We start from the raw sequence: 144,179 nt of genomic DNA, 5'->3' as shown, positions 1-144,179 counted from the left end.
GTTTAATTTATTCCAACATTCCCAAGAACTACTCATTTGCTTTTGTACCAGGATCTGCATTTTTGCTCTTAGGGAGATAGACGGGGATTTCAGGGCAAGCTGAAGGGGTAATTGTTTATTCCCCTTGTTGGGGAGGCTGAGAGAGACCCTGAAGCTCAGACTTACACAGAGCAGGACTGTTGTAACTGATGTGCTGGACTTAACTATACTTCTCCTTCCTTTGTCCCCTCCAGTTGGGTTCCCAGGACACCTCTGTTCTTCCTAACTACCATCTTTTTTCCCCCGGTTTCTGCAAAGTGAGGGCACGTGAGGCTGGCCTGATCCCAGCTCTGTGACTCTTTCCAGAGTGTTCACCAAAGACAGATACAGTCAATCCTGCCTTTCTTCTGCGTGCCTCCAGTGATGACGAGGTTGGCCCAGCCACTTCCAGGGTATTTCCCCACAGTAGAAATCTTCAGGGTAACCCCATAAAATCCAGGTCAGCCTCTGTAATGGAGACCATCCACTCCAATCATCTTTATTTCGTTCCCATGGTTTCCAATAAATTTCTTTCCAAAGTACCTCTTACAAGACACGTAGCCATCTATCAGTTTCTAAACATTTTCTCGTCCATTTGGTTCCAGGAATTGGATTTCTTCACAGGAATCATTGCCCAACTTCTTGTTTAAATTATTTAAGACAAAGCTTTTCAATCTAACATGATAGACTTCAAGAGAATAGGCTCCAATTTTCTGTGCAAAGAATCTGAGATACCCAGGCGGAACCACTTTTGTTGATTCCAACAGAATGGGAAAACCAGTCTGAACCTCAGGACCCACTCTTCTGGGCTCAGTTCCCCTCCCCACCACCAACAGCTTTGTAAACTTGCATTTGCATTTTTACAGTCTCAATTCATAGAAACATCCCACTTTGCCTTTTAAAGGCCAAGTAATAATGTTAGAATAATTTGGCAGTGAAATGACATTCTCAGATATAAACAAGGGAGGGGAGGGAAGCCATTAGTCTCCTATCCATCCTGGGGGAAGGGATGGGAAATGCATCTTTAAGAAATTAAGTGAGAAAATAATTCCATTTAGAAACCATTCAAATTTCTTTCTGACGTATCATGCTTAATATCAGTTACCCATTTTCCTTTCTCTTTGTGCTTGCTTTAGAATTCTTCCTGACTCAGACGCTAACTTTAATCTTCTGCTTTATTATTAAATTAACCTCTTTTTTTTCTTTTCATTGGAAATGACTGATTACCAAGCAGACATTAAATTTAAAAATTCCACTCTGTGAAGTGGATTTTCCCAAACTCACTAGACCGTGCTGGTAATAGGAACAGTATCTCCAGTAAAGCCTGGGTTGTGGTTGCCTGAAAGACGAATATGTCTTGGACCACACCTGGAATAACAGATACCAGAAGCTGTTAATCTAGTCTTCTCTCCCTGGAGGGTGAGATTTCAGTTTTCTTAAACTCCAGGGTCTTAGAAAGAGGATAAGAAAATTTCAAAGTCCTGAGGACAAAGGAATTTGGGAAGAAAGAATTCTGATAGTTGTAGAATTCAGAACTAAAAGGGTCCAAGTATATAATCCAACTTCTTCATTTTAAAGATTAAGAAAATGAGATGCAAAGTTGTTATGGCTGCAGCCCACAGGTTTATACAGGTCTGGCTAGGTTTCCCATAAGTACTTTCTCTAATGCACTGTCCTCTGAATGCAGGCACTGGAATGTATAATCCAGTTTTATTCAGCTTGTTTGGAATGTCAATTAATTGCTCTTCCTTACTGGGTGTTCTATTAAGTGTCTCCTAATGCCACAGTCCATTCCTTTCTGACCTCTGTTTTTCATATCTTCCTTTCCCTCTTTTATGCTTTTTTTTCCTCTCATTCTTTTTTTTTTTTTCTTTCTTTTTTGGGCCTTTCTGCAGGGCTTGAAGGGTCTCAGTTCCCTGAGCAGAGATCAAATTTGTGCCTCCTGCAGTGGAAGCACGGAATCCTAACCACTGGGCCGCCAGGGAATTCCTCCTATTTTTTCATTTCTGATTACTTTTACTTATTAAAACAGCTCAATCCTGAATAAAGAACCAGGTAATAGATTTACTGGTGGTGCTAGTGATAAAGAACTTGCCTGTCAATGCAGGAGACATAAGAGATGCGGGTTTGATCTCTAGGCTGGGAAGATCCCCTAGAAGAGGAAATGGCAACCCACTCCAGTATTCTTGCCTGGAGAATCCCATAGATAGAGAAGTCTGATGAGTTTCAGTCCATGGGGATGCAAAGGGTCAGACATGACTGAAACGACTTAGCACAATAGATTTAAGGTTCGTGATAAGGAAGATGATGTTGGTACTGTTAACAATACCTTCCATTGTTCTTTCCAGCTTGCAAAGCTCTCTCAATTCCATTTTCTCCTCCCATTATAACCTAGGAGATGAGTTAGGTCAATACTATCTTTGTTATTTCATAAGGACCCCAAGGCTAAGGTGAGTGAACCTGTATGCCTGAGGACCCTACCTCAGGAAAGGAGACGAACTCAGGCAAGTCTGTGGTTTAGGACTCTGAACCCAGGAGTCCTAAATTATTTAGAACTTTAGAACTCTGCCTCTCTGGAGTGTGGTTCATTTAGAGAGCAAGTCAAAAAACACAGCCAGGAAGTACAAGATGATAAAACTATCGCAAAGGTTCTGGGTAAACATAAGGGAAAAACAAATTGTTGACCAGTCAATAAAATATGGGAATCATTTACAAAAGGAGACTGTGTAGTATCTCCCTTAATAGAGGGTTTACCTGACGAAGCAGGTTCCTAGTTATTCCCTGAAGCACTCCAAAGTGTGTTTTCAGAAGATGTTTTGGCAATATGTATCAAAAACAGTAAAGACGTGACTAACAGCAGTTTCTCTCAGGCAAATTACTCATTATCTTCTAAATTGTTTCTTCATCTAGTAATAACAGGGTTTGAGGGAGGATTAAATAAAGTAATGTTAAACATCCTGGCATAGTGAGGGCATTCGATAAATACTGGCAATGTTTAATCATGATAATATTTTCACTTGTATGAGGAAATAACAAGCATAAAGATTTAGTGATAAAGACATTCTTAGCTATGTTTTTATAAATAATAGTGAAAAGTTGGAAAGAACCTAATGTCCAGCAATAGGGAATTGGTAAAGCAGGGCCTCCTGGTACAGCTACAAGCTAAACTGTTAGACAGTCACTTAAATGATTACAAAATGTAATATTACATAGTAAGATGTTCATGGTTTATTGTATTTTTTAAAAGCAAATTATAAAACATTAAGGGCATTGATTTTTTGTTAAAGTATATATACACATACATATATATGTATATACATATATATACATATATATATATGAAAGATGTTTTGTTTAGTTGCTAAGCTGTGTCTGACCCTTTTGTGACCTCAAGGACTGTAGCGGAGTCTGCCAGGCTCCTCTGTCCATGGAATTTCCCAGGCAAGAATACTGGAGTGAGTTGTCATTTCCTTCTCCAGGGGTTCTTTTCAACCCAGGAATCAAACCAGCATCTCCTGCATTGGCAGGCAAATTCTTTACCACTGAGCCACCTGGGAATCCATGAGAGATGTAGACACAGATAAAAATCTGGATGGGTTAATGATAATTGACTGGGGACAGGATGATGAATGCTTTCAGCTTTCTTATTTTTACTTATCTGGTTTAAAATGTTTTTTCCAACAATGAACACGTAGTGTATGTGAAAAAATGTTATGTTTATTTGAAATTTTTCAGGTTTTCTTGCCTTCCATCCTCTTCCTCATTTTTGGTGCTAGGGACTAGAGACAGACAATATTCATTAAACCTTCACTTAACAAGTTTCAGTTCAGTTCAGTTGCTTAGTCATGTCTGACTCTTTGGGACCCCATGAACCGCAGCACACCAGGACTCCCTGTCCATCACCAACTCCCAGCATCTATCCAAACTCATGTCCATTGAGTCGGTGATGCCATCCAATCATCTCATCCTCTCTCATCCGCTTCTCCTCCTGCCCTCAGTCTTTCCTAGCATCAGGGTCTTTTCAAATGAGTCAGCTCTTTACATCAGGTGGCCAAAGTACTGGAGTGTCAGCTTCAACACCAGTCCTTCCAATGAATATTGAGGACTGATCTCCTTTAGGATGGGCTGGTTGAATCTCCTTGCAGTCCAAGGGACTCTCAAGAGTCTTCTTCAACACCACAGTTCAAAAGCATCAATTCTTCGGTGCTCAGCTTTCTTTATGTGGCTTCCCTGGTGGCTCAGAGGTTAAAACGTCTGCCTGCAATGTAGGCGAGCTGGGTTCGATCCCCTGGAGAAGGAATGGCAACCCACTCCAGTATTCTTGCCTGGAGAATCCCATGGATGGAGGAGCGTTCTGGGCTAGAGTCCAGGGGATCATAAAGAGTTGGACACCACTGAGCGACTTCACTTTCACTTTCAGCTTTCTTTATAGTCCAACTCTCACATCCATACATGACTACTGGGAAAACCATAGCCTTGACCAGACGGACCTTTGCTGGCAAAGTAATGTCTCTGCTTTTTAATATGCTGTCTAGGTTGGTCATAACTTTCCTTCCAGGGAGTAAGCGTCTTTTAATTTCATGGCTGCCGTCACCATCTGCAGTGATTTTGGAGCCCAGAAAAATTAAGTCTGACACTGTTTCCACTATTTCCCCATCTATTTCCCCATCATGAAGTGATGGGACCGGATGCCATGATCTTCATTTTCTGAATATTGAGCTTTAAGCCAACTTTTTCACTCTCCTCTTTCACTTTCATCAAGAGGCTTTTCAGTTCTTCACTTTCTGCCATAAGGGTGGTGTCATCTGCATATCTGAGGTTATTGATATTTCTCCCAGCAATCTTGATTCCAGCTTGTGCTTCCTCCAGCCCAGAGTTTCTCATGATGTACTCTGCATATAAGTTAAATACACAGGGTGACAATATACAGCCTTGACGTACTCCTTTTCCTATTTGGAACCAGTCTGTTGTTCCATGTCCAGTTCTAACTGTGGTTTCCTGACCTGCACACAGGTTTCTCAAGTGGCAGATCGGGTGGTCTGGTATTCCCATGTCTTTCAGAATTTTCCACAGTTTATTGTGATCCACACAGTTAAAGGCTTTGGCATAGTCAATAAAGCAGAAATAGATGTTTTTCTGAAAGTCTCTTGTTTTTTCCATGATCCAGCAGATGTTGGCAATTTGATCTCTGGTTCCTCTGCCTTTTCTAACAAGTTTAGCCCTCATTTGACCATTCTAAGTCAGGCACTATTCTAGCCACCGGTTATAGAGGTAAAAAGATGGGCAGAGCTGTCCTCAAAGAGCACTTGAATAGAGGGAGACTCTAAAATAAGCCCTAAAGAATGGGGAGCAGACCCCACATTCAGATGGGATGCGCGTTGCTGGGGAAGCTGCCCCTCCTAGCCCTTCTAGCAGTTCACTCCCTCCTCTTGCAAGCAGCCTGCAGGTTGAGGCCTGACATCATTTACTTGGATAAAAACAGCTAATCTCTCATTAAAGTGTGTGATCCCCTTGCGGGGAATGTGCTGTGTCAATATTGGTAACTTACACCTCAGTCTGAGTCATTTCCTGAGAGCAGATTATCTGACTCTATGGAGAGGAGGGGAGGAGGGGAGGAGGGGATGAGGTGAACGTACACTGAAGACCAGGTGGTACAGCCGCTACACCCAGGTGGGGCTGAAGGTGTCTGACTGCACAGCCCCTCCATCTTCACAAGAGGAAGAGGAAGAAGATGGGGTGGGGAGGGCCTGGTATGTTGTATGAACAAAAATGGGTAGGTGAGCGGGGTCCGACTTCATGTCCTCTTTAGTTTCCCATGGATTGACTTTGGTCCCCGACAGCTTCCCCTCAGATCTGAAAGCAAATGTCGCCTTTTCTTCTCTTTTCTCCCCACTTTGTTCCCCTTCCATTGTTCAGAAATGAATTCATGTTTTAAGTATACTTCGAATACTCTCTCTTCCATAGGTTTGATCCGCTGGGTTCCCTGATCTCATTTTATCAGATGATATTTGTCCCCATTTCTCCTATGCAAGGATTAATTTTTACATTGTGTTGTAATTACAAACGGAGGCATTCCACTTCTCTTCTAAAGATAGATGATCATTATGGACAGAGTTTGTGTCTATGAATCTTTGTAAGCTTCAATGACACCTTTCAGCCAAAATAAAACTAAATACTCTCCTCATGGTGGCACAGGTTGGGGTATGTATCAGGGGTCAGATAAGTATTTGTTGGAAGAGTTGAGTGAAGGAACAGACAAACACAAAAGTTACTATACACGGGTACCACTCAGCCATCTGCAATGCGATTTCATGAAAGAGCAAGTTGCCATGGCAACGGGACTCTTTGCCATTGTATCCCATTCCCACTCTCCCCTCTGGGACAAAATATGTGGAAAAAGGCAACAAAGCCTCGATCTGAAAATATATGAGCCATGAGGCTGGTCCTTGGCTATATGGTGAAACAGAGGATATAGCTACCAATCTGACTGGCTCAGTGGGGCCAGTACTGTGATAACATAGGTGATGATGTTACACAGATCAAAGGGATCTTTGATTTTTCTGAGGGAAAGGAAGAGCCGGGGGAAGAGAAATAGGCTGGGATGGAAATAAATTTCAAATACTAGCTAGGTGTTTAAAAACTCAGTTGAATTTCATATAATTTAGTTGAATGCCTGGCAGTCTTTCCCCACTAGCCAGATCCAATGGTCTTGTCGGGCTCTTGAACTCCAGCAAATAGAGAGAGGCTTGAACTACTGGCACCTATATTTATAGACCATTAGCGACATGAGAGCAATCACAATCATTCCTGGAGTGTTCGTACTTCCCTCTCGTAACTTAAACAAACTCCACCTGGCAGTGTGGACATCTGGATCCCTCCTCAACCTAACTGCATCCCTGCCCTCTACTGTTTCCCTAGCAACTGGGATGGGAGGCTGTAAAAGGAGCCGCAGCAAACACGATGAATAGTAGCAAAGGTGTGTGCCTGGCAGCCTTGGTGCAGGAGAAGGTGCAGAGATTGATTTTCTGTGGGCTTTTTCTGTGTTTCTCCTCTTCATCTCCTCCAATCCTCTTGGCTGTGTTAGTTCTCACATCTCCATGAGGCAGGCAGAGCCGAGCGTTGATAGCTTCCAATTTTCAGATAGATCACTCAAAGGAGAATAAAGAATGAAGAGTGGCTTTTCTTAGATCATGAGGTTTGACCAAAACTATTCTTAGAAACTTTGCATCTTTATTCTGTTGTTATTATTTGTTGCCAGTATTCAGATGACACCAGTGAGACTGCTGGTACCAGGCAACACTCCAGAGAAAGTGCTGTTTATTATGTTTTAATAGGTCCATCTTTTATTATTGTTATTACTATTATTGAAGTCATCTTCCCTGATGGCTCAATGGTAAAGAATCCACCTGCCAATGCAGGAGACTTGGGTTCAACCCCTGGATCTAGAAGATCCCCTGGAGAAGGAAATGGCAATCTCTTCAGTATTCTTGCCTGGAAAATCCCATGGACAGAGAAGCCTGGTGGGCTACAGTCCGTGGGTCGCAAAAGAGTCAGACAAGACTTGGTGACTAAATAACATTATTGAAGTGTAGCTGATTTACAACGGTTTGTTAGTTTCAGTTTTACAGCAAAGTAGTTCAATTATATATACACACATATATTCTTTTTAGTATTCTTTTCCATTATAGGTTATTACAAGATATTGAATGGAGTTCTCTGTGCTATACAGTAGGACCTTGTTCTTTATCCGTTTTATAAAAAGGTTCAGTCTTAATATATGACATGTTTGAAGCCTCTGGTCCTGCTTTCCACAATTTCCTTGTTCTATTCCATGATCATAGTTTATTTCTTGGTCAAAATCCTTTTGTTGTCGTTTGTGTTGTTTAGTTCCTCATCAAGCGTGACTCACTGAGAGAACACACCCCTATGGAGTGTCATGCAATAATTTCCAACAAGTATGCAGAAGTAATTTTCTTTTATGGTTCCACATTGACTGTTCATAAATTGTGCTTCAGATACTGATCCAGGCCTTTGGAAAACTGAACAGACAGATGGAAACCGCTGCATACACTCTAGTTGGGGGGAGCAACGGTAGCTATTAGATGCTATAAATTAGGAAAGTTATGCTAGAAGGTAACAAATGCTTTGAATCAAGTCAAGTGGAGGTAAGAAGGATGTAGAGTGGGCGATAGCATTATAACATTAAGATAGGGTTTGCAGCTCAGGCCACACTGAGAAGGTGATGTACGATCAAAGGGTTGGAGGAAGTGAGAAACTGAGCCATTCTGAGATCTGAGCAAGGACGTTTGGAATAGGTGAAGCCAGGTGTGGGAAGGTCGGCGGCCGTGTCACTGGTACATTTGGAGGGGGTCAGGCTCAGGCTGGGATACAGAAGGTACTGGAAAAGGAGGAGGAGGTGAGGACTCAGATGAAGAAATGGATCAGGACTTGTGGGGAGGGGGCGGAGGCGGGAGAAGCCCCTTAGCTTTGATTTCGGGGAGATTGGAAACGTTTAGAGAATCTAGGCCCCAAAGGGACATACATCTTCTGTTTCACCAAATCCTAAAGGGAACAAGAAGGCCATTTAGGAGGCTATGACAGCAAGCCAGGCCAGAGATGGCGTTGCCCAGACCAGCGTGCTGACCATGAAGGAGGTGCATGGTCAGATTCTAGATTTTTTAATATATATATTTATTTGGCTATACGGAGTCTTGGTTGTGGCATATGGAATCTAGTTTCCTGACCAGGGATTGAACTCCAGCCCCTTACGCTGGGAGCAGTCTTAGCCACTGGACCATCAGGGAAGTCCCTAGATGTTTTATGAAAATATTGCTGATAGGATTTCCTGATGGGTTAGAGTAAAAGAAAAAAATCTTGCTATGTTATGCATGTGTGTGCTTGCTTGGTTATACTGAAGCATGGTGCATGGAATACATACTAAACAGTTAATAATATAATAGTTACCTGGAGGGCAGGAAGGGATGGGAGGGAAGAAGGATCTTGGCTTTAGGCATGTGCTTTGCAGTGTTGCTTGGCTGGTTGTAAATCACGCTGCTGCTTTTTTGTGCTTTCAAAGCAAAACCCAACAACTTATTTGTCCAAAGAGCACCGTGATGCTCCTCTGGCTTGCCCTCACCTGATTTTCCACATACGTGGGGCTCACAGAGCGATTTGTCCCTGGCCCGTTTCCCAATCCTAAAAGCAGGGCTTTGGCTGTCTGCGTTGGTTTTTCTCACCATCTGCCAAGTGTTTTGGAACTGTAGGGGATGACATGTACCCTTCGGCTCCACGTATATTAAACACAAATAGAAAAAAGAAAATATCATCTCTGAACACTTTTGCTGTCTCTGACAGAGGAGCCATAGAAGAACCCCTCAGGCCGTTAGGGTGGCTTTATGCTCCTGGATACAAGTTGCTTCTTCATAGCTGGTGGCATTAACACAGAAAAGAAAATATACCCCAGCCTCTAAGCCAAGAGATGGGGCAGGGGGTGGGGTGTGGATGGGCTGCCAATATTACTTTTCCTTGAGATTTCTTTCTTCTTTCTCGATCTTTTTAATAATTTGATTTATTTATTTGGTTGCGCTGGATCTTCATTGCTTCTGGGGCTTTTCTCTAGTTACGGCAACCTGAGGCTACACTTTAGTTGGCGGTATGCTGGCTTCTCATTGCGGCGGCTTCTCTCGTTGGGGAGCGTGGTCTCTAGAACATCTGGGCTCAGTAGTTGCAGCTCCCAGGCTCCAGCGCACAGGCTCTGTAGTTGAGGTACACGGGCATAATTGTCCCTCAACATGTGGGATCTTCCCAGACCAGGGATCAAACCCGTGTCTCCTGCACTGGCAGACAGATTCTTTACCATTGATGCATGAGGGAAGTCCTGAGGTTTCTTTCTTTTTCTTTTCTCTCCCTTTCTTTTTAGCTATTGCAGGTTTTAGGAGGCAGAGATAACAGTCACAGGAGACAGCTGCGGCTTTGTCCCTGGCCGGCCCTTCACCCACATCCTTGCTCGGCTCACGGAAATATTATCCTAGTGAAAGGAAGGAATGCTTTCTCCTGTGCAAGGAGTTATGTAGCCTTTGTTTATCCTGTTCCATGGTCGGGAGAAGGAGGGTGGGCACGCTTCACATTCTTCCTGAAAATATTTCCAGTGTGCTTCAAAATATTTGTCACCCCACACAGAGAATCCTGCAAATCCTCACCATAGAGCCTTGGAAAGGAGAACACAGACAAGCCTCCTGAGGGGACTTCCTCTCACCTGGGTCTTCCATCAGCCATTCTGGAGAGCGAAGGGCTTTATCTTCTAGGCCAAGATCAGGGCTTTCTGCAGCTTTGTATCTGGTTTTGCTGTGTTCTGCTAACTTTGCTAAATGCAAACTTGAATGAAAGCCTCGATATCACTTCCCCACTGCTCCAAGATTCTTCAGGTGGGGGGTGGGGAGGGGCGGATTCAGACCTTGGGACAGTTCCAACCCTCCTGGTCAGGTGTTGCCAGGTCTCCGTCAACCTGGCCGAGGTGTCCCAGGTACCATTCTGTTGGCATCCACTGTCTGGTCTCTGCCAAGGGGCTTGTCATTCGGGTCCTATGTGCACTCCTGATCCTTTTCTCAACTAGCAGGAGTTGAGTTTGTGATGAGTTAAAACACTTCCTTCTATGAGTGTAGATGACTTCTATTTATGCTGCTGCTAAGTCACTTCAGTCATGTCCGACTCTGTGCGACCCCATAGACGGCAGCCCACCAGGCTCCTCTGTCCACGGGGTTCTCCAGGCAAGAACACTGGAGTGGGGTGCCATTTCCTTCTCCAATGCATGCATGCATGCTAAGTTGCTTCAGCCCTGTCTGACTGTGTGCGACCCCATGGACAGCAGCCCACCAGGCTCCTCTGTCCACGGGGTTCTCCAGGCAAGAACACTGGAGTAGGGTGCCATTTCCTTCTCCAGACTTCTATTTATACTCGGGTGCTTTTTCCAAAGACGGTCCCAGTCCTGGTCTGACGTCCTCAGAGCCGGCATCTTCAGACTTGAGAGTACAGAGAGCTGGTGTCACGCACCCTTGGTTGTCCGTGAGACCCACAGCAAAGCGCTGGTTTTCCCTTTTTCTTTTCAACGCCTATAAACCTCTAAACTGAACTGAACTGAAATCTCTAAAAGCAACATTTCCCCAACTTCTCTTATATGGGATGAGACATCTCTCAGTTCTCTTTGGATGTTGCTTCTGTTTTTATTTATTCTTCTTGTTAATCGTAAACATGAAGAGAAACTGCTGGTTCCGTCTCCCATCCATTCTAACTGAGGGCAGGTTTCTCCTCTGCAAAACTAAAAAGAAACTCTGGTCCTGAAGCGGAAGCTGATTGGAGAACTCAGAACCCTCTCATGCTGCCTCAGTTTATCCACTGAAAGACATTGGACTACTTGGGCTTAATTGACTTTGACTCCAATGTTTACTCATTAAACACTCTGTTAATGATTCAACTCTGAGAACACATCTGCCTCTGGTTCCCTCAGTTAACCGTTTTTAAGCTTAACTCTACAGTTAACGCTTTCAGTTCCCCAGGAAGTAAAATGAGAATTGTCCCTTATTCAGTGGGTATGTAGAAGGTAGATATGAATTGTGACCTGTGTCCTGACCCTCAGAACCAAGGGCCCGGTGAAGTGAAAGCACCACTGTGGTTATTATAATGAATAATAACAGAAATTTGCATCACTGACACACAGATACACAGACTCTCCCCCAGCTTATCTTTTAACTTAGCTTGTGGCCCAATCTTCCTGAGTAGCAAATAAATGTAATACTACTTTGCAACCTGTAGGATCCAGAATCCAGAACCCAAAAGAAGGGAGTTATTACTGATACAGATAACTAGGGCCACAGAGAGAGATAATTTCACCTGAGGAGAGATGTAATCATTTTTTTTCCTTTCTTTTCTTCCTTATGCTGTGTCATGTGCCTTGTGGGATCTTAGTTCCTAGTGCATGCATGCTAAGTCACTTCAGTTATGTCCAACTCTTTTCGACCCCATGCACTGTAGTTCTGTCCGTGGGATTCTCTAGGCAAGAATACTGGAGTGAGTTGCCATGCCTTCCTCCAGGAGAACTTCCTGACCCAGGGATCAAACGTGCATCTCTTACGTCTCCTGTATTTTTTTTTTTTTTTTTACCACTAGCGCTACCTGGGAAGTTCCCAGACCAGGGATCAAGCCCAGGCCCTTGGCAGTGATAGTAGAGTGATAGTAGAGTCCTAACCACTGTATGCTCAGGGAATTCCCTGAGAAATGTTCTCTTTTGAGAGATCTGAAGGCAAATTATCCATATGTATTCTATAATATTTTGTAATTGTCATCTCATTCTTTTTTTTTAAACAGTATTGCTAAGATCAGCACTAAGTAATAGTAAATTTATTTATAATTGTTTCTGGAAAACCCTCAAAAGAACTTAAATGGCAGAGGATTATTGTGCCATTTGCAAAGACCATTGTGAAGTCTAAAATAAAATTTTGAAAAAGTCTGCCTTACTTGAAGCCTTTATAAATTTCTAGCAAATAAAATCATAACTATAGTGGCTAAAAACATGGGCTCCAAAGAGAGTGTCTAGTTCCAAGCCTGGCGATGCTACCTGGGTGGCTTAATGTCTGTTTTCTCATCTGTAACATGGGTATGATAACAATAAGTAACTCAAAAGGCAAGTGAGAGGCTTTTGTAACAATCATCATTATTCTGAGCACATTCTGTTTATTGAACACTTTTTATTTCTAAGCCCTTAATCTCTGTAACAACCCCAGAGGTTTGTCCATATTAGTCAGTTAGGCTCTGCATGCAATGCCCTTCAGACTGTGCCCAGCCATCCTAAAATTAAATCAAAGCTACCTAGTGCTATGTTCCCAGTGAGAGTGCAAAGTGAAATCAGCATGCCTTTGGAATGAAATAAATAATTTAACAGGAGGGAGGCCGTTTCAATAGGAGGCAAACTCCATGCATCTTACTTATGAAGTGAGTTCATTTGAATTCGTCAACAAGCTCTTGCTAAATGAAATCAGCCAGAGAGCTATAACTTAAGGCTATAATTAAAGGGTGAGTTGAAAACAGTGCCAGCAGACTGGGTGGTAGGGACAGACCTTGCAGAGTGCCATGAATGCTACCTTTTGACTTACTATTTTCCTTAATGTGACCCGAGAGTGCTGTGGATTAAACGGTGGGAAAGCAGTACCTGGGGATTTGTGGCCAACATGTGAAGCAAGCCGGAGAAAAAGCAAAATGATAAAGGGAAGTAAAACACACTAGAGCAATCATTTTCACACTTCTAAGTTTAGATTCCTCTTGCTGCTGTTTAGTTGCTAAGTCATGTCTGAATCTTTTGCAACCCCATGTACTGTAGCCCTCCAGGTTCCTCTGTCCATGGGATTTCTCCAGGCAAGAATACTGGAGTGGGTTGCCCTTTCTTCCTCCAGGGGATCTTCCCAACCTAGGGATGGAACCTGAGTCTCCTGTGTCTCCTGCCTTCTCAGGCAGGTTTACCACTGAGCCCTCCACACTCTTAAAAAATTATTACAGACCTCAAAAGAGCTTTTGTGTTCTTGGACTGTTTCTTATTTTTACCTTATTAGATGTTAAAACTGGGAACATTAAAAATTTTATTGATTCACTTAAAATTAATAAAATTTATGTCTTGATAATATCAGTTCAGTTCAGTTCAGTTCAGTCGCTCAGTCATGTCTAACTTTTTGTGGCCCCATGAACCGCAGCACACCAGGCCTCCGTGTCCATCACCAACTCCCAGAGTCCACCCAAACCCATGTCCATAGAGTCGTTGATGCCATCCGACCATCTTATCCTCTGTCGTCCCCTTCTCCTCCTGCCCTCAGTCTTTCCCAGCATCAGGGTCTTTTCAAATGAGTCAGCTCTTTTGCATCAGGTGGCCAAACTACTGGAGTTTCAGCTTCAACATCGGCCCTACCAATGAACACCCAGGACAGATCTCCTTTAGGATGGACTGGTTGGATCTCCTTGCAGTCCAAGGGACTCTCAAGAGTCTTCTCCAACACCACAGTTCAAAAGCATCAATTCTTCGGCACTCAGCTTTCTTCACAGTCCAGCTGTCATATCCATACATGACTACTGGAAAAACCATAGCCTTGACCAGACGGACCTTTGTTAGCAAAGTAATGTCTCTGCTTCTTAATATGCTGTCTAGGTTGGTCATAACTTGCCTTCCAAGGAGTAAGCGTCTTTTAATTTCATGGCTGCCGTCACCATCTGCAGTGATTTTGGAGCAGATATAGTCAGCCACTGTTTCCCCATCTATTTGTCATGAAGTGATGGGACCAGATGCCATCATCTAGTTTCCTGAATGTTGAGCTTTAAGCCAACTTTTTCACTCTCCTCTTTCACTTTCATCAAGAGGCCCTTCAGTTCCTCTTCATTTTCTGCCATAAGGGTGGTGTCATCTGCATATCTGAGGTTATTGATATTTCTCCCGGTACTCTTGATTCCAGCTTGTGCTTCCTCCAGCCCAGAGTTTCTCATGATGTACTGTGCATATAAGTTAAATAAGCAGGGTGACAATATATAGCCTTGACGTACTCCTTTTCCTATTTGGAACCAGTCTGTTGTTCCATGTCCAGTCCTAATTGTGGTTTCCTGACCTGCATGCAGGTTTCTCAAGAGGCAGGTCAGGTGGTCTGGTATTCTTATTTCTTTCAGAATTTCCCACAGTTTATTGTGATCCACACAGTCAAAGGCTTTGGCATAGTCAGTAAAGCAGAAATAGATGTTTTTCTGGAACTCTCTTGCTTTTTCAGTGATCCAGCAGATGTTGGCAATTTGATCTCTGGTTCCTCTAACTTTTCTAAAACCAGCCTGAACATCTGGAAGTTCACGGTTCACATATTGCTGAAGCCTGGCTTGGAGAATTTTGAGCATTACTTTCCTAGCATGTGAGATGAGTGCAATTGTGCAGTAGTGATTTTTAAAATGAAAAACAGCTTTATTTTCCCAAACAAAAAAAGCTTTATTGCTTTACATTTTTGCAAAAGTTGTTAATGTTTGGCTTTTTAGTAAATAACTTGATTCTCATGTCTACTTTTTCATTCAATTTGTTGTGATATTTCATTTTGGTTGAAAATCTAGCTTGTCACATATTTTGTTGGAAAAGGGAGAAGTTTTTTAACAGCTTTCCAGGAGATTATGAATATTCTTCTTTGATAATACACTAACATTTGACAGGTGTTTGATTCTTTTTTTAAATTCACCTTTAGTGCTGTGTCCGAGGAAAATTTTTCTTTTTTATTGCAGTATAGTTGGCTTATCATATTGTGTTTGTTTTAAAGTGTGAAACATAGTGGTTGTATATTTTTGTAGCATATACTCCATACAAAGTTATTATAAAATATTGACTACATCTCTCTGCTGTACATCACATGCTTGTAACTTTTTCACTTTATACATAATACTTTGTACCTCTTAATCCCCTTCACTGATGATTCTGGTGACAACGTGACATTTCAACCTATATCAATGAAATTTTCATATTCTGTACAAATGTGAGAAAGTGAAAAGTGTTAGTCACTCAGTCATGTCCAACTCTTTGTGACCCCATGGACTGTAGCCCGCCAAGCTCCTCTGTCCATGGAATTCTACAGGCAAGAATGGGTTGCCTGTCTATCGACAGATGGATGGATAAAGAAGTTGTGATATATCTACATAATGGAATAATTACCCAGCCATAAAAAGGAATGCATGTGAGTCAGTTCTAATGAGGTGGATGAACCTAAAACCTATTATACAGAGTGAAGTGAGTCAGAAAGAGAAAGATAAATACAGTATTCTAATGTGTATACACAGAATCTAGAAAAATGTTACTGAAGAATTTATTTACAGGGCAACATTGAAGAAACAGACATAAAGGATAGATTTATGGATATGGGCAGAGGGGAGAGGAGGGTGAGATATATGGAAAGAGTAACAAGGAAACTTACATTGCCATGTAAAATAGATAGCCAATGGGAATTTGCTGCATGGCTCAAGAAACTGAAACAGGGGCTCTGTATCAACCTAGAGGGGTGGGGTGGGGAGGGAGATGGGAGGAAGGTTCAAAAGGGAGGGGATACATGTTAATTAAATGAGAATAAAGAAAGTTGTATTAATAGAAGATTCTTCAAAAAGGAATTTTATGTGTGTTCAAGCTGTGATTGAATGAATTTATTTATAAAGTTTAAAAAAATAAACTCAATAGTTTACTGACTATTAAAAAAAAAAAGAATGGGTTGCCATTTCTTTCTCCAAGGGATCCTCCTAACCCAGGGATCGAACTCAGGTCTCCTGCATTGCAGACAGATTCTTTGCCATCTGAGCCACTGGAGGAGCCATATACAAAGGTGAGAGAATAAGAGTAGAAAATCATGTCCTCTCCTCCCGCTTCTCTTTCTCCTCCCTCTCCGCTCCCGGCCCCCCTGCTTTCTTCTTCTTCTCTTATTCCCCTCCCCTCCTTCCCCATCTTCTTTTTCTTTTCCTTCATCTACTCCTAATTATTTAAACTTCAAAGACCCCCTGAAAAATTCTGAGGGGTCCCTAGGGGTTCCTAGAACACACTCTAAGAATCTCTGTCCTAGTAAATACTCTTTCTCGCCCTCATTGTCCCCATCAGCTCTTGCAGTTGCATACCATAAAGACTTGCTTCAGTTATCTCAGAAGAGGTGGTTTTACTTATGGCTACAGGTGACTTGAATCGCTACAAGCTGGATTCTCTCAGGTTCACGTTCATGAACTACATATTCTCTTCCTCATGACATCTTATCACCTCCATTCTTTCCTCTCTTTTCTCATATTATACTTTTGGTTCCCTCAACTTTTTAAAAAAAGTAGTTTTATTTATTTAGTTTTGGCTGCGCTGGGTCTTCGGTGCTGGGTGGGCTTTTACTCTAGTTGCTGTGAGCAGGGTTACTCTCTAGTTACAGTGTGAGGGCTTCTCATTTCCGTGGCTTCTCTTCTTGCAGAGCGCGCGGGCTTCAATAGCTGAGGCTCCTCGGCTCTAGAGCACAGACTCAGCAGCTGTGGCTCATGGACTTAGCTGCTCCACGAGATGGGAGATCCTCCCGGATCAGGGATCAAACCCGTGTCGCCTGCATTGGCAGGCAGATTTTTTACCACTGAGCCACAAGGGAAATCCCCACTCCCTCGACTTTAAACTAGCCCCCTATTGCAGTATCCTTGCCTGGAGAATTCCATGGACAGAGGGGCCTGGCAGGCCACAGTCCCCCGGGTTGCAAAGAGTCGGACATGACAGAACATGTGCGCATGTCCCGGCATCTTACTAAGCAAGATGTTTTAGCTTATGTTTCTGTGGATAACTGTACACTCCCTTGATGTTTTCAAGCTCAACTTTATAAGGGAATAACTCAAATTGGTCATATTTTGGTCCCAATCATAGCATATTCATGGGCAACAGTAAGATCAGCTGCCCTTGGGCCAAGTGCCCCCTCAGAGCTCATCAGCTGCGAGTGGTTGAGTGGGTCACCTGGATCACAGCGTATTTCCTGTGTTCTTCTTTAAGGTGGCTGAAAATTTGCCGTTATGACCAAAACTGCACTTTCTTTTGAAACTTTCAGGAATTCTCAATGTTCTTCAGGAGTTCCTCCTGAGACACCAATACATTAGGAAGTGCAGTGGAGCATGGCAGCTACTGAGCAGCTGATTGGATTTGGGTCCACTTGTTACCCGTGTGATTGTGGGTAAATAATTCAACTTCTTAGTCCCGGAATGTAGGGTGAGGATGATAATGGGACCTACTCAGAGGGTCATCGTAGGATTAAGTGGGGGCCCCGATGTAAAGTACTCATCAAATACTAAGAACCCAGAAAAGCTGGTGCTCATTACTAACTTTTTTCTTCAACCTCAGACAGATGGAGGCAGTTCTGCCTGAGAGGATGGAGACCAGCCCTTGGACCAGCTCACTAATAATGCCTCTTTTTCTCTTGCCTGATTCAGGCCATCTTTTCCTCAATCACCAGATTTGCTTATTTGGAAATAGTACTACCATCAGCCACGTAAGCACTAGAAGCTTAAACAGCTTTTCTGTTTTCTTCTCAGTTCTTTCTCCCCCAGCTTCCACAGGTCTTCCTTTCTCTTTCTCACCCTCCCACTTCCTTTCCCCTTTCAACATTGTCCCCTTCCTCTGTCTTTCTCTTACTTAGTGTACATGATAAGCTGCTCTAAAAAAAAATGATGCCCAAGATCTTGTGGCTTACAAAAGAGCAAAGAGTTTGTTTCCCTTTTTGAACTGGTCCAGAAGCAGTGATCCAAGGAGTCTATTTTCCATCAGGCCATTTGAGGTCCAGATTCCCCCCTTCATGTGGTCCTTCCGTCTCCTAGGAAACAGAGTTCACCTGCATGGTTGAAACTGGTTCACTCCACATCCACACAGTCCAGCCCATAGGAAGCAGGGTAGAGGAAGTGGACGGCAAGAGATTTCCTTTTATAAAAACTGTATTCTGAAAGTTGGCATATTGGCCGATTAGATCCCACTCTTTGTGACCCCATGGATTGTAGCCCACCAGGCTCCTGCATCTGTGTAATTCTGCAGGCAAGAATACTGGAGTGGGTAGCCATTCCCTTCTCCAAGGGATCCTCCCAACTCAGGGATCAAACTCAGGTCTCCTGCATTGCAGGCAGATTCTTTACCATCTGAACCACCAGGAAAGCCCTAAATTCATGGGAATCTTGGAGGCTATGTGCTCAGCTAAAACCCAAAGAGATCAGAGTCCTACTCCTAATAGGAAGATAGGGACCATTCTTAGTCTTTTCCACGGCCCTTGGTATATCAGTGGAACTCCTATGACATGGAATTTAAGGTTTTAGCAGCATATTTCCCAAACTTTACAGCAATCAAGAATGCTAACTGTTCTCTCTGCCTGAAACACTTCCACCATTCTCCTCCTCATCTTTGCCTAACACCCTAGTGTGAGGTTTCTGGACCTGAATTGGAAGCAGTCCTGACACATTCAGTTCCACGTGGACCCGAGAAGGGAGAAGAGTAGTTGACCTGCTGTGGGTTCCCCACCCAGCTCTCAGCCCTCTTTCAGAGGCTATTTCCAGCTTTCTCTCTTCCCTTTTCAGGGCACATGGCCTCTGATGCCCTGACAGTGAGAGGACCTTCCCATAAGCCTACTGGCGTGGGAAGGTCAGAGCAGGGCTAGGATAACATCAGTCTTAACAACCAAAACTTCTGATTGCAAACAAGCACACTGTTTCTATGGACACCAGAAAAGATAAGAGTGTGGATTGGGCGGGAGATTGTGTCCCTGAGGAACTGTGATTACCCTTCAGGAGTTCATGGCTGGCAAGAAACTTGATTTAATTCATTTAAAACATTTTTGTTAGGTGAATATTGACATATGAACCCTGTTTGCCTCTGTGCTGTTTATAATCATGTCAAAATCTGCCACTCAGTTACTGTGACTCTTCAGCTTACACTCAATGGGAAGCATCATTCTAAGAGGGAAATGGTATTTTAAATGGCCTTTCTTTATGACTCTACTTACGGCAAGCCCCAGGGTGACTCACATGCCTGGGCAACCATAAAGTAATTGTGACATCACCATACTGGGGAGTGACCTCTGCTAGCCCGTGGTCAACACCTATTTTATGGATTCTCAACTCTCCCTGTGGCCTTAATCTTTGATCTCAGGCTAGAAAGTTTTTATGTCTTGAAATCTAATGGAAGCCTCAAGTTGAATACCTTATCATTTTTTTTGGTATTCCAATTTAATAACACAGACATGTTTTTTCTTATAATGAGATCACTACTTATCTGTCTCTTCAGTCCAATGAAGTCCATAACACAGGCATTGCAAATAGAATTTTTTAAATGTCCAATTACTTTTATAATGGCTTACTTTTTATGTGTGAAGCTTATATCAACCATGTAGCCCTAATGGATGAACCTAGAGATTATCATACCAGGTGGAGTAAGTCAGAGAAAGACAAATGTCACATAATATGACTTATATGTGCAATTTAAAAAATGATACACATGAACTCATCAACCAAACAGAAACAGACTCACAGACATAGAAACAAAAACTTACGGTTACTAAAGGGAAAGTGGCAGGGAAGAGGGATAAATTGGGAGTATGGGATTAACAGATACTATTATATATAAAACAGATAAACAACAAGGACCTACTGCATAGCACACGAAACTATATTCAATATAATGGGAAAGAATCTGAAAAAGAATGTATATTATATATTATATATTATATATTATATATTATATACACATACACATATATAGCAGAATTACTTTGCTGTACATCTGAAACTAACACAATATTGTAAATCAAATATACCTCAATTAAGAAAAACAACCGCAATGTGATCCTGATGTGGAATTCACTCAGTCATGTCTGATGCTTTGAGACCCCATGGACTGTATCCCACCAGGCTCCTCTCTCTCCATGGAATTCCCCAGGCAAGAATACTGGAGTGGGTAGCCTTTCCCTTCTCCAAGTTATCTTCCCTACCCAGGGATCAAACCTGGGTCTCCTGCACTAAGTCACCAGGGAAACCTATGAGACCCTGAAAAACCCGCTTAAGAAGGAGGAAAATTTTATCACCTGCCACAGTGTCCTTGGTTTCCTTCCTTCCAATTCGATATTTTAATCAAACATTTGAAAGAAGTCTTAAGTGACCTGATTATTAATTTGGAAATAAAACAAAGTTGGGAAGGATGGTTAATAAGTCAGAATCCACATTCAAAGAGGTGTCAGTAAATGAGATTCGTAGGCATCTCCCATCTTTACCATATAGTTTAACATGGGTAAATGTTTGCCTTTAGTTAGACAAAAACAAAACAAAACAACCCAAACAACTAAATGCATATGAAAAAGCAGTTTTTCTGAAAAAACTAAACTGACATTAACTGACCAAAAGGCAATACAAAGTCAACTGTGACTACCATATTGCTGCTAAAAATTCAGTGTAGTCTTAGGCTGCACCGGATGGGTAATAGGTCTGTTAATCTTTCTTTTTTTTTTTTCCAGTTCATTTTGAATTTAGAGACTTTTTGAAAATTCTGAATATGAATCTGAATCATCTTCAGAGGCACAGTAACAAACTAGAATGTATTCAGAGGAGAGTATGTGTCAAGAGTTTTGAAAGCAATCATATATGAACTGGGAATTGTCTACTCAAAATAGATGGCTTTGGGGAGACTCGAGAACTATTCTCAAATCCCAAGATTAGCAGAGAACTCAGGGTTGACTTTGGGAGAGGGAACATTATTTGCTCCCCTATAATTTTCCTTTTCACCAGAGATTTTACTGGAAATAGAAGAATGCTATTATTTTATTATATATATAAATGTGAAGTGATTTCTAGTGTTGTCTTGCAGAGAAGGCAATGGCAACTCACTCCAGTACTCCTATGGGCGGAGGAGCCTGGTAGGCTGCAGTCCATAGGGTCGCAAAGAGTCAGACACAACTGAGCGACTTTATTTTCACTTTTCACTTTCATGCGTTGGAGAAGGAAATGGCACCCCACTCCAGTGTTTTTGCCTGGATAATCCCAGGGACGGGGAACCTGGTGGGCTGCCGTCTATGGGGTCGCACAGAGTCAACTGAAGTGACTTAACAGCAGCAGCAGCAGCAATGTTATCTTATGGGCTTCCCTTGTAGCTTAGCTGGTAAAGAATCTGCCTGCAATACAGGAGACCCTGGCTTGATTTTTGGGTCAGGAAGATACCCTGGAGAAGGAATAGACTACCCGCTCTTATGTTCTTGGGCTTCCCTAGTGGCTTAGATGGTAAAGAGTCTGCTTGCAATGTAGGAAACCTGGGTTCAATCTTTGGGTTGGGAAGATCCCCTGGAGAAGGGAATGGCTACCCATTCCAGCATTCTTGCCTGGAGAATCCCATGGACAGAGGAGCCCAGCAGGACACAGTGCATGAAGTCTCAAAGAATTGGACACGACTGAGTGACTAAGCACAGCACACACAGCACAGAGCTATCTTATAGGGCCCTCTTCTTGTTTTCCTAGCTATCTCTTGTGACAAATAATAGCACAATTAACCCCACCTTAAGTCTTCAGAAATAGTTCCATTTACCTATTGAGATCCATCCTTTCTGGATTCAGAATGAAGGTCTAAACACCCTCTAAAATGACTCCGTGAATCTGCTCTCTTGTAATCCCCACACCACCTTTCTTCCACTTCTTTTGTTTTCCCTTTTAATTAATTTATTTTTTAGTTAAAAGACAATTACTTTACAGAATTTTGTTGTTTTCTGTCAGACCTCAACGTGAATCAGCAACAGGTATACTGACTTGCTAATTGTATCAGAGAGAACACCTTGGTCATTCAGGTTCAAAACTAGAGTCACCTCTAACTCACTCTTAGTTCTGAGATGCAACTTGATTTTGTCCTTCATGGAGGGATCTGGCCCAACCCAGGGACATGACCAGAACCTTGTGGTCTCCACCGTATGTGACAATGGCACATGTGTTATCAAAGGCCCCTGTTAAGTGTAAAATCAAGATTCTGCACATGAGTGGGAGGCTGGGGGAACTTGAAGGAGCATCTTGGACTCTGCTTCAGGATGGCCAACCCTGAAAACTTCATTCTGGAAAGGGTCTGGTGGATTTAAAGATGACCCTGTTCACAAAGCCACAAGGATATCTCATGATTTGAGTGTAATTCCTAAGAGGTAGGGGGACGGCATGGATGCTCCCTAGAGTCCTTTCCAGTCAGAGGGATGTGACTTGCATCTGGTGAAGCCCCGGCATGGTGAACAGCTGTGGATATGACAGGAAATGGAAGATGAGAATTCAGCATGAGGCAAAATGTCTTTGTTGTTCTCAGCCTCCTGGGTCTCCAGGGCTCAGGGCCAAAACGCTGGAGGCTGAGAAATGCCAGGGGAATGTCTTTAGCTAAATTTCTTCAGATGGAGACTTAGATAATCAGCTTTTAACATGTATATTGCAAAATGTTTACACTTCCAACTAAGCTTATGAGTTGAGCCAGGAGCCAGAGATCACCATGTACTCTGTTAATCCTTCTAAGGGTTAAGGTGAGTTTCCCTGGTGGCTCAGTGGTAAAGAATCTGACTGCCAGTGCAGGAGATGCAGGTTCAATCCCTGGGTTGGAAAGATCTCCTGGAGGAAGAAATGGCAACCCACTCCAGTATTCCTGCCTGGGAAATCCCATGGACAGGGAAGCCTGGCAGGCTATGGTGCATAGGGTCACAAAAGAGGTAGACATGATTGAAGTGACTAAACAACAACAACAAATGGGTAAAGTACACCCCAGGGTACTGAAAAGAGCAGAGGGTTGGCCTTAGGGACATCTGAGTTGCTCCCTCCCCGTTAATGGTCTACTTTGAGCATCTCAGCCAGGAAGTTATCTTTTCAATAAGTCAGGTCAACTAGGGACCAGCTTTCATACCTCCTTAAGGGCCTGCAAAGAATTCCCAACCACTAAGAAGCCTGGCAGGAAGCCCTGGGAGCTGGGGACATGTGTGACCCCATATTCTCAGCACTCCTGCTCCCAACTCGTGGTTCTAGGACATAAGGTCAAAGTTGTGGCATCTGGGGAATTCTGGGTAACATTGCAAAACACAAGCTGAAGCTCATCCTCCTTATCCTGCCTCAGATTATCTGCTCCCCAAATCTGTGTCGTGGGAACCTTCCCCCAACCAATGTGGGGAATCATCAGGAATGCACCTCCACTTAACCCCATTCCATCACGACAGTATGCTTTTCAGGGACTGTCTGTCAGGAAGAGCAGGGAACTCCTAGGACCCCTTGGCCCTGGGCCGTCGGTTTGGAACAGCCAACCGCTTGTTTCTGAAGGTTTTGACGATCTGTCATAGGACACTCACAAGGTCACGTCTTCTTCCTGGGAGTCCTTCCTACAGCTTCTGGTCACAGGACGGGCTATTCATTGGTGATTAATCCTTTTTTTTTTTTTTTCTAAATTTAATGTGTTTATTTCTAATTGAGGGATAATTGCTTTACAATATTGTGTTGATTTCTGCCAAACACCAACATGAATCAGCCACAAGTATATCTATGTCCCCTCCCTCTTGAACCTCCCGTCCCCACCCCTGTAGGTGGGAAATTCTCTATGAGACCGGAAGTAGTTTCCCCTCTGTTACGTTGCTGGATCCTCTTTCTAGCCTGGATTATGGGCTCTGGCTTTTGTGGAATTTTGGTTTGTTTGTTTTGGTTTTTTGCTTGTTTGTTTTCTGCCATTTCTACTTCTCAATTAGAAAAAATAATTTAAAAAACATATCTATTAATAGTCTGTTTGGTTTCTAGCAGAGACAGATGTTATTGGTGCCCCATCCATATTTGCACTCTACTGTTTTAAGCTTTTTTGAGATGTAATTAACATTTTAAGAAACTGCATGTATTCAATGTATGCAGTTTGATGGGTTTGAATATATACACTCACCTGTGAAATTGTCACCACAACCAAGATAATAAACAAATATTTTATCACCACCACACGTTTCCTCCTGTAGGGGGTCTGACTGGATGAGAACTCCTATGGCAAGAATAATAATAATTATTATTATTATGGATGGTGTGCTTGCCTGGGACCAGTGTTGTGATTATCTTCACAACAATGGTGTGAGTCACATGCTTTTTATTACTAGCCTCATTTTTCTGATAACAAAAGCTGAGGCATTTAGAGTAAGGAAACTTTCTGGAGCCATACAGCTACCAAATAACAAAGAGAAGGACCAGGTAATTGGCCTTTTAATTACTGCTCTACAGAAAATGTCCTGTTCTCCTCATCTCACCTCTGGGACTCAGCTATGAACACATCAGGTGTGATGAAATCTTAAACACAAGTTTCTTGAAATTTTAGAGGGAGAAGAGTATAGTTTTCTCTTAAGCAATTAAAAAAATATTCCTCTCCTCATAATTCATTGAAGAAAAGGTAGAATATTCAGCAAAGCAGAAAGAAGGAATGAAGAAAGAAATTAAGGAAGGAAGGAAGAAGGGAAGAAACAGAAAGAAAGGGAGGAAGAAAGAGAAAGAGGTAACAGTATAACACTAATATTTTTTAGCGTTTTCTGTGTAGCATTTATCTCAGGTATCATGCTGGAAGGATAAAGATTCAAGTAAAAATTTAAAAACTTGAAACTCAAATAGCTTCCCTAAACTGGCTGAGTGTAGCTTGTTAAAAATTGTGCTAGGGGCAAAGGCCAACAGGTTATAAGGGACTAAGATTAGAAAATGTGTGTGAAATAGGAAAAGAGGCTGAGGACTTGGATTTCTGCTGGTTGGGCTGGTCTGGCTCAGAATGGTGGGTAGTAGAATGTGCTGGAAGTACAGGGTGGCCCTGAAATGCAGATAGAGTCCTGTAGCAGGAATTTGCCTTCAAGTCTCAGAGCCTCAATCTAGAGTCCTTATGGTCAGAATTCTGATTAAGACACCTGGCAAAAACAGTAGGTATTGGCTGTGTTTCTGTCAGTGACAGAGGAAATCATAATCTAGAACATTAAGAAGAATGTAGATACAGGAAGAAGAGTTAGAACAGAACATCTTGATGATAAGTCATTGGCATTCAGGCTTTCAGCAATTTCATTAGCAGTGTGGTATAGAGTAGGTAGAGAAAGGAACCAGGACTGATCATGGTTTTTTTTTTCCCTTTTTTTTTTTCATATATATTTTGCTTAGTATCACTTCTCAGGGAGAGGGGAGGAGATAAATTAGAATTTTGGGGAATAACAGATACTCAACTGCTATATTCAGGCTTCCCAGATGTCTCAGAGGTAAATAACTCGCCTGCCAATGCAGGAGACACCAGTTCAACCCCTGTGTCAGGAAGATCCCCTAGAGTAGGAAATGGCAGCCCACTCCAAAATTCTTGCCTGGAAAATCCCATGGATAGAGGAGCCTGGTGGACTGCAGTCCATGAAGTCAAAAAGAGTCGGACACAACTGATTGACTGAGCATGTACGCACACTATAAAATTGATAGCCAATGATGACCTACAGTGTAGCGCAGGGAACTATACTCAGTATTTTGTAAAAGCCTATAAGTGAAAAGAAACTGAAAAAGGAATATACATGTATACCTGCATCACACTTGAAGCTAACACAATATGGTCAATCTATACTACTTCAAATTCCTTCTATGAGCAACTTTCACATCCCAGGGTAGACCACACTAGACAGACAATTTTGGTATCTTCCATAATTTGAGTTATAAAATTTCTTGTGGAAGACAGAAAAATCTGTTTCTTAAATTTTCAGAAACATAAATTCATTTGCACCTAAAAACAATCTTTGAGAACTCTTTTGTTTCCATCCCTCCAAAAGAAAATTGTGCAATATTCTAAGAAAGCAAACAACTTTGTTTTGACTTCAAAAGATATAATTAAGGATGCAAGACATAGAAACATAAAACAAATCATCATGGGAGGTGTTATAAGTCTCGCAACTGCCAAAAATGTTAGAAACAGGAGACATTCATGCCTCAGGACTCAAAGGCAATGGTTCTCCGGAGTGTGTTTTTTCAAACTGTGGATCTTGACCCCTCAGTGGGTGGTAAATTTGAGTGTATTATGTCCACCGTTTAAGCAAATAGAAAACATCAAATTGTATTGCATATAGGAAGGTTATACACACCATGAGCATTTTTTTTTCCACTGCAAACACACACACAAGTGTACATAATTGGTTCTATCATAAAATCTATTTCTTCTCACGGATTCAAACAAACAGTTCCAAAGATGCTCCATTTGCCAAAGTAGTCTACAACCTAGATCTTTATTACCATTTGTTAAATGCTTAAAAATTTCCAGGACCATTAATAACAATGTGCTGGAAAACTTTTTAGAAAATGACAATGATGTGCTCTTTGTACATTAGTTAGCCAGAAGATTGTCTTCATGATGATAACATTCACTGAACACTATTTGTATGTGTTGTGAATTGTGCCAAATATTTTGTTTGGTACAATATCTAATCTCCTTCTCATAATGACCCTATATGGAGGCTACTATTTTTCTTCCTATTTTTCAGATGACTCAAGAGAAGTTTCCAGAACTACAGTAACTTGCCCCGGTCCCTCAGTCAATAGAACACAAGCCCATGCCTGCCTGATTCCAAAGACTAAGCCTTGCACTATCATGTTGCATTGTTTTTCAAGAACAAATCCCTCACAGAAAAGTTTTCCATGGATTAAACCTTCCTTTGTGGTCTAACTCTTGTAAAATGTTCCCCAGTTAGCAATAGGATGATTCAAGCCCCTTCAGGTCCCCACAGAAGATTGACAAGAGGGTGTTTCTACAGTTATGGTTTTGGGTGTGGAGGATGGGAAGCTCTTGGAGGAAGTTGATTTCTGATCTGGCTTTAAGAAACTGGTTTATCCTCCCCCTACAGACTCTGTCCCAACAGGCCTGAGGGCTTAGATTCTGGGACAAACCTGCCCCCTCCTACTGAAAGGTAGGCATTCCTCTCATTCCTCCCTTCTACCAAGAATGAAGTTTACTCCACAACCAGAAGATAGCGACAAAGCAGACTAGGAGTCCTGCATTTGGGACTCCCTGCAGCTAGAATGAATTTCTCTAGGTCAGTCATCAGCAAACCTTCTCAATGAAGGGCCAGATAGTAAATCCTCTAGATTTTGTGAGTCATGTGGTCTCTGCCACCATGCTTCAATCTAGCCACTGTAAGTCAGAAGACAATATAGCAACGCTTAAATGAGTGTGGCTGGATTTGGCCACTGGGCTGTGATTTGCCAACTCCCATTCAAGAGTCTAAATCTGAATCTTCTCTAATGGTCAGTTCAGGAGAAGAAAAGTATAGCTTTCCTTGCATCTTAGTTCTGTATTCACCTGGAATCCTTTCTGTTGTGTGTCTACATCCCCCAGTTCACGCAGCCTTTTACCAGCAGTCCTGCACCAAGACCTAGGAGTCTGCAGAGGACGGAGGATATCTGGTGTTTGTTCCCAAGATCCGCTGGTGTTGGTAGGTTCACATGCTGTCATGATGGTGTGTGCACATGTGGGAGGGTCTCCCCACCTGGCTCTAAAGGAAGGACTCCTGGGAGACACTGTGTCTATCAAGATTCCTGTCTCCTTTACTCAAGGATGAAAAGTTAAAGTGAGAGTCTTTCGCTGTGTCTGATTCTTTGCGACCCCACAGACTATGCAGTCCATGGAATTCTCTAGGCCAGAATACTGCAATGGGTAGCCTTTCCCTTCTCCAGGGGATCTTCTCAATCCAGGGATCGAACCCAGGTCTCGCACTTTGCAGGCGGATTCTTTACCAGCTGAGCCACAAGGGAAGCCCAAGAATACAGGAGTGGGTAGCCTATCCCTTCTCCGGCAGATCTTCCCAACCCAGGAATCAAACTGGGGTCTCCTGTACTGCAGGTGGATTCTTTACCAACTGAGCTATCAAGGAAGCCCTTACTAAAGAATAGTACTTTAGAATAGTAGTTCTTCAACAAATGAAGAACTTCCACAGAGAACTGGCAGCAAAAATGACCCCATGTACCTATGTCATGGGTGATGCCCTTGTTAAATAAGGTCTGTCCTGACATGGGGAAACAGTGGAAAAAGTGTCAGACTTTATTTTTGGGGGCTCCAAAATCACTGCAGTTGGTGACTGCAGCCATGAAATTAAAAGACGCTTACTCCTTGGAAGAAAAGTTATGAGCAACCTAGATAGCATATTGAAAAGCAGAGACATTATTTTGCCAGCAAAGGTCTGTCTAGTCAAGGCTATGGTTTTTCCAGTGGTCATGTATGGATGTGAGAGTCGGACTGTGAAGAAAGCTGAGCACCGAAGAATTAATGCTTTTGAACTGTGGTGCTGGGGAAGACTCTTGAGAGTCCTGTGGACTGCGAGGAGATCCAACCAGTCCATTCTGAAGGAGATCAGCCCTGGGATTTCTTTGGAGGGAATGATGCTAAAGCTGAAACTCCGGTACTTTGGCCACCTCATGCGAAGAGGTGACTCATTGGAAAAGACTCTGATGCTGGGAGGGATTGGGGGCAGGAGGAGAAGGGGATGACAGAGGATGAGATGGCTGGATGGCATCACTGACTCGATGGACGTGAGTTTGAGTGAACTCCGGGAGATGGTGATAGACAGGGAGGCCTGGCGTGCTGCGATTCATGGGGTCGCAAAGAGTCGGACACGACTGAGTGACTGAACTGAACTGAATTGAACTGTCCTGACATAGGAGGTTTCCCTCCACTAAGGAAAGCCTTCCATGCCCAGAGTCCCACCCACACCAGAGAACTGCTATTGGCATTTTCATTCTCTGTGAGTCTTCGGTTCGCTTTCTAATTAAGAAGAGGATAGCCACCCTAATATAGTATTGAGTGTGAAAATAAGGGTGCAAAACTATAGGTATTATGACCTAATGGTTTTCTAAAATTATGTATATTTATATTCCTTTTACGTTTCCTTTCTTCTTTCTTTCCCTCCTTTCTCTCTCTCTCTCCTTTTTTCTTTCCCTTGCCACCTTCCTCTTCCCTTCCCTTCCCTTCCCTTCCATATTTCCGTCCTTCTCTTTGCCTCTCTCTCTCTCTTTTTTTTTTTGTACTAGCAATCTCCTACTACTCTCTAAGATGACATATTCTAGGAACCACAAGGTCTTTCTCCACTTAGAGGACAGGGGTGAGGATATCAGCTTGAAGGAATGAAAGGTGAACTAAGTTGCTCTGTCTAGAAAAGGAAACACAGAGACGCTGGGAGAATGGTCTGGGCGTGCGGAAGCCAGTGCCAGGGAAAATGAACTTGGGCAGAGAGGAAGGCTGAGGTTGAGGTCGGGACAATGATTGTGAGAGCTGTGGGTAAGCAAGGTGACAAGCCTCTTCCACCTCTTCTTTGGAATCTTCAGGAACACTTCAGTCTAATTGTTGTGGGACTGTTGATTCTTTGGGTAGATATAGAAGCAAGTTAGTGCAGCGTGAAGACCGATCTTCCCACATGGAAAGTCAGTATGTGCTTTTTCTCTTTCTTTCTCACATATAAACCCGTACTCGTATATACATTATATATATATATTTTTTCTCCTTATATAAATATGCACTATACAACAAAACCACCAAAATCTTAACAGCTGTTAATTTTTCTTGGTGGCAGTACCACTATTTTTATTATTCATGTTTTTTAAAATTTTTCTGAACTTTGTATGAGGATGTGATAATTTTATCACAGGGAAAAAAGAAAGCAAACAGCCCTTTATCACTTATTTTCACCTAAATGTTTATATAGAGGGAGAAGAAAGGGAGAAAGACTGAACACTGAGTATTGGAGTAAGGGGGTGCTGGAGAGGAAGCTGGGGGGTTTCTCAAATATTCCCAGATTTCCTTTTTACTGAGGGATGGTAAGATAAGAACATTAGAAAAGCATAAATATAGCACTGCTTTTCTTCTCTGAAATTCCTCAGGGAAAAGGCATGGGCGGGGAGCAGGAGTGCTGGTTGATGAGACATTTTCCCACATTCTGGGTCCAGAAGGAGAGAAGAAACGTTTGAAGGTGGAGAAGTGGATATTTACAATGTGCTCCTTCTCCATTTTTATTTTACCATATTTGAAATACTGTGATCGTATTTTATGTCTCCTCCTACCTATGCTGACTCCAGGTGGCCTAATTCTCTAAACCTTCAAGTGGCATTTTACTGAGGTTTTGTTCCTGGTGCCCACCCGCCTTTTTTTTTAGGAGTGGTGAAGATGCTCAGTGAGAAGAGAGAGAAAAGCAGAGGACAGGCAGAGGACCTGGGGCCCTTCATCTAGTTGAGTGAAGGTTTAGAAGGTGCTTACTTGAGGGCTGATCGAGGATCAGAGAATAAGACCAAAGCCCTATCCTACAGGAGCCTTAATACCATGTTTCTCATCCCAGCAGCACATTAGAGTCACCTGGGGGTCTATTGAAAAATGCCAGAGCCTCACCCAAGACCACCCAACCAGAATCTCAGGGGGAAGGATCCGGGCATTAGTATTTTTTAAAATCACATTATTAGAGGTTGCTTTAATACACAGTGAAGATTGAGAACAGTAGTTTGAAAGCCAAGGCTGAGCAGGAAGGCAGGGGCAACTCCACGCGCTAGGAGAGGAATGTATGAGTCCCGGTGGGTCGTGGTGAAAGAGGAAGAGATCAAACTTTCCTCTGGAGGTGATATTGGGTGAAAGAAGAGACGCATCAGTTCCATTTTAAAGGACAAGAGGAAGTTGGCCAAATAGGACAAAGGGGACAGGGTGGGGTGCATGCCATGCAAAGGAATCAGCCAGTGCCAAGGCGTGGAGGGCTGACACGTGGGGGAGACCCTGGAGCCGCCTAGAGAAGGCCGCTGTCACACACCACCAACACCTGGGTGACTTAGCCATCAGGAATGTATTATCTCAAATGTCATGAGCTGCAGCACGGATTAGGCTAGAGACAGAGGTGAGGAGCCTGGGGTAGTGACTTGTTTTTCTAGCGTGTAGGCAATAAAAGAAAACTCTACAAAGAGAGACTTGATAAGGTTTGGGAGCCAACTGATATGCCAGGTGGAAGTCCGAGAGAGGAAGTGGATCCAAAAATAACTCAGAGGTATAACTGGAAGAATCGTAGTGTGTTTAGCTTTAGTTTTTGTTTTTTCTTTCTTTTTAAACAAAAATGGAGAAGTCCATCTTTCAGGGGAGGAGTGAGTTCAGTTTCAGATTTGATGGGAAGCAGGTGATAGAGGATATCCTTCTGGAAACATCAGAAAGCAGAAGAGATATAGCAATGTGCCTCAAGGGAAGACTTAGGGCTGGAGACCTACAGGGGAAGCCAAACCACAGAGGGGGATGGTTGAAAGCTTGAGGTCTTCACGGCCCAGAGGCAACAGCTACAATGACAAAATGGACCCAAGTGAGCTCCTTCATTGTGCTCTTCTTGAACATGAATCCTCTCCTTGCCTTCAGTGCACAGGGGCCACTTCTGAAGGCCAGCGAAAACTGGTATCTTGGCTTCTCCTGGGCCAGCTAGGAGGGCTGTGACCACCCCAGGCCCGGGCTTTCTCAAAGCCTAGGATGGACTGTGTGAAGTGTCTAAACCATTACCAGCTCTGGCAGGTGTGTCGTTCTTGAAGGACCGGAAGTCAGGGCTGCCATCAAAAGCAAGACGCTTTAGGGACTTAGTTGTCTGGTGGCTAAGACTCCTTGATCCCAATGCAAGGGACCTGGGTTTGATTCCTGGTCAGAGAATTAAATTCCGTATGCCACAACTCACATGCCATAACTAAGACCCAGTGCAGTCAAATAAATATTTTTTTCTTAAAAAGCAAGACCATTTAGTTTACCCTAAAATATACTTCCACATTCTGCTAGGTCTCCAAGAGAAAACCAATGTGACCTCTGGAGGGACTAGGGCCCCCATGAGCACTATGATTTTGAGTCTTTCTTGGGAGGTTCCAGTAAAAGTTGGCATTCCACTGCTCCTCTATTTTCTCGAAGTGGATCTGACCTAAAGACTGTGCTCCATAATTTAGGCTGTTCGGCCAGGAAAGCTTCTTGAGTGACACATGGGAAAAGTATTGGATTCATCATTGGGAGACCTGAGTTCTAATCCTGCCTCAGTTTCTGAAACATTCAGTTAAGTCACTTAACAGACACCGAAGAGAAAAAAACCCTGAATTTACTTCTTCATCTGTAGAAGGAAAGAGTGTAAAGGATTTTGAAAGTTCCTTGAAGCTCCCAAATTCCATCATTTTTATGTCCTAATCGGAGCCCAGATCAAGGGTATTCAATGCCTGCTGTACCTGAAACTGGTCAGTCAATCCCAAACCCATGTATTCGTGAGAATGGAGAGATAAGTAGGTTCCTCTTAAGCTTTTTTTGACTCCTTCGGCCTTGAAACTGGTCCTCTTCCCTTCTCTCCTGTCACTTGATGTTTTCTCAGAGAACCATATTCAACAAAAATTGCTAAAAGCAAGCAGTTCTGGCTAGATTGACTTCTCAGCAATTAAATCAAACAGTTGTTCCAAGGATGTATTTGCTCTTTCTCAGCCACTGAGGCACCACAGGCAAACTTCTCCACGGCAAAGGGCCCCGTTTGCCAATCTTTGCAGGTAAAAAGCCGTCTCTCCCTCTGGCAGTGGAGATTTTCGTGTTGTGGCCTGAAAGGAAGGCATTGTCAGTTTTATTATTATTTTTGAATGAAAATGTTTTGAATCATTTGTTTGATGACTCCTCCTCTAGAACTGGGTGGAGTGATGACTAAGTTGGGAGAGGGCCTTACAGGGCAAGCCAGGTCTCCGTAATGAGAGAACATTTTTTTCTTGAACAGCAAATACCTTGCTTGACCATTTCCAGGCAGCCAGGGGCCAGCCATTCCATGTCCCACTGCTTGAGTTTTGGTTCCTGAGATATAAACACGAAGTGAGAATAAGGGGCCTGTGTCTTATGGAGGGACATCTAACACAGAAAGGTGGAGTAACGTGCCTGGGACATCTTAGAGTTTTTATAGAACTTTTAAGAAGATAAGATTGGAGAACAATATGGAGATTCCTTAAAAAACTAGGACTAAGCCTGCCATGTGTGTGCTTAGCTGCTCAGTCGTGTCTGACTCTTTGTGACCACATCGACTACAGCCCGCCAGACTTCTCTGTCCGTGGGATTTCCCAGGCAAGAATACTGGAGTGGGTTGCCATTCTCTTCTCCTGGGGATCTGCCCAACCCAGGGATCGAACCCAAGTCTCCTGCATTGCAGGCAGATTCTTTATGGCCTGAACCACCAGGGAAGCATATGCCCTGGGCATATCCTCTGAGAAAACCATAATTGAAAAAGACTCATGTGCCTCAATGTTCATAGCAGCACTATTTACAATAGCTAGGACACATAAGCAGTCTAGATGTCCACCAATAAATGAACGGATAAAGAAAATGTGGTATGTATATACAGTGGAATATTACTCGACCAAAAAAATGAATTTGAGTCTTCTATTAAGATGGATGAACCTAGAGCCTGTTATACAGAGTGAAGTAAGTCAGAAAGAGAAAAGCAAATATAGTATATTAACACATATATGTGGAATTTAGAAAAATGGTATGATGAACCTATTTGCAGGGAAGGAATGGAGACACAGATAAAGAGAACAAACTTATGGACATAGTAGGGGAAAGAAAGAGTGGGGCAAATGGAGAAAGTAGCGTCAACCAAATACACTACCATGTGTGAAACAGACAGCTGGTGAGAAGCTGCTACATAACACAGGAAGTCCAGCCTGGCACACTGGATGACCTAGAGGGTGGGATCGTGGGAGGGAGCGAGGTCCAAGAGGGAAGTGATCTATGTATAATTATGGCTGATTTGCACTGTTGTACAGCAGGAACCAACGCAACACTGTAAAGCAATTTTCTTCCAATTAAGAAATAAAACTTTAAAAATGAAATTCTAATACTTGAAATTAAAAAAAATAAGAAGAGAACCTCATGGGCCCAAACTGAATCCAAGATGCCATGCTTCTTCATATACAAATATATGCATTTGGTATCTTAGAGCAGATGCCAGTTACTCTGCTAAACCTCATTTCCAGCATGGTTTTCCTCCTAACATTTCATGCATCTTCACTGTATAAGGCAAAGAAGTGTCTCAGATGCTGCTAAGAGGCTGGGACTGGGATAACTGAGCCAGGATGTTTTAGGATACAAGTCCTTCCAAGGACCAGAAATAATACTATTTATTTTTTGGCCATATCTCAAGGCATGTGGGATCTTATAGTTCCCCGTCCAGGGACCGAAGCTGCACCCCCTGAACTAGAAGGTGGAGTCTTAACCACTAGACCACCAGGGAAGCCCCAGTACTACTACATTTAAAAATCCCTGAATTCCATTTCTCCTAGACAGTAGGTAGTTTTATTTCTCTGTAACACTCCAGCAAAGACCAAGCTGTGAAAGAGATTGAACCCAATTGTGAACCTACAGATGACATGCCTTAAACATGCATAAAGTCGTAAGCGCAAGGAGCATGAGGGAGGAATTCTTCTGAATTCTGAGGTTATAAGGAAACTGGAGAAGCTTTAGTGTCCACCCCCGTCCCCAGGCAGCAGTACCTGTAAATGAAGTAGGTCATGCTAATTGTAGAGATCACAAGGCCTGGCAGTTCCATAACCCCTTTTAGAAGGGCAACCCAAGAAACCTTCATGCTGCTGCTGCTGCTGCTAAGTCGCTTCAGTCGTGCCCGACTCTGTGCGACCACATAGATGGCAGCCCACCACGCTCCTCTGTCCCTGGGATTCTCCAAGCAAGAATACTGGAGTGAGTTGCCATTTCCTTCCCCAATGCGTGCATGTGTGCTAAGTCACTTCAGTCGTGTCCAACTCTGTTCGACCCTATGGACAGCAGCCCACCAGGCTCCTCTGTCCACAGGATTCTCTAGGCAAGAATACTGGAGTGGGTTGCCATTTCCTTCTCCAAAGAATCCTTCATAGTCACTTTTTTCCTTTATCCACTTGAAGTTTCTCTCTAACTGGAGCTGCATAGTCTCCAAAAGTAACAAATATTCAAAAAAATTAGAAGGGGACAACAGAGGATGAGGTGGTTGGATGGCATCACTGACTCAAAGGACATGGATTTGGGTGGACTCTGGGAGTTGGTGGTGGACAGGGAGGCCTGGCGTGCTGCAGTTCATGGGGTCGCAAAGAGTCAGACATGACTGAGTGACTGAACTGAACTGAATCATTCACCAGACTCATTTTCTAAGTTGGACAGTACACACTTCATCTTTTCTTCAAACCTTTAAAACTGTTTTTAGATATCTGATGAATGATCAGGTTATTGATTCCTAGAATTTTCTCATTTCACAACATTTCTTAAATAGTGAAGAGCCTCCTCAGGTTAATTCCTGCATAACTCAGGGAAGAAACATACATTTGTATAAAAAAATCCCTGAGTGACCCTTCATCTACCCAGAGAGCTCTTTTTGGCAACTTGGATTAAGCGTTTTGACAACAGCAAAACATAATCAGGAGTGGAGAAGACAGAAAGACTATAAAGAGTAGATAATAGACCAAGCCAGTGCATCAGGCTGGGGCCAGTTCTAAAGGATCAAGCAGCTGTATATATCTTCTTGGCTCCTGGGCAGTCAATGGTTTAAAATACCTTAAAACCACTCATTGATTTTCATAATGATGACCATGGATCATTTAGAGAGTATGCTACAAAAGGGATCAGCAGTAGAGTCCATATGAAGAGTTGGAGAAGTTTATCTTTTCCTCTAGAATGTTTTCCAACCAAATTTATTCCAGTAAAGTTAATCTTGGCACAAAAAAGAGGTCCATTAGCTAGAGAAGTTACTGGTGTATATTGTCAGAAAAATGGAAACCAAAAGATTTTTCTGTTAGCCACTCAAAAAGATAACAAAAGTAAGGAGCAAAGAGAAAAAAAAAAAAAAGATGCATCCTCTTAGGCAATTAGCCACAATCCTAATCCCGAGGACCATATAGGTTCAATTGGTCTAGGGGTAGGAAAGATCTGTCTGAGTATGGGTTATTATTTTGCCTAGAAATTTGTTTTGAACACTCCATTTGAAAATGCATAACAACCTCAAAGGTGGCATCATGAGTACTCTGAATAAATTGGGCTTTCAATTCACAAATACCCCTCCATGGCCTCGATTGATGTCTACAGCAACCTCCTGGCTTTTAGCATAAGTCACCCAATGCACACCAGGCTTCAAAGGACAGATGAGGGGAATGAAAGGAAACCCATGAACTTGGTATTAAATGTATATTCAGCAACTCATTCAGCTTTGATGATGAATTCATCTTTATCCGGATCATTTTTTTGTTTAATCCAATATCGTGCTTAATTCATATTCTCTTCAAGGTCACAAACATGAACATATCTAAGCCCTACAAAGTTCTGTGAATGTTCTTAATAAAGTATCCATTCAGTGTTCACTTAACAAATACTTAAGTACTAACTCTGTGTCAGGCAATGCTCTAAACAGGAAAAAGATTGGCCAAAATTCTTACCCTGATGAAGATCAGGGACAGAGGACATACATAGTTTCTGTTTGTGCTGTATTTTTTATCACCAAAACAAAATTGAAGAGAGTGAACTGGGAGGTGAGAACAGAAAACCCTGATGATGAAAGAGGGCCCAGCTGTCCCAGAGGCCTCAGAGTGAGCCCTTCCCAGATCTGACCATGCCGCAGAATCAGCAAGGGAGCTGTTAGAAGCACAGTGAGTGTGAGAGAGAGAAAGACAGAGAGAGCCAGAGAGAGAGCCAGAGAGGGGAATATTTTTATTTATGTACACATTTTATTAAAATAAAATTTATAAATTTAGAGAAAAAAAGGAGGGACAGGTTGCCAAACCTCACTCGCGATGGCTCTGAGTTCTCCAGGCGTGAGGTCCAGGAATCCATCTTTTCAAAAATCTCCCTAAGCGATTCTGATATGTCCGGCCCAGAGTGGTTCCCAAACTTATGTTTAGAAATCACTGAGCAAGATGTTCTCTTGATGTTTGTATCTGTCAGCCTTCCAGCAGGAAACAAAAGGCACATTCAGTGGGATAAACTAGGAGAAGTTTACAAGTTTACATTTGATTTACAAGTGTGTGGTCAGGCTGTTGGGAAGCCCCTGAAGGATGGTCGGTCCCAGGGCACAACTGTTAGCATCTCTAAGCCTGAAGGAGAGAGAGAGGAGTCGGGTCCCCCCAACTGGAGGCAGACTGAGCTGGGTGGTGAGAGCCTTCAGAGAAGGGCTATATGATCTTCACTTGAGAAAAGCAATCAGTTGGTTCAAACCAACTGGAATCCAGAGGGGCAGGAAGTCTGCTGATAGAGACCACCTAGCCAGCCTCTGAAAGTGCAAAGAGGGATAGAGGAGAGGGTGGAGGGTGTGATTGGAAGGTCAAATGAAAATATTCAGCCCAAGGCTTTTTTCAGCTGTGGAAACACATGGAAATACTGGGTTGGTCAAAAATTTCATTTGGGTTTGTCCACAAGGTGTTATGGAAAAACCAAAAAAACACCCTTTTAACCAATCCAATAAAGTGTTCACTGTTGTTGTTCAGTTACTGTGGTGCTCAACTCTTTCAGACACCATGGACCTTAGCCCACCAGGCTCCTCTGTCCATAGGATTTCTCAGGCAAGAACACTGGAGTGGATTGTCATTTCTTCTTCCAGGGGCTCTTCCCAGACCAGAGATCGAACCTTTATCTCCTGTATTGGCAGGTGGATTCTTTACCACTGAGTGATTGGGGAAATCCATAATATAACGGCAGTCCAATCAGTCTAAAGCTATATTCTTGATATTTCATGGCACAATTGTTTTCATGAGCAGTCTACCTCTTAACCTCTTATTAACTCCACTTGGTATCTTAGAGACAATAAAATACCATGTTTTCGTTATAGCTTTTTCAGTAACAGTTAATATTTATAGAGTTATCATTATGTTCTATATACTGTGTTAATTTTAAAAAAATTTGTAGACAAGCAATTCAAAGTGAGGATTATTATTTTACTGAAAAGGAAATTAATGCACAGAGAGGTTAAGACATGTACCATGGGCCATCCAGTGTGTACATGATTTGAGGTAGGATCTATCTTATATTAATGCCCATGCTGTGAAAATCTAGACTGTTTTGTGAAGCTTCTCCAGAGAAATGGAAATGCCCATTGTTCTTAGCAACTTGATAGGCTATACTCTGGACAGTTTTGTCAAGAACAAGAAACCTCGATTCCTTGTTATTGAATATAGTCCCAATACTCATTCATTACTTATCTAATATTTGTGTTTGTTAAATATTATATATCTCTCCATTCATACTCAGGAAGCAACTTGGAACTTGTGGGTTGACTATTTATGACTTCACATGTTCATAAATCATAGGCTTAAGTACAAGACTGTACATTTTCTCTGTGCTCTGTTGGGACTTCTGTGTTCAGAACAGAACTAGGATGACCCACTGTTCTGATGTCTCCTGGGCTGAGGCGTTTCCAGGATGTGGAACTTTCTAAAACCAGGACAATGCCGGACAATGCCAGACATACCAGATTGGTTGGTAAATGCCAAGCTTTTTTTTTTTTAAATTTTATAGTTGATTTATAATGTTGTGTTAATTTCTGCTGTACAGCAAAGTTATTCATTATGCATATATATATTCTTTTTCATATTCTATTATTGTCTATCACTGGACATTCAATATAGTTCCCTGTGCTATACAGTAGGGCCTTGCTGTTTATCCATCTACTAACAGTTTGCATCTACTAATCCGAAACTCCCAGTCCTTCCTTCTCCCACCCTCAGTGAGAAGCTTTTCAAAAGACAGCTTCAGTTCTGTAATGAGATCCTCAATAAATTCTTAAAACACATTAAAAGCATTTAAGTCGAATTTTCTTCACATTTTCCCTCTGTTTTGTTTCTGGTGGATCTACACCTTCAGTATTTTAAGTCTAGATTTTGGCCTTTCCTTAAGACAAATAAGCCGAGGCACAGAGGTTACATGACAGAACGGGAACAGGGAACTCAAAGAAGGTTCAGCCTGGGTGAGTCATCCTGGCAGCGAACATGACAAGTGGGGAAGGCTGTGGGTCATCTTCAATCTAGCCCAGATCTCCATCTCTTTCAGTTCTGTCCTGGACGTGTGATCCTTGGCTCCAAAAGCACAGAGCTTATTGCACGATGCCATGACTGCTTGCTTACTGCTTGTCTCCTCTGATGGACAGAAATCTCACTGAGGTTAAGGGCCCAGGAGTCTCGGGACTTAGAACCGAGTCTGCTTCACGGCAACAGCTCAGTGGCCCGTTGGGGAGCATCTGGAGTACTAAGGACGTGTATTTACTCAGAACTTGCTTCTGATCTTCCTCTGTTCATCATGAAACTTGACTTTGGTATCATCCTTGAGACATACAAGGCACTTGAAGTCAGGGGTGGGAAACAGGGAGCCTCAAGTTATCGGAGAATTTTCTAAGTAAGCTAAGTAAGCTTCCAGTCTCATTCCCTAAAGACTGACCTGTCCTGGGGAATCTGCCCACTCCTCTCAATTCCACAGTAGTCAGGGTACAAAAAATGAAGATGATAAGAACATGCTGTATAGTACAAGGAACTTTACTCAATACTCTGTAATGGCCTATATGGCAATAGAATCTGAAAAAAAAAAAAGAGTAAATATACGTACAACTGATTCACTTGGCTGTACACCTGAAACTAACACAGCATTGCAAATTGACTATACTTCAATAAAATTTTTTAAAAATATTATTAAAAACAAGCAAACAAATCCACAGACCACCCCAGGGCCTCTAGGATGGTTGGCTTTCTGATGGGCACACAGCATCTTCACTCTTCCTTGTTGTTTGAGGGATGCCAGACAAATGAAAAAGTTTATTTTTTAAGGAGACAGAGGTCAGGTTCAAGTAAGAGATTGATGCTTCTGTTGGAAAACTTAGGAATTACCCATCCTATATGGTATCATTAAAGCAGAGAGAAGGATGGTGTCAAAGGAACTAGTATTTACAAAGCACTTACTCTGTGCCAGGCATAGAGCTAGGTTTTTATGTGTCCAAATGAATTTATTCCACGCCAAATTAGCTTTGACAATAAAGAATCAGCCCACAACATGGGAGGCCTGGTTTTAATCACTGGGTTGGGAATATCCCCTGGAGAAGGGAATGGCACCCCACTCCAGTACTCTTGCCTGGAGAATTCCATGGACAAAGGAGCCTGGCGGGCTACAGTCCATGGGATCGCAAAGAGTCGGACACAACTGAAGTGACTAACATTTTCAGTTTCAAAACAATACGAGATGATCATTTCCATTTACAGGTAAGGCTGCTTGTGGTTGCCTGACATCTCCAAAGTCATAGAGTTGCTGAGAGGCACTGGAGGGGTCTGAAACCACTGCCACTAAACTCTAAAACACCCATACCCGTTTACTAATAGTCCTGAGGCATCACTGCTGCCTCCTGGTGGCCCCAAAATACTCTGGACTGGCTCCTGGCCCAACAAGTTTCTTCCAGTTTCTGATGTTGTTACTCATTGTGACCAGGAAATGTTGGGTTCTTTGCAGAGAAACCGGCAAGACGCCTGGACCTAACTCTGAGGAGGTAAGTGACCCTAAAAGACTATGAAACTATGACATTGTGATTTCCTTCTATTATTTGGGGGAAGACAGGTAAGTGCTAATAAAACCTCTGTTTCAATCTCACCAATATCAATTAGTCACAGAGAATTAACCACTGGGGCTCTTCTTTTCCTGTAGGGAGCACAGCTGGCGATCTATAGAACCTGGCCTCTGTGTTGGGCTTTAGTCCTTTGAATATCAGTGCCCTCTGGAGGTTGAACTCAGAGAGGCAAAGGTGAGAGGGAAGCACGCTTGGCGTTTTCTGCCCCTGCTCTTCTTTATGGAAGTCCCTGCCTCCAAGCGCAAAGGCTGGGGGACTTTGAAGGAATGTCTTTCCTAGTGTGACCCTCAAGTGTGAAATATCAAGGAACCACTGGGCCAGTAGGAAATCACTTGGTTCCTCAGATCTATGTCCAAGGTTCTGGTTTGTTCCCCATGATGGATCTTCCTGCATGATCTATCCTGTTTACCTGTCTCAAGGTAAAGGGTTTCCAACAACACCTTTCACCAAGAGGGAGGGATTCCCAGTGAGAAGACAGTATCACTATACACACAGTGTGTCCACATAAAGGGTCACTGTCTGTGTTTTCTTTAAGATACAAGCAGGCCCAGAGAGCAGATGTAGATTCTCTCTATGGCTCTGTTCCTGCCTGGCAGTCCTAAGGATGTGATGGTAGGAGCTGGAAAGAAACCAGCCTAATGTTTGTTGAGCACCTACTGTGTGCTGGCCCCTACTTTAACTTGCTGATTTTCTTAAGAAGACTATCCTTTCCTTTGGTTCTTCTTCTTCTTTTAATTTTCTGACCACACCATGTGACATGTGGGATCTTTTAGTTTCCTGAGCAAGGATCCGACCCACACCCCCTGCATTGGAAGCTCAGAGTTTTAACCAGTGGACCACCAGGGAAGTCTTTACTTTGGTTCTTTTAAAGCCCTAGGTTGAGTTTATTTTTAAATGATAGACTTGTCCCTTAGATAGGATGCCCATAGTAGGACTGCTCAAATGACAGCCAGCAGCAAGAAAATAAGGTGATACTACAGTCCCAACAGGGTGAGCCTGGTGAATCTCATGCCTGTGGTTAGGACTGACAAGGAGGAGAAGGATTCCTAGACTCTAAGCTTCCTCTTTTTACCCCAGAAAGTGTGATTTGGGAAGTTTAGGCCTAAGAAGCCTTTGCTATAGTCTGTATTTGATTTATTTGGATAGCTGGGCTTGGACTGTGTTCCTAAGTGTCAGTAACCATCTCGTAGTAATGATTCTCTGTCTTTCTGCTGTGGCCAAGGCCTTGACTTGGTAATGCACCCACATCCTCTCAACCCATATCATTACTGAACTCACTGGTTCAACTTGCATCCATCCTCAGGCACGGGTGTCCACCACCAGCTGTCTTTCTTTGGAGGTAGGAACCCACTCTGGCCACATGCAAAGCAAGCCAGAAATGCCAGGGAATTGATGTCTATCTCATCAGTAGCCTTCAACCTTTAACTGTAGAAAATTCAATATATCATCTACAGAACATAAGGATAAAGTGAACCCTATAATGTAAGATCATGCTCAGAGGCGATGCTCAGAAGATTCTTCCTTTAGAATGCCCACAAGTCTCTTGAAGGCAAAGACTAGAACTTTATTAGGATTCTAAAACCCAGTGCCAATTTCAGTCAACGTGTGTGTGCTCCATTGCTCAGTCTTGTCTGACTCTCTGTGACTCCACGTACTGTAGCCCACTGGGCTCCTCTGTCCATGGAATTTTCCAGGCAAGGATACTGGAGTAGGGTGCCATTTCCTTCTCCAGAGGGTCTTCCCAACCCCGGGACTGAACTCACATCTCTTGTGTCTCCTACATTGGCAAGTAGGTTCTTTACCATTAGAGCCACCAATTTCAATTTCAGTCAATAATTCTCTAAAAATCACTGGTGTGGTGCTGGGCAAGATGGGATAGCACTTATCAGGATTTAGTGCTCAATCTAAAGAGATTTCAGTCTGGTGGGTTTAGCAGACTGTAGTCTTTTCCATCTTATCCTGATACTTTAGAATAACTTTTCTATTAGTTATCTCTTGCTGTGTAACAGATTGCCTCAAACTTAATAGCTCAAAACAAGAATCATGTATTATCTCTTATAGCGAGTGTGGATCAGGGATTCAGGATTGGCTTCTCTGGGTCTCTCATGAGGTTGCAGGGCCATAGTCACTGGAAGGCTCCACTGGGGGTGAAGATCCACTTCCAAGGTTTCTTACTCACTTGCCTGGCCATGAGTGGAATGCTCTAGCTGCTTTTCACGTGAGCCTCGCTGCAGAGCTGCCTGAGTATCTCCATGGCATGGTGGCTTAGGGGGCCATTCAAGGAGTCAAGCTGTAATGCCTTTTCTGACCTAGTGTTAGTTGCTCAGTCGTGTCCGGCTCTTTACAATTCCACAGACCATAACCCACCAAGGCGTCTCTGTCCAAGGGATTCTCTAGGCAAGAATACTGGAGTGGATTGCCATTCCCTTCTCTAGAGGATCTTCCTGACCCAGGGATCGAATCCAGGTCTCCTGCGCTGCAGGCAGATTCTTTACCTTTTGAGCTATAGGGAAGATATTTTTCTGACCTGGCCTCTGAAATTACATACTGTCGTTTCGACTTTATCTCATTGGTCACACAAGTCAGTCCTGGTTCACTGTGGAGGAGGCCACAGAGGGAGTGACTAGCAGGTGGTGGTCATCTTGGAGGCTGGTTACTGTGGGTTCCTACAGAAAAGTTCATCCCCTGTAGGGGTTTATGGGAGAAATGCATAGAAAAACAGTTTCAAATTACACTGGGAAGCACCTATTGATGGGACAAGCAGAAATGTTTAAAATGTTCTTATTTGGTAATTTCCCATAATGTTCTCTATGGATAATGGTCTGTAACCTTTTTGTCAAACATTCTCCAACCCACAGGAAAGATTTGCTTTGATATTGAAGTGGAAACTCCTTACAAATGTGTAAATCAAGTCACACTTGAGCACCACTTTTGAGAGCTCTGCTTTTGATGTGGAAGAGTCAGCTCTCAGATGACTGGTTTTCTTCTAAAACCTAAAATCCCCCAACTTCTCAGAGATGTAAGTCAGAACCTTAATCCCCAGAGTCAGGTCAGGCCACAGTGTGGGTATGGCTACATGCCGGGGTTCTCTGATCCGGGATAAGACTACACAGTGGAGCCCTTTGTTGTGCTCCGGGCAGAGGGCGTCCCTTGGCCCGATTGCTTTAAGGCTCGTTTCCTGACCGGGAAGGTTTTACCACCTGGAGGACAGATCGCTCCAAAACAAACAGGCCTCCCCGCCTCCCAGCTTTGAACTCTGTGCTGAGCCCTGAACTTCAGGCAAAAGAAATGAACTGTGGACTTATCATCAGTAGCAGTAAATACCAGTGCTCCAAAGAAGTTTTTACATTTTTTTAGGTCCTTGCTACCAGAGGTCAAGTTCCCACTGCAGCAATGGCGGTGGGGTGGGGGGAAGCAAATCTGAGGAGATGGCATTGAAAGAAACCAGGAAAAAGGAAATGGAAGCAATTGACATGCTGAACTTTATTTCTCAGCCATGGACATAGCCTGGGAACCCCACTCTTATCTTATGGGAAGTAGTCCTTTAAGCCATTCCAAAAAAATGAAATAAAATTACAGTGCTATGGTATGTTCAAAAATACCAGTGCTATGCACAGGGAACTCTGCTCAATGTTATGTGGCCGCCTGGATGGGAAGAGAGTTTGGGGGAGAATGGATTCATATATACGTATGGCAGAGTCCATTTGCTGTCCACCTGAGATAATCACAGCATTGTTAATTGGCTATGCTGCTGGTGCTGCTAAGCTGTTTCAGTCGTGTCAGACTCTGTGATCCAATGACTGCACCCTGCTAGGCTCCTCTGTCCATGGGATTCTCCAGGCAAGAATACTGGAGTAGGTAGCCATTCCCTCCTCTGAGTTCAGTTCAGTTCAATTGCTCAGTTGTGTCCGACTTTTGCGACTCAATGGGCTGCACCACTTCAGGCCTCCCTGTCCATCACCAGCTCTTGGAGTTTACTCAAACTCATGTCCATTGAGTCGATGATACCACCCAACCATTTCATCCTCTGTCGTCCCCTTCTTCTCCCGCCTTCAATCTTTCCCAGCATCAGGGTCTCCTCAAATGGGTCAGTTCTTCGCATCAAGTGGCCAAAGTATTGGGGTTTCAACTTCAACATCAGTCCTCCCAATGAATATTCAGGACTGATTTCCTTTAGGATGGACTGGTTGGATCTCCTTGCAGTCCAAGGGACTCTCAAGAGTCTTCTCCAACACCGCAGTTCAAAAGCATCAATTCTTCAGTGCTCAGCTTTCTTTATAGTCCAACTCTCACATCCATACATGACTACTGGAAAAACCATAGCCTGACTAGACGGACCTTTGTTGGCAAAGTAATGTTTCTGCTTTTTAAGATGCTGTCTAGGTTGGTCATAACATTTCTTCTAAGGAGTAAGCACCTTTTACTTCCCTCCTCTAATGGGGTATTTTACATTTTTTTATATTTTAAAGTTGCTTAGTCATGTCCGACTCTTTGCAACCCCATGGACTATACAGTCCATGGAATCCTCTGGGCCAGAATACTGGAGTGGGTAGCCTCTCCCTTCTCCAGGTGATCTTCCCAATCCAGGGATCGAACACAGGTCTCCTGCGTTACAGGGGGATTCTTTGCCAACTGAGCTATCAGGAAAGCCCCAAATCTGACACTTGTAGTTTGTTTCCTCCTGCCCCTTAAGAGGCTGCTCTTGCAGCCTCCATTTGGAGACCTCTAACCTTCGTGTCTGTTACCCTCTCATTCCCCGCTTTTCTTTTAGGAGAATTATGCTGCCTAGGGAAAGGGGCTTCGTTTTCATTCCGTAACTGCTTCTGAGCTGATAAGGGGCGTCGTCCCTAAATTTGTGAAGCAACATATTCTCCTAACCCTCATATTGAGGGTCTCTGATCCAGGGGCCTCAAGTGGTAGTTGGAGGAAGCTGCCGCAGTGGCAGGAGGTTGAGCAACCATTTGTGACTTAAAAGCCTTCGTGTGGCTAGAAACAAATCCAGTTACACAGTTACAGATGCAGGGAGCAAACAGCAAAAACAGAACAATCAGCAAAGTTAAAAGTCACATTATGTCCACAGTTAAGGTACAAAGTGTTGCACCAGTCCATTTTAGGATTGTTAGATGTCATTGGCTATACTCAATTGGCTATACTCCAACATAAAATTAAAAGTAAAAAGAAAAAAATCATACATTAGTAAAAAAAAAAAATAGCAATGCTATGGTATGTTTGCTTCATGATATAATATGTTAAGATACATTCTCTTTTAGCTTTCTCACAATAACTGTTTGAGGTTGATGTTATTTGCCTCTAGCCATTCTAATGAAAATGGCAAAACCTCCCCTCTTTATCCTGCTTTATTTTTTCCATAGAGCTTATTACTCTCTGGCATTATATCCCACATCATTATATTTGTTTACTTTCCTATTATCTACTTGCTCGTCTTAACAGGTAAGGTCCATCAAAACAGGGAATGGGTTTGTTTTACTCTTTGCCACATTCCCAGGGCCTGGTTAATGCTCCATACACAATTATTGGCAAATAAATTTTGCACTGAGTTAGCTATGAGAGATTAAATAACTTCCTACAGGCCTTCGGAGTCTAAATTTGATGCCCTTTTCATGCCTGTGTTTTCTGTATCAAGAATCCAAGGAAACTGAGGCCACAAAGTTGCAAAGCTGCAGAATGAAAGTTCTCACATCACACCCCAGGGCTTCTGGAGTTTACTCAGCCTTGTTCTTGCTGCAATAGGCAAGCACAAGATTTTGCCCCAGGATATAAGATTGATACTTAGGCTGGTAAACATTCTCCTGTGCTTTCCAGCGTGATTCACTGGCCTCCTGGTTCCTGGGCCTGAAAATGCACTTTGGGTGAAACTCAGCACAATTACCTCCCACCCCCTTGCCCATTCCACCCTTATTATCAAAATGGCCCATAAGAAAATGGCTTGAACACAGTTACCCATGGCTACTCAGATGTATATATGTAAATTTCTACATGGGAAGAGCTTATGTCCAAAGCTCTGAGCAAAACATCTGAATCAGTGCTAGGGTGAAGCCCCATGGAAGTTCAGAGGAGATTTTGTCATGATTATGTATTTTTAGGGTCACTGGACAATTCCTTTTCCACCTTCCGTTTGAAATAGGTTTTCTTCTTTGCTTGCCACTTGGCCTTCCTCTCTGCTTCTCTGCCTTTATGTTTCCCGAGAGGTGAAAGAGGCTGTCAGGATTGAACATGCCCAGTAAATGACCGAGGAGCTTTGGGCGCCAAGCTGGGGAAGCCGCAGCAACCACTCCCTTATGGCCATGTGCTTGGAGAGCCAAGAACAACCAAAATGCATCAGCTGGGAGTCGACCCTCACAAGCAAACAGATTGGTCCAGCTTCCATCACTGAAACAGCTTGTTGGAGAAGTCTGGTTCTACTGAGCGGAACCACATGTTTATACTCAATGACTCAGTTCAGTGTGTTCCTCCTGAAAATAGGATTGGAGCCCATGAGCCATTGGCCCTGGTTTGGTGGATTTGTTATACAAAGCCTACCTTGCCCATCACTCCTGGAGTGAACTGCCTTTCCAAGCCCACCCTCTTCTTTGCATCTCAGGAGTAGACAAAAACAGCACTGCTTGATAAACTACTTGCAAACTGCAGCAATCAGGCAGGAAAAAAAATTTTTTTTTTTTTGGTCCCTGAATACATTGCATCATGGGCTTTCCTGGTAGCTCAGCTGGTAAAGAATCCACCTGCAATGCAGAAGACCCCAGTTCAATTCCTGGATTGAGAAGATCTACTGGAGAAGAATAGGCTACCCACTCCAGTATTCTTGGACTTTCTTTGTGGCTTAGCTGGTAAAGAATCTGCCTGCAATGTGGGAGACCTGGGTTCGATCCATGGGTTTGGAAGATTCCCTGGAGAAGGGAAAGGCTACCCACTCCAGTATTCTGGCCTGGAGAATTCCATGGATTGTATAGTCCATGGGTTTGCAAAGAGTCGGACACAACTGAACGACTTTCACTCACATCACATCAAGTGGTTGCACGGTGTAAAAATTTCCCAATAATTTGTCATATATCAGCAGTTTTTTTTCCTTTGGAAAGATAGCATAAAGGGAAAAGAACCAATGGAAAGATCACAGGTATTGTGGTGTGGGTTCAAATTCCAGACCTGCCATTTATAGTCTGTAGGCCCTGGATTGAGTGAGCTAACTTTTCAAAATATCCTGTTTGTTGTTTTCATCTATAAACCAAGTACAGGGTGCAGGGTTATTGTTAATGCTTGGAGTATAGAAATTGTCAGAGCCTGGCAGATAGTAGGGTCTTTATGGCACAGAATATTATTACTATCATTTGTTAAATATCTACTGTGGGTCAGGATTAGGGCAGTCACAGTCTGAGAGGTGGTGAAGAGGAAGTAAGGGGGCACTTTTGTCACTGCCAAGTTTTGAGTTCCTTGGACAAATCGGGCCTTTGCTTTTAAATCTTAAAAAATAGGAGAAAATGCTATTCTCATGGACAGAAGAGCCTGCCAGGCTACAGTCCATGGGGTCGCAAGAGTCGGATGTGACTTAGCGACCAAACCGCCGCTGCTGCCTCCTCACTTAAAAACCAACAGATTCTTATTTTGAGGAGCATGCTATACACAGACACTATACTAGGTTTTCCTTAAAATGTACCTTTGCTTTTCCCAACCCTTGATTATTGCTCGCTCAGACTATGCATAAGAAAATGGAACCCCAGAGTGGTGAGGAAATTTGGCCAAAATCCTGACATTAGTGAGTGGCAGAGTTGTCATCTTGAGCCTGAATGTTTTTGCTATTTGTTTATACACCATTTATGGAATGAGATATTGTATTGAAACTTGTAAACATTATGTTTATTATGATTATTATTTTTGTCAAGGGCTGATTACATTATAAATACACAGCTGGATGATTGGGAAACAGAGAAAATAGTGGGAAACCTTCCCTGACATTGAGGGACTGAGAATCTCTTTGGGATCTTATGTTCTTTGGCATATAAAAATTGTCTTCCTAAAATAGAAACAATGTTCTGGTTTTTAAAAAAAGACATTAAAAAATGTAATTAGTCTTTCCCTTGGAAAAGGAGAAAGGGAAATGGGAGGGTGACTCCAAAGCATTGTGCGGATCAAATGCAATAATGACTCAAAAAGAAGCTTGGAAAGTAAAAGACACACTTTAGATGTAAGACATTGCTGTTATGTGTATTATTTATTTGTTATTATTAGAAACCATTGGTCATATAAGTTGCTGCAATCCTTGCAGAGAGAAAACTGAAAGATCACGCATCCTCAAAGGCAGTGGGTGAGAAATATTGAGTAAGGGGTAGAACAAGAACCACAGGAGTTCCAAGAAGGATACCAGCAAAGGTAATGTTTGTAGACAGTCTGGAACTCAGAGATTTCTAGATTAAAATCAGATACGTTGGAGGCGATTCATGCTGAAGTATTTGAAATGTTGTTGCTTAGTCGCTAAGTCGCATCTGACTCTGCGCCCTCCTAGACTCTAGCCCATCAGGCTCCTCTGTCCATGGGATTTCCCAGGCAAAAATTCTGGAATGGGTTGCCATTTCCTTCACGAGGGAATCTTCCTGACCCAGGGATCAAACCTGCATCTCTTGCATCTCCGGCATTGGCAGGTGGATTCTTTACCACCGAGCTACCGGGGAAGCCCAGCTGACGTGTAGACCTGAGTGACTGAAGGGCCCTTCAGTCATCTGACTGGTCTTCGTATTTGGTGCCAAGAGCACATGTGCAGTTTATCTTTACAGACAAGTAATCCAAAGTTTCCTGATGTGTTTGGACAAATGGGAAGAGTACAGTAGAGACCAGGTATTTCCAAATTTGTTTAAGGGAGGTAGAAAGAAACCAGAACTTGGAGCCAATTCCTCCCTAATCCTGTGATGTGAATTCAGACAAGTTACACTGAGACTTTCAGAACCTCTTTTTTTTCCCCATCTGTAAGAGAAAGGCAAAGAACAAAACAACAACGACATCATTGGGGTTAGGACGGGAGAAAACTGAACAGCACAAGTGAGCATACAGCTGGTACAGAAATGTGTACCTTTCTATCCATCTCTGTCAGTCGTTGTAATGAATTTAACCCCTTTCTTTTCTCTGCAGAATCCAATAAACAGCTCACATTTTCCAGGCCAGTAGGAAAGGATGGTTTACTTCCCCCTTAACTGAAATGAAAGTGTAAACTGCTTCAAAAGCAGGGTTAGTGGACTTTAGTGTCACTGTTACAGTGCCTAGAACTTGGAAGGCACCCCAAAAATGTTTATGAAGCTGAAAATATCACCAGGTTGTTAATAAAACAACTCCTCCTCCCCCAGCAATTTTTACCTTAGAAGAAATATCAAACCAACATCATGTGAGACAGTTCTGATTCTGGTTGGGTCAAACAGCCCCCGTTGAGCCAACCCTCTTAAAGTTAAAAACTATAAACTGTGGCTAAAACCTACTGAAAAATCCAATTACTTGAAGGCGGTAGAAAGTGAATAAAAGCAGATACTAGAGGAGAGTTGATTTGTGCACAAAATGGATGGCACTGGGTACACTCCCCTTTATTTTTCTATTTTTATTTTTTTTAATATTTATTTTTATTTATTTATTTGGCTGTGCCAGTTCTTAGTAGTGGCATGTGGGATCTAGTTCCCCGACCAGTGATCCAACCCGGACCCCCTACATTGAGAGCACAGAGTTTTAGCCACTGAACTGCCAGGGAAGTCTCACCCTTTATTTTTTTGAAATATTTACAGCTTCCAACTTGAGGAAAGGCCCCAAACTTGTGGTCTGGGAAGGTGAATAAAGCCAGTGGAAAATTGTATCCTTTTGGCTTAAAAAGTCAAAAGATGGAATCCAGGGAAACCAAAGCTGCTGGAAAGTGAAGAGAAAATCCTGAAAAGAAAAGAATCAGAGAGGAAAAGCCTCAGACTCTGTTTCTAGACTCTGCCTAAACTGCTAAATAATCTCTGAATCATGCATGCCCCAGAAATTGGCGTTTTTAAAAAAGTCAATATTCTTCAGTGAAACATAACAGAATCCAGAGTTTCTATATTTTTCATAATGACTGAAATAAAATCCAAAATTGATTGATGTATGAAGAAATAGGAAAACATCATCTACACTTGTGTGCTGTGCTTACATGTCCAAGTCTTTGGTGACCCTACGGACTGCAACCCGCCAGGCTCCTCTGTCCATGGGGATTCTCCAGGCAAGAATACTGCAGTGGGTTGCCATTTCCTCCTCCAGGGGATCTTCCTGACCCAGGAATCAAACCCAGGTCTCCTGCTTCTCCTGCCTTGGCAGGCAGATTCTTTTACCACTTAGCTAACCCTAAGTATAGCTCGTGTGTGTGTGAAAGTCCCTCAGTCATGTCTCTTTGTGACCCCAAGGACTGTAGCCCACCAGGCTCCTCTATCCATGGCGATTCTCCAGGCAAGAATACTGGAGTGGGTTGCCATGCCCTCCTCCAGGAGATCTTCCCAACCCAGGGGCCTGAATCCGGGTCTCCTACCTTGCAGGTGGATTCTTTACCATTTGAGCCACCAGGGACATTAATTAAAAAAATTCCAAATTATCTTCGTTTGATTCCTGCCTCTCAGATATGCTTTCCATTGCAGATTTTCAGGCCCAGCCAACAACAGTCTAAAATCTTAGACAGCAAAACAAAAGGGCTCCTCCGAGACCTGACCCCGTCCAACCTTCATGAGTACAAGAAGGAACGAAATAGAATTCAGAAGGGACATCCCAGATTTAGTAACGAGCAAGGCTAGGGGCACATAAACAAAAAGTGCAGAGTCACTGGAGTGGAAGGATGGGAAATGTAAGGGGATGCAAGAGGTAAAATACTTGCTGGCCATATAGGTTATTATATTTTGGGGTTCTGTAAACGACAAAGAAGGGTCTGGGAAGCCCTGAAGTGAGGAGGAGTTGCCAGGCTGTACAAGTGAACAGTGGACCTGGGAGTGGGGTCAGGTAAGTGAGGGAGAAAATTTAAGGGAGCACCAAAAAACCCTCGGTAAGAAGCTCAGGGTGCTTTTGTTTTGAGCCTGCTCCCTGCAGCTGGTTGCCCCAGGACTGAGAGAGGGAGGTGAGTTACCAGCCGCAACCAACCACAGCCAGCCCTTTGGATGAATTGGAGTAAACAAGTGGCTAAGTAGGTTGCTAACTATATTTCCAAGATATTGCAGAAGGAAGGGAAAGAGTGAAACAACATTTTGCCTCTTCAACCTGGTGTTTTTGCACCTGTGTTGGTGTGTCACCGGGTAGAGGAAATTGTAGAACTCAGTCGCTGTCCATCCAGCCATCTGTCCTGGTAGCGAATACTCCCTTGGGATACGATTTCCAAGTCGGTGTTGGCTATTTCAAAATCAACAGCTGTGGGCGAAGGAAAGTATCAGAGAAGTCCATACTAAGCCAGTCACTGATTCTTCATTACTTTTGTCTAAATGAGGAATTACAAAGAAGGAAGAAACTTAGGGATACAAGTTGAACAGGAAGTGTCAAACCATCTATGAATGTATCGGATATGCCTTCATATGGGTTTCTGGAATCTGCAGGTCTGATTTAGTTCTAATGGTAACCAAGTCTTGCCCCAGTTCTGCTTCAGTATCCATAGGAAAAGGAGTTGGGAGAATGAATAAAAGTAGGTCCCTCTCTAAAGGGAATTATTATTTAAAAGAGAATTCTTGATATGAAGCTGATGGAGGGAGAGGGCTGAGATAAATAGTAAAGTCACATAGGTCTTTGGGATTTTTAAGGGGGATGCAAGAGGTAAAATACTTGCTGGCCATATAGGTTATTATATTTTGGGGTTCTGTAAACGACAAAGAAGGGTCTGGGAAGCCCTGAAGTGAGGAGGAGTTGCCAGGCTGTACAAGTGAACAGTGGACCTGGGAGTGGGGTCAGGTAAGTGAGGGAGAAAATTTAAGGGAGCACCAAAAAACCCTCGGTAATCAAGAACCAAACAATCAAGATTTTTTTCATCAAACATAAACATTGAATGCCATACTTAATAAAAATTCATGTAAAAATCCATACGAACAAAATATCAAAATTTTACATAAAAATAAGCTGCTACGATTTGATTTTCTTTTTAAATGATCTTATTGCTGTGCAGTGGACTCCCCTGGTGGCTCAGAGGTAAAAAAAAAAAATCCGCCTGCCAAGGCAGGAGAGGGGTTCAAGTCATGAGTCAGGAAGATCCCCTGGAGAAGGGAAAGGCTACCCACTCCAGAATTCTTGCCTGGAGAAACCGATGGACAGAGGAGCCTGGTGGGCTACAGTCTATGGAATCACAAAGATTTGGACACAACCGAGTGACTAGACAACAGCAACTGTGCAGAAGGGACAATCTGCCTTGGTTCCTCGGTCTATATGGCTGTTGCATCCACTTGGGTTCATAATGGTGAGCAAACCAACTGGCTATCCTAAGCTATCCTTATATACAGATAATTTTTTTTTTTTGAATTGTAGCACTTTCAATAATGTTTTCCCATGGTTCAAAATCTGGGAGCAGATTTTGATAAGTATACATAGGTGCATACAATTTTCCTTTGCCTCAGGATCTGATAGAGCTCAAACTGGTACTCAACTGAGCAAGATGTGCCATGAGTTGGACTGAGTAGAGAAAAGCCTGAAAGCTTGCTTCACAGAGTGGCTTTTGAGAATCTGGGATGTGTTGACTCACAACTGAGGGGCTGGGGAATAGCTGGCTGCAAATTCATAGGAATAAGAGCCCAGAAAAAAGGAGACAGGAGGACTCAGGGAGGTGATGGAGCCAGATAGAGGGGAGAGCTTTGGCCCAGGAACCAGCTGCTCAGCCCAGACTTCCCCATAACTGACCATGGTCTGGCCTCAGCAAACACTTTGTGAGCCTCAGTTTCTATACCAGTAAAAATGGTTTTCCAACTTGTTTTAGCTGGAAGCCCTGCAAATAAATGTAACGTGGCAGCTACAGTTAGAACTCTGGTCTATCTGGTTGAACTTGGGGTGTGAAACCAAGACCCTGACTTGTTCAACTTTTCCTGGTGCCCCATGGAGGCCCCTGTGGAGACTTCCTTGGCCATTTCAGGGCTCCTCAGAACACAATCTGAAATAGTGTTTTAGGTGGGTTTTTTTAAAAAATATATATATAAGCTTCTTTTTTTATTAGAGTATAATTGCTCCATAATATTGTGCTAGTTTCTGCTGCACAACAACGTGAATCTGCTACCCCTGCTCAGTTGCTTCAGTCGCATCCAACTTATTGTGACCCTATGGACTGTAGCCCACCAGGCTCCTCTGTCCATGGGATTCTCTTCTCTCTTGAGGCTCCCTCCCACCCCTCCCTCATCTCACCCTCCCAGGTCATCACAGAGCAGCAAGCTGAATTCCCTGCGCTATACAGCAGGTTCCCACTATCTATTTCACACATGGCAATGTATATGTGCCAATGCCACTCTCTCAAATTGTCCCACCCTCTCCTTCCCGCCTTGTATCCACAAGTCTGTTCCCTACATCTGTGTCTCTATTCCTGGCCTGCAAACAGGTTAATTAGTACTGTTTTTCTAGATTCCGTATATAGGTGATCACTGATGTCAGTTTCAGTCCTAGCGTTCCATTCACGCCTAAAACCCTGCCTGTATTTGCAAGAGGACATTTTGACAATGTAACTTCACTTACATCAAAAAAAAAAAAACACACAAAAAACTGAGGAGCCTCCAGCCTTTGGATTGCACCTCTGGGCGTGCCGTGTTCTGTTTCCAGGCTCGTCAAGCCTGCAGGACTCATAGAATTAGCAGAAGCATCAAGAGAATTTAGTCAGCCTTCCCATGGCCAGTGCAATTATACAGTGGAAAGAGGCACACCGCCAGGATTTTAACATGAAGCAGGCACCCCTGGGGAACATTGACAAGTGACCAGGGATTGTCTACATGTGGCCAGGAGCCAGAGGCAGCCAGCTGGGCCTGAGTTTCTGATAAATATGACAGTTCCAGACCTGTAAATATTCCAAGACTGGAGGAGAATGAATTCTAGTGGTATTCAAAACAAGGTCCTTATCATCTTTATTAGAATTGTCATCCTCTGGATTACTGTGGCTGTTATTCAATTGCTATGGGTCTCAAGGATGTAACAGCCTGCTTTTAAGACATAGATGGGGGACTTCCCTGGTGATCCAGTGGTCGAGAATCCTCCTTGCAATGCAGACTCAATTCCTGGATGGGGAATTGCAATCCCATGAACCATGGCATGGCCAGGAAAAAAAAAAAAAAGTAGGTGGCAAGGAGGGAACAGGAGCTGTAGAAACAGAAGGAACTTCAGGGTCTGACAGATTCAAGCTGGAACTCTCCAGTTCTATCTCTTACTAGCTGTGTGATTTTGTTTTGTTTTGTTTTTAAAACTTGTCTAAATTTCCAATTTCTTAGCTCTACATCAGCAATAAAGTGTCGACAGAACTGCAGTTCGCTCTGCCAATTGAAAAAGCATGCACAACCCAAAGTTTGAAGTTGTTTTATTTAGGGAGCTTCCTGAGGACCATAGCCCAGGAGACAATCTATCAGGTAGCTCTGAGGATCTGCTCCAAAGGGGAAAAGGAGGAACCAGGGTATATAGGAGTTTTTGCTGGAAAAAAAACACACACACACAAAAACCAAGAAATTAACCATGTAATCAAACATCAAAAGACAACTGCTAATAATACGCCAGGCACAGCTCAGTGCTCTGCGATGACTTAGAGGGTGGGGATGGGGGTGGGGGAGGGCTGGCTGGGCAGTTGGAGGGAGACTCAGAGAGGAGGGATATATGTATACTTATGGATGATTCATATCATGGTACAGCAGAAACCAACACAACATTGTAAAGCAATTATACTCCAATTAAAAGTAAATTAAATAAAAATGGCAGGTACTTTCTCCTTTCCTCTTGGGATGCTTACTCCTGGAATCCAGACTGAGGAGGAAGTCCAGCAGCCTCACAGAGAAGCCACAGGGCAGGTCTTTCCAGCCAACAGCCGGTACCAATTGCCAGTCAGGATGAGACTGCAGAAGGCTCTAGCCCCTAGTCAGGTCACTTCCAGTTTCCTGGCTACCCCAGCTGATACAATGTAACCCAAACTGTTCCAGAGAAACCCTGCTCAGACTGTAGATTTGTTAGAGAAATAAATGTTTTCTGCCACTAGGTTTGGGGCAGTTTGTTACGTGAAGCCTGAATTCCCCTCCCTGGCTACGGTGGTTTCCCCAGCTGGAGGTAACCGTCCTCCAGCTACAGTGAGGGTGTGCTGCTAAGGTGAGGGAGGGTTTATGACCCCTCCCTTCCACCCAGAATTGCCCTGGGCTGGCTGAAGCCACAGGGAGGTTATGTCCAGCATCCCCACCCTGCAGCCAAAGACTGTCACGGAAGGTGGTCCCCTGGCCTCAAGGCAGGATTGGACCTCTGGTACAGCTCACATTCCAGCGCCCCTTGTGGGATTAGGCTGCTGCTGCTGCTACTAAGTCACTTCAGTCGTGTCCGACTCTGTGCGACCCCATAGACGGCAGCCCATCAGTCTGCCCCATCCCTGGGGTTCTCTAGGCAAGAACACTGGAGTGGGTTGCCATTTCCTTCTCCAAAGCATGAGAGTAAAAAGTGAAAGTGAAGTCGCTCAGTCATGTCCAACTCTTAACAACCCCGTGGACTGCAGCCTGCCAGGCTCCTCCATCCATAGGATTTTCCAGGCAAGAGTATTGGAGTGGGGTGCCATGCTAGAATAGTCATTGGAAGGACTGATGCTGAAGCTCCAATACTTTGGCCACGTCATGTAAAGAGCGAACTCATTGGAAAAGAGCCTGATGCTGGGAAAGATTGAGGGCAGGAGGAGAAGGGGGTGACAGAGAATGAGATGGTTGAATAACATCATTGACTCAAAGGACATGAATTTCAGCAAACTCCGGGAGACAGCAAAGTACAAGGAAGCTTGGCGTGCTGCAGTCTATGTGGTCGCAGAGTCAGACACAACTGCGTGACTGAAAAACAGATCCCCAGTGAGGCTACATTCCTGGTCTAACTTTTTCCCTCCCCGAGCCCCTTTTCTCTCTCCCTTTCTCCTGGGGGTTTCCTCAATATTTCACATGTGGTAGAATCTCTGTCTCAAGCCCTGTATCCAGGTACCTGACGGAGAACGGGCACTAATGGATGTTTCAAGTAGTATGGGGAAAAAGTTACCTACTTCACGTGTAACTCGGTCTTCACAACAATCCTATCTAGTGGACCCTACCATGAAAAATGAAGCAAGTGATTATAAATCACTTCCCCAGGGATAGAACCCAGGTCTCCCGCATTGCAGGTAGATTCTTTACCAGCTGAGCCACAAGGGAAGCCCTTACTCCAATAAAGAAAAGTAAAAATTAAAAACAAAACAAAATGAGGCAACTGAGACTCAGAGAGTTTAACTAACTGATCCAAAGATACACAGCAAATACGCGACCCAGCTGGATGAGTGCTATCTGTCTGCCTTGTATTTTAATCATCGTATCTGTGGTTAGCTCTTGGTGGTGGATTGCTTCAGTGTGAGGCTGGAGCTGCCGCCTTTGCTGCATTTTAAAGGATGTAAGTATGCATAGTAATTCACCCTAGCTGTGACTCTCTCCTCCCTGTCCTGGGAAGTACTCTGCTTGTCATATCAGATGGGTTTTTCTTACTGGAACGGCCTCACCCCTTCTCTTTAATTATCCAGATTCTAACCATCCTTTGAGAGCGTGGAGCCCTATACTAAGACAGGTGTGGAGCCCTATACCAAAGTCACAGGACAAAAATCTCTGAAACTGACTGAGCCTCAGAATAGCTGTTGCCATGAGCCTCTGGATCTAAACCGACCAATTCCCTGACCCCGTATTAGGTAAAATACCCTTCCTATTACCCACCCTATAGTTAACTCCCTAACCAAATACCTACTACCCTTCCAGTTGAAATTTTCTGTGACTTGAGAAAACTAGCTATTAGCTCATGAAAAGGGTTGGCTCTTCCTTGAGCTAGCCAGCTGTTCTAAGAGTGTCTCCAACTCTAATAAATTTTATTCTCCTCTCATTCTGCCTCAAGTCTGGAAAATCTTTTCCACCCCGTGCACCGACCACAACAGAGAGTGATATCAAATCTAATTTCCCCATGTAGCTTTTCCTAATCTCCTGCTATCCTTAACCACTTCAGGAACAAACCCCTACAGCTTTTATTGTATGACCAAGTCATTTCAGCCCCTAACAATTTCCTGCCACCACAGGCCCTGACACATTTCCTTTCAACAGAGGTTATGTTTACAGATAGATCTGTTTTCATCAGTTAGACTGTAAGCCTTTTAAGGACAGAATCAAGACTTATTTGCTCTTTCTCTAATATCTTTGTGTCTGGCGCAAAGGAGATTCTTCACAGAAATCTGTTGATTGGATGAATGAATCAACAAACTAGTCTGGGTGTGAGTGTGCTTTCTGTCTTTTTGTCTGGACTGTAAGGTCCATAAGACCAAGATCTGGTTTCCCAATTCTTTTAAGATCCTCATCTTTAGCAAATGGTAGCATCAGGGCAGAAATAGTCATGGAACTGAATTGTAATAGTCTGTCCTAAAAGTCACACTATGTCCTTGCTTGGAGAAAAGGCAGCTCTCTGTCAAAGGGAAGCAGTCCTATGTGAAATCTTACATGGAAATTAGAGAAATTTTTAATCTCTGAGTTTGTCACTTGTCCAACCCTCTGTGTGCTGTTTTCTATAACTGCATGTGACCAAACGTCCTTGACTTGACCTTATGGGAATATGTAAACTGTGAGTTTCAAGCGGGGATGTTTGTGGGAGGAGGGTATCATAGGATGTGGAGCAAATTTTATTTGCAGTTCCCTGACTCAGGAGTGACTTCTGGTAAGTAACAAGAGGTGACTCCGCAAGGAGTCTTGTCTGCTTCTTTAAACATAAGACTTTTTATTGGGATGGCACCCTGCCAATCTGACAGGAAGTACACAACAAAGAAGCAGCTGCCTTTAGGTCCCATACTGACCAGCACTAACTTTTTGCAGGCTAGTTTTTAGCATGAAGTTTCTCCTTCAAGCGGGAAAAGCTGATCTCAAAAGAATACAGGTGATGTGTCCCTTTGACCTGGTAGATCAAACGCATTTACTTCTATAAACAAAAAATAATTTTTAAAATGCATCAAAGAGCTTGCAACTCTAAGTACCCCAACGTACACTTTTCTGACATGGATCATCTGACCATCCCCACTTTCCAAGTTTACCTATTTTGCAAGCATACATGGTCTATATTGGGGCTTTCTCAAAAACATATAAATTTATCTTCAAAGAACAAGGGGGAGGCAGTGAAGTACAGGAGGTTAGGAAAACTCATTACACTTTGGAGAATGTTTCAAACTTGACCTCAAAGCAGTGACCTGAAAGCTTGCAGTTCAACCTCAAGGTCACTCTGTGTCTCACGCTGCTGTCAGCCAGGAAAGGTGAGAGTTTCTTGGGTTGGGGTCAGGGTGGGGATAGGGTCAGGAGAAGTTCTGGGCATTCAGAACCGTAGGAAGTGCTTGTTCTCTCTTCATTTTGTTTGCTGAAGAAGAGAAAAGAAACCCACACGTCTCTTTGAAGCCCTGTGGGGCTGTTTTCACTGTGAGAGCAAAGCTCATGATTGTTCCTGGAATGCTGGTCCTACCATTTATTGTCCTTGGATTTAATGCCTGCCTTGCATTTGGAATAAAGATCCATTCATTCCTGTGCCAAGAAATAAAGAATTCTATTGTCTCCCTGCCTGAATTGTTCCAAGACCATCATTTTTTTTTTTTTTTTTTTTTTTTATGAGGCTGACAGGCCAGATAGCATCTCGTTTGGCCCCATGATCTGGTCTCCAGAAGAGATGTTGTGCCCCTTTTTGGTCTGAGCTTCTCAGCCACAATACCGTCACACAGAGCGGTTCTGTCCCCTCGGTACCAGGAACTTCGCCCCTTTCACAAGGACCCTTAACAACTTTTGTGGATTGCCAAACCAGACTTACTCTAATTCTCCACCATGAGGATGGTTGTGTCACTCAAATTAGCTGAACCTTGGGTGGCCGCTAATTCCATCCCTGGGGAGAAATGAGTGTAGCTGATTTGCATGCTGTGACATGCTCCATCCCAGAATATTCCTTGATGATTCACCAGAATAAAGGCCAATTTAATTCAAACAAACACAGAAGTGTGAAAAAACAAAGGGCAAAAGAAGTTTGAAGGAAGTTGGTTATCACTTCAGAGGAAAACTACCTCCAGGGGCTGAAGCCTAAACAGTTCCTAACAGAATGTTCTTATTCATTTAGGAGGTTTACTTCCAGCACATCTGCCCTCCTAAACCTTCCGCTTTCCTCTTCAGCCTCCTCTGCCAGCAGGCCTCCTGGCCTCCAGCCTGGGAGAGAAGATGAATCCACTCCCCACCCTATATTTGTTTCCTCTAGTTTCAGACAAAGGCGACCTTTCTCCAATTTACTGCTTGTCCTTCCTGTTGAGTTCTTCATCCAAATGTCTCCTTCTGGAGCTGGTTCCAAGTTATGTCTGCTCTGCATTGTAGGGTCCTTTTTCTTAGTTAGCTGACTCCATTGCTATAGCCTATAAAAATGCTCAAGGGTCTCGAATCTTTTGAAAACATCCTCCTTTAACCTGTGTCTTTCTCCCCATCTCCCCTCCAATCACTTCCCTTTCTCTTCCCAGATAAGATCCTTCAAAATATAGCTTATATTTAATATCTCCACTCCTATCTGCGCTTTGCCTGCTTCACTTTTCATCACTGTGGTTTCCTCTTTTTTTTTTTTCTTTAATTTGCTTATTTATTTTTGGCTGCGCTGGGTCTTCATGGCTACGTGGGCTTTCTCTAGTGGGGTCCGCGAGCTTCTCTTTGAGGTGGCTCCTCTTGTTGAGGGGGGCCGGCTCTGGGACATACAGGCTCAGTCGTTGTGGCTCACGGGCTTTCTTACTCCGTGACGTATGGTATCTTCCCAGATCAGGGATTGAACTAGTGTCCCCTTGTCTTGCACTGGCAGACAAGTTATCAATCAATTGTCATGTGAGTGTATGTTCCTTGGTTCCTTGTCTCGTCACAACAAAGATTTGGAGTGACGGACATTAAAGCCCCCTCGGCGTGTCACAGCTCTCAGGTCTTGGATAGACCGTGTTATAGCTCTCAGGTCTTGAATGGACCATGTTATAGCTCTTAGACAAATCAGTGTTACAGCTCTATTTTATTTAGAAGATAGCAGGAAAATCCATCTTCAAGGCATGAGGGCACGTTGATCCAAAGACACGAGGAGAAGAGCGCCCCAGTGCGCGGGAGAGAGAGAGAGAGAGAGAGAGAGCTAGCTCTGGCTTCTCTATTTCTATGTTTCTCTCTCTCTGGGCCTGTCCTATGTAAACTGGGCCAGCCAGGAGTGTTGTTTGTTTTACCTGAGGTCCTCACTCCGGTCCTCGGACCTTCTTTTGTTCTATTTTCGTGGGCTTTTCCCTCCCTTTTCTTTTCGCCACCACCATTTTGGACTCCTTTTCCCTATTCTACCTACCTAACACAATGAACCACCAGGGAAGTCCCTATGATTTCCTCTTTAAGCTCTCTACCTCTCTGACAGCAACTTTACTAGTTCCAGCCCTCAAGGCCAGGAAAATGATTGAAATAAGACATGAAGGACCTACTTGTCAGAGGCAAAGGACTCTATACTCAACTTGTTTGACTTTTATGTAGCACTTGCCTCCGTGGTCAGTCCTTGCTTCCTGAGATTCTACTCTGGATTTTTAAGAAACCACCCCCTCTTAATTCTTCTCTCTCTCTCTGATGATTCCTCTCCACCTCCACCCTCAAGTGCTAATGTTCCTCGAGGCCCTTGGATCCTGTCCCTCTTGCTTTCTCCTGGTAATTTCTCCCATGCCCATGGTTCTTACTCCTACCTGGGTACTGCTGGTGCCTATATTTGTATTTCCAGTGCATGTTTTCCCCTAAGTTCCAACTGCTTCTTTCCAGATCTCTTCTCCTGGATACCACATAGGCAACTCAAACTCAACATACTCAAAGTTGCACGTATCTTTCCTGTAGAACCTGGTTTTCCTCCTGTATCCCATCCAGGAAATAATGTTACCATTCATCTACTCACCCAAGCCAGAAACCTGGGTGGTTATCCTAACTTTCTCTCTTTCCCTCAGCTCCTGTGCCCCATCTGTTACCATGTCTTGTAGACCTGACCACCACAGCATCTCTGATATGTATCTACTCCCCTCTTTTTCCCCAACCCTGACTTTTCTCCTAGATTATTAAAATACTCTTCTTACCTCCAGTTTTATCATCTGCAGTCTGCCTCCCACAAAGCAGCTAGAGTGACCTGCCTTCAGCGGTGCCCTATTGCTTGTGAGATGAGGCCCATACTCTTTAGCGGGACTGTTAAATCGTGTAGCCCTAGCCTACCTTTCAGTTCAACAGTTTCATCTCTCACCTAAACCCCACACACTCTACTCCCCACAGAGACACAAACTAATCATGCTCCATCTTTTCACCTTTCCAAGAATGGTGCTTTTCCTTTTCTGACTTTCCTTACTTGCTATTGCTCCATTTTCCTCCAACCTAAACCCACTGCAGCATCACATAATCTATATATCTGTTTTAAGACCCAATTCTAGAGTTATTTCACTTCTAATCACTAGGAGACTTTTCTTGAATAATAACCCATCTCTTACCTCCAGGTACAACCACAAGTATATTCCTCTGAGTCTCATGGTAGCCTGTACTTTCTTTAACACGGACCTGATAGCCCTTTATTACCAATGTAGTTGCTCATTTTTGTTTAGCATTTATCACAGTGCCAAAACTGAATAAATTTTTCCGTGAGTAAATGAATGAATAGGTTCTCAATAATTTGCAAATGTAACTTGCAAATCCCAAGTATTAACCACTGAGGAATTTTGCTCCTAGAGGATATCTGCTATGAGAAAGGAGATAAAGCCATTTTGCTTTCCCAATGTTTTAAATAATTGAGAATATGATGGTGATTAATACCATTTTTTAAAATAATAAAATAGCATCTTTTTTGTATTACCTTTTATTTTTATCTTATTTTATTTCATTTTCCCCCCCTCGGCTATACCATGTAGCATGTGGGATCTTAGTTCCCTGACCAGGGATAGAACCTGCACCCCTACAGTGGAAGTATAGTTTCTTAAGCACTGAGAATTCCCTGATTAACATCATTCTCTTTGTGATAGATTATATTTCCAAAATATATCTCCCCTTCCACACACTTTTTTTTAATGTGACCTTGTGATGCCCCCATCCACACGTGGAATCTACTTCCCCTCCCCTTGAGTGTGGAATAGTGTTATGACTCACTTGGAACCCACAGAACTGGGTAATAGTCGGTTTGTAAAACCTTTATTTGTTGTTTGTTTTCTTAAAAATTGGACACAACATTTACCTTGCATAGTTGCATGATATATACACTTACATTTTTAAATTAACCTCCTTTTTTGAGATAATTATAAGATCATGTAGGTTGTATGAAATAGTACGGGATGATCCAGGATACTGCTACCCATGGGACCCAAGGGTAATGTCTTGCAAAACTATAGTTCAATATCATAACCAAGATATTGACATGGATATAGTCAAAACGTAAAGCACTTCTAGTGCTCCAGGGATCACTAATGATCCTTGTAATTGTGTTATTTCAAGGATGTTGTTTAAATAAAGTTAGTTCAGTTCAGTCGCTCAGTCATGTCCAACACTTTGCGAGCCCATGAATTGCAGCACTCCAGGCCTCCCTGTCCATCACCAGCTCCTGGAGTTTACCCAACTCATGTCCATCGAGTCAGTGATGCCGTCCAGCTATCTCATCCTCTGTCGTCCCCTTCTCCTCCTGCCCCCAATCCCTCCCAGCATCAGGGTCTTTTCAAAAGAGTTAACTCTTCGCTTGAGGTGGCCAAAGTATTGGAGTTTCAGCTTCAGCATCAGTCCTTCCAATGAATACCCAGGACTGATCTCCTTTAGGATAGACTGGTTGGATCTCCTTGCAGTCCAAGGGACTCTCAAAAGTCTTCTCCAACACCGCAGTTCAAAAGCATCAATTCTTTGGCATTCAAATTTCTTCATAATCCAACTCTCATATCCATACATGACCACTGGAAAAACCATAGCCTTGACTAGACAGACCTTTGTTGGCAAAGTAATATCTCGACTTTTGAATATGCTATCTAGGTTGGTCATAACTTTCCTTCCAAGGAGTAAGTGTCTTTTAATTTCATGGCTGCAATCACCATCTGCAGTGATTTTGGAGCCCCCCAAAATAAAGTCTGATATAGTGTGTAATTTTTATTGTTTTTTTTAGCTCAGCATAATTCCTAGAGATTCATTCAGGGATTGTCACATGTTTCAATAATTTTTTTCATGGCTGAATAGTATTCCATGGTATGGGTATATCAATTTGTTTAACCAGTTACCTATTGAAGGACACTTGACTTGTTTTCAGTTTGAAACAGTTATGAATAAATCTGCTTGAACATTCATACATAGCTTTTTTGTGACCATGTGATTACATAAGTGTTCAGGAATACAACTGCTAGCATATGGAAATACAACTGAATTTTCGTGATGATGCTACAACTTTGCTAACTTCACTTATGATAAGTGAGTTAAAGGAGGTATGTGTGTGTGTGTGTGTGTGTGTGTGTGTGTTAGCTTCCTTGTGATTATTTTATGTAGACAATCACATTATCTGCAAAGAGGGACAGTTTTGGTTCTTACTTTCTGATCTGTATATCTTTTATTTCCTTTCTTGCCTTTTTGCATTAGAGAGAACTTCTGGCAACACGCTGAATAAGTGTGATGAAAGTGGATGTCCTTGCCATGTTCTGATCGTAGGAGAAAAGCATTCAGTCTTTCACTACTAAGCACAATATTAGCTGTAGGCAGTTTATCAAGTGGAGGAAGTTCCTCTTTATTCCTAGTTTTCTGAGACACCCTTTAAAATCAAATAGATGTTGAATTTTTATGTTTCCTTACATCAGTTAAAACGATCATATGATTTTTCTTTCAATTTATCAAGGAAAAATTAATCAGTCAATCTAAGAAATAAATGGAAAAATTTATTTGCACTAAATTTGAGTTATAACCCAGGAAGAGCATCTCAGAAAGCTCTGAGAACTATTCTGCCCCTTAGAAGTCAAAGCATATTTCTACAAGTAGTTTAAGACAGAAGGCTGTACATCAAATAATCTATGACAGCTTACATCATCCAGATCTAAGTGCCATGTGATGGGTCATGTGACCCCTTATGAGATCCAGAAGACATGCTATCTTTAACGAGTTGAGGACTTCCCTGGTTGCTCAGACGGTAAAGCGTCTGTCTACAATGCAGGAGACCGGGTTCGATCCCTGGGTCGGGAAGATCCCCTGGGGAAGGAAATGGCAATCCACTCCAGTGCTATTGCCTGGAAAATCCCATGGACAGAGGAGCCTGGTAGGCTACAGTCCATGGGGTCGCAAAGAGTCAGAGACGACTGAGCGACTTCACTCACTTACTGATGCTAGGAGAACGTTGCTTTTCATGGTTGAGCAGGTATTTCTGCTGATGGGGAGGTTTGGTTGATGCCAAATGTAGATGCACAATGAACTGTAGGGGGGAGAGAGGAAAGAAGGGCAGAGAAAATTTTTGTTTAATTTTTCTTGTCTTGCCATAAAAATGTTAATTTTGACTGCTGGTCACTGTCACCATGGACCTTCTGCAGTGTTTAGGGGCGACCTGAAGGCAGATAAAACTTGTCTGGTTATAGACTGGGTAGGGACTCTTTAAAAAAAAAAAAATTATTTATTTGGCTTCACTGGGTCTTAGTTGCAACGTGTGGGATCTAGTTCCCTGACTGGGGATCGAACCCAGGCCTGCACTGAGGGTGCAGAGTCTTAGCCACTGGACCACCAGGGAAGCCCCTGGATCAGGACTCTGATCACAAATCTCTTCCTCTTCTCCATCCCAAAGAAGTCTCTGATCACCTCTTTTTACTGTGTCTTATTCCTCCTTGAGAGTTATCACCAGGTCTGCATTAAAGGAAGCAGAGAACCTGGCTGTCTCTCCCAGCATCCTTTCCATTTACAAGAAGTCTAAATGGCAGGGGCTGTTCAGACCTTGCTGGGTATTTCCTCTGAGACATCGGCCAGAGGAAGGGGTGGGAGTCAAGGCAAGCAGGAAGAAAAATGTTGTTGAACATGGCTGGGCTCAGCAGATGAAAGCCTGCAGGCCTTTGGCTGAAGATAGCACAAAAAGGGACAGGCAGAGCCAAACTTCAATCATGCCACCTCGGTGTTTACATCAGCCAGCCCTGGGCACTGCCCTGCTGGCAGCCTGGGTGTTAGTAGCTGTTGGCTTCTGGCCTGATTGGAAAGGGATTCCAGATTTTGCAGGGAGTGGAGAGAAATAAGAACAACATGTCCTGTTTACTCAGAGGATGTGGAGGCCTCAAGAGTGGCTGGATGCACAGGGCACCTGGCTGCAGGGTAATACCCATCCGCCCCCCATGCAAGGCCACACACCTTGGGAGAATCCCAGATCTGAAGCTGGAGGAGGTCTTACATTAAGAAGTGGTTCAACTCTCTGATCTCAGCACGGGAAAATGGGAATCTGCCCAGTTGACAGATAAAGCAACCAAGGCCTGGCCTTATCTTAGGATATGCAGCTAGTAGGTGGATTGAGTGGGGAGGAGGGCAAAGTGGAAATGCAGTCTCTGGTTCCCTCTGTCTCATCCCCTCTTGAGGACACTGGCAACCTAGCCAACCTGGGCCACCATGAGTGACATTTTGCTGACAGTGCTTGCCTGTTCCCTGCATACTTACCCCAACCCATCCACAAGCCACCACTTCCTTTTCAGGAGTTGCTAGCATCTGATCAGCCTATTATCCAAGGCTTAAGTGTGTGGTGTGGTTTATTTAAAGGGATTCCCAGTGGCTCAGCAGTAAAGAATCTGCCTGCTAATGCAGGAGATGCGGTTCAGTCTTTGAGTTGGGAAGATCCCCTGAAGGAGAAAATGGTAGCACACTTCAGTATTCTTGCCTGAGAAATCCCATGGACAGAAGAGCCTGGAGGGCTACGGTCTACAGCGTCACAAAGATCTGGACACGATCAAGCATGCATGCACATGGGTTTTTTTAAGGGAAGTCATTCCCATAAGAGCTGGAGCAGTCAGGGAGTAGAGAACTTGTTTCAGGATTTAAAGTCGTCATTCGAAAAAAAATCTCAGCCTAAAATTTGAGAATTATGTTTTATTCGCATGCTTGGACTTGCTGAGGACTTAAGCCCTAGAACAACCCCTTAGATAGCTCTGAGGGACTGCTCAAAAGAGGTAAGGGAAAAGCCAGGATACACAGGAGTTTTTTGCAATAAAAACTATATAGTTGGAACATCAAAAATTATTGTTACTGAGAGAAAACCAAACATCTCAAGTTAATGAATTTAGCACTTTTCTGTGTACAGGAAGGATATGAGTCTGGGCTTGTTGAGATCATTCCTTTGATATTCACCTTAATTATCTAAGGTTGGTATCTTGTTTTTCTCCATCCTGAATCCCCTTAGAGTACACAGTCCAGGGTGGTTGCAGTGGCTGATGGCTTGATGGCAGCAACATCCTTTGTTTACTGTCAGGCAATATTAATTTACAAAAGTCTCCATAGGATTTGATGAGACAGAAAAGAGGGAAATGGGCATTTCAGGAAGCCACTTTTTAAAGCATTTTATTAAAAGCTTATATTGTTGTTCTTTAGTTGCTCAGTTGTGCCCAACTCTTTGTGACCCCATTGACTGTAGTCTACCAGGCTCCTCTGTCCATGGGATTTCCCAGGCAAGAATATTGGAATGGGTTGCCATTTCCTTCTCCAGGGGATCTTCTCGATCCAGGGACCTCATCTCTAGCACTGCAGGTGGTCTCCTGCATTGCAGAGGTAAAACACTAGTTATTAGGAAAGCACTCTACCCCCATTATCTCATTTAATCTTCACAACAACCCTACAAGGGAGGCATGAAATGCTCTAGGTTTATGGATGAGGCTGAGGGAAGGGGCAGTGAAATACTTCGTTCAGTATCATCAGATGGTTAACCCAACAGTTGTCTTCCTGTGCCCTTGGTCTTAACCCCTGCACTATACTGCTTCTCATGGTGGAGCAGGAGAGACAAGTGGTGTACTGAAAAGAAATGGAGGGTGGAGATTTATTGGCAGCATGGGTGCAACTGACATACGTTTTCTGTGGTCAGGCATGGGTTAGGTGTTCAGTACTGTCTTGAACATCTGCTGATCTAATATCGAGCTGTTATATTGATGCTGTAGGAAATCCTGCCATCACAATGTAAATGGCAACCCCCAAATTCAGGTTCCTACAATGTAGCATCAATTAATCGGGAGGCTAGTGAAATGACCTGGATGAATCTGTTCATCATCACTCCTACTAAACCCAAATTCCTATTATTATAGGTGATGTGGTTTCATTCTTACTATTTGTCCATGTCCTTTATTAATTTGTATGTTCCTTAATGATGAGGATTGTTAGTGTTTCACTCAGTAAGTCCGTCAGTAATTGAAGGAACTCTCTCCAATTCCCTTGGTCTTCTCTGTTGGCTTTCTAGTTGAATTAATGAAATTAGATTATTTAGTGATAATCATTTCACAATATATACATATTGAACACCCTCAACTTACACAGTTATATCTCAATAAGGTTGCAAAAAAGAAAACTTTTATCTTCAGCCATATGATTCTGAGTAGAGTTACAAAGAAATCAGATTCAAAGCCTCCATTGCCTCATTAAATGGTTGAACCCTTTTAAGAATCTGAAATAGCAATTTACATTTATATTCTGGGACCCAAATAAAACCTCTGAAATGACATTTCTTTGAACCAATAGGTCCAGAAACTGTTCATCGCACATATTGGAGGGGAACTTCATCCACTGAAATGTCTCAAGACTTCTTGTAAAGGTTGCTTTTAACCATGTACTTAAGGTCTTGTGATTTCTAAATTTGGACAGAGGGGCACTAAGGCATGATTTCAAGATCAATGATGAAAAACTCAGCAACCTAAGACAGACAAACCTGATTTCCAGACTCAGCTTTTCCACTGATTGTGTGACCTTGGGTGAACTGGCTAGCCTTTCAAGGCCTGAGTTTCATCCTTGTACAGGAGAAGAAAAAATAGAACCCATCGTAGATAATTGTTGTGAAATTTAATTGAGTAAATATATCCAAAGGATTCCCTGGCACTAGGCAGTGTTCCATAAATGTGAAATTAGAAGGTGAAGTAAATTAGTGGTACTGCCTCAGCTATTTCTGTTCAGAGGCTATTTTTGTCTCCCAGGAAGGAGCAGGTGGTAAAGAGGCTGGGTGGGTGGAGGAAGTGTTGTGGTGTGTTTGTTGTGGGACAACGGAATGGAAAACCACTTGAACAGGTTGCGTGAGTCAGTGCGGGAAATGCACAGGTGTTGTTATGCCTAAAGACATTCACTGCCTGCCCCCACCCCCACCCCCACCCCCACCCCCAATCTTGGAGAAAGGGAGACGCCTCACATTTTTTCTGAAAGGCAATTCTCCTTGTTTCTTAGTAGAGAAACCTGTTCTATGAGTCATTACACATCTTTCCCAAAGGCCACCCAAGGTGGCCCACCCTCAGCCAAAAGCTTCTCTTCTTTTCCTTGGATGTTGTTTCTTATATCTTGTCTGCAAGTCAACACCTGAAAGTGCTCTAATGATTAGAATTGATATGAGTACCTCTCAGGATATTCCCCCATGCCTAAGAGGTCACCCTGATAAGATGATGCCCTTGAAGACCCCTTGGGATCTTGGGTCACAGTGACCAACACAGTAACGATGCTTGTTGCATGTACATGAAGAGTCCAGAGTTTAACTAGTCAAGAGTTGTTGGGGGGTAGTTGGACTTAGTATTGGGCTCTTCATGGGATATATCCTGGCATCTACTGAGGTTGTAGGTGTCATCTGTGGGATCAGGGTCATTAAGGTGACCCAACTGAAGTGCCTGAAACTCTCTCTACCATCAACAAAGGATAGCAGGGTCTTGATCTATTGATGGCTTCTGTGCAATCCCTGTAACTCAGTGATTTGATCAATTTCTGATGGGTTAAATAGAAGAGTCTCAACAGAAGGGTATACTTTCATGATTTTTAAAGAACGCAGTAGAAATCATGTGAGCCTTAGCAGCATGAAAAATCTAGAATCACAGACTCTAGGCTGGACAGTTCATTTTATGTGTCAAGTCAAAAGAGCCCCCAGATATTTGGTCAAACGTTATCCTGGGTGTGTTAGTGAAGGTGTTTTGGGATCGGATTAACGTTTGAATTGATAGACTAGACAAGGCAGATTGCCCTCCCTAATATGATATGCAGCTCTTATCAGTTGATCAGTCAAAGGAAGATCTAAATAGAATAAAAGGCTAACCCTCCTGTGAACAGAGGGAATCAATCCTGCCTGACTGAGATGGGACATTGGTCTTTTCCAGCCTTCAGGCTTGGGCTGAAACATCTGCTCTTCTGGGATCCTGAGCCTGCTGGCTTTCAGATCTTTCATTGGTTCTTCCGATTCTTTGAACTTTGGATTCAGTCTGGAGCTACCTGCTCTTGGGTTTCTGGTTTGCCAACAGTCTGTCTTGGACTTCTCAGCCTCCATCATCACCTGTGGTGAGCTAAATCCTTACAGTAAATTTCTTTGTACCTGTATAGATGTATTGTTGCTGTCGTTCAGTCGCTAAGTCATGTCCAACTCTCAGCGACCCCGTGGTTTATAGCCCACCAGGATCCTCTGTTTCCATGGGGTTTTTCCAGACAAGAATACTGGAGTGGGTTGTCATTTCCTTCTCCAGGGGATCTTCCTGGACCAGGGACTGAACCTGAGTCTCCCGCACTGGCAGGTGGACTCTTCACTACTTAGTCACCAGGAAAGTCCCATGTTGATACATATGTATAGCCTCTTGGTCCTGTTTCTGTGGGGAACTCTATCACACTTGGTAAATTAAACATGTTTTTGTTTGGCTGTTTTAGTATGTTCAGGCTTTCAATGGGCCACTTAAATTTCCCACATTTAAGTATCTGCACTCCAAACCCTGGCCTGCTGCCTAACAGTGAGCTGCTTTATAAAGATAAACTTAGATCTCCTCCTAAAAGCTTCTAAATTTATGTGGCTTTTTTTGGCTGCACTGGGTCTTCCTTGCTGTGTGTGTGCTTTCTCTAGTTTCTGTGAGTAGGCACTATTGTTTAGTTGAGGTGCGAGAGCTTCTCTTTGCGGTGGCTTCCTTTGTTGCTAAGCACGGGCTCTAGTTGTGTGAGCTCAGTAATTGTGGCACACTGAGCTTAGTTGCCCCCAGGTATGTGGGATCTTCCCAGACCAAGGATCGAATCCGTGTCCCCTGCATTCCAGGTGGATTCTCAACCGCTAGACCACCAGGGAAGTCCTCAAGTGGATTTTCTCTTAAGTTTTTGTTACTAAGTTTTACATATGACAAAATAAAAATCAGGTCCCCAATTTGCAAAGTGTAAGCTTGAGAATATGTCCAATCAAATATATGAATAAATATATAGAATATATGAAAGGAGCACTAAGTTTGAGATCACTCTGTATAAGAACGTGCTTTGAGGTCTAAAAATTAAAGTTAAGGCAAATTAAGGGGACTCTTTTAAGAGCGATTAGAATAACTTCCACGAGATAATTTCAACCACGTGCCAAAGACAAATTAAGTTCAGCAAAGGGTGAACAACTTAATGTATGATAACCCCGTGATGGTTTATTGAAAAGCCAAAAGCAGGAAAGCCAAAAGTTAGAGCCTCAGTCCATGGAAAATGATGTCATAAGACAAATTGGCTGTCCCACCCGTGGAAGTGAGAGAGACTCTGTGAGTGTGGTGTTAAGGTGTTAATTAAGTTTTTATGATACTAAGGTTATTCTGCCTGTTGCTTTTATTGAACATAAGCAGGTAAGAGGCATTGGAAATGTTCATTGTGATGCCTAATGTTGTTCTCAATTTTTTTTTTAAATGAATTAGTGCTGTTTCCCATGCAAGACTGTCACCTCCTTTCTTATATCCTGGGACCTAGTTTGCTTCTAATTGTGTCTCTGACAGTACTTAGGTATTAGTACTTAAAGTGCTGGGCTCCGTGCATAATGCGTCTTCGTATATATTCTTTGAATAGAATGGAAGTTATCACCCACTCAAATAGTCGTGGAAACACTATAATCCAAAGTAGGCAAAGAGTGGTGAAGTTCATCAGGATGAGTACAGATTAAAACTAAGAAAGGCAACACCTTGTATTTGCCTTTTTTTATTTTGTGGCCACATTGTGCAGCTTGCAGTATCTTGGTTTCCCAACCAGGGATCGAACCTGCACCCCCTGTGGTAGAAGCACAGAGTTCTAACCACTAGACAACCAGGGAATTCCTAATATCTTATACCTTATACCTTGTACAGCATTGTTCTCGCACAGAACACAACTTCCTTATTATAGCTTACACACCCAGATATCATACTAAGAACATGACACATCTTCTGAGTAGTAGTCCATTGTATGGCTATGTCTGAATTTGTTGTCCCTTTGCCTGTTATTGCCAGATTTGGGCTATTATAAATAAAGCTGCTATGAACATTGCATAGAGCTCTTTGCGTGGATAGATTAGTTTCATTTCCCTTGCGTAAGTATCTAGAAGTATATTATGAAGCTATAGCAAATAATGCCAAGCTGGTTTTTGAGTAGATACTGATGAATGCAGAGAATGTGAAGTCCATTAAAGGGCACAAAGAAATGAGGGAATTTCATATTTAATACAGGTGGTATGTCAAATCAATGAGGAAAAATGGATTATTCAATCAACCGTGTTGGAACAAATGGGTAGATAACTGAAAAGAAAAAAACATGCTTTAATTGCTTTGCTGGTTTAGACTATGTATTATAAGAAAAGGATGGCTGTTCTTAAGGAGGAATGAAAAGAGAAAAAGAAGTCCTGAAACTCCAGGATCTGGTCAGACAGAAGCTGTAACTAATTCCCATTTCTAACTAGAAAAAATTAAAACTGAGATGGCCTTTGAGTGATTAAGACCAATTACAACTAAGCCTCATGACAAGGAGCAAGTCAAGAGTATGATGCTCAAATCTTTTGCTTAAATATCTGGAATAATTAAAGTGGGTCTAGGTAAATCTTTGCAGTTGGACAAAATAGCTCCAGGATTATAGACCAAAGGTACAGTTCTCCCATCAAAGCCCAATACACTCAAGGTACCTGCTGGGAAAAGAACTGGGGCATAGTGACTGGCACGTTGAGCTAATTGGAATAAAATAGATTAAAAGCCAATTATGTTTTTGAGTTACACTGTCTAGAGAGCCAATAGCTGTGTTAAAAGGGATTCTAACTTCTTAACCCTAAGACCATGAGCTTATTCAGCATGTTATTATTCGCCAGACAAGTTCTCACAACTGTTTCATAGCATTACATGGATTGCCTTTAGTTCAGTCTCCTGAAACAGTTTCTTTGCTGCATATTAGCCAGACCAGAAGCAAAAGCCATTAATTTTTCAGATTTCTCTTATGGGTAGCTTTTGTCCCACTCTTGAACTGATTTCTTTATTAGCCAGTGGAGTCACATGGTGGTAACAATTTCAGAATTCCAGTTGCTTAAAACAAAAGAGGTTTATATTGTGTGGACGTTTTAAATAAAAACAATCTCCACACCTACTGGTGGACTTTTATATTGCTTCCAATTGTCACATGTCACAAATAATTCTGCACTGGACATACTTATACTGATATCATTTTGCACATGAGCAAGTATACGTGCAGTTTTTATATCTAGAAAATGGAATTGCTAGGTTAAAGAATATGTGCATTTTAAAATTTGATGGAGACTTACTGATTTATACTGCCACTAGCTATATATGAGACTGCTTATTTCCTCCTACCAGTAACAGTATTATCAAGCCTTTTGATCTTTGCCCCACCTGAGAAGGGAAACATAATATTTCATTAATGTTTTGTTTTTCACTTTTCAGGTTATATTAGACTTTTCCTTGCTTTTCGTATATTTATGTGACAAAATAAAATAATAGAATTTTTTTTTTTTCACATCATTTCTCTCTCTGGTATCCACTTCTCTCTCTGGTGGTGGTAAAAATGATTAAAGAAGACAATTCAGTTGATACAAACAAGCTTTATTTAACACTTCATGAAGCAGAAAGTCTCCATTCAAAGAAGTACAAAATGGGGCAGAAGGCAGGAAGCTTTACCGGGTAAAGAACAAGGAATAAGGAAGAGCAAAGAGAAAATATCTGATTGACCCAGGCTGCAGAGTCTGCTTGCTTGGGGTGAGAAAGAACAAGGAAATGAGAATAGAGCCCAGAGTTGGCTTGCTGTTTGGCTGACTGGATGGACTGCATTTCAGGTCAAGTGGAGCGTTTACAAGGACACAGAAGTTACCCAGGTTGGAGTTTGTTAATCTGCGACATCCAAGGCAACAGGGGCCCATCTTGGGCCCAGAAAGTAATTCAACATGTATAACTTCTTCTTACAGGTTTATGAAAACTATTTACACATTCAAGAAAAGAGTCACTTAAGATATACATTGAAAGCCTTTTCCCAAATATTTTTCTTTCTTTGTTTCACTTCTTAAGACTCAGTTTTACTTATTTATTTTTATTTTTGGCTGCCCTGGGTTTTTGCGGTTGCGTGCAGGCTTTCTGCAGCTGTGGCGGGCAGGCTTCTTATTGCGGCGCTTCTCTGATTGCAGAGCACAAGCGCTAGGGTGTACAGGCTTCAGCAGTTGTGACACATTGGCTTAGCTGCTCCTCAGCATGTGGGGTCTTCCCAGACCAGGGATTGAACCGGTGGCCCCCTGCATTGCAAGGTGGATTCTTAACCGCTAGACCACCAGGTAGGCCCAATTATTTATATTTAGATGTGCTGTTTTTTTGCATTTTTTTGCCGTGAAGCATCTTCCCCCCACCCCCATCTTTTTTATATAGTTGAATACGTATTGTTCCTTTGGGTCATGTCTGGGTTAGGGTTTTACTTTGGAAAGATTTTGTCATTAAATCAACAAATTAAGGGATACAAGAGCAACATCTCCCTTTTTCCTTCTAGTATCTTTACAGTTTCATATTTTGTTTTGACATATTTAACCCAGATGAAATGAATTCCAGTGTAGGTTGCAAGGGGGGATACATATTTATACACTGTTTAACTGGCGAGAGTGTGTGCGTTTGTAGATGAGGATCTGTGGGCTGTGAAACACACGTAACTGGAGACTAATTTGCCAATGAATGTATTTTTCTAAGTTTGAGTTTTTTACCCTGTTCATGCGAAACCTATCAAAAATTCACTGAAACAGTACATTCTCGGCAGTGATGAAAGAAAGCTACAAGAATATGGGCAGCCTGTACTCAGCTCCAATTAAATGTCACCAAAGCAGGAATAGGGAAACAGTATTGTCAGACATGCCCATTTCAAAAAATACCCAAATTCAAAAATCTGAATTTGCATGTGAAATCCCCTGATGTGTAAATGTTAGCAACTAAATCCATAGTTTTAAAAACATTGCCTGGGCCAAGCAAAACACATCTGTGAGCCAGATGGGGCCCTGAGGGTGCCAGTCTGAGACCTGTGGTTTAGACTTGCTTCCTCCTAATCCTCAAAGATCCAAGTACCTCTTCTAGGGGCTGCTGTAGTGCGGGTAGCCCTTATCACAATGGATTTTAATTGATTGTTGGTGGCCTACTTTTTCTATTAGGCTCAAGCCTTTCTATTAAGTGATAAAGTTACAAATAGAAGTATTCACAGATTTTGAGGTCCCCAGAACCACAGCATCTTTCACCTAGTAGACATTTAGTATGAACGTTTGTTGAATGAATTTTAAGTAGATGAATGAGTGAACTCTACTGCAAGTAGAATACCTGGACAAAATAGCTCAGATTCTCAGAGGTTAGACCACGCCCGCTCCTCCCCTCACTTCCCCTGGGCGCTCACGGCAACCTGAGCAGTTGTACCCGATTTTGTTAACAGGCGGCTTCTTGCACGTTGTGAATCTTGGCCGCTAGATGTCTCCCTATGCTTAAAGGACATTCTGAAGCCTTGGGGTCAACTTGTATGCTCAGTAGCTCTGTCGTGTCCAGCTCTTCGCGACCCCATGGACTGTAGCCAGCCAAGCACCTCTGTCATGGGATTTCCCAGGCAAGAATACTCCAGTGGGTTTCCATCTCCTACTTTAGGGGACCTTCCCGACCCAGGGATTGAACCCGTGTCTCCTGATTCATAGGCAGGTGGATTCTTTACCACTGAGCCACCTGGGAAGGCCTGGAGTCAACCTATGGTTTGGTAAAAAGAAGCAATTCTTAAGTAAAAAAGAATGCCTTAATCTCAGGTCACAGCTTCTACAGATATTAGTTCTCTTGAGGAAGCTGAAGACAGCCACAATGTCAAAGAAAAAGTGCCCAGGGACAGAATAGGATTCATTTTGTTCTGAGAGAACTTTTCATCCTCAGAAATGCACCCTTGGGGGTAATGAAACGACCGTCTGTTGGATTTTTTGCCGCTAATCTAACAGATTCACAACTGTTCTCCATCTCTGTGGTGTTACTTTATTCTGCTGCTTCAGCGGGTGGAGAAATACATCTTACTGTTAAGGGTTTGAACTCTAGAACCTGTGTAGTAAAAGCAGAATTCAACTTGGAAAATGTATTAGGGCTTCCCAGGTGGAGCTAATGGCAAAGGACCCACCTGCCAGTGCAGGAGACGTAAGAAATGGGGTTTGATCCCTGGGTCAGGAAGATCCCCTGGAGGAGGGCATGGCAACCCACACCAGTATTCTTGCCTGGAGAATCCCATGGAGGAAGGAGCCTGGTGGCTACTGACCATCGGGTCGCAGAGAGAAGCGAATGACTTAGCACACACGCTTGTGTTAGTAGGAACTTCTTCACTGAGCCTGCCAGGTGCGCATGTGACTTCCTGAGCATCACATGAACACAAAGGATATGTTTTGGTGCCTGTGGTTGTGTCTTTCATGTGCCTCATGAGGGTCTGCAGGGTCCACCAAGGTGGGAGTACTTTCTTATTTTATTTTTTTATTCTTTCTGCTGGCCGCACAGCTTGCCGGATCTTAGTTCCCTGACTAGAGATCGAACCCGGGCCCTGGGAGTGAAAGCCCCAAGTCCTAACCGCTGGTCTCTCAGGGAATTCCTTTTTTTGGGGGGCGGGGGGGAGGTGCTGCTGCATAATTTTCACTTTAAAGACAGGCAGAGTAGGGGGTAAAAAGCTCAATACTTTTATAGTCGATGGTTCTCTCTTCTCAGTGTTATCTCTGACATTCAAACATAGTACATTCTGAACTGATTAAGGGCAGTGGTTAGAAGATTTCCTGACTGTTGAATTTACCCAGGGCCTTGAATTTAATGACTCTTGAAGCTGCTTGAATAAAATGAAACTGTGGATTCTATGGGGTCTTGGTGGCTCTCCAGCTGATTATGGAAAGTTCAGATGGTAAGAACGTTGTGTCTCATTAGTACCTGAGACAACCTTGCCTTTACCTTTCCTTTGGTTCTTTTACAAGCGTTGGGCACCTCTCTATGTATTTCTCGTATGTCTTTAAGAAGCAGTAGATGTTCAGAATATAGACTGTGAAGTCAGGTTGTGTTCCTCTCGTAGCCCACCATTTCCTTGACTGCTCTGTGCCTCTGTTCCCTCATCTGTAAAATGGGGATGTTAGTGGTAACTGCCTCACAGAGTGCTGAGGATATAAAAGCACATGGAAATGACTGAGAACAGTCCTTGGAACATGATTAGTGCTCAGTAAAAACAGCTGATTCTCAACGCTTGACAGTTCATCTCATTCTCTCCTTTGCTGTCTAGATCAACTTCCAGGGTTTTGATTGTTAGATTTGTCTCTTACGTGATTGGGAGAAGTTCCTATTGTTTTTCAAACTCTCTCCTTGCTTACTTCAATGTCTTTTAAAAAAATTCATTTATTGGCTGTGTCCAGTCTTAGCTGCAGCACATGGGACCTTCGTTGAGTCACTGAAGATCTCTCCATGCAGTGTGCGTGCTCTCTAGTTGTCGCCTGCGGGCTCAGTAGATGTGACTCACAGGCTTAGCTGCTTCAAGGCAAGTGGGATCTTCCCAGTCAGGGATGGAACCCTGGTCCCTTGCACTTCAAGGCAGATTCTTAACTACTGGACCATCAGGGAAGTCCAAATGTCCTTTATATTAATGCTAAATAGCAATACTATTATTTTGCAATAACACCATCCCCCACAACAGTTTCTTATAAGTCACATTGACCAAATTTTGTCCTCAGACAGTCTAATAAGTCCCCATCTGCCTCTCTTTAAGTCCTAGTTCTGAGTGGTAAGAGACTACATCCGTTTTGATTGTTTTGCCATATTTGTAAAAATTACCATATTACTCACTGTAATTTACATTTTATAATCAACTCTTCCCTTCTTTACTTCTCCTTTCAGTTTTTTTTTTTTGTATAATTATACCTGAATCTTTTTTTTAATTGCATTTAACCCTTTCACAATTATGGAATAAAGCCACTGGAAATAGTTCAGGACCTCTCCCTCCCTTGAATCACCATATCATTTAAGGTGGCCCCTTGTGTTTGCTGCTCCTGGATCAGAGCTTCTCAGAAACCAAGCTCAGAGGATATCCCGCACATCAGATGGATGGACACTCCTTGGCATGGGTTCATGTCCTTAATAGGTCCACCTGCGGATTCAGTTAAGATACTGTCTCAGACTCACAACTGCCTCTCCAGGAAGGTTTGTTGAGGTCAGAAGAATTAGATAACTAGTTCTGATAACACGATTCTATTTGCCATTTCCTTTCTCCCAGACCTCAGGTTTATTGCTGTTTATTCCTGTGACTCTGCTCTTTTGCTGGAAATGAAGCCATCAGACTGTTCGGGAAACCAACACAAACAGATGGAGTTAGAAGGTCTGATGCTCTTCCTCAGGCCCCTGTCTTCCTTCTTGCTCTTCTTCAGCATTTGTAAGATGCTGGAGCCAGCCTCGCCGAGAAAGCTCTGTGGTCAAGACCACCAGAGAAAAGGGAAACGTAGAGTTGGCCAGATGGACCACATTTGTTTGGCTGCCTTTATAGCATCGGGTGAACAACCTTGTTTCAGCTTCCTAGGTTAGTGTGTGAGATTTGGGGGCAGGAGGAGCGCTGCAGTCACACCAGAGCAGCAGAGTTTCCATGACTCTGCCTTTGCAGAAGGTGGCTCTTCTTGGGTTCATAACAAAGACGTGTCATACATGTCACCCCAAGGCTCACACTATGCTTCTTCCATTTTCTTTTGGTTCTCTGCAGTGACAGAGGCACCCCATCCCCTAACCAGGAAATATCGAAAAATTCAGCATCGAGTGTGTTAACAAATTATCAGGAGGAAGCTACAAGGGGTGATTAAATGGTTTGGTGGTGAGTCATTGGAGTTAGAGGCACACCCTCTTTGTGACATGCCTGAGTGTTCAGTTCTTAGTCATGTCTAACTCTTTGCGACCCCGTGGACTGTAGCCCACCAGACTCCTCTGTTCATGGGGTTTGCCAGGCAAGAATACTGGAATGGGTTGCCCTTTCCTCCTCCAGAGAATCCTCCTGACCCAGGGATCAGACTTGAATCTTCTGGAGCTCCTGCATTGGCTGGCAGATTCTTTGTGACACAATCTAAATATTGGGCCTACTATGATCACCTTCTATCAAATATAGAATTACTTATTAAACATATTCATTTATTTGGATTCAGAGTTTCACCAGAATCAGTGTACTCGTGAAACCACTGATGTTTACTGGATGCTTAATTTTCTTGTAAAAGTAAGCCCCCTGTATATTGAAGCTTCAACTTGCAGATTTTCAAAGATGCATTGAAATGTAGGTTCCAGCAACATCAAATGTGAGTGAAATTGCAGCTTGCGCTCTGTTTCCTATTGCCGACGATCCTTCAGCTCTACCATCTCCCACCTCCCCTTCCTCCTCCAGTCGGTAATTCTTCTTGCCTGTTCACTTGTATGGCAGCTGTTGTACTGTACTACTGTATTTTTCCAAGATACAATACTGTAAGACTAAAAATGTGTTCTTAATTTTTTGTTTGTTTGTTTTTAATGCATTATTTGTGTGAAAAGTATTATAAACCTATTACAGCACAGTACTGTATGGTCAGCTGTGTTAGTTGGGGACCTAAGCTAACTTTGTTGGACTTACAAATGCACGCTTGGAACAGAACTCATTCATATGTAGGAGACTTACTGTATCTGCTAAATGAAACCATTTCTTTGGTCTAAGAAACAGTAGGGATCCCTTTGGTTGTGGGGGCTATGCATCAGTGCCTAGGAAGTTGCTGGGCTTCATGGCACAAAGAGCTGGAGGTGAATAACAGCTGTCATTGGAGCCTCCAGCCCTCACCAGGCCGAGTTCCATGCTGATTGATGCTTTTTATCCGTTCACTCTTCCACTGTTTCCTTACCTCTCCGCCTCCCCCTCCACCCAATTCTATTGCTACTTTCTCCCTAAGTAATTAGTAAATATTAGCTTCATTTTATAAACACTGAGATGTCAGTGACATAAGTGCACCTACAAGCTCTTGCATTTTAATACAGACAAAAGGAAAAGGCAGCACTGAACTGAAAAGATGGCATCTGATCCTAGAACGTTAGGCACTGGATCAACCAAAGGAGTGCATACAGGTCTAGAAGACCTTGACTCTTCATATTCAATGAATATTTGGTCTCCACTTACCATTGGTGCGTCTCCAAAACAGGCAAAATCCTGCTGAAAAGGCACGTGACGAGAAGGGGATTAACTTGACTGAATTAGGACATCAGCTGTATTCCACCTAGGCTAGTGGGTGACACAGGAGGGATGGTTGATGCCCTTGAAAACCTGGGGGTTGGCAGAATGGCTTCATTCTCTTGTCAACTCTTCCACTGGACCAGATCCAGGCCCGGTCATGAAGAGCAAGGATGTGGACCAAGTGGCCAAGCTGGTGTTGGAAACAAGAAGATCACACTGAGGTTAGGCCTGCTTGGCGCTGAAGGTCAGTCTTCAACTTGAAATGATGGACCTTGATAATCTGGGGAATATTGTTCTCTCTAAAAAAAAGAGATTTCTATTAGATGTTAGTGCTCCAAAGATCTTTTTGTTCTTCCTGAGAAAGTGTATATTTACTCTCTTCTGATAATAAGAGCAGTCTACCAGACTAGCTTCCTCTTTCCCTTGCTAGGAAGCTCAGTTCATAGAGTTAAGCTTTCAATTTACAAAACACAGCAACTACCTAATAGGTTTTAATTTACATTCTTTCTCTTAGTTGATGCTCTACTTTTATAGTTTCTCTTTTCAATATTCCATATACATATATATAGTTTGTGTATAGAACTATTACAGTTTCAATGTCTTTATGTCTATTCTAATGTAATTTTATTTTGTGTTAGTATTGTAAGCTGCCTCAAATAATTTGCAAGTTACAGAGTGATTTAGAGTCAGCTACCTCTAATTATTGGTAACTGTAGAGTGTTAGTTTTCAACTTGGATGGGAGAAAGAAACTTATGAAAGAAGTTAACAAGGTTTAGCATGAGGTTTTCTAAGGACAAACAGCATACTGAAAGCATTTGTCCTGTGCGTACATGCCAGGGCTCTCCTTTGCCCATCTTCATTCTGTAGTATTTCAAAGAGAAGTCTGAGGTGGCTTCATCTGGGAAAGCAGCAAGCCCATTATTCAGTGTTGTGCAAGAAAATCAGAAAAGGAGAAATAATATCTGTCTCTCGCCATACCCCACTGGTATGACCCACCTCTCCCCACCTGAAATTTACACATGGAGGGCTGCATTCCTTCCGCTTTATGAGGTATGACCCTGGATGTCCAGAGGCTGGTTGTGGAAACTGGACAGAGTGACATTGTGAAACACACAAATCGAGGACAGAAGTGTCCTGCATTCCCCTGGAACGTTTTCCTCCCATTTCCCCTCCGTCATTTCTGTCTGCTGGGAGAATTGTTAGGTCATGGGCTCTGAGTCCCTCCCTCTTACCAGGCCTGATAGGGACTCTAAGTGGGAGGGAGAGTCAACAGAAAGGTATTTTTCTCTTCCTTCTTGAAGGGGGTGTGTTCTGGGCTTGTCTGCCTACAGGGTAGCAAAGTGCTACAGAACCTGCCAGCGAGCTGCTGTGGCTCAGATATTACGATTGTCTTTACAAACAGAACAAGAAGTGATTGAGCCACGATCACCCCGGAGGAAGGGCTCCCTGGGGCTGTGATGTGAAGAGTGGAATCACAGGTAAGCCCCAATGCTGTGATTTGATTCCTTAGAACGTGTCTTAGCATCATCCTTACCACCTGTTAATCTGAGATTAGTCCTCAATAATTAAAACTCATATTTCAATATCCCATTTCCTGAAGAAGGGTAACTAAAGGAATGGAGAGTGGAGAAAACAATGAACAGATACAATTGAGTTCAGTTTTTTGGTAACTATATAAATTGAGATGTTATCTGAGTCTCAGGCTCAAAGTTGTTGATTCAAAGCATAACCTTCTCTCTATCGATTTCAATCCAGTACCCCTTCTTCTTGGGGGAGTGGTGTGTCTGGGAGGTGGATTGACTGAAATAAAGAAAGCTCCACCAAGGATAATTTTATAAACTTCAATCTCATGACTTCCACAAATTGGCAGTATATTAGTCTTGTTGTTGTTTAGTTGCTAAGTCGTGTCTGACTCTTTGCCACCCCGTGGACTGTAGCCAGCCAGTCTCCTCTGTCCGTGGGATTTCCCAGGCAAGAAAACTGAAGTGGGCTGCCAGTTCCTCCTCCCTTGGCCCCTCCTGACCCAGGAACTGAACCTGCATTTCCTACACTGGCAGTGGATTCTTTACCACTGAGCCATCTAAGAAGATCAAGTCTATTTTCCCTTTAGGATGAATTAGTTTAAGATTTGACCTAATTGCTATATTTCCAGGAGTTTTCCCAATTTAACTTCTTCTCTGGGCTCTGAAAATCCACAAACTGACGTTTTGTGTCACCTCCTCATCTCTCTCCCCTAAATAAGTACAAAGGGACACGTTATATTTTCTGACAGGTCTTGAAACGTAGTCATTTTCCTTTTCCTTTTTCTTCTTTTTCATGAAGAATCCATGTATGGAAGCCTGATATTCAATTTAATTCATCCATGCTGCTGTTGCTGCTAAGTCGCTTCAGTCGTGTCTGACTCTGTGCGACCCCTTAGACAGCAGCCCACCAGGCTCCCCTGTCCCTGGCATTCTCCAGGCAAGAACACTGGAGTGGGTTGCCATTTCCTTCTCCAATGCATGAAAGTGAAAAGTGAAAGGGAAGTCGCTCAGTCGCGTCCGACTCCTAGCGACCCCATGGACTGCAGCCCACCAGGCTCCTCCGTCCATAGGATTTTCCAGGCATACCAAAGACTAAATCATGGGAAGTTGCCAAAGGAGGTATGGAAGGAAGGTCAGGCTGCAGAGATGCAGGGGAATGATGACTTAGGCATTTCCATGGACAAATCCATTAAATCAAACCTGGTAATAACACATGATAGGCTGGAGGTTACAGAATCGAGGGAAGTAACAAAATCAGGTTAAAATACATTTTGTAATTTATCAGAGTATTAACACAAACCTTTTGCTATGTTTTTAATAAAACAACTACTAATTATTCAACCATAACCCAAATTTAAAAGGATTGTACGTTATATGACCACACAGAGTACTTTATTCAACTATTGGCAGTTTAATCACTAAGTCATGTCTGACTCTTGCGACCCCATGGACTGTAGCCTGCCAGCCTCTTTTTTCCATGGGATCCTCCAGGCCAGAAAACTGGAGTGGGTTGCCATTACCAAGTGGCATAATCTTGAGCAAATTATTCAGCTTTTCTTGTTCTAGTTATTTAATGTGCAAAATAGTAGCCATGAGCATAAGGTGTTAAAATTGGAGCATGAACATGTTGAGTCTAAGAGGCTTGACTTGCACACACTCCTATTTAATGCATGACTACAAGTTGATATAAATTGTTGCTGACGTGCCTCATAGGTATGTATATCTTGCTTCTTTAAAAAGACAGTGTGTTCCTTTACTCTTTTTTGGAAACAGGGACAGGGTTCTCATGAAGGGTTTATGTCTTGTTGCACTGAGGGCGAGGGGCTCCATACTTTGGTGTCCTTGTGCCCTCTGATGTCATTCGTACTGCAATTAAAGAGATAGAAATATCCTCTTAGGAAAAGTAAATGAACACATTCATTCAAACTAGGGTGTCAGTAACATTTTTTGGTACTTTCAGTTCAGTTCAGTCACTCAGTTTTGTCCTACTGTTTGCGACCTCAAGAATCGCAGCACACCAGGCCTCCCTGTCCATCATCAACTCCCGGAGTTTACTCAAACTCATGTCCGTTGAGTCTGTTGATGCCATCCACTCATCTCATCCTCTGTCGTCCCCTTCTCCTCCCACCTTCAATCTTTCCCATCTTCAGGGTCTTTTCCAAAGAGTCAGCTCTTCGCATCAGGTGGCCAAAGTATTGGAGTTTCAGCTTCAACATCAGTCCTTCTGATGAATATTTAGGACTGATTTCCTTTAGGATGGACTGGTTGGATCTCCTTACAGTCCGAGAGACTCTCAAGAGTCTTCTCCAACACCACAGTTCAAAAGCATCAATTCTTCGGTGCTCAGCTTTCTTCACAGTCCAGCTCTCACATCTATACATGACTACTGGAAAAACCATAGCTTTGACTAGATGGACCTTCCTTGGCAAAGTAATGTCTCTGTTTTTTAAAATGCTGTCTAGTTTGGTCATAACTTTTCTTCCAAGGAGTGAGTAAGCATCTTTTAATTTTATGGCTGCAGTCACCATCTGCAGTGATTTTGGAGCCCCACCCCCACCTCCACCCCCCACCCCCCTGCCGCAAAATAAAGTCAGTTACTGTCTCCACTGTTTCCCCATCTATTTGCCATGAAGTGATGGGACCAGATGCCATGATCTTGGTTTTCTGAATGTTGAGCTTTAAGCCAACTTTATCACTCTCCTCTTTCCCTTTCATCAAGAGGATCTTTAGGTTTTTTTTTTGCTTTCTGCCCTAAGTGTGGTATCATCTGCATATCTGAGGTTATTGATATTTCTCCCGGCAATCTGGATTCCAGCTTTTGCTTCATCCAGTCCAGCGTTTCTCATGATGTACTCTGCATATAAGTTAAATGAGCAGGGTGACAATATACAGCCTTAATGTACTCCTTTCCCTATTTGGAACCAGTCTGTTGTTCCATGTCCAGTTCTAACTGTTGCTTCCTGACCCGCATACAGATTTCTCAAGAGGCAGGTCAGGGGGTTTGGTATTCCCATCTCTTTCAGAATTTTCCACAGTTTATTGTGATCCACACAGTCAAAGGCTTTGGCATAGTCAATAAAGCAGAAATAGATTTTTTTTTTCTGGAACTCTCTGTTTTTTTGATGATCCAGCAAATGTTGGCAATTTGATCTCTGGTTCCTCTGCCTTTTCTAAAACCAGCTTGAATATCTCGAAGTTCACGGTTCACGTATTGCTGAAGCCTGGCTTGGAGAATTTTGAGCATTACTTTACTAGCGTGTGAGATGAGTGCAATTGTGCGGTAGTTTGAGCATTCTTGGCATTGCCTTTCTTAGGGATTGAAATGAAAACTGACCTTTTCCAGTCCTGTGGCCACTGCTGAGTTTTCCAAATTTGCTAGCATATTGGGTACAGCACTTTCATAGCATCATCCTTCAGGATTTGAGATAGCTCCACTGGAATTCCATCATCTCCACTACCTTTCTTTGTAGTGATGCTTCCTAAGGCCCACTTAACTTTGCATTCCAGGATATCTGGCTCTAGGTGAGTGATCATACCATCCTGATTATCTGGGTCGTGAAGATCTATTTTGTATAGTATTTCTGTGTATTCTTGCCACCTCTTCTTAATATCTTCTGCTTTTGTTAGGTCCATACTATTTCTGTTCTTCATTGAGCCCATCTTTGCATGAAATATTCCCTTGGTATCTCTCATTTTCTTGAAGAGATCTCGAGTCTTCCCCATTCTATTGTTTTCCTCTATTTCTTTGCATTGATCACTGAGGAAGGCTTTCTGAGCACTTTGGTTTGGTGCAACCATGAACTGGAAGAAGCAATAGGGTACTTGGTATGGAAGGATGTGAGCAGTGGCTGGGGTGTGTCCCCAGGGTGAACAACTCAGAAAGTAGAGGAATGGCTTCCCCACAACAATGTCACTGAATTCAGTTTTGCTTAAGGACACTCATGTGGGCTTCCCCGGTGACTCAGTGGTAAAGAACCCACCGGCCAATGCAGGAGATGCAGGTTTGATCTGTGAGTTGGGAAGATCCCCTGGAGAAGAAAGTGACAACCCATTCCATTATTTTTGCCTGGCATATCCCATGGACAAAGGAGCCTATAGTACATAGAGTCACAAAAGTCCATGGGATCACAAAAGAGTCGAATATGACTTAGTGACTAAACAAACAAAAACACCTTATGAAACCACATTCCACCCAATCTAAACATATGTCTTTGCAATTTTCAAAATATTCTGTAATGTTCTCTTTCTAAAGATTTTTGGCAAGGAATACCCATAGTTACATAGATTGTGTTTGAGCAGAGATGTGCTTGAAGGATGTCAAGGCCTTCAAAATTCTGGGCTGAATACATGGTTAATAGCTGTGAAAATAACCTAGGAACCTAAAAGGATGGTGCAAAAGATGTAGAGCATCACCCCGTCTCCCATGCCCAGCTGCTTCTAGTCTTGCTGAATTCCACCACTGCAGTACACAAAACCAGAGGAAATGTGGGGAGAGGGGCCTCTTATAGCACCCCACCCCCCAGCAAGCCACAGAGAATCTCATAGAAGCTCCAGTTCAATGGCAGATGAAAACCTGGGCTCTGGCATATGGAGGACAAATATCCATAAGAATTAATAAGTATGAAAGTGCCCTAGCATTTTCTAGAGTTATTGTAAATCTCCTGTGCATGGTCAGTTGAAGAAATAAAATCCAAAAAGGTGAACAGACATGAAAAAAGTGCAAAATACAGTTAAATTTTGTTGATGAGGATGATCTGGTCCTCATAGTCTCTGGGTTCTCAGTGCAAATGTCAGTTTTTAATCTTCAGAGGCCCACAGACAGTGAAAATTGTTGTTTTGCTTTAAAGAAGGTCTTTTGAAATAAAGACTTTAAATGAAGTCTTGAAGATAATTTCTTTATCATTTGCGTCTTCCTCATAAGATAAAATTTTAAAAAAATCTGGTCATAAGGGTTCCTCTATTATTTAGGGATAAGCAGACATTTACTATAAAAATGTGGTGTTAGGACTGGTTCACACCTGCAACGTTTTGGGTAAAGAGACTTTGGATTAAGCAGATTATATTTTCCATGAAAACCTTTTAGACTTTTTTGTTTGTACTTTGGCCCAGTTTTGCTTGATGACATTCCCGTGCTTAATAGCTTAAGAATATCAGGTTAATTCTTTCTAATGAGACACTTAATGATATAGTTCTTAGGCATATAACATAACACTCTTCTATGCTGTTGATCCAGATGCTAATTAAGCAAGTAACTAGCAAAAGAAAAGACAAAGACAGCATAGAATTTTAAAAATATTCAGGTTAGAGTTTTATGATGACAGTATGTACCTTTAAAATTGATAAAGATTTTTCTAGGTGGTCTTGATAAAGAATAGTTCAGTCAAGAAATGTAGTTGGGATAGCTAACTATTCATTTGGAGGAAAAGGAAAGTAAAGCCCTTGTTGTTTAGTCACTAAGTCATGTCTGACTCTTTTGTGAGCGTGTGGATTGTAGCCCACCAGGCTCCTCTGTCCATGGGATTTCCCAGGTAAGAATCCTAGAGTGGGTCGCCATTTCCTCCTCCAGGGGATCTTCCTGACCCAGGAATTGTACCCTTGTCTTCCACTTGGCAGGCAGATTCTTTACCACTGAGCCACCTGGGAAGCCCTAAAGCCCTATTTTATACCAAAACCTAAAATAACTTCAGGAAGATTGAAGATTTAAATGTGTATAACAAACAAACCAACGAACTTGCCTAAAGAAGTGTGAGAAGTAAATATAAGAGGATATATTTTTTTTTACCATATTTACATAGAAAAAACTTTTAACATGACCCCAGATTTAAAATCCATAACGGAAGAGATTGACAGATGTGATTCCATGAATGTTTTAAACGTTTGGGCTGAACAGGACAACATAAAAAGTTAAAAGACCACAGACAAATCATGGGCAAATATTTATAACATGAGTGACAAAGAGCTGATATCTATGCCCTGATGAGCTCCTAAAAGCAGCTGTTAAGATAAAAGTGAACATATCAATAGAAACACTTGATATAAAGACTTAATAGTCAAACCAGAAAAATACATATAAATGGCCAATAAACATCTGAGAAAATGTTTTATTTTATTAATAATCAAAAGCTTAGAAATTAAAACAATTAGATTAAAATTTGTGAATTAGTTTGGCAAGCATTATAACCATGGTGGGGCCAGTGTGATGAAACAGGCATTTCTACACCTTACCAGGGACTATAACTGGATACAAATTAGAAGGCTCATTTGGCCATGTCTATCAAAACTCAAAATAATCTGGAATGAAGGATGAACAAGAAAAAGGTTAATAGAAGGGACGTTTAAGACAGATTATAGGAGTCTCAATAACAATTCTACCATGATAATGTGTTTGCTTTTCATCTGTACATAATGTGAAGGTGTTTTAGTTTTGAATTGGCATGGTATTTGCAGGATAGGTCGAATGCCAGGCAACTGGTTTTATTTCTAGAAAAATCATTTGAGGAATATGATTGTAAAATAGGTTTTTACTTACTAGGAAATTATGATGAAAATACTTTTAATACGGTTAGGGAAACTTATAAAATGAGTGTTTTTTTGGTAGATTTGAAACAAGGTTTATCAATGTGAGCACTGAATGAGAAGTCAGATATTGTTTTACTCATTTAAAAACAGATCACAAAAGAACAGTTTGTAAGATCTTTAATCTGACCTTTCACCCTTGAAGACCCCACAAACTCTGGTCTGTAGGTTCTTCCCAGTAGGCCTGATGAATTCTGTTTTCACTCTTGAAGAGTTAGGTTTCCTTGGATACAAAATGACATTCACATTTGTTAGGAAGATAGCTTTGAAACATACATTCTTCTTTTTCTTGCACAAAGAGACCTTAACTGAGCTACACGTGGAAACAGCACAGTCATCTCTAACAGCCATCTTCAACAGATTGGTCATCAGTGGTCTGACCAACATCATCTCAGTTGTTTGGGGTATGGTTAATCTTTAGTTCCAGGTCCATTTGTTTCCATTTCTTTGCAGCCAGTCACTGAGACTGTGGCAGCTCATGTCCTGGGTGCAGTCTGATCATCATACAGTTCACTTCTCCCACCCAGTGTTTTAATATCTGTGAGACAGCTCACAGGATATGGCTCTGAATATTATCTATAGACCTTGAGAAAGAACTAAAGGTCTTTGACTCTGCTTAATGACTGTATTATTATTATTTAGTCTCCTTTGACTCTTTTCCTTTGTTTCAGCATTTCTCTCTTTTATGATTATTCTTTGACTAAAGTTTTCCACAGACAACAGGCAGGCAGACGACATGCAGGGCAAGGACCATAGGGTCCTGCTCCGTTTCACAGGGAGCTCAGCTCGGTGTTCTGTTTTGACCTAGATGAGTGGATGGGGGAGGAACGGGAATGAGTTTCGAGAGGGAGGGGATATATGTGTACATATGGCTGAGTCACTTCATTGTACAGCAGAAACTAACACACCATTGTAAAGCAATTACACTCAAATTTTAGAAAAACCATGGCCCAAGCAATAAAATGAACCGGGCCCAGAGTCTAAGAGAAATATGAGGTTCTTTAGGGAGAGAAATTTAAGGAAATCAAAGATACAGTCTTTTTATTTAGAATTTAGGTTTACTCTTCTCATTTTATACAAGTGTGAAGCCAAAATAATTCCCACTTAATTGCCAAAATAATCAAAGCAATACATATGAAAGCTTTTTGTAAATTAGAAAGAGTTATCCTTACTTCTTCTTATGTAACTATCCCCTCCCTTGAGTGTTATTCAGGTACTTTTTTTCAGGTTAACAGTCTAAGAGGAAGCTCAAGTTTTCTGGGCTTTACTGATTGTCAGTAGGCAAAATCAAGCGGGGAAGATGGCAAATAATCACCGGGGGATTCCAGGAAGGCTGGGTCCCCCTTGCTAAGCTTAAGTCTTGGCTGCAAGAAAGAGCTTGGCACCTCCTCTGGAGTGCCATTAATCATGTTTTGAGGGCTTGGTGGTAACTTGTGCTCTACTGAACTGTGAGTGACAGGAGAAAATCTTCAGTTACAGGGGGTTGGAATAGACCCAACCCTTGAGGCTGGCAGTCAGGCTTTTTACAGCAGGACAGAGCTAGACTTGTCTATGAGAAATAAACTAGAACACCCTATGAAGTACTGGGTGATGAGTTAAGAACGACAAGTCATTCTGTATCTCTTTGCCAGTGCAGGTGATGTAGGAGACTCGCGTTCGATCCCAGTGTTTGGAACATGCCCTGGAGGAGGAAATGGCAACCCACTGCAGTAGTCTTGCCTGGAAAATTCCATGGACAGAGGAGCCTGGTGGGCTACAGTCCATAGGGTCGCAAAGAGTCTGATAAGACTGAGCACTCTTGCAACTCTTTTAAGATGTAAAGTGGAGATAAATGAATTAAAAAACAAAAAAACCAACAAACACCAGAATCGATGTGAGGAGGGGGCAGACAGCTGAGCTATGCTGACAGCACCAGCAACAGGAGAAATGCTCTCTAGCTGAAGTTCCAATTCATGGCAAAGGACACAGGGACTTGTAAAAAAAAATGTATCTCAATTTTTGAAGGAAAAGGATCAGGGAAGAAATAGGGTCTTAAGCTGGACTCTGAAAGGAGATCCATTCAGTGAGCCATCGGAAATTTAAACAGGGACTTTGGAGGAGAGAAACTCAAGCAATGCAGCAGCTGTTTTCTAAAGTAGGTCTGATCACGGTTCTTGGAGTTCCCCCAAGGGGGTGGAGCTAGGATGAGTAAACTCCCTGCCTAGGAAATTGGAGGGAGCAATTGGGCAAATTAAAGCTTTGCAGATTGTTGAAGTGTCCCAAGGGAAAGGCCAGCTTAGCTAAGTAGGTTCTTTTGTCTCTTCCAGCCTTGGGAGTTCTTAAAACATCCCACTGCTATTCTCATCCTAAGGGCTTAATTCTAAGTAGATTCTCAGATCACCTTAAAAGATGTTCAGTTCAGTTCAGTCATTCATCATGTCCCACTCTTTGTGATCCCATGAATCACAGCACGCCAGGCCTCCCTGTCCATCATCAACTCCTGGAGTTCACTCAGACTCACGTCCATCGAGTCAGTGATGCCATCCAGCCATCTCATCCTCTGTCGTCCCCTTCTCCTCCTCCCCCCAGTCCCTCCCAGCATCAAAGTCTTTTCCAATGAGTCAAAAGATGCTTACTCCTTGGAAGAAAAGTTATGACCAACCTAGATAGCATATTCAAAAGCAGAGACATTACTTTGCCGACTAAGGTCCATCTAGTCAAGGCTATGGTTTTCCCAGTGGTCATGTATGGATGTGAGAGTTGGACTGTGAAGAAGGCTGAACACCGAAGAATTGATGCTTTTGAACTGTAGTGTTGGAGAAGACTCTTGCGAGTCCCTTGGACTGCAAGGAGATCCAACCAGTCCATTCTGAAGGAGATCAGCCCTAGGATTTCTTTTTGGAAGGAATGATGCTAAAGCTGAAACTCCAGTACTTTGGCCACCTCATGCAAAGAGTTGAAAAGATGTTCAGGAATGATAATAACTAGAGAAAATAGGACTAGAGTCCAGTAAAAAAAAAAAATTAATTTCCCCAAGCTCAGATTCAGTTACTGACAGGCACTAGTGTAAAGAACAATTACATAAATGGTATATACATAGAAACTGTGAAATAAGCATATAATGGAATCTGAATGAGAACAGTTCTGAGTGCATCTTATTTTCTTGCTTACTTTAGGGAAGAGGAAACAGTCCAGCAAGAGTTCTTTTTAGCTTGCACAAATTCTAGCAGAAAAAGGACAAAGTTGAGGTTAGGGTCTAATTCATCTAGGTCTTTCCCCACCAAGTTTATTAAATATTAACATACTAAAAACATGCTAATATATAAAACATGTGTTTAAATTGTACTGGGGACACAACACAGACACTCACTGAAATTTTAGAAATCTTTATAGTCCTTCCAAAAGAAGTTAGTCTATCTCAAAAAAATGACCAAACCACCGAATATTTTTCCCAAGTGTGACACTGGTTATCTTTTTTTCCCACCTATATTTCAACCTGTCTTCTCTACTGTATCTGCCTATTGAAAAACACGAAGAAATTCTCAAAGGCAAATGGCTGAAGGATTCCTATACAAAGGCAGATCCCAATGAAAACATGACCAAAAACTCATAAAAAAAAGAATAAAATAAAAACAAGGTTTGGCAGGTTCTCACCTGTTAACCAGTTCTATTTGAATCATAATTTTTTTCCTATCCCAGTTGGAGATCTGCTCTTCCTGCGTGTGTGTGTGTGTGTGTGTGTGTGCGCGCGCGCGCACGCTCGGGCACATATGTGTGCATGCACATAAGTCCAAGGCAGAGAGGAGGATGACGATTTTACTGGGAATTCTTTTATTTATAGAGGAAGAAACACAATCCCATAAATACTGATGCCAGGAAAGCCGACCGAGTTCAGCTCTGCCTAAGAATAGATTATTGCTAAAAATTCTGGAAACTGTAGGTGAGAGCAATCCCAGTTCAGCACCACTGTTGATAAGGAGACAGCTGTTGACATAAATAAATGATATCTGATCCATAAATACATAACTGGAAGGCTGAGAAGACAATGGGCAGCTGACTCCAGAAGCATAATAGCAAATGCTAATGATTGTTCTCCAAAAACTGAAGGACAAGGATTATCAGGAATGAATTCAGTTGAATGAATTCAAGGAAGTGAAGGGGGTCCACTATGGCCAAGCCTTCCCAAGGATGCCAGGGCCGACACAGCTGCAGGTCAGGTATCACTGACCCCCGAGGTGTGATATAAACAGACACACACACTCTGATGATGACAACAGCTCCCCATCTCTGGCAAGGACACATGGATTCTGAGAACTTTTCTTTTTTTTAAATAATCAGGACACTTCCATTTGAGAAGAAAGTGCTGAAAATACCATGGGGCTTGCCTCTAGTGAAGGCAAATTTAAGTAAGATTTAAGATTACGCCTCCTCAACACATGGAGAAGGAAATGGCAACCCACTCCAGTATTCTTGCCTGGGAAAATCCCACAGACAGAGGACTTTGGTGGGCTATAGTCCACGGGATCGCAGAAGAGTTACGCATGACTTAGCTACTAAAGAACAGCTCCTCAACACACACACACACAATTAAACATCTTTAGAATCAGTTAACTTAGTTATTATAAACATGTATTTTTACTTTCTTGAATCTTGGATCCCTCCATTGATACCGTGCTGGCCATCAACCCAGGAGTAACTTTTATTTGAGTAGTTAATTTGACTCAGATTGAAGTCAAATTCTGAAACAATCCAACAAGTTACTATGGAAACTGGTGGTGAGATTGAAATGCTAGTTGTGCTAATATTAGTAGCTATCAATCATTGAGGCTCACCATCTGCTGGGCATTGCTCTAGGTTTTCTATATGCAATTACTCATTCAATTCTCTAAAGAATCTCTGAATTTGATACAACTTTCCCCATCTTATAGATGAGCAAACTGAGGCATAGAAAGATTAAGAAAGTGTCAAAGGGCATCCAGTTAATAAATGTCAAAGCCGGGACCTGAATCCTAGGCAGGTTAACCACAGGGCCTGTTTTGACCCATGCACCTTGAGATACCCATGTCTACGATTAGTTGTCAAGTATAAGATGCCCCGTTTAATTTTTTTTTAATTTTTATTTATTTTTGGCTGTTCCAAGTCTTAGTTGCAGCACACAAAATCTTGAGTTGCGGGATGTGGATCTAGTTCGCTGACTAGGGATCTTACCTGAGCCCTTGCATTGGGAGTGTGGAGTCTTAACCACTGGACCACCAGGGAAGTCCCTTAGTTAAATTTGAATTTCAGAAAAACAACAGTCATCCTGGACAATAAATAGTGTCCTAAATATTGTGTGGCCCCATGCTGCTGCTGCAGCTAAGTCGCTTCAGTCGTGTCCAACTCTGTGTGACCCCATACATGGAAGCCCACCAGGCTCCTCTGTCCTTGGGATTCTCCAGGCAAGAACACTGGAGTGGGTTGCCATTTCCGTCTCCAATGCATGAAAGTGAAAAGTGAAAGGGAAGTCGCTCAGTTGTGTCCAACTCTTAGCAACCCCATGGACCACAGCCCACCAGGCTCCTCCATCCATGGGAGTTTCCAGGCAAGAGTACTGGAGTGGGGTGCCATTGCCTTCTCCGTGTGTGGCCCATACCTAACACTAAAAAATTATTCCCTATTTATCTGTTAGTCTTCCGACCCTACCCCAGAGGAAGCTGAGTGTACCAAGGAAGCAAAGAAAACATTCTGGTAAGTTGAAACTTTGGTCTCAAACTCCAAAGAGAATTCAGATCACAGTATTAGCTTAAATTGTGGTTGTTCAGTAGCTCAGTTGTATCTAACTCTTGAGACCCCATGGACTGCAGCAGGCCGGGCTTACCCATCCTTCAATATCTTCCAGAGTTTGCTCAAACTCTTGTCCATTGAGTCGGTAATGCCATCCAACCATCTCATCCTCTGTCACCCTCTTCTCCTCCGGACCTCAATCTTTCCCAGCGTCAAGATCTTTTCCAGTGAGTCCACTCTTTGCAACAGCTTCAGCTTCAGTCTTTCCAATTAGCCTTGGAGCAGAACCTTTTTTTCTTCTCCTAGAAGCAGTTTAGAATAACAGCTCTCAGATCTGTCTGGGGGTCAGCCTCACTTGGGAAGCTTTAACAACACACATGGCAGAGCCTGGTCTGCATAAGATTTAGTAGGTTTATGGTGGAATGGGGGTGCCTGTATTTTCAAATTGGCCCTGAAGTGTTTCCTTTTCTCCTTCTCAATGCCTCCCTCTCCTTTTCATAGTCTGGCTATTCATGATTGGCCTCTGGACCAGTGACTGGGAATCCTTGGTCTGAAACCGTGATTAAAGTTCCAGTTTACCATTTCTAGCAAGTCCAAGGAGACAGAAAGCCCATGCTCCACCCGCCAGTGGGGGAAGAAGAAAGAATAAACCAGGCCAAGAGGATAAGAGAGTTTCCTCCCAACAGTTGGAACTATAGCCCAGGCCTCCTCACGTTGGGTCTGCAGCCTCAGGCCTGGGTGCCATATGCGAGAAAGAGATTTTTCAGAGAGAGAGAGAAATGGAGAGAAAGAGCCATGTGAGTGCCAAGCCTCCCACATGGAAGCAGGTCCTGGCACAAGAGAACAAGAGGAGATCATGTTAAAAATCATGCCCGGAAGTGGAGAAAAAGTGGGAAAGGGGCTAGAAGGAGCACCAGTTCCCTCCACAATGTGACTTCACTTCAGGAAGGTACTGGAAAGTTGGCTTAGCAGGATGTGGTAAATTGGAACTTAGGATCAGGGTTTCAGCTTAAGGGGATGTGGCAGTTCACCAACAAATAAGCAATAACAACATATGTATAAATAAAAACAAATAGAAAATATACAAAGGACATAGGAAAAGAAGTTCTATTCATAAAACTGTTCAGCTATTTTACATCTATATGAAATTTCATTATGTATGAGTGTGTATATACACATAATACAGATATAGATAGACATGTTTTATCATGTATGTGTGTATCTATCTATGTTTACATCTATATTTTTCTTTTTTTTTTTTTCACTTAGTTGCTTATCAGGTCCAACTGTTTGCAATCCCCATAGATTGTAGCCCATCAGGCTCCTCTGTCCATGGAATTCCCCAGGCAAGAATACTGGAGTGGGTAGCCATTCCTTTCTCCAGGGGATCTTCCTGACCTAGGGATCAAACCTGGGTCTCCCAAACTGCAAGTAGATTCTTTACCACCTAAGCCACTAGTGAAGCCCCAATATAAATATGCGTGCATACCTGTGCGCTAAGTCACTTCAGTCGTGTCCGACTCTGTGCAAGCCTACGGATCATAGCCTGCCAGGCTCCTCTGTCCGTGGGATTCTCCAGGCAAGAATACTGGCGTGGGTTGCCATGCCATCCTCCAGGGGATATTCCTGACCCAGGGATTGAACCCACGTCTCTTACGTCTCCTGCATTGGCAGGCGGGTTCTTTAACACTAGTTCCACCTGGGAAGCCCCCACATACATATACTCATGTTATAAAATATGTCTATTTTTATGGAGTCAACTTTTAAATTTTTTTAAATTTGATTTTTAATTAAAATTTAATTTTATTTATTTATTACAAATTAAATTAAAAATTTATTATTGGACTATAATTGCTTTACAGTGTTGTATTAGTTTCTGCTATACAACAACATGAATCAGTTATATATATATATATGCACACACACACACACACACACACATATCCTTCCTCTTGAGCCTCTCTCTCATCCCCTCCATCCACCCCTTCAGGTCATAACAGAGCACCAGGTTGAGCTCCATGTGCTATACAACAGCTTCCTACTAGCTATCTATTTTATGCATGATGGTGTATATGCATAGTGTATATCTGAAAAAACAACCACCCCAGAGACAAAAACCTATCACTTTCAGAAAGCAAAAAGCACGAGTCAGAGGGACCAGGACTCAGAGCAGGTAGGTTTTGGGAAGCAAGATGGAGAAAATGATGCGGAGTCCGGACTGCTGCCCAAAGAAAGTTACAGCAGTCTATTTAGGGGGAGTCTTGGCAGGCAGGGGATGGGGGCATGTGAGCACCATTCACTAAGGGAAGCAGGTAAATACAAAAGGGGTGTGTGTCCCATGGCTTATTTTTCATGCTGCCCTAGAAAGCCCTAGAAAGACTCTCTACTAACATATAGGCCATATTAGTGGCAGTAGTTGCACTGTCTTTAATGTCTTTTTTCTTTATTTAATCAATATTTTAAGAAAGATTTATTTATTTATTTGGCTGCATTGGGTGTTAGTTGCAGAATTCAATCTTTGATTTTCAATGTGGCATGCAGGATCTTTAGTAGTGACATGCAGGATCTTAGTTCCTTAACCAGGGATCCAGCCCTGGGCCCCCTCTGTTGGGAGTGTGAAGTCTTGGTCACTGGGAAGCCAAGGAAGTCCCTTAATTGTAATTTTTTTAACTGAAGTATAGCTGATTTATAATGTTGTATTAATTTCTGCTGAAAGAAAGTGATTTGGGGATTATACTCATATATACATTATTTCTTATATTCTGTTCAATTATGCTTTGTCACAGGACATTGAATATAGCTCTCTGTGCTATGCAATGCAAGAGACCCCCGTTTAATTCATGGGTGGGAAAGATCCCCTGGAGAAGAGATAGGCTACCCACTCCAGTACTCTTGGACTTCCCTGGTAGCTCAGATGGTTAAAGAACCTGCCTGCAATGCAAGAGACCTGGGCTTGATCCCTGGGTTGGGAAGATTCCCCTGGAGGAGGGCATGGCAACCCACTCCAGTATTCCTGCCCGAAGAATCCCCGTGGACAGAGGAGTCTGGTGGGCTACAGTCCACGGGGTCGCAGAGTTGGACATGACTAAGTGACCAAGCACACACAGCACAGCCCTGTGCTATACGGTAGGACTTTGTAGTTTGCTAAGTCACTTCAGTCGTGTCCGACTCAGTGCAACCTCATAGACAGCAGCCCACCAGGCTCCCCCATCCCTGGGATTCTCCAAGCAAGAACACTGGAGTGGGTTGCCATTTCCTTCTCCAATGCATGAAGTGAAAAGTGAAAGTGAAGTCGCTCAGTCATATCGGACTCTTAGCGACCCCGTGGACTGCAGCCCACCAGGCTCCTCCGACCACGGGATTCTCCAGGCAAGAGTACTGGAGTGGGCTGCCATTGCCTTCTCCACTTTGTCGTTTATCCATTATCTATATAAAAACTTACATCTGCTAACTCCAACCTCCTCTTCCATCCCTCCCAACTGTTCTATTTTCATGTAGATCAGAGAGCAAAGCACAGGGCAGTGCTGTTGGGATGGCAAAGCGTGCATGAAGTTTACAGGGCACCCAGAGAGGAAGGTAAGTGCTGGGCTGATCTGTGCTGCTGACTCCAGGCACTGATTCCAATGCTGGGGACTCATAGCTCTTCATCTTTTCCCGTGGAGCTGTAAAGGGCATTTTATGGCCTTGACTGTGGGCTGAGTTGTGTCTAAATTATTCTGAGACAACCATGAACTGGAGGACAATTTGTTGCTAGCCGCATGAACTATGAAGAAGGAAATTTGATTGCTTCATGACTATTTAAATTCTAAAATACTCTGATTCTATCTTAATATTAGTGTTTCTAGGGTCCTTGGTTATTTGAGTGTTTGGCTTTACTGAGATGAAAAGAAAACCTCAGTGAAATATAAAAGGCTGGATGTTAAATGCACTCAGTTGCAAAGTGAAGCAAGTCAAGATTTTAAAATAGCCTGTGTTGAGTCATGTAAAAGTGTTAGTCACACATGGGTGTCCGAACACATGGACTATATATAGCCCGCCAGGCTCCTCTGTCCATGGAATTCTCGATGCAAGAATACTGGAGTGGGTAGCCATTCTCTTCTCCAGGGGATCTTCTCTACCCAGAGATCAAACCCAGTTTCCCAAATTGCAGTCATATTCTTCACCATCTGAGCCAACAGGGAAGCCCTGTGTTGTCATATTTGATCACTTAGAAGAAACCCCAGAGAAATTTTCTAGTAAGTATGTAAAGAGAAAAATTCACTAGTTCCATAGTGAGAGTAGAAGAGATGGTGTCTCTGGTGAAAAAAGTAACCAAACCCTCAGAGCGTCTGATGAACCCACTTCGGTTTTCCCCCCTGGGCATTTTATTTTACTTGGCTGCACCAGGTCTCAGCTGTGGCATGCAGGATCTTTGAGCTGTGGCATATGGGATCTAGTTCCCTGACCAGGGACCCAACCTGGGCCCCCTGCATTGGGAGCTTGGAGTCTTAGCTACTGGACAACCAGGGAAGTACTCTCCCCTCCCCACTCCCACCCCCAACAATGCATTTTAAAATTTTGGTTTGAATGACTTGTCTTCATGTCTCATCCTTGCATGGCACACACTTCTAGTCACAGACTGTGACTCCAGCTGTTTGTGTCCTGTCCAGGACCAGGAGGGGCCGGCAGAAGATGAGATTTTCTTCTCTCTGGCTATTCTTCTTCCTCACCATCACCGAGGGCCGAGGTGGCTTCCTAGAGGTGAGTTGGTGTATGTCCTGTTTTTCTCTCTGTCTTTCTGCCACTTTGAGCTCCCATCACTCTCTAGGCAACTGAAATGACATAATTTCGTAGACTTGAAATCAGAAGTGCTGGGTTCTTGTCTCAACATTACCTGCCTTAGTTGTGTGGCCTTAGACGAGTCACTTTATCTCCTGGAGCTTAGATGATTTGAAAGCAAAACCAGCATCTTGGACAAAGCCATCCTGGAGATGACATCTAACTCAGCATATCCTCTCCTATGACCTCTTTGTTAGAGAGAAAGCATAGAAATCCACCTTAATCGACATTAGCAATCCTTGGACTCTTCCCTACCTATTCTCACTTTCTTTTTTTTTCCAATAGTCAATTTTAAAATAAAAAGTTGTCTATTTTTAAAATTTACTTATTTGGCCATGTCAGGTTTTAATTGCCAGCTCACAGGCTTAGCTGCTGTGCTGCAGGCGGGATCTTAACTCTTTAAGCAGGGATGGAACCTGTGTTCCCCACATTAGAAGATGGCTTTGTAACTGCTGGACTACCAGGAAGTTCCCATTTTTTTTAAATTGAAGTAATAATTTACGTATTTTAGTTTAGCTAACATAGTTAATTTACAACGTTGTGTTCAGTTCAGTTCAGTCGCTCAGTCGTGTCCGACTCTTTGCGATTCCATGAATCACAGCACGCCAGGCCTCCCTGTCCATCACCAACTCCCGGAGTTCACTCAGACTCACGTCCATCAAGTCAGTGATGCCATCCAGCCATCTCATCCTCTGTCGTCCCCTTCTCCTCCTGCCCCCAATCCCTCCCAGCATCAGAGTCTTTTCCAGTGAGTCAACCCTTCTCATGAGGTGGCCAAAGTCCTGGAGTTTCAGCTTTAGCATCATTCCTTCCAAAAAGAAATCCCAGGGCTGATCTCCTACAGAATGGACTGGTTGGATCTCCTTGCAGTCCAAGGGACTCTCAAGAGTCTTCTCCAATACCACAGTTCAAAAGCATCAATTCTTCAGCGCTCAGCCTTCTTCACAGTCCAACTCTCATATTCATACATGACTACTGGAAAAACCATAGCCTTGACTAGACGGACCTTAGTTGGCAAAGTAATGTCTCTGCTTTTGAATATGCTATCTAGGTTGGTCATAACTTTTCTTCCAAGGAGTAAGCGTCTTTTAATTTCATAGCTGCAGTCACCATCCGCAGTGATTCTGGAGCCCCCAAAAATAAAGTGTGACACTGTTTCCACTGTTTCCCCATCTATTTACCATGAAGTGATGGGACCAGATGCCATGATCTTCATTTTCTGAATGTTGAGCTTTAAGCTGACTTTTTCACTCTCCTCTTTCACTTTCATCAAGAGGCTTTTTAGATCCTCTTCACTTTCTGCCATAAGGGTGGTGTCATCTTTATTGACTATGCCAAAGCCTTTGACTGTGTGGATCACAATAAACTGTGGAAAATTCTGAAAGAGATGGGAATACCAAACCACCTGACCTGCCTCTTGAGAAATCTGTATGCAGGTCAGGAAGCAACAGTTAGAACTGGACCTGGAACAACAGACTGGTTCCAAATAGGAAAAGAAGTACATCAAGGCTGTATATTGTCACCCTGCTCATTTAACTTATATGCAGAGTACATCATGAGAAACGCTGGACCGGAAGAAACACAAGCTGGAATCAAGATTGCCAGGAGAAATGTCAATAACGTTGTGTTAGATTCAGGTATACAGCAAAGTGATTGAGTTGTTCAGTTGCTAAGTCATCTCCAACTCTTTTGCGACCCAATAGACTGTAGCCCACCAGGCTCCTCTGTCTATGGGATTTCCCAGGCAAGAATACTGGAGTGGGTTGCCATTTCCTTCTGCAAGAGTTCTTCCCAATCCAGGGATTGAACCCATGTCTCTTGCATTGCAGGCAGATTCTTTACTACTGAGGCACCAGGAAAGCCCAATATATACACATATGTATTCTTGTTCAGACTCTTTTCCATTATAGGTGATTATAAGACATCGAGTATAGTCCCTGTCCTGCACAGCCCTTGCCACAGCCCAGAAAGATCTACAGGACCTGCCTCCCCAGAGATACTCTCTGACCTCATTTCCTGCCCCTCCCCCACACCACATAGCTACTCTGGCCTTCACGTGCCAGGCATGTTCTTATCCCGTGGCCTTTGCATGTGCTGTTCCCTCCTCTTGGAAAGTTCTTTCTCGGAGATCCTCACTTTCCCACCTCCTTCAGATCTGTGCTCAAAAGATGTCTCAGCCATGTCTTGTCTTGCACCCACTCACCATCTCACTAGGTTTTAGATACATAATTTTAATCTATCTGGGAAATCCAACAAGGCTTTATGAAATACAACATGACAAACCCTTGTTGTAATTCTTTTTCTTTTTGACAGAGGGATGAAGGCATCAAAACAAAACGAGAACTCAATGTGAATAAGCAAAAGCCTCTAGGTAAGACTCTTACATACACTGGAAGCATACACTGGAGCCAGGAGTGAAAGTCAAGATGTTAGTCACTCAGTTATGTCTGACTCTTTTAGACCCAAGGACTGTAGCCTGCCAGGCTCCTCTGTCCATGGAATTCTGCAGGCAAGAATACTGGAGTGGGTAGCCATTCCCTTCTCCAGGGGTTCTTCCTGACCCAAGGATCAAACCCAGGCTTCCTGCACTGCAGTCAGATTCTTTACCCTCTGAGTCACTGGAGCCTGGAGAGCAGGGTTTAAGTCCTAGGAGTGCTTCTGATGGGTTGTATGATCTTGGGCATGTCGTTATATACCTCAGATCTATAGAATGATAATAATATTAATTCCTTGTGAGGATGAAATAATATAATAGAGGCATAGTATCCTACCCTGTACCCAGACAGTAGCTGCCCATATTCTTCCCTTCCTTCCTCATCTTGATCCCAACAATATAATTAAAGGCACAGACTTCAATCTAGAAATGAGTTGTGGTCTGAAATTTGATTTGTAAGTGTGATGTCTCAAGCATTGAGTATATTTCCCCATGGAAATAATACACACCGATGGTTGTTAGATTCCTGGGTCAGACCACTAAAGCTTTGTTACGGTTCAGTGAATCTTCCTCCCCAGTCCATCTGGGCCTCCCTCGTAGCTCAGTTGGTAAAGAATCTGCCTGCAGTGCAGGAGACCCGGGTTTGATTCCTCGGTTGGGCAGATCCCTTGGAGAAGGAAATGGCAACCCACTCCCGTATTCTTGCCTGGAGAATCCCATGGACAGAAGAGCCTGGCAGGCTACAGTTCATGGGGTCGCAAGAGTCAGACACAATTTAGCGACTGAACGATGACAGTAAATTTGCCATCCAACAATATACTCACAGGGCCATAAAGTGAAGTCGCTGAGTTGTGTCCGAATCTTTGCAGCCCCATGGACTGGAGCCTATCATGCTCCTCCGTCCGTGGGATTCTCCAGGCAGAACACTGGAGTGGGTTGCCATTTCCTTCTCGCACAGGGCCATAGACCTTCCCACATTGTAGCAAGGCCACAATTCTTTGGGAAAATGAAATCAGAATTTCAATTTGGAATGCCACAAAATGGAAAATGCACAAGGACTCACTGAACTGCTACAAATGCCAGGCACTATTTTAGGTGTGTTAGATGACTTAAATTCCCCCATGGAGCCTACCAGCTAGGTTCAATCGCCATCTTTATTTTACAGAGTGTGAAACTGACAGAGCCCAGGGAGGGGCGGGGGCGGGTGGAGGCTTGATTCAAGCCCAGTCAGGCTGGTTCCAGAACAAGAAACATTAACCCCTGACAGTGTGACCAGGGTCAGCCTTTCCCCAGTGCCCCACCCCTTACCTGTCTGAGCCATGGGAGTGGATATCTCCTTAGCCCTCATCATCGGGGGTGATTCCCAAGGCTGGGATAGAGTTTCCGGCCTGAAGGAGGCAGGGGAAAGGTGAGTAGGTGGCAACCATGGCAGAGAGGAGCCTCCTGTTAATGTCCCAGGACAGGCTGCAACTTCTGGATTTCCTTCCAAGAAGCCTAGGGATTGTCCTGTGTGTGTGTTCAGTCACTTCAGTCATGTCCCACTCTTTGCCATCCTGTGGACCATAGCCCACCAGGCTCCTCTGTCCATGGGATTCTCCAGGAAAGAATACTGGAGTGGGTTGTCATGCCCTCCTCACCTAGGGATGGATTCAGCTGCTTTTCTTCCCTATAAATCTTCCAACTCCCTAGGACCCCTAAGAAATGAGAGTTTCATAGGTGCCCTCCCCGTCTCATCTGTGCCCGTAGAAAGCACGGTGGTGTCCTGAGAAATCTACGGGATTCTTGGAGGTTTCTTCGTCAATGGCAATGAAAGGAGACTCGGGGGAAAAAGATATTCACCTTTTGCCTCTTTGTCTCTGAAGTCCTTGACATTCTCAGTCTGGGGTCCACAGAGGACCTTGGGAGGATATTAAGACCCCCATGGAATTTGATACCAAATTTCATGTGAATGTGTCTAAGTAAATTCTGGGTGGGGTTCCTCTTCTCTCCCAGCCCAAAGCACCTAATGGCCTCTCCTTAAGGAAACAAGAAGTGCTGCTCAGAAATGATAAGGTGGAGGTGAGAGTGTCTTAAGGTTCAAGTAAGGTTTGCTTTGGTTTTTACTTTTGCATTTCATCTCAGTATCAAACTCAGCTAACTAGTGGAACATTTGTGCATGAGAGGGGAAGGCTCTTTGGAGAGGAAAGAGGGGACTGGGGGTTTTATTTATTTATTTATTTTTAAAAGATTTTTCTGGCAGGATCATTTTTAAAGTCTTTATTGAATTTGCAATATTACTTTTTTATTTAATTTCAAATTTATTTTTATTAATTGAAGGATAACTACTTTATAGAATTGTGTTGGTTTCTGTGAAACATCAACATGAATCAGCCATAGGTATACATATTATTGCTTCTTCTGTTTTTTTTTTTTTGGTTTTCTGGCCTGAAGTCATGTGGGTTCTCAGCTCCCTGACCAGGGATTGAAACCACACCTCCTGCACTGGAAAGCAAAGTCTTAATCACTGGACCACCAGAGAGGTCCGAACAGGGGGTTTAGTATCAGAGATGCTTTCAGAAGACCAGAACTGAGGGAGCAAGAGGGGAGAGTGATTAAGACTTCCTCACCTCTTTTCCCTTCAGTCTTGACCCTGAAGCTTGACTCTGGATGTGACTTGAGAAGCAGGGAGAATCAGGACGTCAGAGCAGAGCTGGATTGGAGAGCACGGAGCACCTAGTCTGGCAGAAGTCAGAGAAGATATGTGTCTTGGGCCTGTGTGGGCGGTCTGCATGCTTTACTCTGGAGGTAAAGCATCAGTCCATGACTGGATGAGCGGAAGTGAATACCAAGCAGTGTCCATGAGCCCCATGCTGAACCTGACCTCTCTTCTGCCCTCACTTGCTCAGCAGTGTCTCCCTCCCAGCCCGAGAAAGGATGCCTCTGACTGTCTCTCTTCTTTCTAGGCTCAATCCAGGAATACGAGCTGCTGCTTCAGGTGCACTATGGAAATTCCAAGAAGAAAAGAGAGCTGAAGGAATTTCTGAAGTCGTGGGCGCCTCCCTTATTTTTCTTACCTGAGCCAGTGAATATAATCAGAGCAAAGGCCACCACGTGTGAGTCCATCTCTGTTGACTGGGAGTAGAAATGGGGAATATGATGCCTGAGTCGGGTAGAGCTTAGGCTATCCTGTAGAATCCGTCACCCCCACAATAACTATGGCTGAAAAGAATGTTGTTGCTGTTGTTTAGTTGCTAAGTTGTGTCCAACTCTTTATGACCCCGTGGATGTAGCCTGCCAGGCTCCTCTGTCCATGGAATTCTCCAGGCAAGAATACTGGAGTGGGTTGCCATTTCCTTCTCCAGGGGATCTTCCCAGCCCAGGGAGGGAACTTGCATCTCCTGCTTGGCAGGAGGATTCTTTACCACTGAGCCACCTGGGAAGCCTCACTAACAACCACCACAGAGGGGGTTAGGAGAAATTAAGAAATTTATCTAAAACAAGAGTTCTCAGGGTGTGGTATCCAGACTGGCGGTAGCAGCAGCAGCAACAGGGAATGCAAAAAAAAAATGCAAATCCCAGACATTGCCTCATAAACTTTGGAATGAGACCCCTCCCAGAAGATTCTGATGCACGATCAAGTAAGAGAGCCACTTACTGGGCACAGTTGTGTGTAATTTCACAACAGTGTCTGGTAACTTTGCCCCAGGTTGGTTTTTTTTTTGGGGGGGGGGTCTGTTAAAAAAGAAAGATTGTTGCTGGGAATTTAGGTCAAATAGAAACATACAGGATTGGTTAATAGAATTTTTCCTTATGACTTTCAACAGAAAGGTCTCTCTGTCTTTGCCACAAGGCTAACAGGGACTTTGGGGGACTGATGCTAGGCTGATGAGAGCCTCCAATAACACAGTGGACAAATACCTTCTAGAATCCTTCAAATAACTCTCAGGTTGACAAACCTTCTTCTGCTTCTTTCTGCATTCAAAGGGTATCAATGGAACATACATCCTTCTTTTGGATGCTAGTGGCTCAAATGGTAAAGAATCTGTCTGAAATGTGGGAGACCTGGGTTTGATCCCTGGGTTGAGAAGATCCCCTGGGGAAGGGAACAGCTACTCACTCTAGTACTCTTGCCTGGAGAATTCCATGGACAGAGGAACCTGCGGGCTACAGTCTATGGGGTCGAGAAGAGTCAGATACGACTGAGAGGCTAACACTTTCACTTTCCAAGATATTTGATTGTTGTTTGCTGGATTTCTGATCCAACCTTAGTATCTATTGAGCAGGATGTTTCCTTAACTTTAAATATGCTTGTCTCCATTTTGGTTTCATTCTTCTAGCTTTTGGAGAGAGATACCTCTAGCTTTTGATTCAGATTCTGTGTCAAAGCCAAGGATGAGAACTCAGCTAGAGCCAGTTTATGAAAAAGGCCTGGTAAGACCAAGCTCTGTTTTTCCTGCAGACTGTGGCTACCAGAACGGGGTCCTGCGCTGTGCCTGTGAAGACAGCTACTCCTGGTTTCCTCCCCAGTGCCTCGATCCCCAGAATTGCTCCCTTCTCAAGGCAGGATCATTCCAGAGCTGTGACTGTCATTCCAGCAACCTCACCCAGAGCGTATATTTCTGTGAGAGAACAAGTAAGCACCTACGGATACCCAGAGGGGAGCCAGGGTGCCTCCCACCTCCACACATGACAGAGAGAAAAAGGACTCTTAGCTCTGCGCCCTGATGTTTCTTTTGCCTTCCAGAGGAGAACTAGTGTTTACAGGGAGATGGAAAGGCAGAGATGACATACCATGTTAGGCTTGGCTGGACACACTGAGAAATTTGGAAGTGCAGAAAATTCAGATATGCAAGTTGGTGTTTGGGTGCCAGTTTGTCCTGGAGGTACTTCTAGTTCACCTCAACAATTCTATGATTCTTCTGAAATTTAGGGAGATTCCTTGGAATTCCAAACCAGGCAACAGCCTGAGTAAATAATGTTTTCTTTCCACTTCTTGGGCCAACATCAATTTCCAGAAAATAAAAATTCAGAGGGGTGAAACAGGGAGGGTTATCTAGTAATTATAGTGAAAGAAATGCTCTAAATTGCCAACAAATACATGTACTGAATGACTTGCCAAAACTAAACGGAAGTTGAAAGTCTGGCTTAGGAGACCAGTGGATGCTGAGGGAGCTATTGCCAGCTTAGGTTGATGTTCAGTGTATGGTAAGGTGAGCCGGATAATGCGGGCCCTCAACAGACCAAATGACTTAGGAAATGTCCCCAGTGACTAGTCCAGTTATCCTGAAGCTCCAGAGTTTGGTAAAGTGGAGCAAAGAGTAAAGGAGGACCTGAATAGCCCATCTTCTCTCGGTATCCCTCGGTCCCTTTCTCAGGACCACAGCAATTGAGGTTAAGGTGATGCTTATTTATTTACTTTTTTATTTTGTATTGAAATACAGTTGATTTACAATGTTGTGTTTAATTTCTGCTATACAGCAAAGAGATTCAGATACACACACACACACACACACACACACACTTACTTATGCATCTGTGCATGCCAAGTTGCTTCAGTTGTGTTTGACTCTTTGCAGCCCAATGGACTGTAGCCTGCCAGGCTCCTCTGTCCATGGGATTCTCCAGGCAAGAATACTGCAGTGAGTTGCTATGCCTTCCTCTAGGGGATCTTCCCAAACCAAAGAGTGAACCCATGTTTCCTATGTCTCCTGCACTAGCAGGAGTGTTCTTCACCACTAGCACCACCTGTGAAGTCCATATACATATGTATATGTATGTATATATACATGTATTCTTTCAATATTCTTTTCCATTATGATTTATCAAAGGATATTGGATATAGTTCCCTGTGCTATACAGTAGGACTTATTGATTATCTATCCTATATATAATATTTTGCATCTGCTAATCCCAAATGGCCAATCCTTTTCTCCCCAAATAACATGTAATTATTAAGCACCCTCTTTATACCCAGATCTGGAGCAAATTCTGGCATTTCTCTTGCTGTTGATGAATTAGCAAGCTGCTTGGGGAGGCCAGATTGTTAACACAGGTAAAAAGACAATGTCATCTTTTTGATAGATTTTGATGGAATCCTACTCTTTGAAAAGGAGTAGGATGGTCCATTTCTGATCCATCTTTGGAGGAATACAAGTATGAATCAGAAAGGGATTACATTCACAAGGGTCTTTCCCAAATAGAGTAGGAACATATATACATGAGGTGTGTTCACAGATAGATGTGTAGGTGAAAAGGCTAGAAAGGAGGTATGGATCAAGTACTGTAGGAATTTAAAGGAGAGAAAGACTCTTTTCATATGGGACCTAGGGAAGGCCTTGCAAAAGAGGTGCATTTAACCAAGTCCTGAATGAAAGACACAGGATTTGTCCATCCAGAGGTAGGGAATAGCCTGTCCCAGAGCAGAAAGGCACCAGTGATAGGTAAGCAAAGGTTAAGTTGGAATTAGCAAATAATGATTTTTTTAAAGTGTTTTTTTTTTAAAATAGGGACAGTGTTTAAGCTCTGTGCCTAAATTGAGATATGTTTCATTGCTAGTGACTGTTGTTTGTAACCACATATGAATGCTTACTTGCTTACCTGCTTATAAGGTCATCCCCTTCATCAGCTTTACCATTGCAAAGGGGCTTATGTAACTCAATAAAGTCATGAGCCATATCACTCCAGTAAAGGATGAAGGGAAAAATATACCCATCTGAAGCAGAGTTTCAAGGAAGGGCAAGGAGAGATGAGAAAGCCTTCTTAAGTGAACAATGCAAAGAAACAGAGGGAAACAACAGAATGGGAGAGACTTGGGATCTCTTCAAGAAAATCAGAGATACCAAGGGAACATTTCATGCAAAGACGGATACAATAAAGGACAGAAACACTATGGACCTAACAGAAGCAGAGATGGCAAGAATACAGAGAAGAACTATACCAAAAAGGTCTTAATGACCCAGATAACCACAATGGTGTGGTCACTCACCTAGAGCCAGACACCCTGGAGTGTGAAGTCAAGCGGGATGTAAGTACCATCACTATGAACAAAGCTAGTGGAGATGACAGAATTCCAGCTGAGCTATTTCAAATCTTAAAAGATGATGTTGTTAAAGTGCTACACTCTATATGCCAGCAAATTTGGAAAATTTAGCAGTGATTGGAGGACTGGAAAAGGTCAGTTTTCATCCCAATCCCAAAGAAAGGCAATGCCAAAGAATGCTCAAACTACTCTACTATACAATTGTGCTCAGTTCACTTGCTAGCAAAGTAATGCTCAAAATCCTTCAATCTAAGTTTCAGCAGTATGTGAATGGAGAACTTCCAGCTGTACAAGCTGGATTTTAAAAAGGCAAAGGAACCAGAGATCTCATTGCCAACATCTGTTAGATCATAGAAAAAGCAAGGGAATTTCAGAAAAGCATCTACTTCATTGACTACACTAAACCCTTTGACTGTGTGGATCACAGTACACGGTGGAAAACTCTTAAAGGGATGGGAATGCTCGATCACCTTACCTGTCTCCTGAGAAACCTGTATGCAGGTCAAGAATCAACAGTTAGAACAGGACATGGAACAGTGAGCTGGTTCAAAATTGGGAAAGGAGTATGTCAAGGCTGTATATTGTCACCATGCTTATTTAACTTTTATTCAGAGTTTATCACATGAAATGCAAGGCTGGATGAATCACCAGTTGGAATCAAGATTGCCAGGAGAAATATCAATAACCTCAGATATGTAGATGATGCCCCTCCTATGGCAGAAAGTGAAGAGGAACTAAAGAGTCTTTTGATAAAGGTGAAAGAGGAGAGTGGAAAAGCTAGCTTGAAACTCAGCATTCAAAAAACTAAGATCATGGCATCTGATCCCATCACTTTATGGCAAACAGAAAGGGAAAAAGTGGAAACAATGAGAGACTTTATTTTCTTGGGCTCCAAAATCACTGTGGATGGTGAATACAGCCATGATATTAAAAGATGCTTGCTCCTTGGAAGGAAAGCTATGACAAACCTAGACAGTGTGTTAAAAACTAGAGACATCCCTTTGCTGACAAAGGTCCATAGAGTCAGAGCTAGGATTTTTTCTAGTTGTCATGTACAGATGTGTGAATTGGACCATGAAGAAGGCTGAGAGCCAAAGAATTGAAGCTTTCAAATTGTGTTGCTGGAGGAAACTCTTGAGAGTCCTTTGGACTGCAAGGAGTTCAAACTAATCAATCCTAAGGAATCAGCCTTGAACTTTCATTGGAAGGACTGATGCTGAAGCTGAAGCTGTAATACTCTGGCCACCTGATGCAAAGAGCTATCTCACTGGAAAAGTCCCTGATGCTGAGAAAGATTGAAGGCAAAAGGAGAAGGAGCGGCAAAGGATGAGATGGATAGATAGCATCACTGACTCACTGAACATGAATCTGAGCAAGTTCCAGGAGATAGCGAAGGCTAAGGAAGTCTGAAGTGCTGCAGTCCTTGGAATATCAAAGAGTCAGCCATGACTTAGCCACTGAACAACAACAAAAGGTAGTCTTGATTACTGCAATTTCCCATTATGTTCCAAAACCACAAAAGAGAATTATTTTTCTTCCTGTATTACTTACTTTAGGGGAACATTCATCATAAAAAGAAATTGACCAAAAAAATAAGAATAAAAGAATTGAAGTACCACTGTCAAATAGATGGGCTGAATTAGACTTTTGTAATTTTATGCTATATCAAGTGAGTAATTTTTATCTCTGTAAATTTCTTATTTTCCATAGAGGTTTGGGGTACTTTCAAAATTAATGAAAAATTTACAGAAGACCTTTTGGATTCATCTTCTGCTATGTACGCCAAATATACCACTGGAATTGAAAGGCAGGTAAGCATTTTCCTCTTATTACATACGAATTTGTTGGTTAAACATAAGTTCAGATGTTTCTAATTCAACAAGTTTATTTAACACATATTTTTTATTCATTTTTCAATTAGTTCTTACACAGCAGTTAATCACTCTGACCACAAGGAATATATTTTAAACATGTTCTTCCAAGGAGTATTAAGCAGCTGACCTCTTCTCATTCCCTTAGTGCTTGGTTTTGCTCATTCATTAAGGTAATATTAAACCGAGCCCTATTGATTATTTTCTGATTTTTATTTCTCAAAAGAAAGTTTTCATGATCTGAGTGCAATTGTTAACATTTGGGATTTTTTTCCCCTTAAAGAAGCCTCTCTTGTTAGAGGCTAAACAGAGTTACTCTCCAAAATTCTGGACTTCATACTGAAGTCACATAAAACCACTTCTGTCTAGGCTGCTGGTTCAGGTGTGGTCCTAACTGAAGACATGCACAAATACCTCACAAGTAGATTCAGTTTAGGCATCTGTCAAAATAAATGGCTTATTTAAGGGAAGGAAAAAATAGGTTTGGGGTGAATTTATTATACTATCTGGCACCAAATTCATCCTCTAATCTAAGCAATTGCTTCTATGTTCTTTATTAGCCATCTCAAGATTAAACTGTATGTATGTACACAGGCGTGTGGGTGTCCATTCTCTGCTGTCATTTTAATAGTATTTCTATAACACACAATTACCTCCTGCCACGTGTCTTTCCTTTGCTCAGTGCTTCAGTTGGTTTATTTCTTGTCTGCATCCATTTTTTTTTTTTTTTTTTGCTCAAATGTCTTTCTTGTGTGGGGACAAAGATCAACACATTGCCCTTTGCTCTCTTTGTAAAGCTAAAGGAAGCATACAAAGGAATCCAAGGTTTTGAAGCCGTTCGAGTCACCCAGTTTCGGTAAGTACCACAGTGGTCTTAGAAGGGCCTCCCCGGAGCCAAGTAGGATGTCTCATGCTGTTTCCAAGTGACCACAACAGAAAATAGGTCAGAACTGGTCTTTGACGTAGGATTCTTACTAAGGCTGGATAAAAGTCTGTGATGCTTGCAAAAGCCTGAAGAAGAAGGCCTATATTCTCACTTAAATCTTTTTGCAAGCATAAATATTAAATGTCATTCTCAAAACTATGGATCAGAAACTAGAATCAGAAACCCAGACGGCAGGGCAGAGCTTGGAAAGAAGCAGGAAGGCATGAATAGGAAGGGGCGAGGGGTGGGGATGAGGATTGTGGGTTGTGAAGGAATGGGTTTGCTCCTCAGCAGAGAGGGTGTAATGTTGTATAGCTGGGAGCCAGAAGGGGCTCCTTGGGTAAAATATTACATTTTTTGTGTAGATATCATGTATGTACCATACTTCAAAGCCCAGTAGTCCTTGTCTACAGCAAATAGAGAGGTATTTAGTAAATTATCCTTTTGTTTATACTTTAATTCAAAAGCTACTTGGTTAGTTACCCATGTGTGTATTGATTACCAGCTATTTATAGTCTGTTAGAGGAAGTGACTTAGAGGTCAGAGAATTTAGCTTCTTATTTTTTTTTCACAGTTAAAGTAGAGTTATAGGAAATTTTCAACAACATTTGTTACAAATGTACTGTTTTGAACATTATCCTTTAAGTCTTCTCATATACTTACAAAAAGGATCACAGGTATAATAGTCTTTAAAATTTAGTGCTAGGAAAAACTCTGCTTCTTTTTTCTTATATGAAGGTCTATATAGTTCATGTAACTTCTGCTTCTGACTATGTCATTATTGAATTCATAGACAAAATTGAAAATCAGTCAACAGTTTTGTATTCAATATTCACATTTTTCTTTGCCTTGGTCCTGGTTTTCTATTTATATTTCTAATTTATGTTCCACCAAATTATCTATCTATCTTACAAATTGTCCTCAATAATTCATAGACAAAGTCACAGTAAAAGTGGACGTGTCTATAAAATGCAACTATTTTGGTCTTGCTCTTTACATATATGATCTAAAGTAAATCTTAATCTCTCACTGTCTCTATTTATCTGTCAAACAGACCTATGAATAGCTATGGCATCTGACTGAAGCTCAATTACATAAAATGAAATAATAGGCAGAAAAATACTTTTTAAACACTATAGAAGATCCATATCAATGAAATGACATTGTGACCATCACAACCTAAAATAAACCTATTTGGGTTTATTTATTGTGAGTTCAGGGCAGCTCAATGTTAGTTCAATGAAATGATTAAGAATTTGACCTTTGGAATAATCTTTGTTTAAATCTAAAAAAAAAGAAAAGAAAAAAAAATTGAGCTTCAGAGAGCCAGAGGTTCTTATCCATCAATTAATAACTTTTAAGAAATATTAATTTATTTGGCTACACCAGGTCTAGTTGTGGCCCACAGGATCTTTTTAGCTGTGGCATGCAAACTCTTTGTTGCAGTATGTGGGATCTAGTTCCCCAACCAGGGATCAAACATCAGGCCCCCTACATTGGGAGGCTGGAGTCTTAGCCATTGGACCATCAGGGAAGTCCCCCATCAATTAATAATTAATGACCTGACCCAACTTCTCTTTAGGACTTTGTTCCCTTATCTACAAAATGAGAATAACCCTAAAGCCTAACCCTCATTGAATCACAGGATTAAATTAATATATATTATCTCACTGGCTTTCATAACTTCAAATACCCTCTGTATGCAGGTGGGTTCTAAACGTGTTATACGACTTCAGCCTCTCCCCTAAATCCCAAATTCAAATATCCAATACCTATTAATATCTCCAGGAGAAGGCAATGGCATCCCACTCCAGTACTCTTGCCTGGAAAATCCCATGGACGGAGGAGCCTGGTGGGTCGTTAAGAGTCGGATACGACTGAGTGACTTCACTTTCACTTTTCACTTTCATGCATTGGAGAAGGAAATGGCAACCCACTCCTGAGTTCTTGCCTGGATAATCCCAGGGAAGAGGGAGCCTAATGGGCTTCCATCTATGGGGTCGCACAGAGTCGGACACGACTGAAGCGACTTAGCAGCAGCATTAATATCTCCAGTTGATTTTCTAGTAGATATGTCAAATGTAACATGTCCAAAATGGGGGTCCTCCATCTCCTCCCATCATAACCTTTCACATTCTTCTCCCGCCATCTTCCCCATCTCAGTTCCAGAGATGCTGTTCTCCTAATTGTACAGACCCAGATCTTAGAGCTCTCCGTGCTTATTCTAGGGACTTTTCCTGGCTGTGTCATGTCTTAGTTACAGCGCATGGGACACGGATCTTTCACTGCAGCACACGGATTCTCAAGCTATGGCGCGTGGGCTCAGTTGCTCCACAGCATGTGGGATCTTAGTTCTCTGATCAGGGATGGAAACTGCATCCCCTGCCTTGCGGGGGAGGAGGGGGGGTGCTCTTAACCACTGGACCACCAAGGAAGTTCCAATATGCTTTTACAAAGACCTATATGACGAAACTTTATTTTGAAATTTATATAGGATATAGTTGATTTACAATGTTGTCTTCGTTTCAAGTATATAACCAAGTGAATTCATTATACATATACATTTATCCACCCTTTTTTAGATTATTTTCCCATATAGGCGATTACGGTGTATGGAGTAGACTTCCCTGTGCTATACAGTAGGTGCTTATTAGTTACCTATTTTATATATCAGTTCAGTTCAGTCACCCAGTCCTGTCTAACTTTTTGCAACCCCATGGGCTATAGCAGGCCAGGCCTCCCTGTCCATCACCAACTCCCCAAGCTTGCTCAAACTCATGTCCATCAAGTCGAACCATCTCATCCTCTGTTGTCCCCTTCTCCTCCAGCCTTCAATCTTTTCCTAAAATCTGGGAAAGATGTTATATATAGTGGTGTGTATATGTCAGTTCCAGGCTTCCAATTTATCCCTGCCCCCATGTTAAACCCTGGTAACCATGTTTGTTTTCTATATCTGTAACTCTATCCCTGAACTTGTCTATCACAACGCTTAACAAAATTTAGAATTTATATATTTATATATAATTACCACCGGGTGGCTTAGACAGTAAAGCGTCTGTCTACAACGCGGGAGACCCGGGTTTGATCCCTGGGTTGGAAAGATCCTCTGGAGAAGGAAATGGCAATCCACTCCAGGACTATGGTTATTTGTTTCTATTTTCCTTGCCTTCTCTATCAGCATGTAAGCTCCACGTAGGCAAAAATCAAGTCTGTTTGATCTATCCCTACAGACCTAATGTCACCCCCACAGAGTAAGCTCTGAGTGACTGAACAAATAAATCTGATTTTTCTTTCCACATCATCACTGTAGAAATGGAAGCATCGTTGTTGGGTATGAAGTTGTTGGTTCCAGCAGCACATCTGAGCTCCTGTCGGGCGTTGAGCAGATGGCTAAGAAAGCTAAGACATATCTGTGCAAGCTGTATGCACTTGAAGAAGATTCTTTCAGAGTGTTCGGAGAAGGTAATTCTGGATTCTATACAATTAGGTTACCTGTATACGGGCTCAGACGCTCAGTCATGTGGGACTCTGTGACCCTATGGACTGTAGCCCTCCAGGTCCCTCTGTCCATGGGATCTTCCAGGCAAGAATAATGGAATGGGCTGCCATTTCCTCCTCCAGGAGATCTTCCCAGACCAAGGATTGAACCTGCATCTCCTTTGTCTCCTGCATCACCAGGTGGATTCTTTATCAGTGAGCCACCTGGGAAGCTCCAGGGAAGTAGGTTGGGGGAGCCTAATTAGTAGATTGTGTATTGGAGATGTTCCCAAAACAGAATTGTTCTAAGACTGACTTTATCAAGCAGCTGTTCCCTCCCCCCTCAACTCCAGCCAGGATGAAACTCAATTTCAGCTGACTATTTCATACTATTTCAGACTCTTGCTCATGGGTGATCTGACCTCTTATTCTTAATGCAAATGTCATGCAAGACTGATTCACTGCAGGCTCTGTTGGAAATGACTCAGCAATAGTTTACTGGTGACCATATTGAAAGAGCCCTGGGGCTGATGACATTCCTAAATTATAATCCAAGGGACCCAGGAAAGAATGCATTTTTTTTTTTCAGGTCTTTCACAAACACACACAGGAAATACACAGGCACACACACTCCACTTCATTTCTTCAAATGCTTGAAAAATTCTTTACATTCAATTTCAATCTCTCTTACCAAGATTTTTGCCACTTTCAACATCTATTCCACAAATATTTACTAAGTGTACAAAGAGCTTAGACACTTACGACAGAGCAGTGGGGAAAAGAAACAAAAATCACAGCCCTTGTGGTTCTTCCTCCTCCCAGTCACGATCATGGTAAGAATATATTATGAAGGGCCTAGTGCAAGGGGAACTAAGCGGTTGGTCACAATGTGAGAAGCTTTTAGGGGAACAGAGTAGGACATGTCACCCCCAAATGGCAACGGCCTATCTTTTAACCTTATCATGCCTGCTTTGTCCCATAGTATCTTGAAGCTTATCTGGTATTCTAGCATTCCCTTAAAGAGGGTAAATATTTTCTGGGAGGGATCACACCTTGGCTTGTTTTCAGTGAATACTTACTATTTGATAGTTCACTAAAAGTCAGATTGTTAGCCTAGATTACATACCTTGAGGGAAAGGGGGCCAGCCTTGGGGAGGGCAGAACATCAGGAAAGAGGAAAGGGGACTGATGGCGGTAAAGCTGGACATCAAAAATGAACTTCTTCTACTCCTGAATTTTGCCTAGGTTTGGCTCTGAAAATATGACTTCTAAAGCACTGCTATTAATACATAGTTTATATAGAGTGTCAAGACCTTCTAAAAGCACTGCTATTAATACATAGTTTATAGAGAGTGTCAAGACATTCTTCTACTATGTTTATATTCTTTTATCTATTTCTCTGTTTCTATTGTTTTCTAGCCCAGTGTAACAGCATTGCCTTTGGATTTGGGTTTGAGAATGACGAGTACACTCTTCCCTGTAGCCTTGGCTACATCGGAAGCATCACGGTCAGGTGCCAACCCTCTGGGTGGCATATCCTCGAGGAGATGTGTGTGCTCTCTGAGCTGGAAGAACTGAAGAAGGTAAAACAACAAGAAAGGCATTTCCACTTGCCCTGGGTTTGAGTTTCACAGTGGGTGTCTCCAGTGAACCCTCCTGGGGGTAGGTAATATGTATCAGGTTGTCTCATTGGTCAGATGTCGGTGACGTCAGACCCTGGGAAACCCGGGGAGTGTAAGCATGAGTAGTGAACCTAAGCGGCAGCTGAGAATGTCAAAACTGTCAGATTGGATGGTTTTCAGGGGAGGGTGCTGCAGAGGTGTGAATCAGTGCGGCGGAGAGCTACTATAGATGGCAGAACAGCAACTAAATCCAGAGAGCCTGGGAATTAAAGATCTAAGTGAAGGTGTTAAGTCAGAAGCCATAACCTTAGTACAAGTGAAGATGTACTTGTGTTAGAAATGGGGGTAGGGATTGGGTCGGCCAGAGGTGAACCATAGAGAATGAGAGAAATGCAATGGCTCTCCAGGGCCATGCCCCTTACCAGTTTCCTTCTATAAAAGGAGAGACTAGGGGGCTAATGGTCCCTCAGGTAGCAACAGTGTTGAACTAGAAATGTGGTCACTGGATTAGGGCTGTGACCTTCATATGATGCTCTCTTAGGAAGATTCAAGTACTTAAGACTTGATAAATAGAAAAATGGAAGCAATGGTGAGGAGTTAAAACTCAGGTGTGGAAAAGGGACTTCAAGACCAGTTCATAGATATGGTCCTGCAAATACACCTTCATAGTGAACAGGGCTTCAGTCCCAGCTAGAGACCCCACTTCAGAAGCAGAGAACCCACCATGGTATTCATCAAGGGACTGTGGAAGCTTTACCCTCCCTTTCTGGACCTCAGTTTTCATCTGTAAACTTGGGAGGGAGAACGCAGCAGGTGAGTTCTGGGGCTTATCCTTATTCTTGTCTTCTTTGCTTCAGCTCTGGACATAAACCATAGCTGGGACTAGGCCACCCCAGGATATAAGGACAAGCAGATCCCAGGTGCCTGAGGCAGAGTACAGCTCTGTCAACTGAGAAGAGTAAAAAGGAAAACAGAGGGATCTGGGTTCCAGGGTTGACAGGCTTTGAGTAAGGAGAATATCCCTTCTAGCTGCCTTCCAAATTAGCTCAGTGTTGTAGAAGCAGGTGGGAGCCTCAAGGAAAAAGTAAAACCCCAAATCCAGTGACTAAGTATAGTCAGATCTCCACGTACAGCCATTTAAATCCTTTATAGCAGTGGTCCCTAACCTTTTTGGCACTAGGGACCGATTTGGAAGGCAATTTTTTCATGGACTGGGAGGTAGAGGAATGGTTTCTGGATGACTTAAGCACATTGCATTTATTGTGCACTTTATTTCTATTATTGTTACATCAGTTCCACCTCAGATAATCAGGCATTAGATTCTGGAGGTTGGGGACCCCTGCTCTACAGGGATTTCTCAGCATAGTAAACGGATATAATATTTAGTGCCAAGCAGACCATGCCTTTCTGCTTCCTAGCGGGGTACTGTTTGAAAAGTCACTGAATCTCACTGAACTTCAGGTTCTGTATAATTAGGGCAATAATTTATATAAAAATACTTTTTAATGAAACTCTTCAAATTTTAATTTCCTTAATCAAAATGAAAATAATCATGGGAACTCCTTTAAAGGGTAGTGTAAGGAAAGCTGAAACTCCAATACTTTGGCCACCTCATGCAAAGAGTTGACTCATTGGAAAAGACTCTGATGCTCGGAGGGATTGGGGACAGGAGGAGAAGGGAACAACAGAGGATGAGATGGCTGGATGGCATCACCGACTCGATGGACATGAGTTTGGGTTAACTCTGGGAGTTGATGATGGACAGGGAGGCCTGGCGTGTTGCAGTTCATGGGGTCGCAAAGAATCAGACATGACTGAGTGACCAAACTGAACTGAACTGAAGGATTAAATCAAACCAGTGAATCCCCAGTAAAGCATTTAGAACAGTGTATGGAAAATAGCACTGAAGGACAGCCACTGTGGTGTTATTGCCATTGTTATGTGATTATCCTAGGTTATCAAGCACCGTATGTTAGTTATATGTGGCCATGGAACTGATTTAATTCTGGTGAAGCACAAGCATTACGTTGTTTCCTAGAATGTAACCGTTTCTGTTCCTAGGACTTAACTGAGCTCGCCAGCAACAATGCTGACACTGAGGCAGCTGTGTCGTCACTGGTGCAGAAGCTTTCGATGGTCATTCAGCAAAGCCCATCAACCACAGCTGGGAATCTGGCTTCCGTGGTGTCAATTCTGGGCAATATCTCATCTCTGAAGAAAAACTTGACGGTGTCCAATTCGACAATGGAGGTAAAGTCTGCGTGAGCTCGAACAGCTCACTTTAAATGCTCGATCTGGTAGGAGGAATGGCAGAAGCCCCAGGTGATGAGATGTTGTTGAAAAGGACCAAAGAGCCATGTAACAGTCTTTGTGTGAGCTTCGCTGCTTCCTCTGCAATGTATAAGAAACCCCTGGATTCAATTATGTGTGTACAAAGTAAGAGGGAGCTGCCTCCAGGCAGGCCGCCTGGGTGACATCTGGCTAAGGGAAATGTGTAAGTCTCTGCCCTACGTGACACTGAATGACACAGGTGCCAACTTTTTGATACTTAATACTGAGTCTGCAGTTTTTCCTTCCCGTGGCTATAAGCTCTGACTCCAGTATATTATATTTAGTATATATTTATATTTTTTATATTTAGCATATTTTAAGAACTCCATTTTTTGAGTGGGGAATTCATGATTTAGTTTGGATATTTTAAAATCAACTTTTTTTTTTTTTTAGTTTCAGGTGTAGAGGTTTTTTTTTATTATTTTTTTAAATTTTTACTTTATTTTACTTTACAATACTGTATTGGTTTTGCCATACATTGGCATGAATCCACCACGGGTGTATACAAGCTCCCAATCCTGAATCCCCCTCCCACCTCCCACCCCATATCATCTCTCTGGATCATCCCCATGCACCAGCCCCAAGCATCCTAAAAATTCCCCAAATAAGGCATGCTCACTAGAAGACATGAAAATAAACAGAAAGAAAAGTGAGTGATATGTAAGCTTGTCACCCTAGAATGGCCACTGCTCACATTTTAGGCATCACCTCAGTACCTAGAAGATTGACAAGGGACACATAGCAGATACTCAATAACTATTTGTTAAATAAATATCTTTCCAAAAATTGTGGATGTGTGCATTTTATATGTTAAAACATATAATATGTTACAAAATTGGGTTTTATATTATGTATACTGTCACATAATCACACAATGGTCCTTAACTATATAAGGTGAACGTTATATGTCAGAAGTGACATTAGATGTGAATAAGTGAAACTCCCTGAAACAAAGATGCTCAGATTTGTTTTTTTTTTTTTTTCAAAAAGTCTGAGTATGTATTGTTAATGAGACCAGATAAAAAAAATGACACACAAAAAAAGCTAAAAATGAAATGAAGGGGAAAATAGAGCTGCAAACACAAACCAAAAGAAGGCAGAGGTTGCTGAAGGCAGTAAAAGAAACCCACTATGGGATTTGAGCCAGGAGTCACAGAGGGCTCAGGGTAAGACTCAGCTAGAGTGGCAGATGCCCACAGCAGATGCCTGGGGACCAGAGCCATTAAGAGTGAGTGAGGGTCCTAGGGGGGAAAACATTGCCTTTCAGGGATGTTTGGAAAAGGAATGTCTTAAACTAAGAATGACCCTTAAAACCCACAACTCAGTTCAATGTCTCCTTATTGCATGTCCAGGGTTTAAGAATTTCTGTTTTTCAGTTTCCTCTGTTAATGTCATAAATATACATGGATTAAAGCTTGAACATTCGTGACATGAATTTAGAACTTCTGATGTTAGCAAAATAAACATAATATGGGAAAGTAGTTACAAAGAACATCTCACTCTTGGACCCTCAGCCTGAGGAGGTGTGCAGTCCCGTTTGCTATCTCAGAAGGAAGAAAATGCACATTTTGCAGCCCCCATTGCGGCATTCTCCTTCTTCATGGCTAAACCCTGTTTGGCTTATGAATTCCTGGCAAGTGTTCACCCTGGAACTGACGTGATTCTGTGGGTCTTTTTTCTTTAGCCCAAAGCTTTCCCTGTGTGGAGCACCATGCTATATTTCACTGCTAAGTTTTAATGTGTGATCCTCGACTTTCTTGACCTTAAGATTAATGACTATCCATCCACAGTCCTCTGACCAGTTTACTCAAAATCTAAATTGACTTTCATCCTTGTATTTTAGAATGTCATCAATATAGCTGATCACATCCTTAATTCAGCTTCGCTAACCAACTGGACAGTGTTACTGAAGAAAGAAAAGGATGCCAGTTCCCGGTTACTAGCATCACTGGAAAACATCAGCGCTCTGGTACCTTCGACAGCTCTGCCTCTAACTTTTTCTCGAGACTTCATTAACTGGAAAGGGATTCCAGTGTCTGCAAATCTCAGCAATGAAGGTTACAATTATGAGACTGAATTTTTCCCCCAAAATACCCCCAGTCCCATCACAGGCCATGTGTCTATTGGGCCAGAACAATTCAAGAGGCACCTTCTACATACTATCATCAGCATGACCTCTTTGACCCTGGGGAACATTCTACCCATGGCTAAAAATATAAATGCTCAGGTTAATGGGCCCTTGATATCCATTATTATCTCAAACTCTTCCATCAATGAAGTTTCCCTGACTTTTTCTAAGATGAAATTGAATCTGAGTCAACCTCATTGTGTGTTTTGGGATTTCAGTCATTTGCAGTGGGCAGATACTGGCTGCCACTTACAGAATGAAACTGCAAGCTTGGTGACATGCCTCTGTACTCACCTGACCTCCTTCTCCGTGCTGATGTCCCCCACTGTCCCCCCTGCCATCGTCCCCGTTGTGAAATGGATCACCTTTGTGGGGCTGGGGGTCTCCATCGGAAGTCTCATCTTATGCCTGGCCATCGAAGGTCTGTTTTGGAAGCAGGTCAACAAAAACCAAACCTCACACAGCCGTCACATCTGCCTAGTGAACATAGCTCTGTGCCTCCTGATTGCTGACGTCTGGTTTATTGTTGCTGCCACGGTGGACACAAACTCTGGCGTCTGCACAGCTGCCGTGTTCTTTGCACACTTTTTCTACCTCTCCTTGTTCTTCTGGATGCTTCTGCTCGGGTTCCTGCTGGCATATCGGGTGATCTTCGTGTTCCATCACATGGCCACACTTTTGATGGTGGCTGCTGGGTTCTGCCTGGGCTACGGGTGCCCTCTCATTATATCCATCGTCACCATTGTGGTCACGCAGCCCAGCGATGGCTACAAAAGGAAGGATGCATGTTGGCTTAACTGGTCCGACGGGAGCAAGCCTCTCTTGGCCTTTGTGGTTCCTGCCCTGACTAGTGTGGCTGTAAATTTGGTTGTGGTGCTATTAGTCCTCACAAAGCTCAGGAGGCCAGCTGTTGGAGAAAGGCTGGCCCAGGACCACAAGGCCACTGTCATGCGTATAGGGAGGAGCCTCCTCGTCCTGACCCCTCTTCTGGGGCTCACCTGGGGTTTCGGCATAGCAACAATGGTGGACGGCTGGAATCTGTCTTGGCACGTTATTTTCGCATTTCTCAATGCATTCCAGGTAAGAACAATGAGAATAACCTATCGTATAATCAGGAAACTGGAGTGTAGAGAATCGAGGATGGGAAGACCATTCTGGAGATGATCTCATCTCCTTGCCTCCAGCAGGACTATTACGAACAAAACCGCCTACAACGCTGAACAGAAGAAAAAGATCCATTTTTTGCCTGATAGTAAATACTAGGCTTCTTCAATAATCCAGTCCAGGGTTTTAAATGTTCGAATTCACGTAGCTAACACTCATCTCCCTTGCTGTTGACCCAGTCCTCTTTGTCTTGTGCTGATCTCTGTGAAGGCACACAGGGAAAAGGAAATAAATCAAGAATACTTTTTGAGTCTGAATAGTGCAAAGGAAGTCCCTGGTGTGCCACAGAGCAGTGCCTGGCCAACTGCAGGCAGCACTGTTTTTGTAAATAAAGTTTTATTGGACCACAGCCACACCAGTTCATTTGCATAGGGTCTGTGGCTGTTTCCCTTACATGGACAGAACTGAGCAGTTGTAAGAATCTGGATGACCTGCAAAACCAGAAATATTTACTCTCTGACTCTTTAGAGAAAAGGTTTGCGGGCCTCTGCTGCCAAGCACGGGTTTTACACGCCATGATCAAGGAGTGTTCGGCAAGTAGGCGGGCAAAGTATTCCTTCGATTTGGAGAATCTGGAAGAGAGCCCTCAATCCTAGTTCAAAGAATATTGGCTGGGTCTCTTACACTGGACAATGTCTAAGGGTAATGGTGGTTAAATATTTGTGCTCTGGAGTTAAATAACTCTGGGCTCAAATATGTCATGTTATCCAACTCTGTGACTGCTAGTAAGTTATTTAATTTTTCTATCCTCAATTCTTTTATCTGGTAAACAGGGATAATATTATCATCTGTGTGCTCTGGTGCTGGTGCTCTGTTGTGTCCAGCTCTTGAGACCCTGCGGACTGTAGCCTGCCAGGCTCCTCTGTCGATGGGATTCGCCAGGCGAGAATACTGGAGTGGGTTGCCATTTCCTACTCCAGGGGGTCTTCCCCACCCAGGGATGGAACCCAGGTCTCCTACGTCTCCCGAATGGGCAGGTGGATTGTTTACCACTCTGCCACCTGGGAAACCCAATTATTACCTGTGTCTTAGAGTAAATACGAGGGTTCAGTGAGATCATTCAGCACTTAGCACTGTGCCTGGCACAGAGTAAGTGGTCAGTAAATGTCTCCAGAAAGCAGTTGGTTCTCCACCTACTTCAGCAAACCAGGGTATGTTTAGGTGGTGGCACAAGGATTTTCATGGAGAGCACACACCTCATGGTGACAGGTTTAGGGAGCTTTCGTCCAGGATCCTTGGTGATACGCTGTCTGAACAGGCACCAACTGAGGGTGCTCCAACCAGGAGGAGGAGTTCAGGGTCCAAGAAAGACGCTGCTGAGGATTCCCCAGGGGCTGGACCTGATGGAAAGCATGCTGATATAGTCAATTTCCTCCACTTAGCCTTGGACTTCAGAGCCAGCTGACATCATAAGATGCTGAGTTGGCATTCGTTTAATGTCTAAAGAAAATGTAAGACAGAAGCAAATGGAAGTTCTTTATTTGGGGTTTAGGATGATACAAAGGGGAACATGAAGCTCCACGTGTGTTTCAAACTTTATTTACTCAGTAATTTAATTAGCAACAACAACAAAGTTGCTGAGTACTTTGTGTTACTCCAGGCACTGTGGAGGTTTCATAGCATCCTTGTCTTCAGGGAACCCACAGCCAGTAGGGGGACAGACAAGGAAATAATTTCAATGTTGGAGAATATAATAGAATAGTAACAATATAAAAACTTTCTTTTCTGGAAATGGAAGAGATAATACATGTGCTTTATTTCTTCATTTAAAGGGTCTTTTCATCTTATGTTTTGGAATTCTCTTGGATAGTAAGGTATGTGTATTCATTTCTCTCTTCCTCCTTTAACCCAGGAATCTAATCCCTCCCCTTCAGTTCTAAGGTCTTTATTCATATGTAAGAGGTTAGAGCATGGGTACTTTCATTTAAAAAGTTCTATAATTTTACAAAAGGCAGGTTCAGTCAGGATACAAAGAAACTGAACGCTCTTTGCTGATAATGGAGCTATAGTGAATCAACCGCATATAATGTGACCACTGTAGAAAAAAGGGGGAAACTTGATTTTACTTTCAAATTTTGACTTGGCATACTTAGCCAGCAAAAAAGACTTTCCTTATGCTGGAAAAGCCTATTTATTTCTATGTTTCTAGAATTTTATATAGTAAATATTTTGTAGCTTCTAACATGAAATAGAATTCTTAATGAAGGATGACTAATCCAAGTAAAAGATAATAGAAAAAAAACTTATACTACTTTCATTATTTTTCCAAGCTTTTAGCAATTCTGCTGAGAGAAGTAAAGATAGTAAGTTAATAAATGTAGCCTTTGTTTTAATAAAACAATAAGGATATTTTATAATTATTATAATTGTTGTTGTACATGCCCCCAAACCCCTGTTTACAAGGAAGTAATTTGCTTTCTTCTGGATTGGAAGGATTATAAGGTAATAATTAAATAAAAATAAATAATTCTGTGGTTTTCACCATTTAGTCAGCAAGGAGACTCTTCACTTCAAAGATAAACTTCAAGTTAGCAATTACTGCCAATTACTAATGTCTAGAATCTGAATTATTATAGCTTTTGGTACTGTCATTCTTGATTTTTTTAATAAGAAAAGACATAAAAGAAAAACCCTTTCATCAGATCTCTATGCTTATAGTCTATTAAACACTGCTGGGAAATACTATTACTAAACAACAATTTTACTAGTTTTGTATTTGGTATGTCTATGTATGACTGCATACGGGTAGCTCCTCAATATATCTTTTTTGCCCTATAGCTGCGACAGCTGCTACTCAACAAGTTGTCTCCTTTAAGCTGTTGGGACCAGGCTTCAAAGGTAATTATCTCCTGCTATCATGGAGGCAATTTGTGAAGTTCTGTACTTTTTACACAGTCCCACGACAGGCCCAGTTTTGTGTAAGCCCATTTAGTTTCTATTGCCATTATATTCCTGGTATCTGGCACGATGTCCAGCACACAGTCAATATTCACCAGAAAGCTTTGCAGTGAGTGAGTGAATGAGTGAGTGAATGAATGAATGCAAATGTGTGGAAAGCTTCAAAGATGCTCAGACATGGGGGTCTGCAGTGTTCGTGTGAGCAAATTCATTTGGAGCGTATCACTTGCTGTAGTCGGACTTGTTCTGCAACATCTAGGGTCCTTTTCTCTGCCAACTTTCTGGATCTCCTGTAGACCCCTTTTCCTTCTCCAGAAAAGCAGAGTGGAAAGTCTTCATTAACTTCTAATATAAAAAATTCTCTCTTTGAATTTTCTCTCTTATGATGTTATAACAAACTTTGTCCCTTGCAATTTTAGGTCTTTAGTCCACAAACTGCCAAGTTTGTATAGAGACAGGATTTTTGTTTTCATTCTTTGCCACAAAAGTGCAATCCATGTAAGGAACTGTACAGTTAGAAACAAAAGTACTTGCCTCCTTTTTTTGTATTTTTGACATTTCCTCATACTTTTGTCTTTCAGTAAGACATGGAGGGTCTTTCAGAAAGGATTCTAAAGCAGAAATTTGTGTTTGATAAAAATCAACTGACCTAAGTGCATAAAAAAAACATAGATATTTAGAGGGGTTTTTTTCATTTTTAAAATATGGGATAAAACAAACTTTTGAAATAAAGAAACAGGGAGGCAATTAGCTTCTGGCATTAAAGTAACTTTCCTAGGTCTGCATTTCATTGGCGAGTACTGTGAATTAGGACCCATGACTCAGGAACTGAGAGAACTGCCCTGTATTTCTGACTCTGTAACCAACTGATTGTGTGATCATAGGAAAGTCACTTAGTAACTTTTGGTCTCATGTTCTCAAACTGTAAAAATTCAGTGTTGGACTAGTTACTCAAAGCAGAAGTTCTAATGCTCTGTGATTTTAATTGTATGTCTTGAAGAACTAAAATGCCTTGAGCTAGAAAATGTGAAATTAATGAATAATTCTCTGCTATTAAGAAAAGGTTCATTATTAGAGAAATACAAATCAAAACTACAGTGAGGTACCATCTCACACCAGACAGAATGGCCATCATCAAAAAATCTACAAACAATAGATGCTGGAGAAGGTGTAGATAAAAGGGAATTCTCTTGCATTGTCAGTGGGAATGTAAATGAATACAGTCACTGCGGAGGACAGTATGGAGATTCCTTTAAAAACTAAGGATAAAACTACTGTGGCTTCCACGGTGGCTCAAACTAAAAAATTTGCCTGCCAATACTGGATACCCAAGTTTCATCCTTGGGTCAGAAAGATCCCCTGGAGAAGGGAATGGCAACCCACTCCAGTATTCTTGCCTGGAGAATGCCATGGACAGAGGAACCTGGCATGCTCTACTCCATGGGGTCACAAAGAGTCAGATACGACTGAGTGACTAACACTGTCATTTTTCTAAAGTACCATATGACTGAACAATCCCACTAGTGAGCTGAGAAAAACATAATTGAAAAAGACAAATGTACCCCAAAGTTCATTGCAGCACTATTTACAATACTTAGGACATGGAAGCAATCTAGATGTCAATCAACAGATGAATGGGATAAAGAACCTGTGGTACATATGTACAATGGATTATTCAGTCAGTTCAGTCACTCAGTTGTGTCAGACTCTGTGACCCCGTGGACTGCAGCATGCCAGGCCTCTGTGTCCATCACCAACTTCCGGAATTTACTCAAACTTGTATCCATTAAGTCGGTGATGCCATCCAACCATCTCATCCTCTGTCATCCCCTTCTCCTCCTGCCCTCAATCTTTCCCAGCATCAGGGTCTTTTCGAATGAGTCAGTTCTTTGCATCAGATGGCCTAAGTATTGGAGTGTCAGCTTCAACATCAGTCCTTCCAATGAATATTTGGGACTGATTTCCTTTAGGATGGACTGGTTGGATCTCCTTGCAGTTCTAGGGACTCTCAAGAGTCTTCTCCAACACCATAGTTCAAAAGCATCAGTTCTTCGGTGCTCGGCTTTCTTTATAATCCAGGTCTCACATCCATATATGACCACTGGAAAAACCATAGCCTTGACTAGATAGATGGACCTTTGTTGGTAAAGTAATGTCTCTGGTTTTTAATATGCTGTCTAGGTTGGTCATAACTTTTCTTCCAACGAGTTAGCATCTTTTAATTTCATGGCTGCAGTCATCATCACAATGTCACAATGGAATATTATTCAGCCAGAAAAGGAATATGTTTGAGTCCGTTCTAATGAGGTGGATGAACCTAGAGCCTATGATACAGAGTGAAGTAAGTCAGAAAGAGAAAAACAAATAGCAAATATTAACACATATATATGGAATCTAGAAAGATGGTACTGATGAACCTATTTGCAGGGCAGCAATGGAGACACAGATGTAGACAACAGACCTGTGGACACAGTGGGGGAAGGAGAGGGTGGGGTGAATTGAGACAGTAGCCTTGAAACTTACACATTGCCGTATGTAAAATAGAAGGCCAGAGGAAATTTGCTGTATGATACAGGGAGCCCAAGTCCAGTGCTCTGTGACAAGCTGGAGGGGTGGGAGGGAGGCTCAAGAGGGAGGAGACATGTGTATGTTATGTATACCCATGGCTGATTTCAGGTTGATGTATGGCAAAAACCAACACAGTATTTTATAATATATCCTCCAATTATCCTCCAATTAAAAGTAAATTTTTTTTTTAAAAAGGAAGGAGTTAACAGCCTGTGTGACTGCATTAAAGACAAACCTTTAGTAAAGTAAGACAGGACACCCCCAACCCTACAAATAAGGAGTCAGAATTTTCCTCACTGGATAATCAAAGAAAGAAAAACATTCAAAAGTAAAATAAACCCCAAAGTAAAGATTCCCAACAGTGGTTTTTTCTCCCTGTTTCTAATATAAAATGTTCATTTTTCAGAAGGCAGCTGTGGTCAATGAGGGCTTCACATCTTCTCCATTTGTATTCCTCCAGTTTCACTTTCTGGAGAAGGCAACGGCAACCTACTCCAGTATCTCTTGCCTGGAAAATCCCATGGACGGAGGAGCCTGGTAGGCTGCCGTCTATGGGGTCGCACAGAGTCAGACATGGCTGAAGCGACTTAGCAGCAGCAGCAGTTTCACTTTCAAATTAGGTGACAAAAATGAGATTTTCATCTTCAAAGAACATTTGGCTGAAGAAAAGATTAGCATTTGTAATCTTTTGAGGGAATGTGAATGAAAAAGGAAGCATGTGAAAGAATACTTTGAATGCCTAAGTAACTTGGTTTTCTTTGCTGTAGCAGAAGTTATCAGATTCATCTGTCAAACTCAGATTCGAAAAGACTTTCAACCCATTCCAACAGAAAGGTGAGTAAAAACAGACCGAAGTTTCCAAAGGGTAGGAAGAAAGAATATGCATCTATCATGGGTAATTCACTTTAGATTCTGATCAAAATTCTTTGAATTTCAGATAAAGTTCAAGTGTCTTAACTTGAAAAAGCATTTCCCACCCCAAATGCTCAACGTGCTCATCCAAAAGCATCGGGTCCTGTTATTACTGCCACCAACCAGTGTGAGGGCTTTTGTGGGCAGTGGTGGGGGATAATATGTTATTTGTGTAATTAAAGGTCTTAGGGTTAAAATAAAAGAATGCGTGGCTATACATGACAGAAGTTGCACCAAAATCGGCCTGAGGGCTTTTAATAAATCTCTTTACCTTTTTGGACATTGATTCCTCATCAGTAAAATGAAAAACTAAGAGACCACTAAGGTTCCTTCCAGCAGTAACATTCAGTGGTCTCAAACCTTTATCTCATTCCCCAGGATCTGAAAATGTGGGGTTTCTCTTCTCAAATGAGAGAAATATGAGAGATGTAAGCTTCGATGGCTTTAATAAAATGCTGTGTACCCTAAGTTCTTCATGAGTCTGTCCAGAATTGTAAAGAATTGCATAAGCTTACTCTAATTTTGATCTTAGCTTGTTCCAACATAACAGCAATAATTCTTACCCTCTTTTTCCTCTTTTAGGCCTCTATGTATTTTCTTATACTGGAGAATCCTCACATGACATCATGCTAACTCAGTTTTCATCAGCTGAACAAAGCGGGGAATCCTAAAATCAAGGATAATTTTTTTTTTAAGTAAATCGACATTCAGAGCTCAATGTCAGTGAAGAAATAATATTCAATGGAATTTTCTGGTTTAAAAATCTGGAAATAAAGCGTTTTCAGCAGCTTCATGACCACCATCTTTTATCTTCAATTAAATGGAGAGATTTACTTCCGTACGGTTTGATTTAAAGGAATTGCTTCATAAATGTAGGAGATTAATTTTGTGTCAGAAATTTTGTCAGTTGTACTAGCTTCTCACTGCCACAAACTGTGGTGTCCTTTTTTCATAAATTAGCATTATGCATGTGACATTTCCAATTACCTGAATTGGAATAAGGAAATGTCATGAATCACTGTAAATACATTGATGAACCATGTTTACTTTCTTATAAGAAAATCACTGGTGAAATTTCCTAGAGAAAAGGCATTTTCTTCCCCAATTTCCAGTCAAATTTTTGCTTGTTCGTATATTTTAGATTCAGTCACTGAAGTTTGAAGTTTAATCAGAAGCAAAATAGAATGTGTCCATTTCAGACAGCTTTGTAGCCATGACTTAGAAACTATAACAATACAATTATATGTGTATATATATATATATTTATAATGCAGTATTTGTCAAAGAACTTTCATCTGGTCCCATTCCAGTGACTTGAAGAGTCTGGGCAGACAGAATGAAGGGATGAGGAGACTTAGGCTTGGACAGGTCAAGTGACTTCTCAAACATTGTGATGAGCCTAAAAAGGTATTGGGCACTTTAGGGCTTTGGTTCCTAGTCGATTTCTACAGCCCCGTGACAGCCTTAAAAATTACCTGCAATCCTAATCAAGCCTTGTGAGGTTATGTTCTTTATTTCTTCCTCCCAGAATTCTCTCTATGTCAGAGGCAAAGGGAGGGAGAGTTTGATTGTCGGTTTTCAGGAAAACCTTAAAGCACCCAGACTTTCTTTCATACAGTAGGCATTTACTGGAAGTTACTTACACGGATAGTTGGCGCTACTTTTGGATGAGCTAACAAGGCAGCAGGTGAAGACACTCTAGGAAGTGACATTTCCCTTCCATACTGCTATCACTTTGGGCTCACCTGAATTTCAGCCCTGACCACAGAGCCCAGAAGAACTAAGCCCTTTGAGTCATCCTTGCTTCCAGAGTTTCCTAAAAAATCTGCAGCGGTATTTCTTAAAGGAAGTATCCACTCCTTTCAGTAGCAGTAGCGAGGATAATGATGCTGATGGTGATGGTAAGAAATCAAAAAAGAAGAAGCAAGATGTATATGTGCTCACGATGTGTCAGGCTCTACTCTGTATTTATTTTTTATTTATTTATTTTAAATAACTTCAATTTTGTGTTGGGATGGAGCCAATTAAAAAATAATGCCGTGATAGTTTCAAGTGAACAGCAAAGGGACTCAGCCATACATATACATGTATCTGCTTTGAGTTTATTATCTCATGTAATCTTCACAATAAGCCTGAGGTGGGGGGATATTATTATCCCTGTTTTATAGCAGCTGAAACTAAGGCACAGAGAGGTGAGATCATGTGAGCAGGGCAACATGGATGGGAAATGGCTGTGCCTGGATAGAAGTTATAGAAGTTGAATTACAGTAAGAGAGGGGTTATGTAAGTCAGTCTAGCCAGATTGACATTGTTTATTTAATTGTACTTAGAATCCTAGACTGCTTGGTCTGCAAGGGAGCTCAGGCCTCTTCTAGCCACTATTTTACACATAGCCCTGATATGGCAACCCACTCCAGTGTTCTTGCCTGGAGAATCCCAGGGACGGGGGAGCCTGGTGGGCTTCCGTCTGTGGGGTCACACAGAGTCAGGCACGACTGAAGTGACTTAGCAGTAGCAGCTGATGTCCTAAGACCCAGCAGTTTGTGATTATGAAAGCAAATCATGTCCATATTTACGGCTATCTGTAGGAATATATTAGTCAGCTCAGACTGCTGTAATAGAACATCCCAGACTTGTGGTTTAGACAACTGAAATGTATTTTCTCACGGTCCTGGGGCTGGGAAGTCCAAGTTGAACGTGCCGTCAGACTTGTCTTCTGGTGAGACTGCGCTTCTGTCTTGTCTGTGTCCTCACATGGCCTCTTCTTCATCACATGCAAATAGAGCTCTCTGGTGCTTCCTCCTCTTCTTATAAGGACACCGATCTTATCAGATTAGGGCCCCACCCTTATCAGCTTGTTCCACCTTAATTCAGTTCAGTTCAGTTCAGTCACTCAGTCGTGTCTGACTCTTTGCGACCCCATGAATCGCAGCACACCAGGCCTCCCTGTCCATCACCAACTCCCGGAGTTCACTCAGACTCATGTCCATTGAGTCAGTGATGCCATCCAGCCATCTCATCCTTGGTCGTCCCCTTCTCCTCCTGCCCCCAATCCCTCCCAGCATCAGAGTCTTTTCCAATGAGTCAACTCTTCGCATGAGGTGGCCAAAGTCCTGGAGTTTCAGCTTTAGCATCATTCCTTCCAAAGAAATCCCAGGGCTGATCTCCTTCAGAATGGACTGGTTGGATCTCCTTGCAGTCCAAGGGACTCTCAAGAGTCTTCTCCAACACCACAGTTCAAAAGCATCAATTCTTTAGCACTCAGCCTTCTTCACAGTCCAACTCTCACATCCATACATGACCACAGGAAAAACCATAGCCTTGACTAGACGGACCTTAGTCGGCAAAGTAATGTCTCTGCTTTTGAATATGCTATCTAGGTTGGTCATAACTTTTCTCCCAAGGAGAAAGTGTCTTTTAATTTCATGGCTGCAGTCACCATCTGCAGTGATTTTGGAGCCCAAAAAGTAAAGTCTGACATTGTTCCACTGTTTCCCCATCTATTTGCCATGAAGTGATGGGACCAGATGCCATGATCTTTGTTTTCTGAATGTTGAGCTTTAAGCCAACTTTTTCACTCTCCACTTTCACATTCATCAAGAGGCTGTTTGGTTCCTCTTCACTTTCTGCCATAAGGGTGGTGTCATCTGCCCCTCTGAGGTTATTGACATTTCTCCCAGCAATCTTGATTTCAGCTTGTGTTTCTTCCAATCCAGCGTTTCTCATGACGTACTCTGCATATAAGTTAAATAAGCAGGGTGACAATATATAACCTTGATGTACTCCTTTTCCTATTTGGAACCAGTCTGTTGTTCCATGTCCAGTTCTAACTGTTGCTTCCTGACCTGCATACAGATTTCTCATGAGGCAGGTCAGGTGGTCTGGTATTCCCATCTCTCTCAGAATTTTCCACAGTTTATTGTGATCCACACAGTCAAAGGCTTTGGCATAGTCAATAAAGCAGAAATAGATGTTTTTCTGGAACTCTCTTGCTTTTTCCATGATCCAGCGGATGTTGGCAATTTGATCTCTGGTTCCTCTGCCTTTTCTAAAACCAGCTTGAACATCAGGGAGTTCACGGTTCACGTATTGCTGAAGCCTGGCTTGGAGAATTTTGAGCATTACTTCACTAGCATGTGAGATGAGTGCAATAGTGCGGTAGTTTGAGCATTCTTTGGCATTGCCTTTCTTTGGGATTAATTACTTCCCTACTAACCTTATCTCCAAATAACCACATTAGAGGTTAGGGCTTCAACATAGGAATTTTTGAAGGAATACTATTCAGTCCATAGCAAGTAGCTAGAAATGTTTACTTGCCGGTTTTAACTGAAATTAGGGTCTTTTAAAAGTGTGTCAGGTCACATACCATGTGCCATTGTTACCTAACTCACTGATTGCACACACATTCACCTCAGCTTCCTTCCAGTATGCAACTGAAACAACGATAAAAGAACTTAAGGAACTTCCCTAGTGGCCCAGTGGTTAAGAATCTACCTTCCAATGCAAAGGGCACCAGTTCAATTCCTGGTTAGGGAACTAAGATCTCACATGCTGTGTGGTACAGCCAAAAAATAGAGAAACTAAAAAAAAAAAAATAGAATTATAAAAAGAGAAAGACATTAGAATAGTTTCTATGTATAAAAAACTGCCACAAACTTAAGGGTTTAAAGCAACATGCATTTATGATCTCATAGTCTCCTGACTTGGGAAACCAGGCACAGTTTAACTGGGTCCTCTGCTCAGGGTCTCACAGACTGTTGTGAAGGAGCTACCTGGTTTTCATTTTCATCTGGATGCTCAACTGGGGAAGAATTCATTTCCAGCTCATTCAGGTTACTGGCAGAATTTATTTCCCTGAAACTGTGTGAATGAGAACGTTGACTTTTTGCTAACTATTGGCCAGAGGTTATCTTGTGACCCCAGAGGCCACCTAGACATCCCTCCCATGGGGATTTTCCTACAAGGCCACCTTACATCATTGAGCCTGAAAGGAGAGTCTCTTATTCCAGTATGCTTTTAAGACAGAGTCTTGTACAATATAAGTTATCAGGGGAGTGACAGCCTATAACTGTTGTCATATTCTATCAGCTAGAAGTGAATTACAGGTTCTGTCTACACTCAAGGGAAGGGAATTTCTGAAGGTGTGAAGAGCAGGAGAAAGCGATTATCTGTGGTCATAGACATGAACTCCCAAGAATAAAGAGTAAGAGAGGAAAGAATAACGATAGAACTTTGGAAAGCAGGTGGGATGAGTGCAAACTGACTTAGCTAGCCTAAGAAAGCTAAATATTAAGCCAGCAGTAGGCCTTCCCTTGTGGCTCAGACGGTAAAGCGTCTGCCTACAATGTAGGAGACCCTGGTTCGATCCCTGGGTCGGGAAGATCCCCTGGAGAAGGAAATGGCAACCCACTCCAGTACTCTTGCCTGGAAAATCCCATGGATGGAGGAGCATGGTAGGCTACAGTCCATGGGGTCGCAAAGAGTCGGACAAGACCGAGCGACTTCACTTGGTCTTGGAGAAAGCCAAGGGGCAATCTGATTTTATCCTGCAAAATTTCTCAAAAGACTCAAGACTTGGCAGCATCAATTTCCTTAAGAAGTGAAGTGAGTCTGGGCCTAAACCATACATGTAGTTCAAAGTCAACTTAGGAAACAGACTCTCAGATGCCTCCTTCACCCCAAGTAGTCAAGTAATCACCTCTTTCTCCATCCTAGCTATAGACTATATGGGGATATTGAGATAGGAGGTAGATGCCCCTCCCCCCCCCCCCCCCCCATAAAACAACTGGACATTCGTCTCCTATGGACTGAAACTCCAAGGCGAAAATAGTAGGACAATTAAGGGGGGAGGCTGGGCCCTAGACAGACCATGTATTTCTCATTCCCAAAGGCAGGAGACCTCCCTGATCACATGTGCACAGAAAGGCTCCTTGGAGGTCAAAGGGGAAGTAATGTCAAGGGATGCTCTACCCATACGGCTTTGTGGTAGAATCTATCCTGGCTAAGAGATGTGTGCCCACTAAATGACAGCTCACTAGGCTGTCTAGGAAAGCCCCCAATATTAAATGCAGAAACAGACAAACAAAAAGACTATAGAAAGAGTCAGTATGGTGTCACTTAGAATCCAGTTTATGGACTTGACTAGAAGATGAAGGAGAAAACTAAGAAAGGCAACTTGGGAGAAAAAACACAACTAGGAAGAGAGGAAGGGGAGGGATCAATACTACCCTCCAACAGAACATTGCCTTTATGAGTAGGATGCCATAAGAAGGAATATTGGGGCCACAGAAAGAATCTTTGGAACTAAAGATAGAATAATATAACTACTGATATATTTCAATTGAGGTGATGGAAGATAAAGTTGAGGCAATGACTTGGGAAGTAGAAATAAAAGAAAAAGAAGCAAAACGAAAGAGAAAAAAATTAGAGGACTAGACCCAAAGTTTCACCATTTGAATAACTGGATTTTCAGAAAGAAAGTGTAGAGGAACAAAAGGAAGGGTATGATTACAGAAGCTAATAGAAAACAGCTTTTTTCACTTAGGGACATGACTTTCTCTACTGGAATGGCTGAATGAATGCCCAGCATGATAAATGAAAATAGACCAAATAAATTCAGAAAGAGGCAATAAACCCAGAAAGAGGAAGACTTAGAATTCAAGATTCAGTAGAAGAGAGAGAGAAGGAAACTCCAGGGTTGCAGTAAAGAGAGCTGCTAGCCAGACAACAGCTGGGGGGACAGGTCCAAGCTGGATCTTCAGGGGAAATTGCTCAACAAGGTGAAAATGGTAGGAGACCTGATATACTTGAGTGGTTATTTAGAAGAGACTTACATATCGTGAGATGGGTTGGGGATGGATTTTTCATAAGAACACAGAAATCCAAGCAACTGAAAAAAGTCACATCTAAGAGAGATAAAATATTGTGCATAAAAGGAAAAACAATTAAACATACTACCTGCCTCAGCTATAAATAGAGCACGCAGAGTGCCAGTAAAGTGAAATGATTTTGCTATAACCCAAATGATAACAATATCCCAGGAAGGTGGAGAATAGGAGGTATATTTGGGAGGATGGGTAAAGAGATCTAAATTTTAATTGTTTGTTTCTGGAAATCAATAAAACTGAGAAATCAAGGAGTAACAATGCAAGCACGTTATTTAGAAACACAGAAACAAATATCAAAAGAATCAAGTAAATGAGTTAAAAGAGTTGATTTCAGGGACTTCTCTGATAATTCAGTGGTTAGGAATCCGTCTGCCAATTCAGGAGACGTGAGTTCAATCCTTGGTCCGGGAAGATTCCACATGCTGTGAGGCAACTAGACCCATGCGCCACAACTACTGAACTACTGAGGCCCACACACTCTTGAGCCTGTGCCCCGTAACAAGAGAAGCCACCACGGTGCCAGCCTGTGCACTGCAACTAGAGAGCATCCCCCGCTTGGCACAGCTGGATGAGCCCGAGCACAGCAACAGAGACCCAGCATAGCAAAGATGAATAATTAACTTAGAAAAGAGTTGATCTCCGAGAATCAGGAAATTATAGAGTTATTTGACTCTTGAAACCATATCGTGTGACTTAGGTTAAATGCAAGTGTGTGTGTGTGTGTGTGTGTGTGTGTGTGTGTGTGATTAGAGATAGCTTGGTGACTTCTGAAGTTAGAAGTCACCTTGATTGACTTGCTTGGCCACAAGCTTATGTAGCTTTGGTCACCTGCTTCAGGTCTTGGAGACGCCTATGAGAGCCTCAATCTGTCCAGCAGGTCACTTGGTATACCAGCGTATGGTTCAAGGGAGGTTCTGGGCTAGAAATGCACTCTTAGAGTCCTCAGCTTAGAGATGACGGTTAAAGCCATGGGACCAGAGATCAGGTATGGGGAAAGAAGTGACGAGGTCCAGGCATTGAGCTCTGAAGGTGCCCCATCATTTAGAAGTAAGGAGAGGAAGAGGATTCAGTAAAGAGGAAGGAGAAGGGTAGCCTGTGAAGTAGGAGGGAAACCAAAAGAATGAGATCCAAAAGCAAAGAAAAGCATTTCAAGAGGATTTCGAGGAAGCAACTGGGTTAACTACTGCTCAGAGTCAAGAAAGAGGAAGAGCCTGACTTGCCTATTCCAGTTTGAATATGAAGATTACTAATACACAAATATAATGAGCTTCGAGTAAGAAATTTCACTAGAGGAAATTTTCACATTGAATACAGAGAATGGAATTGTGTTTAGATGTTGCCATGCCTCATGTTGGATAAGCTCTTTACAGATCTGCAACTAGTTATTTTAGAAAGATGAATTTTCCCCCCTGTTTTTCTGGTGCTTCCAAACAAATGAAGGGGCTGAAGGATGGTCATTTTGTTGAATCTTTCTAGATCTCAGCCAGGTATAGATTTTCAAAAGCCCCAAATCTATTTCTTTCTAAATGGTTCTTATGGGGAAAGACAATTTGCCTTTTGTTAAGAAGACAGCAGAGCTGTGCTGTACTTACCTTTATTAAACTTCAGGGGGCGGGCTCTGACCAAGAAATAAGCTCTGGACGAATTGCTCAATGCTTAAATACACCCGAGAGCCAGCCTGGAATCTGGGGAGATGAAAGGCATTTTAATCCAACTACTCTAATTAGGAACAATTTACAGTGTTGCTGCTGTGTTTTGTCTAGTAAAAGAGATTAGGGAACTAAGAGCATAATAGCTCTGTTTGGGATTGGGAAACAAAACCTCTGTTTCCTGGATTTATGCCCAAGGGTGCTGGCAAAGAGTTAGAAGTTGCTTTTAAGCAAAAGGAGAAATTAGCCATGGTTGGCAGGTGATTTTCACTTGCTAGAAAACCAGTGTTTTATTTAAATGTGAGTTGTCTCAAAGGATGTACATTGGGTAACTTAGGAAAAGGAGCGGTCCTTACGCTCGGTCAGTCGACTCTTCGCAACACCACGGACTGTAGCACACCAGGCTTCTCTGTCCATGCGATTTTCCAGGCAAGAGTACTGGAGTGGGCTGCCATTTCCTACTCCAGGGGATCGTCCCGACCCAGGGATTGAACCCGCATATTCTGTGTCTCCTGTATTAGCAGGCGGATTCTTTGCCACTGAGCCACTGGGGAAGCACTAACTTAGGAATATGCAGAGTTAATTCAAATACGTGGTGCCAAATGGAGTGTGAATATTCCTAGACTTTCACATTCATTGTTTACTTTGGGAGAAAACGGTCTGGCAGATTTTCTGCAGTCTTGTCACACGTGAACTTCCATGGACAAGTTACCCCAGCTCTTCACAGATTCCATTTTGTACCCAAGGTCATAGGAGTAGAGGAAACAAAACAAAAACATAAAATAGTGACTTCATTCAGAGCAAAGATTTGCTAAGTCCTCAAAGATGTATCCGGAAAGATCAAGGCTGCTTACAATTTGCTCCTCAGCCCTGCACTAGCTGCCAGGGCTTGCCTTTGTGTCCCCTAGTCCAAGCTCCTGCTGCTCACCCCACGACAGGCCAATAAATCCAGAGATGAAGTGTTGGGGTAAGCAATGGGGACTTTATTTGGAAAGTCAGCAGATGAAGATGGTGGACTAGTGTTCCAAAACACCATCTTGCCCAGATTTGGATGCTAGTTTAAGGAGCCAAGACAAGAACATGAAGATGTCAAGTGAAAAAGGGGGTGTGTGTGTGTGTGCTAGTCCATCAGTCGTGTCTGACTCTTTGTGACCCCGTGGATTGTAGCCCATCAGGTTCCTCTGTCCATGGGATTCTCCGGGCAAGAATACTGGAGTGGGTTGCCATTTCCTTCTCCAGGGGATCTTCCAATCCAGGGAATGAACCCAGGTCTCCTGCATTGCAGTCAGATGCTTTACTGTCTGAGCTACTAGGGAAACCCTAAAAAAAGTGGTACATTGTAAATATTTCCTGGTTCCAATCAGACTTCAAGAGATGTGTTCATTTCTTTTTTTCTACAACTATTTGTAAGTTGGCTAAGGGCTTCCCTGGTGGCTCAGATAGTAAAGAATCTGCCTGCAGTGCAGGAGACCTGCATTCAGTCCCTGGGTTGGAAGATCCCCTGGAGAAGGAAATCGCAATCCACTCCCGTATTCTTGCCTAGGAAATCCCATGACAGAGGAGCTGGCAGGCTACAGTCCCTGGGGTCTCAAAGAGTTGAACAGGACTGAGCAACTAACACTAACACTTTCTTTCACTGGTCAGGATGTTTCTTGTTAGCTAAACAAAGGCATTTTAGCTTACTGCTCAGGCAGGGGAGTCAGGGTTCCCCCAGATGGGCCATTATGTATACTTTAAGTCTTAGGCAACAGCCCATTAGTGATTCAGTTCAGTTTAGTCGCTCAGTCGTGTCCGACTCTGCGACCCCAAGAATCTCAGCACACCAGGCCTCCCTGTTCTTCACCCTCTCCCGGAGTTCACTCAAACTCACATCCATTGAGTCGGTGATGCCATCCAGTCATCTCCTCCTCTGTCGTCCCCTTTTCCTCCTGCCCCCAATTCCTCCCAGCATCAGAGTCTTCTCCAATGAGTCAACTCTTTGCATGAGGTGGCCAAAGTACTGGAGTTTCGGCTTTAGCATCATTCTTAGCTTGTAGCAAAAGCAATAGCTTTCTCTGTCCACTCCATGTATCAATCTGGTATTGCAGTACCTCCAGGAATGTTGCACCTCCCCTGGGGAAAGAGGAAAAACAATAGAATACACAATTTAAAGTAAAAGAAGCAGATCCAATGTGGAGTCACGTTTATTCTTCCCAATTACACTAGCACACAATGGGTTTTGAGAGAAAAGATAGGAGAGGGAATAGAAGGGACCAAGGCCCTTGGGATTCCAGTTTCTGTGCTAGACTCAGCATAGATCACACCCTTTGATCCTAAAAATGACACAGTAAGTTGCATATTATTTTCCCCCTTCTACAGATGAAGCTGGGACTCAGAGTTTAGGTAATTTGCATGCCTAAGAAGGGGTCCAGAGCACTCCACTCTTTGCGACCCCATGGGGCCCACCAGCCTCCTCTGTCCATGGGATTCTCCAGGCAAGAATACTAGAGTGGGTTGTCATTTCCATATTCAGAAAACCTCTCAGCTTCACTCCATGCAAGCAGCAACCATTCCTAATATTCTGAGAATAAAGATTTATTGCTTTGGGATAAATACCAGACTCTGAGTCTGTACCATGAAGTAATTTTTCCAGACTTGACTCCAGATTCTCCAGATAACCCAGGCAAGGTCAGGGAAGGGTTAGAACTTGAGAAGAGGACAAATGATGGGGGAAGAGCCCCACTGATGACCACAAATTCTTTTGTGATTGGTCCCCATTTCACCTGGCTTGATCCTAAAAAAATGTGCCCAGGTACATAGCCTTAATGGGCTCCGTGGGGCTAATGTAGAGAATTCTCTTTCAGACGGAGTCCTTTGGCTCAACCTCAGGTGGTGCAGTGGTAAAGAACTCGCCTACCAATGCAGGAGACACAGGGGACTCGAGTTCAGTCCCTGGTTAGGGAAGAGCTCCTGGAATAGGAAATAGCAAGGCATTCCAGCATTATTGCCTGGAGAATTCCATGGACAGAGGAGCCTGGCGGGCTACAGTCTGTGGGGTTGCGAAGAGATTGAGCATGCACGCTTGCACACTAGTTGGCCTCCATCATTTCTCTGCAGGTCAATTTCCCATCGGTAAAACCACAGTTCTGCATTCATGAGATAAGCTCAGCGATCCCATCCAGTCCTGACTTTCTCTGATTCTGTGCCTCTGCATAGGTAACACCTTAGGAGAAAGAAATTTATCACCAAAGAATACCATGTGGGTTTGGCATGACTTTATCTTGCTGGCTAGGAATCACAGATAAAGCATTGCCAACAGCTACATTTATGCCAACCAGATGGGAGGCAACACCCCTCTGGAATTCTGACCTGATACTTGAAACCAGAGCAGAGGAGCACCCCAGTGTGATGTGCTGCCAAGGGACACATTGCTTTTGTGGATAAGGTTTCCTGGTTCTTAGATCTCAGCCATGTCCCCCAACAGGGCATGGCGAGGTGGCTGTGGATTCCGTGACAACACATGACCGAGCACTGCCAAGGACAACTCTTTGTGGCATGAAAGTTTTGCCTGCTGCTGGTGATAACATGACTTTGTTTTCCTGAAGTAGACTGGGTTGGGGCAGACAGCCCTGCCTGTCCTCTACATCACCTGATGATGGGAATGTTATACAGCCCTTCCTCATCAAGCTTTATTTAAAAATAAGCTGTATTCATGAAATCACTTCCAGAATTTATGTTAACAAGGGTTTACGTATTAAATTCTGCAAACATGCTGTGCACCTGCCCACTTTCATTTAGACTAGAGCAATGATGCCCAAACTATAGTCCCAACCAGCAACATCAGCATGTCTGGAGATTGTCAGAAATGACAATTTGTAGGCCTCACTCCAGACCTCCTAAATCAGAAACTCTGGAGTGGATCCCAGGGACCTCTGTTGTACAAAGGCCTCCTGGGGAAAAGAACCTGATGCTGGGAAAGACTGGCAGAAGGAGAAGGGTTTGGCAGAGGATGAGATGGTTGGATGGCATCACTGACTCAATGGACATGAGTTTGAGCAAACAATGGCACCCCACTCCAGTACTCTTGCCTGGAAAATCCCATGGACAGAGGAGCCTGGTGTGCTGCAGTCCATGGGGTCGCTGAGAGTTGGACACGACTAAGTGACTTCACTTTGACTTTTCACTTTCATGCATTGGAGAAGGAAATGGCAACCTACTCCAGTGTTCTTGCCTGGAGAATCCCAGGGACGGCAGAGCCTGGTGGGCTGCCGTCTATGGGGTCGCACAGAGTCGGACATGACTGAAGCGACTTAGCAGCAGCAGCAGCAGCTGGAAGATAGTGAAGGACAAGGAAGTCTGGGGTGCTACTGTCCATGAGGTCACAAACAGTTGGACACAACTTAGTGACTGAACAACAAATTTGGGGACTCTGATGCACACTCAAATTTGGGAACCACTGACTTAGAGAACTCCGAGAGGGAACGTTCTAGGCTAAGGGCAGGAGATTAGGATCTGAATAAACCTTGCCCTGTTCAGGAGGTTAGTGTGGGAGTTTTCTGTTTGTTTGTTTCATTTTCTTGTCGACACTTCCACGAACCTCAGGAATCAAGACAATATTGGTACTGGTGTGAACAGGTGTTAGTGCTGGATGGCCATATTCTGCACAACAATCCATAACTGGTAAGGAAGAAAAAGGGGGTTGAAGCCTGGCTCCAACACTTACTGTATTAACTTGGTTCCATTACCAAGCACCACTTACTTCATCTGCAAGCAAAGTATAACAACTCTTTGCAAAGTTGTTCTTAGGAGTTCATGAGAGAAATTTGAAAACTCTCAGCATACTGTCTGGTGTTTGGTAAACCTTCAACAAATATTGGTTATTACTAACATTAATAATGCTGATGCTAATAAAGCAGCATGAATTCTATATGATATTGTCACTGCCCCCAAAGCAGTGCACGTAGGGGATAGCTACAGTCTTTAGGGACCAGAGACAAGGGTTCATATCTCAGTCCTGGTACTCACCACATTAGATAGGCGGTCAGTATCAATATCTTTTCTCTAATTATTTGTTTAAAATAGGAAAGATGGCAATCACCTATTGTAAGTAAATTAAAGCAGCTTATTTAATTTCTGTCAGTACATTTTCTTTTGTCTTCTTCCTTTTCATTGGAAAAATAAACCCAATTTTCAAGGGTATGAAGGTCAGTGTGCCAGAGATTTAGTCAAGTAGAGCATTCATATTGGAATATTCAATTGAGGCAGCTTTGAAAATACCTGTTTAAAGCTGAGAAGAAAGTCTATGGCCAGTTATGAAGGAGAAAGGGACCCTGAATGTATATTTCTCTTTCTTCTTCATTATCCTATAGAAAAGTTTAAGGATCCTGACAATTAGGAAGAAAAATAGCCCAGGCCAAAGAAGGCTTTTACAAGGAAGACTCCTGAAGACTCACTAACTGAAAGAAATGTTGAATTATGTTTCCCTTGTTAATAAAAAAAAAATAGACTTTAAGCATATAAAAAGCATTACCACAACTTCTGCTTAGGGCATCTCCAAATGAACAGGATACTCAGGTTCCTAAATTACAATCCCTTGCCAGTGCTTATCCCTTGGCCTTTGGTTCTTCACTTTAAGAAGACTGGCCACTGGGCTCAGATGTCTTTTTCTGGCCTCTCTTCCTTTCTGCTTCCACTCCCCTCCACTGTGTATATATTTTCCTCATCCTGTTGTTGCAGGTGCTGGGAGCGGTTATGTAATACAGTCATAGACATTTGGTTGAGTGTCTAACTGAACCAAAGTGTTCGTTTCCAGTACAAAGCATAAGAAAGAAAGGAGGTGTGACTATAAAATAGTAAGATTGAGCCTTCAGTTCCAAAAATGAAATCTTAACTTTTATTTATTTGAGGAAGTTGAGTATGATGACTAGAAGTATGGAATCTGGTCTCTGAGTTTACACTATGCTTCTTTTTTAAAAAACAAAACTTATTTGGTCACACAAGGTCTTAGTTGAGGCATGTAGAATCTAGTTCCCTGACCAGGGACTTAACCTGGGCCCCCTGCATTGGAAGTGCAGAATCTTAGCCACTGGACCACCAGGGAAGTCCCAGGACTATAGCTGTTGCACTTAGCCTTGTGTCCTCCGGCAAGTGATTTTTCATTCCTTTAAGGCCTTGGTGTGCTCAATGGTAAAATTGAAGCAGTGATGGTATCTGCCTACAGAGTTGTTATGGGAATTAGATGAAATAACACACGAAGCAAAATTCCTGGAACATAGTACATACTTCATAAATATTAGCTATGATTACTTTTAGGGCTTCCCAGTTATGCTTAGTTTCTCAGTCGTGTCCGACTCTTTGTGATCTCATGGACTATAACCTGCCAGGCTCCGCTGTCCATGGGGATTCCCCAGGCAAGAATACTGGAGTGGGTTCCCATACCCTCCTCCAGGGGATCTTCCCAACCCAGGGATCAAACCCAGATTGAGCCACCAAGGAAGCCCAGGAACACTGGAATGGGTAGCCTATCCCTTCTCTAGGGGAACTTCCCAATTCAGGAATTGAACCAGGGTCTCCTGAATAACAGCTGGATTCTTCACCAGCTGAGCTACCCAGAAAGCCCAAAGGGGACGCTATGGCTGCATGGGCCTGGAAGCTAACTCCAGCCTCCCATGTGGCAGGTGGTTCAGTGGTAAAGAATCTGCCTGCCAAG

General features: G+C 42.7%; 1 protein-coding gene and 1 non-coding gene across 32 annotated transcripts; one reads left to right on the top strand and one right to left on the bottom strand.

Moving 5' to 3' along the window:
* The first annotated feature begins 40,990 nt into the window (after positions 1-40,990).
* ADGRF1 (adhesion G protein-coupled receptor F1) lies at positions 40,991-130,043 on the top strand. Of its 31 annotated transcripts, XM_069563946.1 has the most exons (20): positions 41,005-41,054; positions 70,633-70,810; positions 81,091-81,191; positions 82,351-82,426; positions 94,695-94,753; positions 98,288-98,365; positions 99,439-99,529; positions 101,921-101,978; positions 104,984-105,133; positions 106,480-106,653; positions 110,770-110,870; positions 111,728-111,786; positions 115,166-115,317; positions 116,752-116,915; positions 119,016-119,204; positions 121,129-122,493; positions 124,350-124,391; positions 125,356-125,415; positions 128,811-128,877; positions 129,538-130,043. In XM_069563946.1, exons 7-20 carry the CDS (start codon positions 99,461-99,463, stop codon positions 129,624-129,626), a joined length of 2,739 nt encoding a protein of 912 aa, XP_069420047.1. In that variant the 5' UTR covers positions 41,005-41,054; positions 70,633-70,810; positions 81,091-81,191; positions 82,351-82,426; positions 94,695-94,753; positions 98,288-98,365; positions 99,439-99,460; the 3' UTR covers positions 129,627-130,043. The 31 variants fall into 31 exon arrangements, with proteins under 31 accessions (XP_069420036.1, XP_069420047.1, XP_069420050.1 ...); XM_069563935.1 differs by lacking the exon at positions 70,633-70,810 and having other exon boundaries at positions 40,991-41,054; positions 99,401-99,529; positions 128,814-128,877; positions 129,538-129,794; XM_069563944.1 differs by lacking the exon at positions 70,633-70,810 and having other exon boundaries at positions 41,014-41,054.
* Positions 130,044-143,497: 13,454 nt separating this feature from the next.
* On the bottom strand, positions 143,498-143,570 carry TRNAG-UCC (transfer RNA glycine (anticodon UCC)). Its single transcript has one exon. It is a non-coding gene; the product is annotated as a tRNA-Gly (tRNA).
* Positions 143,571-144,179: the final 609 nt, after the last annotated feature.

The sequence above is a fragment of the Ovis canadensis genome, chromosome 20 (genome assembly GCF_042477335.2).
Source record: "Ovis canadensis isolate MfBH-ARS-UI-01 breed Bighorn chromosome 20, ARS-UI_OviCan_v2, whole genome shotgun sequence".
Classification (NCBI taxonomy): Eukaryota; Metazoa; Chordata; class Mammalia; order Artiodactyla; family Bovidae; genus Ovis; species Ovis canadensis.
The sequence above is the reverse complement of the archived record's forward strand: the minus strand, read 5'-3'. Positions and strand labels throughout refer to the sequence as shown.

Coding starts and splice junctions, on each gene's coding strand:
- ADGRF1 (XM_069563930.1), top strand. CDS start 98,336: ATGAAGTTTACAGGGCACCCAGAGAGGAAG. Junction 111,787..115,165: donor GTTCGAGTCACCCAGTTTCG/GTAAGTACCACA, acceptor TCATCACTGTAG/AAATGGAAGCATCGTTGTTG. Junction 125,416..128,810: donor GTTGGGACCAGGCTTCAAAG/GTAATTATCTCC, acceptor TCTTTGCTGTAG/CAGAAGTTATCAGATTCATC.